General features: G+C 51.0%; 5 protein-coding genes across 8 annotated transcripts; 1 reads left to right on the top strand and 4 right to left on the bottom strand.

Annotated features, from left to right (window-relative positions):
• Positions 1-12,569: 12,569 nt before the first annotated feature.
• Positions 12,570-25,666, bottom strand: PLPP7 (phospholipid phosphatase 7 (inactive)). The gene is made up of 2 exons (XM_063409179.1): positions 25,201-25,666; positions 12,570-13,404 (listed from the first exon to the last, which is right to left on the bottom strand). Exons 1-2 carry the CDS (start codon positions 25,649-25,651, stop codon positions 13,040-13,042), a joined length of 816 nt encoding a protein of 271 aa, XP_063265249.1. The 5' UTR covers positions 25,652-25,666; the 3' UTR covers positions 12,570-13,039.
• A 5,608-nt stretch (positions 25,667-31,274) lies between these two features.
• Positions 31,275-45,206, top strand: FAM78A (family with sequence similarity 78 member A). The gene is made up of 2 exons (XM_063409665.1): positions 31,275-33,072; positions 40,848-45,206. The coding sequence occupies exons 1-2, from the start codon at positions 32,810-32,812 to the stop codon at positions 41,374-41,376; spliced, it is 792 nt and encodes a 263-aa protein (XP_063265735.1). The 5' UTR covers positions 31,275-32,809; the 3' UTR covers positions 41,377-45,206.
• A 5,041-nt stretch (positions 45,207-50,247) lies between these two features.
• Positions 50,248-89,768, bottom strand: NUP214 (nucleoporin 214). Of its 2 annotated transcripts, none has more exons than XM_063409212.1 (36): positions 89,659-89,768; positions 88,058-88,253; positions 87,257-87,408; positions 86,793-86,997; positions 86,250-86,320; positions 85,798-85,861; positions 85,442-85,545; positions 85,030-85,136; positions 84,815-84,881; positions 84,197-84,320; positions 82,181-82,342; positions 80,639-81,095; positions 79,180-79,355; positions 78,565-78,656; positions 78,167-78,256; positions 77,693-77,842; positions 77,301-77,459; positions 75,046-75,149; positions 74,385-74,564; positions 73,853-73,938; positions 73,666-73,749; positions 73,097-73,342; positions 72,258-72,422; positions 71,661-71,769; positions 68,364-68,439; positions 67,593-67,701; positions 66,503-66,605; positions 64,923-64,996; positions 61,408-63,162; positions 59,924-59,994; positions 59,287-59,443; positions 57,843-57,992; positions 56,460-56,631; positions 52,983-53,125; positions 52,150-52,174; positions 50,248-51,472 (listed from the first exon to the last, which is right to left on the bottom strand). In XM_063409212.1, the coding sequence occupies exons 1-36, from the start codon at positions 89,698-89,700 to the stop codon at positions 51,439-51,441; spliced, it is 6,261 nt and encodes a 2,086-aa protein (XP_063265282.1). In that variant the 5' UTR covers positions 89,701-89,768; the 3' UTR covers positions 50,248-51,438. The 2 variants fall into 2 exon arrangements, with proteins under 2 accessions (XP_063265282.1, XP_063265283.1); XM_063409213.1 differs by having other exon boundaries at positions 59,287-59,440.
• A 1,809-nt stretch (positions 89,769-91,577) lies between these two features.
• On the bottom strand, positions 91,578-103,571 carry AIF1L (allograft inflammatory factor 1 like). The gene is made up of 5 exons (XM_063409460.1): positions 103,415-103,571; positions 98,899-98,965; positions 95,884-95,925; positions 94,582-94,744; positions 91,578-92,916 (listed from the first exon to the last, which is right to left on the bottom strand). Exons 1-5 carry the CDS (start codon positions 103,490-103,492, stop codon positions 92,829-92,831), a joined length of 438 nt encoding a protein of 145 aa, XP_063265530.1. The 5' UTR covers positions 103,493-103,571; the 3' UTR covers positions 91,578-92,828.
• A 396-nt stretch (positions 103,572-103,967) lies between these two features.
• On the bottom strand, positions 103,968-122,979 carry LAMC3 (laminin subunit gamma 3). 3 transcript variants are annotated; one of them, XM_063409690.1, is made up of 28 exons: positions 122,588-122,979; positions 118,646-118,950; positions 118,324-118,454; positions 117,301-117,467; positions 116,740-116,928; positions 116,448-116,565; positions 116,271-116,369; positions 115,929-116,065; positions 114,373-114,489; positions 113,883-114,078; positions 113,557-113,669; positions 113,086-113,307; positions 111,498-111,686; positions 111,170-111,415; positions 110,688-110,841; positions 110,437-110,579; positions 110,177-110,355; positions 109,948-110,086; positions 109,353-109,558; positions 108,947-109,020; positions 108,698-108,832; positions 108,248-108,392; positions 107,970-108,131; positions 107,636-107,738; positions 107,335-107,534; positions 107,057-107,203; positions 106,759-106,858; positions 103,968-106,117 (listed from the first exon to the last, which is right to left on the bottom strand). In XM_063409690.1, the coding sequence occupies exons 1-28, from the start codon at positions 122,958-122,960 to the stop codon at positions 105,873-105,875; spliced, it is 4,734 nt and encodes a 1,577-aa protein (XP_063265760.1). In that variant the 5' UTR covers positions 122,961-122,979; the 3' UTR covers positions 103,968-105,872. The 3 variants fall into 3 exon arrangements, 2 of the variants coding, with proteins under 2 accessions (XP_063265760.1, XP_063265761.1); XM_063409691.1 differs by lacking the exon at positions 122,588-122,979 and having other exon boundaries at positions 103,970-106,117; positions 108,947-109,023; positions 118,646-120,091; XR_010081982.1 differs by lacking the exons at positions 103,968-106,117; positions 107,335-107,534 and having other exon boundaries at positions 108,947-109,023.
• Between the last annotated feature and the right edge of the window lie 4,660 nt (positions 122,980-127,639).

Genomic DNA, 127,639 nt, shown 5'->3' with positions numbered 1-127,639 from the left:
GGGGGGAGCCAACCATTCCTACCCAGATAAAAACTGAGAGGTAGGATCAGCAGGCAGCCTGGTTTCTACTGGATTCCCAGAAGGAGACTGGATCCATCTCACCACCACTGGACCCTTTCTACAGGGTCATCTCTACTCCAACAGAACCACATCTCTTTCTCCAGGAGGATTTATTTGGACTGATTCCAACACCCTGACCAACAGGGTGTCAGGTGATATTTCTGACTCTGTCAGGGTTTCTGGGTTTGTTTGTTTGTTTTTGACTACTGCATTTGTATTTTTAATATTCCTAGTAAAGAACTGTTATTCCATTTCCCAAAACTTTGCCTGAAAGCCTTTAACTGCAAAATCATAATAATTTGGAGGGAGGGGTTTTTACATTCTCCATTCCAAGGGAAGCTTGAGTTTTCCCTGGCAGACACCTGACTTCAAACCACGACAGAGCTGGTAGGATTAGACCCACAATAGACTGTGAGGGAGGAGTGTCAACAATGAGAAGCAGTTTGGGCAGAGACTGAAGAACAGGTTTCAACTGGATGAAATTCAGTGCATAGCTCTATGCAGGATCTATTCTGGAAAAACAGCTCACCCACTCTGATTTTTCACCTGTTCCAGAATCCTTACCAAATTATCCCCTGGACAAGAGAGTCAAGCTTAGGAGTGTTCTGCTTCCTCCTTGCAGGACTAATTACAAGAAAGAGTAGAAATCCTGCTGGGTGCTTCATCCTTCCACTAGTGAGAAATCTGCCAAACACAAAATACCCATTACAGAGGACTTACAGCCCTAGTACAGGATATACATCTACAGAAATCCTTTCTGGTATAAGGTCTCATAAAAATTATAGAATTTCTGCTATATTCTACAGCTTCTGCAAAAGATTTGCTTTGAATCCATCAATCCCTGCCCCTGCCTTGCACCAAGCAGGGTGATTTACAGGCTCAGTGCTCCTGTGCCATTTTGCTATCACTTTGTTCAGCTGTAAATGGCAGCCTGCTCCACAGGACAGGGCCTTACTGCCCTCGCAGTCATTCACAAAACTCCACAACACACTTAGAAAAAGCAAAGTGATCCTTCTCTGTTCTCCATCCAGAGGCCATTTGGCACACAAAGTACACATTTACCTTAGTGGGTCAGGTCATGATCCTTCTAGTTTTCCATCTGTCTCAGACAGCAGCCAACATCAGCTGCTGCAGGAGAAACTCAGTGGTCATGTGCTGGTGGAATAACCTGTCCACAGGAGAATATGCTTTATAATTCCATGAGGTAGGAGCTGTTTATGCCCTGAAGCACGAAAATCATTTCAAATTCGGTTGTGTCTAAATCAAGAATGCCTCATGCCTGCACTGACTTCATTAGCTCATCTGAGACAGCTACAGGGAAATTCAAGCCTGCAACTAAGTGAGCAGGGCCTTAGGACCCAAAACCCAGTCAGCAAGAACATCAATAGAGTTGAGCTGTCATATTTGAGAGGTGGGAGAGAAGACATGAGTAGCTCTGGCAGCTCTCTGTAATCCCACGTATGAGGCTGTGTTATCCAAATATAAGGAAATGTTTTGAAAGCCAGACCTCAAGTAGAACAAAGGGACATTGGGTCTCAAATATAAAAGATTTTTTTCCCCTCTTATTTTAGACCTAATATCAATAGAGATGCTTTTTAAAAAGAGGTATTCTGATGAGAGAGGAAGCTGGAGTCTCTCACCTGTCTAAGCTGAAATAGAGTATGAAATACTGGGAACAGGAAAATAGTATGAAAACCCAGGAATGTTGGCCTTTATTCCACACTGGATTACTTGTAATAATTGTGTTACTTACCATTTCTTCTAGCTGCTGGATCAGGTAGAGGCTGTTGATTTTTATTCCTTTGCAGCCCATGGGAGTTGCAGGCTCAGTATGAAAACAAGATGCCATGGAAGTGTCTGTTTGCCAGGCTATTGTTTGTCCTTTTAAAGGCTGCAGACCCACTCCATTCTTCATGAGAAAATGCTGGCTGACTGAAGGACAAACCAAAATGACTATTTAAGGCACTAAAAATGGAAATCATTTAAAACAGAGCTGATTAAAAGGAAGAAACTATTCTTCCAATGAGAAGTGAATTGCTTTCAGCTGGCCTGAGCACTGAGCTTTGCTTGCAACAAAAACCAAATACCAGTTGCCTGATAGTGCAAGTATTTTGGAGACACTTCATTGGCCATGACTTCAATTTTTCCTTGTGCATAACTGCAAAACAAGTCTACTGCTCCTGCTCATCCTGGCTTGGTGATTTTTTTCCTTTGACTGGGCTGTTCAGAAGGCAGCAGGGCTGTTCTTTAGGCAGCTTTTAAAGCCCGGCCTTTCTTGCTACATCCACTTGGAAGCCCCCAGCCTTGGTTGCTTATATAGCAAGAGGTTCAAGAAAAAAATCAAGAAACATCACACACCTTTCGTACAATGTGACAGCTTGTGTTCTTCAAAAGACTCCAAAGATTGTTGGTGACATGCTGAATTTTCAGCACATGCAGAAAAGAGGGGAAAATAGGGAGATGGAGGTCAAGTACTAAAAGTCTTGTCAGGCAAAGTCTTGGGTGTCTTGTCAATACAACACTCACCTCCAAAACACACAAAAAAACACTCATGGAAGCATCTGGGTTTTTTCAGTTAGCACCTCTGTTTGCTCTATCAAAGCCAACTTCTTCAAAGAGGTTGAAAAAAAAAATCCAAGACAAATAAGGGGACCCAGTTATTTAAGATAGGGTTCTACAAAGTGTATCTCTAAACAAAGTGTATCTCTAAACACAATATCTGAGGAAGGCAAAACGTTCCTGTGTTAGATCAACCTGACTTAAGACAATTCATAATATAAATATATCCAAATCTGAAGATCAGTGCTGATTTAAACTACAAGATAATTTTGTTTCCTACCTTGAAACTCTCATAATGACTATAGTTGTGGTCAGGATGTGAGTTCAAGGACACATTTGGGTTCATGCTTCCAACCTTCCATCACAACAATCTGATTCCTCCCCTCCATGCGTGGTGATAGCTGCTGTTTCAGAGTTCAAAAATATCTTGCTTCACCCTGACAAAGGGAACTACCAGCTGCTTCTGAATGTGCTGGAGCTGATGAGAATGGGTGGATTTTGGTAGAGCTTCAGCCCCTGCAGTAAACAAGCCAGCTCTGGCTGTCCCTGCCGAGCGTGGCTCTGATCGGTGATGGGATGATCACAGCCCAGGCAGCGTGTGAATCCGGCACACGTGCAGAGACAGAAATGGCAATGCAATTAACAGGCTGCAGGATGCACTTCCACAGCCTCGAAGCCAAGGCCGTGTTTGGAACACCTCTGGAGCTGCAGCATTTCCTTTTCCTTGGGGAATTCATGAAATAACTCTCTAGTGAGTGGTTTGTTTTTTTTTTTCTCATGACTAGATTTGTCCCTTCCGTCTCAGGAGATCACACGTGGTTCCTTTTGAATTTAGATTTGTCCCTTCTGTCCCACGAGATCAAATATGGTTCCTTTTGAGTTCAGCTTCTCCTTTAATTATTAACACAATTCTGAAATATTTCGGTGGGTGCTAACTACCCCTGCTCAGGAAAACACAGCATCAGCCCCGAAAGCTCCATGCACCTCCTGCCTCTCTGTCCCTGCTCCCTTCGGGATCGGCCGCATGGCTCGGGGTGTGACATCCCAGGGGACTTTGCCTTGTTGTGGGGGCACAGGGCACAGCTCCCGGGACTCGGGGGGGTGGCAGGGCCCGGGCCATCGCTGTCCCGGGGGCTGCCCGGGGCTGCCCTCCCGGGGCCGCCATCCGGGGCGGCGGCGACATCCCGCCGCGTCCCCACTAGATGGAGCGACAAACCCAGCCTGGAGCCGCGGGCGGGCAAGCCCCGCTCTCCCCAGTGTCCCCAGTGTGCCCAGTCCCGGCTGCCCCGGTGGCCGGGGGACTCGGAGGGTGGCCCCCGGCAGCGGCCGGCCCTGGTCCCGCATCTCCCCGCTCTGTGTCGGGGGACAGCCCAGGGACCCCGCGGTACGCCGGGCTCGCACCCCTCGCTGGTGTTCAAAGAGGCTGCCGAGGTGTTGAATAGATGCTTTGCCACGTGGGAGTGGGTTTTCCTCGGTGCTGTGGGCACCTCCACTTTGCTGTTTAGAACCCAGGGAGTGCTGATAAACCTGGCTAGAGAGCAGCAGCCTTGGTGAACACAGCCAGACTCACCCTCACACCAAATCTCCCCGCAGCTCTGCTGAGCCCCAGGGTTGTTTGTGGGACGTGGTGGGGATGTGGGTGTGCTACAGCCCACCCCGAGCACCAGGAGACCTGGGCAGCTCTGGGCTGTGTTTGCAGGGCTGGCAGGGACCACCAGTGCTCAGGGAGCCCCGGGAGGCTGCCTGCAGCCCGCTGCTCCCTTTGGAACAGACCAAAGTCACATTGCATCATCACCACAGTTTCCTTGGATGTGCCATTCTTTCCCCTCAGCTCATCTCCAAGGGATCTGTGGCTCGTCTGGTTTGCCCTCACAAGCCTGGGAAGAGGAGCGTAGGCAAAGGCCATGACCACAGAAAAGGTTCAGCAGAGATGGATGGAAACTCAGTGGCTGGCAGACCCTGTCCTGTCCAAATAGACACAGGGGCCAAGTGCCACCAGGGTTTGCAGCAGCCTGGGGACACCCAGTGTGTCCCAGCCTGGGGAGGGGGTAGGCAGCACTGCTGATGTCACACTCCAGGAGACCAAACTCACCTGTCCTGCAGCCTGGACCAGGACTGATTTTAGACATAAAAACCAGAGGATGTGGGACAAGGATGCAGTGAGGCTGACTTCAGCAGGAGCCTCTCCTGTGCTGCAGGAGAGGAGGTCTCTCCAGACCCCTCCACGAGCCTCACACCATTCCTGCCCAGCCCTGTGGGTGGGCATGGGGAGCGGGGGCTGGCAGGAAGGAGCTCCTGCCCTTGCCTGGGATGTGCATCTCACTTCACCACAGAGGAGAGCCAGGCGCTGGCAGGGCTGGCAGGCACCACGGTGGGAGCACAGCCAGGGGGTTATTAATAACCTGCTGAGTCAGGGGGGGCTCTTGGGTTTCAGGATCACAAGACAGGCGCCGAGCAGCTCAGATGGATCTCCCTCATTCCTGCCTTTTACATTGACAGGGACAACTGCTAAGATGGCCTCGTTCTATCTGCAGGACAGCTCAGCCCCATCCTGACTGCACCCAGCAGGGATGCAGGGTAGGACTGGAGCTGCAATGACCCCAAAAATACAAGTGCTGTCCTAAATGAATTAAACAATGAGGGCAGGGGCAGAGACACACAGGACTGATCAGCTATGCCAGGACATAGCCATAACAGCCCTGTTCCTCATCAGTGTAATCAGATCACATCATGGAGAGAAAAATGAGTACCACAGGCCTCCTGTCCTGCTTCCCTGCAGGGTCCTCTCTGCAGCCCCCAAAAAGGCTGTGACTGAGGCTGGCATCCTGCTCCTTCCCAATGGGATGGAGCCGAGGACCTCATAAGACACACAGAGAATTTGGAGGATCTTGCAGACATGCACATTGCAGTGTCTAATTTCAAGAGTTTTGCAGGAGATGGAAAGCCTCAGGGGACAGGACAGCTGTAGCAAGCTTGGGATGTGATGAGACCTCCCAGAAAGCACATTGTCCCAGCCTGGCTGCCACAGGATCACCTGTGTTCCTGTTGAAGCTCTTGGCTGAGACAGGCTGAGGTCTGCTCTGGGGTGATTCCTTAAGCATTGCTATGGAAAACTAGTCGGTGATGTGGAACAGATTAACTTTCAGATGCAGCAGCCCATTGTAGCAGTGTGCATTGCAGCTGAACAGTTTCTCTCGCTAACAAATCCAAGAGCAGATGGAGTGGCAAAGAACCATCCCCAGGTCTGAGCCTGGCCCTCAGGGGTGCTGTCAGGGCAGGGGTGCAGACACCCCTCACACACACAAGCTCCCATCACTCGCTGCTCTGTGTGCTGGGATCTGGGCACTCCCTGAGCTCCTCAGGGCCACACAACGCACTGGTGTGAGGGTTTGCCTGGCCCTGCTCCCCTTTCCCCCTCCTGCCCCCTGTGTGTGCTGGAACACAGTTGCCTGTCAGCAAGGAGAGCCCTCTGGCTCCTGCTGGCAGTGTGTTTTCAGGCTGGCAACATCTCCAACAGCTATTTTTTCACCCAGATGAAGACCAAAATAAGCCTGTCTCACCCATCCCCAGCAGCTGTTACAGACATCACCCTGGCCACACTGGTGTTCCCTGGCCCCTGTCCTGTCACCGTGCTCAAATCCTGGTGGCCTGCAATTGCTGTTGCTGTAGCTGCCACTTGCAGTGGCTGAAATAAGTGAAGTGCTGAAGCTGTGCTTGACTCCTGTGTCCCCGGAGAGGTCTCATTTCATTGTATCAGGCTGGCTGAGCTGCTGAGCCCCGCTCATTTCAATTAGCCCGATAGCTCTCCAATCCTATTTACCTTTATGAATGTGTGAGCATCTCACTGCTTCCCACAGCAGTCAGATTAAAGGGTGAGCGAGGAATCACACTCTGCATCCCTTGCAGGGCAGACCCACAGCAGTGTATTTCCTGCAGTGAGCAAACTGAGACACAGATAAAACCACATCCAAGGGACACAGCAAACCTCACTGAGTTGGGAGCAGCCTGCAGTGGTAACTCCCAGATTAGCCAGTCTACACCGTTTAGTTTTAAATAAATACTTTACATTTTAGGTGATGCATCTTTTGGCAGATAAAAGAAGAGCCTGGAAAGGCTGTGGTCCCTCAAGTCTCCTTTTTGACTAAATGCTCCCTCCCAGCAGGACCTGTCCTTAGGTCCATGTTCCTCACTTGGATTTTAACAATCATTAACCATCTCAACACATTCCAGCACTTAAATAGGCTCCTTGAGGGGGAGAGATAAGGTATCAGCTTTCCGGTCCATCTTGCCAGCCTGTCTGCAGCAGATAAGCATGTTGGGCAGCAGGAAAAAGGTTATCTAGAAAGGAAGCTGAGCAACGGCTGCTGTTATTGCAGGAGGCTTTGAAAAAATGTCACCCCACCGGGAATCCCACAGCCCATACAAGCCCTTCCCGGCGGAACGTGACTGATGGTTGGAGTCCAGCTGTGCCTTCCTCCCGGGGTGGGAGGCATCTTCTTCCCGTGGGGAGGGCAGAGCTGCCGAGGTCATGCTCTCCCAGGGAAGGTCACATCACAGGCAGGTGCCCAAAAACCTGTTGCTTTCCCTCTCTCCTGCCCTGCCCCTGCTCTGAGGAGAGGTTTGGATCAGCGTCCCTGCCGCCCCTTCAGCACATCTTGAATGTTTCTGGGCTGAGGAGCCTGCAAGAGGGAGCTTTTCTGCCCAAAAGTGAGGAACTGCTGTTCTGGGTTGTGCATGGGGTCCCTGGAAACCAGTAGTGATCTCCCACTGATCACTGCAAGAGCAGAAAAGGAGCTTCTGAGAATTCTCAGCCTTTCTTAACCCAAGTATCACCTTGTTTTTAGTGATGGGAGAGGAGCAACTAGCCATGTCGAGAACGGAGGTTCATTTACCCCTAGTGAAAGATGTGCCTTTCCTTTGGACGACTGCTTGTTCGTTCATCTTCCTGCCTGTACTGTTTGCTTTTTTGCAGTTGCAGAAATGATGCATATCAGCTAGGGGAAAAAAAGGCTAAAAAGAAAAGAAAAGAAAAAAAAAAAAGCGCAGCCATTTCCACTCAAATTCCCAGATCCCCTTCTGCCTTCTTGTTATCACCCAAGGACAGAAGACCCCTGATCACAGACATGCTGGTTCAGGAAATGGCCTGAATCAGGGGCTGCAGAACAATTACTGGAGCAAATCCTGCCAGGAAGTGCTCTGAACCCACTCAGCCACCTTCTCTACCCTCTGGACCTGTCACCTCCCTCCTGCCTCCCCTTCCAAGGCATCCTCATGGCATCCCTCCACATGCTCCTGTGTTTTGCTGATTCCCATTAATCTGTGTTTTATATAACCCCTCGTGCTGGACACAAAAGCGATGCATTACCGTGCTATTAATACACAACTCAAGGTTTAGGATTTAAAGCAAATAACCCCCCCGCCACAGCCAGGAGAAGCAATCCATGACAAACCAGTGCTGGCAGCTCCAAGGTGCAAATCCCAATGGAGAGAGGGCACCAGCTCTGGACCCTCACCCAGTTACCAGAAGCTGATTCCTTAATCACCACTGCACTGTGTTTAACTATTGCAATCTCCTTGGCTGGAGACAAACATCACTGAATGCTCAGAGCACTTTGGGCTCTGGGCAAGTGTTTCATGAACATCCATCATTTTAGCTTTCAGCTTCTGTTCCCATTGCTTTCCATTTAATTAATTTCTGCAGGTCTGGCTTACCAGCACTGATGGTCTTGCACAAAACTGCTGGTCCTAGGAGAATAGAGGAAGGAAGAGAGAGTCCCAAGGGCGTGGGGATATTGGAGGGATGGGGACTCAGGGCAGTCTCTGGGAACAGCAGCCCGCTGCACCTGTTTGAAATTTATTAGAAAAACTGGGATAGATCCCTGTGCAAAGCCCAAGTCCCATCCTCCAGAGAAGCTCAGAGGAACCTCAGGGTAAAGGGAAGAGCACTGGCATTTCCAATGGCCCTGAGCCCACAGGGTGGCCAGCAACATCTGCTGCAGGGCTCCCACGTGTGATCCCAGACCTCTGGAGCCTCCTGGGCGCTTCAGCCAATTTGTTCCAACACTGCAATTAGCACTTCATCATGGCCAGACTGTGAACAAAGGCTGTAATACCACCCAGCCTGCTAAGAACCAGGTATTTTCCAGGGAAAGTTCTTATTTGGCGGGGTTGGGCCCCCCCCGACCATTCAGCATCTCCTCTCTGCAGCAGGGCTCGGCACGGATCAGTCTCAGGCTGTGTGAGGTTAATGGATTTCAAGCGACTCCTGTGATTAACTTTTCCTAAATCTCCAATTCTTTCGTGCCTTCTATTTTTATAAAAAGAAAAGGGAGGGAGGCGGTATTTACAAGGGATTTCACTCAAATAATGAAATAAATGTGATCAGCCGAGGGACCTTTAATCCGCTTTGACTCCTGTGTCCTGGGGAACGAACGAGCACGGAGATCTTTGCTTCTCCGAGCCCTAGCAAGGCACGGAATGAAACAACCCCATCCCTGCCTGTCAGGGGGGCAGAGCCCCAGCATCACCCTTAAATCGAGCACTGTATTCAGACATGAGCACATCAGCCAGGCACTTGGGTCAACACCAGAGAAAAACACCTCTTTGGTCACCTGCTCCCACCCTGCAGGCTCCATGTCCACGTCTCTGCCTGAAATCCAGTCTGAGGCAAGAACTGGCCACATCTCTAGTTCAGGTGACCAAAACCACATAAAAAGCATCATCTGTGCTCATGCATCTTTCATGTTGCAGCACCCTCTGAAATATATGTGTGTGGAGACACCATCCCATTTCCTTAGGCTTTGCACAATATATTAAACTTTTAGCCTGGAAATTACATAGTTAATTATCACTTTAATTAAATATCTTAACTGAAAACTGTGCAGGCGACTCCACCTAGTCCCCCAAAAGTGAGTTTGTGGCTGCCAGGGACATCCTGTGTGGCTTGGTGCTGCAGGGAGCAGCGTCAGCGCTGTGACAAAAGCTGGGGCTGCTGTACTGAGATCCTGGGAGCCAGATAAACCCATGGGGCCCTTCACCCCCCTCAGAAACATCCTGACTGAATAAAAGGAGTGTGTTTGCCCAAGAAAACTCAGCCTGGGGTCAACTAGAGCCACACTTGTGCTACTGTTGAGAGACCTTGTGTGACAGCCTTCCTAATTCTCCCCTCAGTCCCCAAATCTGCCAACCCACCCTCCACAATCTCCTGCAGGTCCCTTCCCCTCAGCTGCCTCATCCTGGGAAGGACACGGACAATGAGTCACCCCTTCCTGGGGGACAGAGGGGACAGAGAGGACCCTGCCATGGCAGGGAGGGCAGCACAGCCCTGATGTGGGAAAGGATTTGTCCTGCCTTCACTTCAGCACAGCCCCAGCCACAAATGTACAGAACAGCTTGTCAGGAAAAAACACCAGCTTAGACTGAGGAGAGGAGAACTAAACACCCCAGGCGTGATTGCCACATATGCCCAAAGATATAATCCAGATTTTCTACTTGCCCTGGCCCTGGCCCTCTTTTTTTTTTTTTTTTTTAATTTAATAAATTAAAATCTCTTTTTGCTGCTGAGCATAATCAGCATTAGGGTGAGGGGAGGAGGGGCCTTTCACTGTCCCCTGCAGGATCACACATGAAATCATCATTGCAGCAGCCTGGGACTCTCCCAGTGGCACCGTGGAGTGCTGATGGCAGCAGTCCCCAACCCACACACTGTATTTGCCTCCTCCTGGCCATTTTCTTAATTAAGGAGTTAGACGAACTGAAAGGCAGAAGGTGCCACAGTCAGGACTTCTTCATTCCTTCTGGTTGGACAGGTCTTGGCTTGGAAGGACCACTCCTCCTCCCAAGCCTCACAGGCTGAGCCCTGCGTGGCTGAATTTGGGGATCTGAAGGTCCAGCAAATCACTCACATTCCTGGACAGTCCTGAAGGAGCTCAAACCATTTGGCCTTTTGTCTCCCCACACTGCCATGGTGAGCATCTGCACAGAGCAGCCCCAGTGTCCTTCTCCAGCTCACAGGGACAGGGGACAGGCACCCACCATCCCTTGCTGTTGCTATAGAGACAGAAGCTGCTTTTCTCCACAGCTATGCTGGTTGTTTCTGAGCAGCACCTTCAGCAGGCAGGGAGAGAGGGATCAGGAATGTCTTGGCTTGCTGGGAGGGCAGCCATGGCTAAGGCAAGGCTCTGCCAGGCCTCTCTTGGTGCCTCTGTGCCCAATTTCACACTGATCTTGTGGGGGGTCTCCCAAAACCTTCCCTTCTGTTGCTCTGGGCAGTGAAATACTGTGGGAGAGAATGGGCACAGGCTGAAGGGGGTTGAGGAGGAAGACTTCTGGAGAAAAATTATGTGGGAGAAAGCCCCAGCCAGTGAATCCAAACTCACCCTTGGGAATCGCCCCAGCTCACCTCCCCCTGCTCTCCTTCCTTGCTTTGCAACCATGTGCTGAGATGAGACCAGCTCAGCTGATCTAACCCACCCTGGCAGCTTCTCCAGGCCATGCTCTCCTGATTACACCAACAAAGATCAGAAGCAACTCCTGCAAAGCCATTCTGCCACCCTGGATATACCAAGAGAAGACAACACAAGTGCAAGGAAACCTCAACCTGGTCACGTCACACGGCTGTACAATCATCCAATCTATTTGCAAAGGCTCAGTAAATTCTGGAGCTACAAAGTGGGAGTTTTCCACAAAGCCATGGGAGGAAAGGCATCCCCTGCTCCCTGCCCCTTCAGGAATCTGTCATCTCCAGCTACAGCTTGGTGCACATTGGTGTATCACCCACAGAGCTCAGAATGTGCTGCCATCCTTGCTGGGGATGAGCAGAAACTCTGCCACGTGTAATAATGCCTGGAAGGAAGAAAAAGCACCACAGCTCACTTCCTAGCAGAAATCTTTGCAGGAGAAGGAGGCTGGCAAAGGAAAACCCTGATGGGAGGGTAGCACATCCCTGCTCCCACACGCAGCAGCAGGAGGGAAGCAGGACAGCACCCGCCACCCACGCTGCTCTGCCTGCTGCTGCACCAGCCTCCAGGGACAACCCTGAGCTCTCCCCTTCCCTCAACACGCTCAGTGACAGCCCTTCCCTGGGGACAGCTCATCTGTGAGCTCCGTGGGAGGCTTGTGTTTGAAGGACATGGATGCCCTCCTCACCACGCTCCTGCTCCAGCCTCGGAGCCGGCAGCGCGGGGAGCCAGCAGCTCCCAGGGCTGACATCCCAGCTGGAGATGCATGCCAGGGATAGATTTTCTGTTTAGCTTCTTTTCATATTAATCATCAAAGAGCAACAAATGTCAGCAGCTTGCACCAGTCATTAGCTGGATGTCTTCTTCGCACCGGCCCCTGTAGGAAGAGGCTTCCCAAGGTGCAGGGAGAGGTGACAGGCACAGACCCAGCTGAACCTTCCCTGGCCTTGCAAGCCAGGTGTATTGTGCTCACCTGGGATGCACAGGAGGCCAGGGATGACAGGATCCCTCCATTCTGCAGGATTCATCCACTCAGGGAAGCTGCTATGTCTGATAATACTCATCACCTGCCAAACATCAAACTGTCTGCTGGAGACAGCTAAACCACAGAGAGCTGGCACATTCTGTTCAAAATATGAGATTTTCTTATGGCAGTTGTGAGGGGGGATCCATTTCAGAGGCAGCACGTTGAGCATGGCCATTACCTGGATAAGGAGCCAGGCTTCAAGGAGGCCACTCAATAATAGGAAGAAACAGCCCCATATCAGGGCATTGTGTGTCCCTCCCCAGAGCAATATCTCCTCATGTACCCTCACAGAGCAGATTTTCCTCCAGTGACCTGAGCACCCATCCAGGCCCACCCCACCCAAAGCAGAAGTTTGCATCCCCTTGGGCAGCAGGACTGCAGGACCTGCTCCATGCTGAATGGATATCTCAGAGCCACACCGGGATCATTTTATCCCCTCCCTCAGGATAAGAACCAAACAGGGCAGGATTTTTATGATTATTTATTATCTGTAAAGCACCAGCAGTGTCCTGACTCTGTACAAGACACAACTGCTGGGCTTACAAAAAGAAAAAAAGCACTGTGGCCAAAATAATTTATCCTCTAAAAAGTTCACGAACGTGTTCTCAGGAAGCTCTCAGGCACTGCCCATCCTGAGGACATATCAAGGTGCCAATGTGAACCACTTAAAGAAGGCAGACATGGAGCTCATTTCTCTCACCTGTAAAGCTTAATTAAGCTGCTGTCCAGCTTGAGAATACGGCCAAAACACAGGTACGGCCCTTGATTGCTAAAACCCAATCCATTACAAGAAACTTTTTTTTTTAAAGGTGGGGAAGCGACATTAAAAAACACCACTACTCATGGAAGTTACAACTGCTTCCAACAAACAACATGTAGAAAATACTGGGAAGGGGACTCTCAAAGTATCTCCTAGTTTCCAAGTCCTCCACGTTCACCAGATGGATATCAACATCTGACACGTGTTGGAAGACATCCATATCAACTCCACCAGCCTGAACTGCAAGTAGCCAAAAACAAAGCCAGAGAGAACATCCGTGATGTGGTGCCGTCCGATCATGACGCGGGAAAAGCCCACGCAGAGGGCCCAGAGCACCAGCAGGATGCGGAGAGGGATGGCCAGCACCAGGTGGTTGAGGAAGAACTTGGAGAGCATGGCCACCCTGCTGGCGTGCCCGGCGGGGAAGGCGTACGTGTCCATGGTCAGGTAGTCCAACAGGCCAGGGGTGACGTCGTACGGGCCCTTCCGCTTGGCCAGCTTCTGCAAACCCGCCACAATCATGATATCCAGGAGCAGGGCTGTGAAACAGGAGACAGAGAGGGGGCAGTGAGAGACAGGAGAGTTGAGGGCAGTTTTCAAAGGGTTGTCTTTGTCTTTAAATAAGAATTTGGGGTTGGTTCTGGCCAGATGTCCACGGTGCAGCTGCACACAACTTCCCCATCCTCAGGTCACCACCCAAATGTTGATCAACACTCCCAGTTTGCCCACAGAGGAGGCAAATACCACTGTCACCATCTGAGAGAGGAGAACCCCAAACCACAGAGGCGAGAGACCCACCTGGGGAGGAAGAGAGCAACTGGCAAAGCTAAAATTGAAACTTTTTTGGCCCTCAAACCACCACTCTGGGTGTTCCTGTTGCTGCTTCCACCTCATGCTTTAGAAACCTCGTGCAGCAAGGTCCCTGCAGGAAAGGTGCCCCACAGAACTTTCTAGTGTTGTCCCTTGTCCTGTCCCAAGCCCATCACCTCCCCGGCCCAGAGAAGCCAGGGAATCACACCACGCTGACAGATTTCACACCATGCTGACAGATTTCACTAAGAAAAGAGCATTAGGAGCCAGTGAGCCAAGAGGAAAGCTACACAATAAAGAAAAATGGGCTCCTGCGTTAGAAACAGCACCACGGTGTGTTGGAGGGTGGGCGGCATCCTCCTAGATATCCCCCACCATCCTTCTTCCTCTGCCAAAGCATCAAACACCCACGAGCCATTTCTTGTTTCTGCTCACCTCTTGCTCCCTGTGACATTTTCCCTGGGAGTCACCTCACACAGCCCCTTCCCTGTGCAAGTGCACTGGGGGTACCACAGCTCCAGCAAACCCAGGCTTGTGATGGCACAGGCACCTGCAGCTGCAGCTCTCTACACCAAAGCATCCTTCTTCCTTAACAGCTTCAGGAATGAAACCCATCAGCACTTATCTACACCACCCTCCTCTTCAGCCCACCCGCTTTGTCCCAGCCGACAGGTACTGTCATTTCTATTTCCTAGCATCAATTTTATTTCTCTTTAATCCCCTCATCTGCTTTTCCCCAATCCTGCTAATTAGTCAGAGTGCTGATTTCAGCTCCCTGCAGCAGTGACAAGGACATATCTGTCACCAGGAGCACAGCCTGCTCCCTCGGCCAGGGGTATTGCTTGGTTCCCAGCCCTGGTGGAGACCATTCCTTGAGAGCTGACAAGGTTTCAGGAGCATGGATGGGAGTGCGTTGGTGGTGGGGATGGGAAATGAGACGGCGCATGGGAGGCAGCTCCACCTGCCTGCTCAGCACCTGGCAGGAGCTGGGAGTGAGGAGCTGTCACAGCAGCTCTGCTCCCCCACCTTCCCCGTGTGCCACTCGCAGAGCCAGCACTGCCTTGGGAAGGGGCTGGTATTTATCCTGGCCAAACCTTCTCCTGATAGGAGACTGCTTTTCTCCCTCATCTGCAGGACATCTTCCATGGGGAAATGGGACAGCAGGACCTCCCTGGACCTTCTACCCAACAGGTCATGCATGCCCTGGGGTCTCAGAGCTGCAGAGTAAAATCTTGGTACCAGCTCCTCCCTGGCATGGACAGTAGCAGGAATCCAGGCTAGACACAAAAAGTAGGAGATTGTCATAGAGCAAAGGTTCCTGAGTGGCACCTGAACAAAGGTGTCAAGGCTGCAGGTGGCAAGGGGCTGCAAGGAGGCCAATCACACCCCTGGGCCTGGAGCAGTAGCAATGGCTTTAGGAGGACAAGGACAACCAGGGGTTGCCTAGCTCCTGCTGGATGTGACTGGCTGGCAGGGAGAGAGCAGGCGGAGGTCTGCAGCCCACCAGAACGCTCACACTCAGTGGAGTGCTTGTCTGCAGTTTGCTGATTTTTGTTTTGTTTTGTTTTTGATGGGCAGGCTGTGGGGAGAAAGGGAGGGAGGGATTTCAGACCCAGTCTGTGGAGCCCTGGAGCAGCCACTCACCCTGGCTCCCTGTTAAGGTCAAATGCTGTCAGCCCAGGCCTGGCTGACCATTACTGAGCTGCTCTGCCACGCTCTGCTCATGCTGGGCTTCCTAAATCACCCCCAGCCCAGCTCCTCACCCCACTAAGTGACCCCGCACAGCCCTGATCCAGCAGAGTGCTTCAGGAGATGATTTCCAGAGCTCATTGGCTGCGTTTCCCACCAGTCCCATCTCACCCTGGATGAGAACTGTGTGAAACTGATGTGAAACTCCACGATGCTCTCTCAGGAACCCAGACTCATCAAATTCTCGGGAACCCAGAAGCATCAGAGAGCTGATGCACCAGTGCTGCCAAGAGAAGACTGTGGCCCAAGCTGCTCTGCTGAAGTCAGCACCTATTGCACTGCTGAGAAGCCCAGCCAGGGCTCCAGAACAAATCTGAGCACCCCAATGGATCCCAGTGTCTCCTCCACAATTCCCTAGAGACCATTCCCCACCAAACCTGCCCAGGGATCGGTAGCACAAGTGCCATGTGCTTTAGCAATGGGTGGTGTTCACCATTGCCCGTCAGTATTTTGCACTGGCAATATATTTTTACGGTCAAAGGTGATGTCAGGGCAACTCGAGGGATGCAGGCATGTGTGCATGGAGGTGTCCAGGGCATGGAGAACAAGCCAAAGAGCAGTTCTAATAATCCTTTCATTCAGAAGATGAACAAAATGGGCCTTCAGTACTGCTAGCTTTGATTTTCGTCAAATGATGCACAGAAAGCAAAAAGCCTCGCTTGCCCACATTTCAAGATTGGAAGGCATGACAGCATTAAAACCGAGGGTTAATTTGCCGTTAAAAGAATAAAAAAACCATCAAAGATCCCTCCGTCTGGTGCTTTTTCTGTCACTTCCCCTTGCACTTTCCATTCCTTTCATGGAGATTTCTTTATAAAACAGCCCCAGCAGCCAGCCCTGGCCCCTGGGGCAGGGGTGGGGTCCCACTGCCCTCTCCAGCTCTGGGTCTCTGCATTTCCCCTTTCCTCTGCTGCTGCTGCTGCTGCGGGCGCTGGCAGGGTGAATCAGCAGGCAGCACTGCTGGTGCTGCCAGGGGCCCATCCTTCAGGAACACACACAGGCAGTGCCGTTGCCCAGCAGCCCCATCCCCAGCCCTATTCCCTGGCAATCCCATGACCTACATACCTGCTTGGACCCTGGCTCGCTTCCTTCCCCCCGTTAATGCACACTGAATCCTCCCTCCTCGGGCGGGCACAGAAGTAAGGGGTTAATTCTACCCTCGGTGCTCCAGCTGCAGGTGGGTGTCTCTGCACTGGTGTTCCTGGGGAACCCCAAACCCCTGAGCCTTCACCCGGCACCTGCAGGTCAGCACCAGCACCTCGGCTCTGCCCTTCCCCTCGCACAGAGCCCTGCAAACCCTCCGGGCTGACCTGACCTGGCTGGAGCAAACCCAGCCCCAGGAGAGCCCAGGGAAAGCAGCCTGCAGCTGATGAACCAGCCTGCACTGGCTGCTCTCCGGGGACCCTCGGGGCTGTCACAAGCACGGCAGAGATGGCAGAGTGCCACCTGACTGAGGCTGAGAGGAGAGGAGCAAGAGATGTTTATATGAAGCATTTTCTTCAGCATGCTTTCCCCCCCAAGAGCCAGGCAGGACTGGATTTAAACCAGAGCCATCACTGGGTGTAAAATCCAGGTAGTGCTGTATTGAAGAGCAAAAGAAGGATTAGCTCTTGTCCATTCTTGCTCCTTTCCCATTTTTCTGAAAAAGATCAGGAATCTCCCTGTTGACCTGGTATTAAGGGAAACAATCCTTCAGATTTCCAATGCAAATCCCCAAATCCTACATTAACATCTAAAACTTCCTCAAAACACAAAACCAAAGAGCAAGTCTTGTCTTCTTGCCTGTGACAATTTTAGCATCAGAGATCACCTTGGTATTGTGAAAAGCCAACATCTGGCATCAGATGCATGGTAAATGAGCTGAAAGTGAGCCCCCTGGGCAGGCATTTTATATCTATTAATAAGGAAAGGAAAACAATCATCTGCCTTGCTCCTACCACCAAATATTAGGAGCCCATTAGGAGAGGAGAGGTAATCAGAGAGGAGCAGGCAGGGCACAAGGACAAACCTGAACCATCATCAGCAGTACCAAACCAAACCCCAAAGCTTGTATTTAAGAGGAATTGAAATAGTTGGATGTCCCCTGCCACCACAAAGTCCTTTCTGCCCCTGAGGTGGCTTCTCTGCTGCTGTCCCTTATGGCTGGAAGAGGCTGAGGATGGTGTGAGCACCCTTAGGGACACAGTCTGCTCCAGGTTGGAGCCAGGCAGTGCCTCCAGGGACAGGGGCAGATTCCAGCTGGGATGTTTATATATAACATGTTATCAAAACCACAGCTGAAAAACAACCTGGGTGCAGGGCTGGGGGCAGAGGGGGAGGAAAAGAGGAGAAAGCCAAAAAAGCCTTTGGCTCATCTGCTCCTGCAGCCGAGATCCACGTGATGCACACACATGGGGCTGCCTGGACGAGACACGGCTGCTCCCCAGAGCCCAGCCTGTGAGGTTGGGATCAGAAACAGCCACAGGCTGGACTCAGCCTCCCAGAACCAGGGCTGAGCACACAGGGAGAGGAAAACGGGGAGGTAAATTCCCAAGAAGGAAGAGTGAGCCCACTCCATGAGCTCAGAAGGCTCCCAGTGTGGGAGCAGATGTGCCTCAGACAAGATGTGCACCGAGCAGAGCCAAGCTGGTGACAACTCATTGCCTGGGCTTCAAACCCACCGTGCTCCCCACTGCAGCTGCTGAGGCCACGTGCAGGGCCAAAACTGGCTTTGAAGGTCCTGCATTGCCCAGACTACCCACCCTCACTCACTACTGAACTCTGGACAAATGCCATCAGTCCCAGGAAACGGTTTCTTTAGCTCCATAATTGGAATTCATATTTTTTTTCCCCATTTTTCTTTTTACTTACACGCCCCCTCCTACTCCTTCTGAACTTCCCAAATCTCCTGGAGGCATTAGGCTCCCTGACCTGGAAAATGAGCTGTTTGCAGACTTATCTCGTTGAATGACATCAATGAAAGATGCAGGTTTCAAAAGAATCTTCATCTCTCTCCAGTGGAGTCAGCGGCAGCTAGAAGAGGTCCACTCTGGAGATGAACCCCTCCATTCCATTGTGTTCCCCAAATGTGGCACTATTGGGTGCTGACAAAAAGCACAGATGGCATGACACATTGAAGAGCCAATGAATCAGGCATTCTGGTGGTTGGGGGGGTTATTTTTTGGCTGAACAAGCATCAGCGTGGGGTAAGTGGTCATGGGGAGGTGAAGAAATGGTGGAAAGCAGAATTGTGCAATTAATTAAAATAAAAACCCACGACAACTAAAAATAGATTTGCTATATTCTAGATGATTAGAAGCAGCCCTGAGTGCAAACACAGGCTGCCTGGAGTTCTCCCCTTGGAAACACTGAGGCCTGGGAGCTGGGAAATTTGTACTCAGCATCAAATACTGACTGGGGCTGCTTCCCTGGGGTTCTGCACAGGCTGGGGCGAGATGCAGGCAAGAGGGGGAGCACAGTGAAAAGGGCTCATGGTGCTGGGGAAAAGGAGCTGAGCAGCCCCAAGGATGCCTCATCCACCTCCCAGAAGGGCTCTGATAGCTTGAAATGCTCCTGTTCCCCATGGCAGCAGCACAGCCACCATCAGCACATCCCAGAACCACACGCACCAGCACCAACAGCACTGTATGGGATGAGCCAGAGGAAGAAAGGTGCCTTGGGCTGAGGAGCAGCAGCGTGGCCCAGCCCACAAAGGCTGGGCTCCTTGCTTGGCCTCAGTGCTGCTTGGGCTTGGAGTTACACCCCACTGCTTTCAAAAATGCAAACTGGAAAAAAAAAAAAAAAAAAAAAAAGCTCTAATTCTGTGATGCTCAGAGGGTCTCCGACCATTACACCCCACAGGGTGGACCCACATCAGGTACATCTGCCAGCATCCCTGTACAGATGGAATGGTTCTCTGTTCCAGGTTAAAGCATGGAGGCTTCCTCAAAGTGGAGGAAAAAAGGAGAGTTCATCTGATCCCCCTTTTCCCCACCCCATCCTCCACCAATCCTGACCCAGAGCAGCAGATCCGCCGGGGCTCTCCCTGCCTGCTGCTCCTCCCAACATCTCACCTCACTCCCCCACCTTCCTCTTCCCGACCACTGCTCCTGTCAAGGCGTGTTAGAGGCAAACACACTCACCCATTTCCTGGGATCTCCCTCCGGGCCAGAGCCCGGCTCTGCTGCTCCAGCTCTGCCTGAGTGAAACAGCTCCTGTCCCCTCTGAGCTGCAGGCAGGGCAATGGGAAGTTGTTCCCGGAGTGACAGACATAAGGATGACTCATTTCCCATGTTTATTCCCCCTCTTCCCATTCAACAACCCTCGCACTTCTTTTCTTTTTTGCTCTGCATTCAGGCTCGGGCTCGTTCCGCTGTTTGCTCTGCCAGGGTTGGATTCCTGCTCGCTGCACATTCCCCAAGGGCTGCGCACTGATGCCTGCAGGGCTCACAGCATCCCCACCCGAGCCGATCGGTGCTGCCCGGTACCGAGGGGTGATCACACCGCGGGACTGATGGGGACACCCTGCAGAGCCCTGGGAATACCCCCTTGCCTGCTCCAGCCACAGCCAGGCGAGTCCCAGCCTGTCACTGACTGTCCTTCATCCAAGGGGACACTGCAGCTCGCCAGCCTGCCCTGCAGTGAGCAGGACACGTTCCTGTGGAGGAAGGGGGGCAGGGAAGCCGGGGGAGCTGGGCATTGCTGCCTGCTCAGAGATGCCTGAGCTCATCAGCTGTGAAAGGATGAAGGCTGAGCACGGCACCCACCAAAGGACCACGGACTGCAGCTGCTGTATCTGGGCAGAACAGAGGCAGATTAACAGCCTGGAGTGATGAAGAGGAACGTGTAATGCCAGGCTGGACCTGTGTCTAAATGCTGGATGCAGGGAGTGGGCATCTGCGTTGTTCCCTCTGCCTGGCACCTTCCATGGGTCACTCATGTTGGGTTATTTGGCATTTAAATGTTTCCACCTCACTGGGCAGACGTGCTGCTGGCTCAGTGAGACCTTGGGGGGCACTGGAAGGGGTGTGAGGGGATCAGGACAGCAGCTGAGCCCCCTCCATGTGCCAGGCTGTCCAAGGAGGGATGGTTCTGCAGGGCACCAACTCCTGAGCTGTTCTATCCATCCCTGACGGAATGTCCTCTGCCCTGCCTGGCTCAGAAAATCCCTGCTGTCACACTGGAAGAATGAAAAGGGGAAAAATAGACACATCAGGCCCCAAACCATCTCTGGGGCTCTGGGCTGAGCAAGCTGTGCTGCATACAGACTGATCCATCTGCTGTGCAGCTCCCCGGCCTCTCTGCTGGGTCTGGGTGCCCTGAGGCTCAACAGGATCAGCTCTGCCTGGGCATTTCATCTACTCAGTGACCTTTACCAGCAACGGGCTGTACTGTCTGGATTTTCATCACACAGCCCCCAAAGAGGAGCACGACAATACCTGAAGCACGTTCATGTTGTTAGAACAGGGTCACTGGGGTCTCGAGGGGCTTGGTGAAGGAATTTCTTTCTTTCTTTCCTTCCTAATCCACCAATTTCTTGCAAATCTGGTCATGCTTGGAAGCTGCCAGGATGCGACCACAGAGTTCTGACCACATATAAGTATTTATAATTTTCTTTCTTAGGGGGTCTGCAGGGACTGTGCTTCAGAATATCATGGCTTGGTTCCTGGTCAGAGTAAAGCTATGTCAGTATGCAGGAAGAAGGCTGGACAGAGCAAGAACTTCCTCTTTGCTGACCTCCAGAAGCAGAGAAGCAGCACTGGGCTCCCTCTTTCCTCCTCCTGTGGCATTCACCCATCCCCAGCCTGACACTGCTCGATGATACATCCACGCCCTGAGGCAGTGCTGTACTTAATGGGATAAATGCTTAGTGACAGCACCAAAGAGCCATCCCGCCCCTCCGAGGGGATGCAGAGCCAGCTGGAGATGGCTGAGCACTGGGACCAGTGTCACTGACACAGCAAGCAGAGAGAAGACAAGGGCTTTCCCTTCTCCTAGTCTGGATACCTGCTCCAGAGAGCCACAACTGCAGCAGAACCAGTTACCAGTACTTCAAACCAAGCACAAACACAATTTTATGTGCCAGGATGACCCAAGCAGGTACCTCCCAACAGCAAAGGCACCCAGCTGGATGGCAAATAACTAAACACAGCGCTGGTTTGGCTGTAAACACAAAAAACCACAAAAAAAACCACAAAAAGAGGGGCCTCACTTGGAGTGAGAACTTTGGGTGGGCAACCCTATTCCATCCCCAGTGACCACATTCCACCCCCACTGCAGAGAGAAGGTGCCTGGATCTGCAAAGACCATCAGTTTAACGAGATCAATCTGTTTAGCTTAATAAATAGGAGGTGAAGAAATTACTTGAGCACTATCCAAAATACTGAAAGGCGGAAGAGATGTTGGCTGAGAGTGCTGTTCAGCTGGAGAGAGAAGGGTATGGAGACGCAATGAAGGGAAGAGTCCAACTAAAAGCACTTGTGAGAATCCCTGCCACTGCAGTAATACAGAAATGGCTCTGACAAGTTCACCCTCACTTGTAACTGTACATCAGATTGAGTGTTTGGGTTTTTTCCCTTAACAAATTGAACAGGAATAAATTGAGGGATGTGCTACAGCCTGTATTTTGCCGTGGGTCAGATCGATGATCCAAATGTTCTTTGCTGGCTTTGCAGTCAATGAATCACTAAATTTGGATCCACGTCCTTATCAGATGGATCAGAACCAGAAGCCGAGGTACCGCTGTCCCCAGGGTTTAATGGAATTTGTGTCTGGTTCTGAAGCAGGTCTGGGCATTTTACTGAAAGTTTTATAACTGCTCTCCCCCTGCAAGCCTGATTGCAAGGTTCAAATGACTTTCTAAGCACCTTAGTTTTCATGAAACCCTTGTGATTGCAGAGTAAACCTTGAGTGGTCCTAAAAGTTCCAACACTGGCAGACAAATAAAATAAACTTTATAACTGGGGGATTTCCTGAGTTGTGATTTGCTTGATTTAGCCAAGGGGTTGTGGATCTTCTCCCTGACTTTTGCTCAGCCAGGGCTGGTGATGCTGAGACAATCTTCCTGAAAGCTTGTCCTGGCAGAGGGATTTTTACAGTGGGCACAGATATCTGGTTTCTTCCATCTTTTCAGTAACAGGCTGTGTGTGTTTCTCTGGCTGTTTGGCATTTGCTGGGAAAGATTACTGTGAGAAGGGGAATCAATAAATTCCATCACAGCTGACAAACATGGAGGGAAAACATTGCTTGGGGTTGCTAATCAGCATCTGCAGTGGGGATGGAGGGAGCATCCCAGGGTCAGACCCCTCACCCGAAATGCTCCCACATGTGTTGGCAAAGCCCCTGGCAGGAGCTCCTCCTCCATCTGCAGTGGTGCTCCTGCCAGGTTCCCAGTCCCATTTCAGCAGTCTCCTCGCCTTGGAAGCCTGATTGCAAATCCTAAACAAGTGCTCTGCGATGGGCTGGCTCCCTGCCCAGGGACTGCATCAGAAATTCTGCTTGATGTATCAAACCCTCACCAAGCCGGGGGAAGGGAGGAGAGCCTGGGGTGCCACAGACAACCCCAACTTCCCGGCTTCCCTCTTCCACCAGGGGAGCACCAGGAGGTTCCCTTCCCTTTGACCTGTGCCTATCCAGCAGGGCTTTTCAGCACATCCTGCTGGATCTGAACCACAGGAAAGCAGCAGCACAAGGGACCAAGGATGCCAGATGCAGCAGTGGTGCCCTGACCTTCCTGTCTGCACAAGATGCCGCTTTTCCTGGGACCTATCGAGGTCCAGACAGGTTCCTTCTCCACCAGCAGTGCAGACTGCATGGCAGCAGCTACTCAGGTACTCAGAGTTCTGACTGCAATCTTAAATATCAGCCCAAGGCCACTCTCACAGCAGATCTGCTCTGTGGGGTGACACAAGTCCTGCTGCAGAAGCTCTGACAAGAGAGGCTGAGGGCACCTTGGCCAGTCCCACCAGGCAGTGCTGTCTTTTCAGAGGGAGCAGTGGAGCTCTTTGGAGGCTGCCAGACCTATGGAACTGGTCCTTCACACCAATTAACTATTCCCTGTCTTGACAGGGGGAGAGGAGGGGTGGGAGTAGTGTGTCTAGGCAAGGATGGAAGACTCCAGAACACCCAACTTGTCCCTGGGCACCACGTTGGAGCTCAGGGGACCTGGAGATGTGGGTAGTGATGCAGGGATGAGCTCTCCCAGCCACCACTCCACAAAGTTAGAACATGACCTCGAGGTGCCTTTGCATTTGGCCTCCTCATATGCCAACAGAAGGGTGAGAAAACCTTCCTTGTTTTTAAGCCAAAAGGGACATTAGCACTTTGCAAGGACCTCAAATATTTTGGAGTCAAAGCGGTCATTTTCAGGCTCCAACCCCATCAGAAGCAGTGCGGTCAAGAGACATCTGGAGACTGTTCCTGTCGCTGTTAGTCAGCCACTATTTCATCCTCGTGCCCTTTTGAAGGGATCCTCTCTTCCCAGCGAGGGGCTGACCCCGAGGAGCCCCCGCTAGAACTGCTGACGTCGGCGGGCTCTGCATCACGCTGCTGCTATTCTGGCTCCTTCCCCCCCATGAGATGGCACAGCACGAGGACAGGCTCCTCCAAAGGCACAGGGGAGAAAAGGCAGCCGCCACTGTGCTTTTCAAGCCAGTCCAGATCAGTCTTTGCCCTCTCTGAAGGATGAACTTGTGAAAAAAACCCCAAAAGCTGGGGCCACGCTGCTGGGCTGGATCACGTCACAGTCAGCCCCTGCAGACAGGACGTCCCTTTCCTGTGGTGCCTGTGAAATAAAATGTCCCTACGGCCCCTCAAAATGCTCCCTGAGAAGAAAGTGTCTAAATCCAATGTTTTCAATTTCTCCTACCAAACAAAAGTGGGATTGCTGAGTTCTTAGGGAGGGTGAAACACCAGGGTGGGTCACAGCCAGAGGAGAGAGTAATTAGTCAAATAGAAAAATAGGATAACTGGACCCTGTGCAAAGGCAGAAGAGCAAGAAGAGCAAAGTCCTCAGGTATACATGGCCTGGGCAGGTTGGGACCAGGATCTAAGGCAAGGCACAGCCACAGCTCCTCCTGGTCACTGGTGGGACACTAGGGTGGGACAGGCCATGCACAACGGAGAAGCCAAACCCTTCAACACATCCCAAACTCCAGAAACAGCAACACTGACCAACACCATGCAAGGAAGGACTAGCCGGAGAGCCAGAGGCATCCCAGCCTGCCTACACAGCCTCTGGGTCAAATTAGCACATGGAAACGGGGACAGCAGCAAGAAAAGTACCCAAGGGAAGGAGGATGTGAGAGCAAACTGCAGCAGGGAATGTGACAGGACTCCATCATGTGGAGTCTGGTCAAGAAAGTGGCAAGGGGATGGAAATAACATCCTCAGGTATTGATCCAGATATTAAAGATTAATATCTTTTTTATGTTTTCCCCACCTATCAAACACCAAGGCAGATGACCACAGATTAAATAAAAGCCATCACTGCTGGCATCCACCCTCCCATCACGGACACTCCCTCGGTCTGACTGGACAATCCTGCCCCACGCAGCACCAGGGGCCTGCCCCTGCTCCATGGCAGTTACCCCATCCCTCTTAGACACCTTCTTCCAACACCCATCACCCACAGCACCCGGGACTAATGGGGCCAATAAGTGCAGCATTTACCCTAAAGGTCACTCCCTGCTTCCCGACCACCTCTGACGCTGGGAGCAGCCAGAGGAGGAGTCCCAGTGCTGCTGTCCCTTGTGATGAGGGCTGGGCTTTCCCGGCAGGGAGGGAGGTTTGCCACTCACCTAGCAGCAGGTTCATGAGGACCTCTTGGCCTGCCAGCGTGCTGCTCTTCACCAGGCAGATGAGCGTTCCTGCAATCCAGGGGATGCCGTGCCCCGTTATCCCCAGCAGGTTGATCATGGAGCGGGCACCTCCCCAGGAAGAGGCTCTGTTGGCACACACTCCCAGCCTCTTGGACATGCAGATATCGATGGCCAGCAGCGAGTTGAAGGCGATTCCCTTGAAGGAGGGGTTGAGCTGCATGCAATCCTCCTCGGGCAGCTGCTGCGACTGCCTCCGCTCCTTGGGGTTGGTGTTCTGGGCACCGGCTGCCCCGGCCTGGCCACTCTGCTTCCTGCTGGAGCTCCTGCCCTCCTGGTTCCCCTTCAAGGGCTGATTCAGGGAGAGGAACTCAGCCCTGTTGAGGACGTTGTTCCTGTCTCTGGCCCTGGACCGTGGCTGGGATGCTGGCATTGCAGTCTCTCTTTAACGCAACCTGCTCTGCAAATACCGGGAAGGAGAGAAATCCCTCTTCTCCCTGCAGAAAGCTTCCCCCACTCCCACCCTCACAAGCTGTGAATTTGGGAAGCTACAAAGGTTCCCCTCTGTTGCAGTTGCCCCCAGCACAGACTGCAGCTGTTAAATATAGAGTAAGGAATGCACATGGCTGTTTACTTCATGGGCCTAGCAAGCTTGGGAGGAAAATTAATGCCAGGCTTGGCAGCCACTCCAGTGCCAGGGAAAAAGATTAGACAACCAATAGATATGAAGAAGAGGAGGGAAAAGCATTATGCCAAAGGTTGGTTGCTTCTGGCCTGGTCTATTTAAATCTTCCAATTGCTTATTCCCCTGGGCTGCAAGGGAAACTGGGAAACGTAGTTCTTTTTGTGCTGCAATTCACATTTCAGTGCCAGAGTCAGAGCTGGAGATGATGGCATCCCCCTCCTCAGGGCATCCCGAGGGGGGCTGTGCTGCCTGGCTGTGCAGCACCAAGACCAGATGTTGCTCAGGGACTCCCCTTCAAGGGGTTCTCCCCCAAATCTTCCTGATTAATCAGTTCTTCAACTTCCCCCCCTGCCTGGGCACCCTAAATTCCCCCTCCTCCCCTCGGCAGGGATACCTTTCAAAGCACCACTAACCCCATCCTCCCTGCCCGCTCAGGATGCGCCCCTGGGGCCCTTCCATGACTCACCCCGCTCCTGGAGGAAGGAGAAGCATCACCTGAAGCCTCCTGATTACCCAGCAAGGAGCCGCTAATGAGTTCCCATCCTCCTGCCCCCGGCGCGGTGGCCTCGATACCGCACGTGTCCCTGCGGTGTCACCCAGTGCGCACAGCCCGCGCTGGAAGCAGGTGACAGCCGCCGCCTGTGTCCCCCGAACGCAGCACGGCCCCGGGCATCGCGGCACGGGGAGGAGGAAGGCTCCGCCAGGCCCCAAGGAGGACAGGGAATACCTGCAGCCCCTCCTGCCACGCTGTGCCCCATCGCTGTCACCTCGCACCTCCTCGCCGCAGCTGGGGCCAACCCCCGCCCCGGGACACCTCCCAGGGCTGAGCATCCCCTGGGAGCATCCCCTGGGAGCATCCCCTGGGAGCGTCCCCTGGGAGCATCCCCTGGGAACAACCCCTGGGAGCAGCCCCTGGGAGCAGCCCCTGGGAGCATCCCCGGGAGCATCCCCTGGGAGCGACCCCTGGCAGCATCCCTTGGGATCATCCCTTGGGATCATCCCCTGGGAGCATCCCCTGGCAGCATCCCCTGGGAGCGACCCCTGGCAGCATCCCTTGGGATCATCCCTTGGGATCATCCCCTGGGAGCAACCCCTGGGAGCATCCCCGGGAGCAGCCCCGGGAGCATCCCCGGGAGCAGCCCCGGGAGCATCCCCTGGGAACAACCCCTGGGAACATCCCCTGGGAGCAGCCCCTGGCAGCATCCCCTGGGACCATCCCACCGCAGCCTGCAGCTCCAGTGCACAAGTCTGAAGGTTCATGCTACAGTCCCTGACCAGCAGCTGTGTGCATCTGAGCCTCCAGCACCTCTGTGAGAGATCATCCACCTCAGCTCCTCCTCTCAGCACCTCTGAGCCAGGTCACCTGCACTGCCACCACCTCCCCAGGGCAACGGGCTCTCCACACCACCCACAGGCTCCAGGAACGGGATTATTCCTATGCAAATAGGCTGGAAACCCCCGTGGATGAGGAATTGAAGATGAATGTCACATTGAGCCAGTGACATTTGTCTACACAGCTGTCCAGTTCCAGAGGTCAGTGGCTGCACAGGTAACCCTGGGCACCCAGGTGTTTTTAAAGGTCTTGTCCAAACTGGACTGGGGAGTTTAAGTGCTAAATGAAAGGTGGTTCTTTGGCTTCCAAAGATAATAACACAAATTTTACATTTTCTTTGCACTTTTATAAATAGTTCTCAAAATTCCTTCAGTGAACTGTGCATCCAGGCTGTGCCCATCTGACTGACAGACCATCCAGGTGGCAGCAGTGCTTGGACAAGCAATTCCTGAGATCCTGAGGAGACCTCACTACTGGGCTTTGTTCAGTTTTCCTCCCTCAAGGGAAAATAGTATACATGAATTTATTTCTGATTCATACCCTCCTGGAACTTATCCCTGGTCAAGGGAGGTGATTCTGCCCCTCTGCTCTGCTCTGTGAGACCCTACCTGGAGCACTGAATCCAGCTCTGGGGTCCCCAGCACAGGAGGGACATGGAGCTGCTGGAGAGAGTCCACAGGAGGCCATGGGGATGCTCCAAGGGCTGGAGCCTCTCTGTTCTGGAGCCAGGCTGGGAGAGCTGGGGTGCTCAGCTCAGAGAAGGCTCCAGGGAGACCTCAGAGCTCCTCCCAGTGCCTAAAGGGGCTCCAGGAGAGCTGGAAATGGGGTGACAGGACTGGCTTCACACTGGCAGAGGGCAGGGTTAGATGGGATGTTGAGAAGATGCTTTGTACAGTGGGGGTGGTGAGGCCCCGGCACAGGTTGCTGAGAGAAGCTGTGGCTGCCCCAAACCTGGAAGTTTTCAAGGACAAGGTTGGACAGGGCTTGGAGCAGCCTGGGCTGGTGGAAGGCATCTCTGCCAATGGCTGGAGGGTTGGACTAAATGACCTTTAAAGGTCCCTCCCAAACCAAACCATGCGATTCTATGATCCCAACAGGAGGAAGAGCTCGTTCCCTTTTCAGGCTCCCTTACCCAGCCCATGAAACACAACCTCTCCTGGCTCAGGGACCCCATGGGGCTGTGGCAGCCCTTAAATCCCACAGGAGCTGCCACATCACCAACACCCACCAGCTCCTGCCTGATCCCTGGCTGTGCTGCCACTACCAGGGCAGCCAGCACCCCATCCCTACCTGCCTGCCCTCATCCCACTGCCTGGCTCGTGGAAAATCTCAGCCTACCTGACATCAGCCAGGCAGAGAACTGTCAGCACTGCTTCCACCTGCCTGTAGCCATCACCTCCCCAGGGCATGGCCTCCTGGATTTTCCCACTCTGTGCAAAGCTGCTGTTTCATGGGGCTCTGCAAATACCAGTGGGCAGAGGGGTAAAGGCACTGGTGGGCAGGACCCTGCGGACACAGGGAGACTCCTGCCCAGTCTGGTGATGAGGATGCTGAGCTACAACTTAACGTGTTCCTCAGGAGCTGTCACGGGTTAAAAAATACCTTGAAAGCTCTGGGAGTGAATTTAATCTGGTGCCTGTCTCTTCTGCTGACAGAGGGAATTTCTCTGCCCCAGCCTCCTAGTGAGACTCCAGCACCAGTCCTGAGCAGGAAGGGGCTGGGGGAGGAAGGGCAGCGTGGGATGGATGCAGTGCCAGCAAAACCCCTGTCAGTGCTGGAGTGGGAGAGGAAAACTGTCTGGTCCCTCCTGCAGCCAGGTGGGCTGTCACTGACAGTCCCAGCTGGAGAAACTGAGCTCGGGAGGGAAAAATCCTGACCCCTCTCAGGCCATGACAAGCCCCATCCCAGAAACAAAACAGCCACTAACCCAGGGGTTTATAAATATCCCTGTAGACAGGCTCCCTGCTCCAGCAGGGCTATTCCAGTCCTGACACACGATCCACAGGGGTCATCCAGCACCTGGGAGAACGCCCAGACTGACAAATCCAGCATGCTCCCTGTGCCCAGCCTGCTGAGCCTGGCTGTGCTCCCCGCTGTCCTGCCCGCCCCGCCTGCAGGGCTGCTGGCCCGGGGCTGCTGCCGGCCACAATGCCCTGCACAGCCATGGCCACACGTGGTGGCAGTGCCTGGAATGTGGGTGGGACAGGGGGAACAGCCCCATCCCCTTCCTCTGCAGTTCACTGGCAGTGTTGGTGCAGCCCAACCTCTGGCAGCAGCTGGCCAAAGTAACCTTGTAACCAAAGTGCATCCAGCAACAGCACTGCTGGGTGGGATTCTTCTAGGGGTAAAAGAGAAAGCTTGGACAAAATAAAATAGGATATCCTGCAGTATTTACAGCATGCAGCCTCTGGTGGGCTGGTGAGGGGAGACCCTGTCCTTTATAAACATGGAAAACATGCTGGAAAGACACGGAGGCACCGTGCAGGTCGGGAGGAGACCTGGTCAGGTGCATCAGCTGAGCAGCAGAAGGAAACACAGCTCACAGCATCACCAGCCACTCCTGATACTCATCACAGCCTGGCCTGGCATCTCCAGCAATGCCATCAGAGAAATCCAGGAGCTCAGGCACAGCAGCCCTTAAAGCAGCTGCTCTGGGGTGGGATGTGCTAATGCCTTAATCACTCACAGCAGCACGATGGAGACAGGCACAACCAAAACCCAACAAATACTCCGTCTGAAGAGCTGATTTAATTAGAATGAGTTAATGCAATTTCCTAGTTGACCAGAGCATCAGACACAGCCAAGTTGAAGCAAGACCTGGCTGAAGCTCTAGTGAAACTAGAGTCGCAGAAAATGCAGTTTCACCAGACTCATGATGCTCTGGGAAACTGTGACAAGCTTGTTTGAAAAGTGTGAAAGAGTCTTGGAAATGTCAAAGGATTTCAGCACCTTCTGGAGGCTGCTGGATATTTCATTCGGAAGATGCTAATTTCATTCTTCCTTGTACTACATGATAGTAACTGGCTTGTAACTTGAGCAGGTTCTTAGTGTTTCTGTCACAGGACTAGTGACTAAATTGTGCCTTTCACAGCAACGGGGAAGTTTAAAATAAATATTTCTCAATGCTTCGAGAAACACGTGAGGAGGGAAAACATGACAATAAACTGTGGTTTTTCCACTTGCTGTGGGTGGAAAGGAGCAAATCTGCCTCCCCTCATCCTGTGACATTCACTTGTTAGGATCACCTGGTAGCTCTGGTCTCTCCTACCTGCTTAAGGGCTAATCCAGCCTGCTGGGAGTGCAGGGTGGGAAGGACTAAAAGATATTTACAGCAGCTTTGTGCCACGCCTCAAGCAGCACCAACAAAGAGATTTTTACCTCTCATTTCCCCAGGTTTCCTATTTAGAAAGTGACAGAGGACACACTCAGTGCCTGATGTCCATCAGCTATTGCTGAAAAGCCAGACAATTTCACCTCCCCTGGTGCTCGGATCCTCAGCCAGCTGATGGCCAGCAGGACCAGCTGGCAGCATTGCTCCTAAAAGTGCCTGTAATAGAACTTTACAACTTCCCCACAGGCCACTGCCGCCTCAGATGCTTCTCACTCCCTGTTCCAGCTGCTCCGAGTCCCACTGCTGCTCTGGAGAGCTTTACATTATTCGTTGTTGGAATCACAGCCCATCTAACCTAGGGCTACAGGTTCTGCAAATAAGGACACCATCCCCTCTGGTGCCCTTTGGTTGGTACCAAATCTACCCAGCAGGCTACAGCAGGGAGAGGAAACTTAATCCAGAAACGCACATTGCAGTGAAATCAAAATATAATAATAATAAAGAGGGGAGGGGGGAAACGGCGTTTCTAAAATAATTTTTAAAAACTACATTACCCACAATTCACGGACGTGTGGGAGGAAATGCTGGGTTTTTTTGCAAAGGAGGTTTAGCTTCAACAGCTGCAGTTTAAAAGCGAAATACAGGGGGAGGGATGGGACTGGGCGAAGGAGGGAGGACAGGGCGGCGGGGGGCGCGGGGGGGCCCGGAGCCGCAGCCGGTGCCGCCGGGGCCGCGGGAGCCACGGGCATGCGGCGCTCCCTGCCCGGACAGCCGGCCGGGCACGCCCGGGGGCACCGAGGGGCTGCCGGCGAGTTTCTGCAAAGTTTGACCCCGTCGCCTTTTTGATGCTGCGGCGGGCAGCGGAGCCGGAGCCCCCCCGCGCCCCCCCGCTCCCCCGGCGAGGCTGAGCCCCGGGGCCGGCGCCGTCCGCGGGTGCGTGGATGTATTGCGGGAGAGGAAGCCTGCGGCAGCCGGGAGGCGGAGGCACCGATCCCGCTCCGCTCACCTCCCCGGGCAGCCAGCAAAGAGGAGAAGGGAAAAAAAAACCCAGCGAGAGAAGGAGCCTCCCCCCCGCCCCGCGCCGCTGCTCGCCCCCGCAGCGCAGGAGCCGCGGCTCGGCGGCGCGGCCGGGGCTCGCCGCGGCTCCCCGGGATGCTGTGACGCCCTGCGGGGCCCACGCGTGTGCGGGGCAGCCCCGCCGCCCGCCCATGAGCCCCGCCGGCTGAGCCACAGCCGGGAGCGGCGGCAGCAGCGGCGGCAGGAGGAGGAGGAGGAGGAAGGTCGGACACCCCTGCGGAGAGCCGCTCGCCGAGGAGGAGAAGGAGGAGGAGGAGGAGGAGGAAGGGGAGCGGCGGGGCCGGCGCCCCCCGGGCCGGTGCGTGGCGGGGGATGTCACGGGCGGCGGTTCCGCGGCGCTGAGCGGGCGCGGAGCGGCGCGGCCCCGGCGGGCGCGGGGGAGGCTCCATCGCCGCCTGCCCCGCGGCGCTCCCGGAGCCGCCGGCCCCACCGGCACCGCGCTCGCTTCCCTCTGCGTCCGGCTATTTCTAAGGGGAAGAAGAAAAAAAAAAAATTAAAATTAATCCCCAAAGCTCAGACATCGCTGGCGGAGGAACCTCCAGAATCGGAGATTTGGCGACTTTTTTGCATTTTGCAGCCGTCGTTTCTTTCTGTTATTATTGTAATTTTGTGCGAAAGGAAGTTATGAACAACTGCAAGTCAGGAAGTGGAAATCCACACCGGTTGTGACAAGCTGGGGCTAAAAACTATTTCATTATTTATATAGATGTGTCTATCAACATTCTGCTTTTCATCCAAAGAATAAAGGGAAATACCGGCTAGTCCTATGTTTGATGGTGAATGACAGACCGCGTCTGAGCAAAGGAAGGACTAAATATATCAGCTAAGAACACCACCTTTATTTATTGAAATCAAGAGACTTTTTTTTTAACCCAAAGACTGTTTGAGCAAGAGATTTAATGGGTCATTAAAAGGGGAAAAAATTTTTAAAGGCCCTTTTGCTTCTGAAGCGCAGCTAACCTCAAAAATAGAAGCAGTACTTGCAAGACAGATACTGGAATTAAGGCTTTACACGATGAATTTTCTATCCTATGGATATCAGTTTTGAAATTACAAACCAAGAAGATCTGTAATTGATCTAGCACCAGATAATTTCAATGCCTAATATTCCCCAGGATTGCTGGAGTACCCTAGGAGCTGCGTCGGACTGTACTCGGGGTATGCCATGGGCTGTATTCAGAGTATTAGCTGCAAATCCAAAGTTTTCCGGGAAAGCATTTCAGTGATTGAAGTCAAAGCCTCCATTGATCCCATCCCCACCAGCATTGACGAGTCCTCCAGCGTGGTCCTGCGCTACCGCACCCCTCACTTCCGAGCCTCTGCCCAGGTGTTGGTGCCCCCTCTTCCCAAGAAGGAGACCTGGATCGTGGGCTGGATCCAGGCTTGCAGCCACATGGAATTTTACAATCACTACGGGGAGCAGGGAATGTAAGTATTTCCAAGAGCGCGTGCGTTTGCCTAGCGGGAAGAGGGAGCGGGAGGACCGTGGCCTGGTTGGGAAATAGTGGATTGAGCCAAAAATTATAATCCATATTTAAAAACCTGGCCCCTCTGAAACTTAACAGGACTTTCCCATGTGTTTAAAATACAGGAGAGCTTGTCCCTGCCCTTTGAAAGCAGTGAGTGTTCTTCTCTTGGAATGGGAATTTGCCCAATCCCTAACCAAACCCCACTAGTTCTGGTGGGAACCCAAAAGCGACACTATTTCACAGCAGCCTTTGGGCTTCACAGGAGATCCTGAAACCCCGGGAGCAGCCCTGCCACGACAGGCACCCCTGCTCTGATGTGTGTTTGACACGAGGGCTTCTCCTGACCCCCATCACCTCCTGCCTGCATCCCTCCCCATCCCAAAAGTGCGCAGTGAGGAGCCCCAGGGAGAGCCGAGGGCTGACACTTGTGGCACCGAGCTGTCCCTGGAGTGCTCTGCTGCTGCTGCTGCTGCTGCTGCTGCTGCAGTGAGCCGTGGCTGGGAGCTCGGTAGCCCACCAGCTTTGGGAGCACATTTAACGTCACAGGAGGAATCCTGCTCGCTTTGCCCACAGGAGCAGGCAGCCCACGGGAAAGCACAAGCTGGATTTAACCCGTTGCTAGTTGAACCATCTGCATCACCTTGGAGCAGGGTGCAGATTTCACGTTACTCTCCTTTATGGGTAATGCAAAAGGGAATATGTAGGTATAAATGTGAGGTGGGAGGAATGCAGGGGCTGTTTGTGCACTAAGAATCCCCATGTTACTGGTCAGACAGTCATAATGAGGCAGGAATGAGTCAAATCAGAATGTCACCTCCCTGCCGAGAGAAGTCATCTCTCCCCAGTCCTCCACCAGCTTGTTCTCCAAATGTAGCAGGCTTTGGCCCACAGCTACATCAGCCCCAGCACCTGAGCCCCAAATGCCTGCACAGAGCAGCAATTCTGCAGCTCACAGTGCAGGGCAGCGCCAGGTGCAGCCTCCTGGTGCAGCAGGAATGTGTTTGTGCAGCCAGGGGGACAGAGCACAGAGCCAGTGCTGGCAGATGGGTCAGGGGCTGGAGGTGCTGATGCTGCCCAGGGGTGAGCGAGGAAGGACGGGAAGGTCAGGTCTGAGCACTCCTCTCCCTGCTCATCCCGAGTGCCCCGAGTCACGGAGATGCTGGCTCAGCCCCTGAGGGTCAGTCTGGGCAGCTTTAAAAAAGAAATCCCTGAATGAGGAGTGCTGAGGGAGGAGGGGGACACGGCGGGCTGGAGAGGCAGGACTGACTGAATGCAGCGCCTTCCTGAACATCTGCACGCACAGCCCGGCCCTCCTTCCCTCCTTCCCTCCCCGCCGAGGACGCGGGTTCAGCATCACACAGGCTGCAAGATGCGGGGCGGAGGGGAGGGCACGGCAGGAGCAGCCCGAAGCTCCAGCCTGCCCCTCCTCCTGTCCCCGTGTCCCCTCTCTGCTCAAGCAGAAAGTTTCTTGAGAAGCGATCTGGCACCTGGCAAACGGCAGTGCAGACAGGCTGATCTTGATTTTAAAAGTATTTACAGCAGGCCCGAAATCTGTAGGCTTTTTTTTTGGCTCCAACAGCATCTTTAGCAAGGACGATTTGTTGCTCAGATGTTCCCAATTCAAGGCCTTTGGGATTTGCATGTGTAATTCTCCGGCTCATTTAGAAATCCTGTCTTTAGTGACCAGCTGCAAAGGAAAATAGAAAAGTCCACTTTATATAAATACAGCTCAGATGCACTGAAATAGAGAGGACTGGGCACAGAGTGATGCTGCCAGTGCTGCTCTGAGCTGCAAACCTCAGCATGGCCTTTTATTTCCCTGCACCTGGGTTGCCCTGTGTTTAAAAGGAGGATTGGGTACAGCCTGCCCTTGCTGGAATGTTTTGGGACAAAAAAAAAAAAAAAGAAAAGAGTAGTGGCTGCTACTGTAAACAGGTAGATTTAAACACTGCAGCTATGAGAGCTTTTAGCTAGAAAATCATGGAAACAAAGGTTTTTCCCTAGGAGGTTCATTGACATTTAACTGATACCAGAAAAAAAAAAAAAGTTACCCTAACACAAGCAGGAATTGGTCTGTTCCTGCACTCCCTTTCTATAGACTCATTGCCATCTGAAGACTATAAATAAAGGCATTTAGGAGGAAAGGCCTCTTCAATGCCATTGAAACATGGGCTGGGAAGACCTTTACAGAGAGAGAGAGGAGAACACAGGACACAAACCTAAGAGAAAGGATGGGCCAGGGCTTTAGCTGGTGTAACTCGATGTAATCCCACTGACCTCCACAGAGCTGCATCGATTGATGCCAACAGAGTCCCAACTTTCCAGGACAGGGAGAGGCTTCTGCCACATCCATGGCTTTAACCCCTGTGGTGACCGGCAAACAAAAAACCCCAAATAATCAAAAATCAGTCATCCAACCGAAGCACCAATACTTACAGCAGGCTTTGGATTAATTTTTCACTTCTCTGCTGGGAAGTTGTTAGCTGTGCATAAGCTGGCCATTACACTGAGGATGGAAACAGCTGAGAAATACTGGAGCAGATGGAGCTGTGCATAATGCTGCTATAGGGATGGGAGCTACAGAGGGGATAATTTAGACACGCACGTTTAAAGTGGCACTGACAATTTGGGGGCTAAATGCAGCATTTTTAAATTTAAAGGGAGAGAATTAAAGCTCAGATAACGCATAAGTGCTGGCATTACTTTACATGTGAGTCAGTAGATGCTGCAGGGAACATGAAAACCCCCAGGATGAGGATGTGGATGTGCTCTCTGACCCCTCTCTGTGCAGGACTGGGGAAAACTCCTCTTCACCCCATGGCTGGTGTTGCTGTTCCTCCCATGCAGGATTTTACCCTTGTCCTTAGGGAAGGGTGCTGCTGCACAGAGGGAGGCATCAGGATCAGGCCAGAGCTGTGACCTGTGCAGGAGCAGTGGGAGCAGGTCCTGCTGGCATCTCCTGGGGTGGGTGCAGGTTTCTGCACCTGCTGGAACCCGTGTCAGCTGGGCCATGCTGGAATGGCATTTTCCAGCCTCCTTCATCTCCATGGAGATGTGCAAGAAGCCGTGCAGATGGAGATATGCAAAAGAGAGAGATAAATAAATTGGAGTTGGAATATGATCAGCCAAGAATCTGGAGAAGTTTCTTGTGGATGTTTCTCCCTCTGGAAGACCTGATGGGGCACTTGCATGGTTACATCATCACTTCATCTTCGCAGGCATCTCTCCCTGGTGAGATTAAATCTTCCATGCCCTGCAGCAGGGACATAATGAACTCAACTTGTCAAAAGAATAAACCCCCATTCCCCAGGAGGGAGGACACAATCAGAAAAACCACAAGGGTATCTTTTCCCAAGAAAGTGAAGGGAGGTCAGTTCACTGTGGGAATTTACCCCTGCAGGGATTTAGAGGAAAAGGCTTGGCTGCCCTGCAATGGCCCCTGGATCTCACTTGTGCTGTGAGCACTCACCTTAGCCCAGTTGGGTTGTCCATTTGGACTTGAGTCTGCTCCTCTAAACCAGCAGAAATTGTTGCCTTTTTCCTAATGCCAGTTTTGTGCTAGTTTTACTCCCTGACCCAGCCATCAAACACTGCTGCTGCTTCAAGAGATGAGGCAGGAACACACAGCTGGAGGGTGGGAGGAAGAGGGACCACAGCAGCACAGCTCAGTCAGCTGGGGAACAACATCTTAAATTTCCTTCCTGTTCTTCACTCTAACCCTGCCTTGACTTGCCTGACATGCTGGAGTAGGTGAGAGAGGCACTGTAAAGGAGAATTTGAAATTAAGCAGCTCTGGCTATCAAGTTTTCTTTCTCTCAGTGAGTCCCCAGTGCAGGCCAGTGGTGGAGGGAGGCAGGAGCAGGGATGTGAAATGCCTGAGACAGAGTTTCACTACACCCACACGTGGCCCTGGTCCATGCACCAGGCAGGGGCTGTGTCCCAGAGGGGCTGCTCTTAGTTAGAGAGCTTGGAGAGGAAGGTGTTGGAAAGCACAAGGTTGTCCAAGTCCATCTGGCCTGTGACTAATTAGGAGCTGGCTTTCAGCAATTAGAGCTGAGGATGCAATGGTGCCTGTCTGGAAAGGTTACCTGGATGTGTCCACACTGCTGGATGCCCAGGGCTGGAGGCTGCTGTGCTGGGTTTGTGTCACTGCCCTGGTGGGTGCTGTGGGACAGACATCTGGGAGCTCAGGATGAGAGGAGGGATTCGTTCCATGTGACAGAATAGGGAAAAAAGTGTCTGAATGAGGACTGGGAAGCTAAAACCTACATAAAGCTGCTTGGCTGTCAGCAGCAGGGCTCCAGTTGTAGCACAAGAAATAGCTCAGAGTTCCTTCTGGTAGCAAGAAGACATTTGTTAAGAGAGGTTTCTTGGCAGCTCCAGTCTCTGGCGATGCCCACACTGACTCTGAAGGTTTCAGAAGAGGCAGAAACAGGCTTGTCAGTGTTATAAGCCAGAACCTACTGATCTTGGAGCTGATCAGAGAGCCCATGAAACCAGATCGCTTGGTTTCTTTTCATGCCTCCTTCCTGCTATTGTCAGCAAAGTGTTTACTGGGCACTTTCTGGTCTCTCCTTGGCTCGACACTACCAGGGAAAGATGCTGATGCAGCCAAAGATCATTCCACAGCATTCTTTCCAAAATCGTCCAGTTGTTGGCATATTATTTAACACGGACACGCTGTGCAAGCAGGGGCTGCCAGCCTGGCTGGCACAGAGGCTTTGCTGTGGCATCAGGCGAGGGGCAACCACCAGCAGCAGCCACCGTGCAGCCTCTGCTCTGCTCCAGTCATGGGATCATCATGAGGCTTTGTTTCTCTGCTCATCCCAAGCTGTGCAGATGAAGCAGGATGGTTTTGAAACCCTGGGGTTAACCACACTGGCTGGAATTAGGCACAGCATGCTCTGTGAAGAAACACAGGCCGGTTTCTCCTTCCCCATTCCTGCCCACGCCTTTCCTCAAGCTGGGTGCCCTCCTGGGCCACCCTGAGCCCAGCCACGCTCAGTTTGGTCCTGGGGTGCTGCAGGCTGTGCAGGCACCATCCTGCTCAGGCCCTGACACAGCTCCACCTTTGAGCTCTTGTTTAAATCCTGGGCAAATCCTGAGAAGCTTCTGCAGTTCCATACTGACCTGGGGCACTGGGGATGAAGAAGAGGACAGGCAGATCTTAGAGATTTACTGAGCATACTCTACCAGGTTCTCCTGCCTTTCCCCCACCAGCTCTGATCTGGGTAGGCTGGAGCAGCCCAGGAGGGTTATCACCCTCTGGCATCTCAGCTCCTGCTTTGGCACCTCTGTACCTGCAGAGATGCTGTGGCTGCACCACACCTGTCACCTCAGAGTCAACCTCCCCTGTCACCTCCCATCCCTGCGTGACAGCCAAGCTGAGCACCAGCCACTGTCTGAGTGGAAAGTAATCCTAAACCAGCGGCTGAAAGGGAGAGAAGAGCCCCCAGATGGGGTTTCAGAGCTGGGCTGTGCAGCAGGGAGGGGTGGGGGCTGCAGAGGACGACCTCCACTCATCCATCAGCAAGGGCCGGGTCACCCAGCACCCCCAGAGCTTTCCCAGAGCCTTCCCAGAGCCCTCCCAGAGCCCTCCCAGAGCCCTCCCAGAGCCTTCCCAGAGCCCTCCCAGAGCCTTCCCAGAGCCTTCCCCTGCTCAGCTCTGCCCAGAGGGTGAGGGGTGCTGAGCCAGGATGACTCCGGTTTGCAGAGCAGGGCGTATAAACATCTCTGCAGTGCACAAGGGTCCTGGCAGGACTGCTCAGGGATCTCCTTTTGGCTGCCTTCGCTAAAGATTTTCTTCCAGGGAAAGGACTCCCTCTGCCTGCTGGCGATGAGCTCGGGAGGAAGGGATTGCTGCAGCTGCGGTGCCGTAGCTGACAGCAGCCAGTAAATCTGAGCAGGGAGATGTTGTGCTTGCATAACCCCTGCTCCTGCGGCTCAGAGCATCCCTGCATCCCCCGGTCCCGGTGCTCAGAGCATCCCCTGCTCCTGCTGCTCCCCGCGTCCCTGCAGTCCCCAGGACCTCGCACTTCATCTCCCTCTGGGGAGGCGTTTGCCAGGAGCCCCTGCTCGCATGAAAAAAAAGATAAATGAGACCTTTAAATCCCCCGTGGTATCCTCTAGCCAGAGCCAGACACAGCTAAGTGCTGAACGATCCAGCGGGTACAAACATGGAGGCACTTCACGGTCATTAACTAATTAACAGTCAGAGCAGCCACATCAGTCCTGGCCAGAGCAGCTCATCCCAAAGCTGTGTAAGAGCCAGCCAGGCCCAGGAGTACCCCCAGCCACAGCCTCCCCTGCAATCAAGGGACTATTTTAAGCTGCAGCACCAGACTTATGAAAGGCTTGGACAGTCACCCTGACCCTGACGAGCCTCAGGGCGTCCCCTCTGTGTCTCTCCAAGATAAATAATTCCCCATGTCCCAGCCTGCAGCAGGGAGCCACAAGGCTTGGGGGCACAGTCCTATGGCAGGGTCAGGTGCAAACGCCACTGCTGCTGTCACCCAGTCCCTTCTGCCACCTCGATGGCTGGGACATCATCCCTGGGTGGTGGGGAGTGCTGATTCATGAGCAAGAGGGAGGAGGTACATGAGAGCCACCTCTGCCAGCCTGGTTTTTGGAAGACTGTCCTTAAAACAGCTGGTGTGCACTGAGCAAGTGATCTGTGGCTGTGCCGTCTCAGAGCAAACATCCAACCCTTCTTCTGAGACATCCACAGCAGTTTGCTTCTATTGGCAAATCTAGTATTAAAAATTAAATTGGAAGTTAATGAAAAAAAACCACTCCAAGTTGTGCATCAGCAGTACAAGGTGACAGGGGACTGTTTTCCCTGATATTCCTGTTAGAAACTCTGACCTTTCTGTCCCCTCACAGGTGAGCAGCACGGGCAGTTTTACAAACAGCTCAGCCTGGGGCTCTCTGATTACTGTAACACCATCCCCAGCCCAGAGCCTGGGCTGCAGCCCTCGAGCTGGGTCCTTCCAAGGGCTGGAGGAGGATGGGTGACACTTCCAGAGCCAGGCAGACAGCAGGGAGGGACTGTGGCTCTGCCAGGGAGAAATTTAGGGGATGAAAGGATTGAGAGCAGGCCTGATGAGAAGGATGCTTTTAATGGCAGGGATGAGCTCTTTGAGCAGGATGGCACCCAGGGCACCAATTCCAGTAAAAGCCGGATGTAGTTTGGATAGTATTGTGTGATCTCACAGGGTGAAAAACTTAGATTTAGGGTTTTAGCCTACGGTGATGTATGGGAGCCAAGATGGAGAACTTTGGGTGTGGATTAGTTGTCTTTTTGCACCTTCTTCTTCCTTCTTCTTCTTGAATTGTGTGGTTTTCTGTAACTGGGTGAAACAAGTCGGCACTGAGGGTTTTGAGTGATCATTATTGGGCTAAAAACATAAATAATATAGATCTCAACTTGTTATTGGATAATTAAGGCTTAAATAACCTTGAGTAGACACCATTTTAGGGCACTTTCCTGACTTGTTAGAGAAAACTCACAACTCGTGAGTTTGTAATAGATAAGGATGATAAACTTCAGAGTGAGACTTCAAAAACATCTCCTGAGTTTTATTTGCCCTGACCTTGGAGGAGGAAAGAGCCAGGGAATTCCAATAGCTGGAGAGGAAATGCATCCACAGCTCATCCCTCTTCTTTCCAAAAAACATCATGTTTCTAATCTAATTAATTAATGCATTATCCATAATTTGCTGTTGATTATGGCAGGTCAAGCTGGGAGCTTCCAGACCTCCTGGACGGTAAAATCCAGGCCATCAGTGACTCAGACGGAGTGAACTACCCCTGGTACGGGAACACCACGGAGACCTGCACCATCGTGGGCCCCACCAAGAAGGAGTCCAAGTTCAACATCAGCATGAACGACAACTTCTACCCGAGCGTGACGTGGGCCGTGCCCGTCAGCGACAGCAACGTGGCCAAGCTCACCAGCATCCACCGGGATCAGAGCTTCACCACCTGGCTGGTGGCAACCAACACGGCCACCAACGAGATGGTGACCTTGCAGACTATCAAATGGCGCATGAGGCTGGGCATCGAGGTGAACCCCAGCAGGCCCCTGGGGCAGCGTGCCAAGCTGCAGGAGCCCTCGGCTCAAGAGCAGCCCCAGGTCCTCAGCAAGAATGAGCCAATACCACCCAGTGCCCTTGTCAAACCCAATGCCAATGATGCTCAGGTACTCATGTGGAGGCCAAAGGACGGGCCACCGCTGGTGGTGATACCCCCCAAACATCGGTAATGCGCGTCCCGGCAGCGGAAGGGAGAAAGCGAAACCCGAAGCAAAACAATCACTTAGGTATTAGGATACACACCTATAATCTGAGCAAAATCAAAATGCACTTTTTATTCATTCAACAAATGCAACCATTCTACCTTCTCCCATTGGGACGGATTTCACTGTGCTAAAGCTAAAGAGGAGACCTCGGACTGGGTCTGTCTCATCACTGGATTCCTAAGGGAAGAAACTAACACTGATGTCTACCCTAGAGCTTTTTTTTTCTTCCCTACTTTAGTTCCTGTTTGAACTTCAGTCTCATTAGCTTGTCCAGAACTGCCCAGAACAATAAGAACATTTTATTTGGGATTTTAAGAATTTTTTTTTCTTTTTGGTAGAGAACAAAACAAGTTCCTGGAGCAAAATGTTGACTATTTAAGATAAGGTATTTTTTTTTAAAGCTGTAAGGTTCTGAGTTGCAAATCCAAGTCATGCGGCCTTATGTAGACTTTGCTTTGCATTGCCAAACTTTTGCCTTAAAGCTATGTTTGAAAAAAAACAAAAACAAAAACAAAAACACCACCAGGCAGAATGTCCTTTCTACAGAATTCTGGAGAAAAAAGTTTTGGAACAAGGAATAGATCATCAGCATGGCACAGGCTGATGGATGAAAAGGGCATGAAATTGGAAGAAGCAAGAAAATCTTCCTCTTTTTAAAACCTGGAACAAGGAAGTACAGAAATAATCTCAGTTTCAAAGCAATGCAAATAACAAACCTGCTGTTGGATGGGGAGCTCCCAGGCCACCTCCCTGCTTTGCAGGAGGGGTTGGAAGCTCCTCGTGCTGCTCACCCGTGGTGATCTCAGCCTCCCGTTAGCAGTTTAACATGGAATAACCTCACAGCTGGAATTGTGGCCCTGGGACTCAACACCAGTCAAGGAGGGATGTCCCACTGGGTTTGTCTTTAGGACACACAGATGTTTTCCCAGCTAGCCCACAGCCTCACCTTCTCGTGGATAAGAGCCAGGGGCTCGTGTGCCTGCTGCTGTCGCCCCGTTTGCCCGTGAGATCCCAATGACGGTGCTGTACAGAGGGCAGGATATAAAAAGGATCCTTCTGAAGTCACTGGAGACACACAGGTGTCAGCGAGGGCACACCTTACCCAGCGAGTCCACCCAGCAAAATCTGTATTTCAGGAGTAGCCACGGCTGAAAATAACAGGGATCACTCCTGGCAAACACAGCAGCGACAGCTGAGGAAAACTCTTCCTTCTGTGGCAATGAATCACATGGGGATCAGCGGATAATTCTCTTCCCAGTGACCTCTGATCTACCTGACTGTCAGGCAGGAGGTACAGGCAGGACCATGACACCGTCCCTGTCTGTCATGGCCCAAAGATCCATCGTAAAAAAGGGTAACACACGAGGAGGGGCAGGCAGGGCAACACCTGAGCCTTGGGTGTGGATCCTCAGTGAGGAAGGAGCATTTGGAGGAGGAGGAGGTGAAACCTGTAAGTTTTAATAAGGACCAGATGGCTGCTGAGATAACCAGATGCCCTTCTGCAGAGGAGGATGAGGCAGAAGAGCCTTTTGAATGGGAGGGATGGGTGTGAAGGCAGAGGAAGTTCTGTGGTAGAGGTGGCATCTGGAAGCCAGGGCACAGGATGGGGTGGGAAGGATCTGCCCTGCTCCTGCACATGGCCTGAGGCAGATCACTTCCCTCTGCAGCTCCTTCCCCCAGAAAATATTTCTTCCTCCTATTAACAACTTGCCTCAAGAGCTGGGACTAAGCAGAGTTCTGCATGCCAGGTACAAGCCTGGCCCTGCTGAGCTGGTCTGAACAGGTCTCACAACCCCACACACGCTGCTCAAAAGGCTCTCCCCTTGGAGAGGCACCAATTAGCTGCTATTCCTATCCTCATCTTCCACACAGGACGTTACCAGCAAGAAATTCTCCTTCCTCACTTCTCCACAGCCACACCACCTGCTTTGGCAACAGGTTCAACATCACCCCCTGCCTGGGGAACGCACGTGCAGAAGTTGTGTCCCCCACCAAGACAGCCTCAAACCAGCAAACAGGGATCCTGGGGCCCTGCAGCCATTCCCCTGTTCCAGGGGAGCCCACCCTCCTCCATCCAGTGGCTTTCAGAGATGCTCAGCCACGGAGCTGCTCCTTTCCATGGGCAGAGCTCCCAGGTGGGAAGTCTGGCTTGCAAACAACTGGACTGGATCAACCCCAAATCCACAAGCCAAAGGGTGCCTAAATCTCAGCTTTGGGACTGCAAAGGATGAAGCTAGGGAGATTTGGAATTGCACAGTCACTCTCTGTATTAAACTCCATTTTCTTACCTGGATTCAGATCCAACTATAGCTCCACTGGCACAGCCCTTTGGGACTTGTCTGTATTTTCTCCGAGGCAATACATGCAGAAGAGGACAAACTCTGAGCTGTGGGTGAATAGCTGATCATGCTCTCACGCATCTTGGCTGCTGCTGAGTCCCATGGGTGGGAGCAGAAGGGGGATTTGTGTCTGGTATTCACTTTGTCTCCAGGTGCTGAGTACTTAAGAGTTCTCACTGATGTCAGCCTGGGTCGAAGGAATTGGGCCCAGTTGTCTTAATTAGCTGCACGAAGGAATTCCAAGGAAAGATTTCTTCTCAGTCACCAAAAACCACATTCAGGGAACACCTATGTCCTTTTCCACTTAGCTTTGTGTTGGACTTAGTCTCCCAGTGCATTAAGTAAATTGGTTCCTCCTATTCCCTCTACCTGGTGGACTGGATACATCCATGCAATTTGATAGTAACCTCCTGGCTAATTTGTCCTGTTGCACTGAACGGACCCAGCTAAGCAGTAAATACAAAATTTCACGTTGGGGTCGGCTTTGCATGGACTTGTCCCTTCCCAAAGATTGCCTTTATCCCGTGCCTAGGTCGAAACGTGCCCCTTCACCTCCATCTGCATCACCAGACATGGATGGCACAGAGAGTGATGCTGCCTCGTTTGAGATTTCGTGCATTGTGAGTAAAAGCGATGTTTTTCCAGTGCTGCTTCAGTACCAAACTGGTGGGGACAGATTGTGTGTGACAGGAAGGATGGCTGGCAGTGACAGAGGGTCCAAGACACCGCTATTGCTGTGGCTGGTGAATGGTTAGAACAGGGATTGAGTGACAGGGTTCCAGTGACAGCGACACAAATGTCTGGGGACTCAGGGCAGGGTGGTAAATGAGCAGAGGTGAATCAAGCTCCTTCTCTGGCAGCCTTTTGCAGAACCAGGAATACACAAAGGATACACTGGGAAGGTGCTGGGGCACCGCCGCGGGGTACTCGGATGAAGGTGAGCGTGTCTCTGCCTCACCCTTCCCATCAGTGATGCTCTCAGCTCTTTATAGACCCAAATCCCCTCGGGGGCTCCGAGTGCAGCCCGGCCATCCCTGTCACAGCCCCTCCAGGCTGGGAAGAGCCCTGGCCCAGACCCTCACCTGCACCCAGGGCCGGGCAGGGCACGGCCGAGGCACCGAGTGGGTCACGGGTTTGTGATTCTCCTTCCCTACCCTTGACATCGAGATGGGAGGAGAGGGGCAGCCCCTCGGGGAGTCACTACAGACCCTCAGCAGCCTTGGGGAGGGGTAGAGACCTGCCGAGCCGGCGCCAGGCTGGGTCCAGCCCGGGGGGAAGGCGAGGCACCGCCGTCCCTCCTGCCCTGGCTCCCGGCGCAGCAATAAGAATCGTCCTTGGTCTTGCAGAGATACTGTGAAAATTAAAACCAAGATGTACCGAGTGTGGACACTTACAGAGATGTAAAAAACAAAACCCTGCTTTTATAACAGACAGAGAAATAAAGTGAAATTTTCAAACGCGTCTGCCTGGAGTGGTTTGGGCGGTGGCTGTTTTTAAACAAATGGCTCTGCGCTCACGTTTCGAGGCGGCGATAAGCGCATATTTACCACCAGTTCTCTCTCCGTGGCAGCTCCTGGGCTGCAGCAGACGGAGCCCGGGGGTTTCTGGTGAAAAAAACCAGCCAACATCCTGCATTTCTCATCGCCAGGCTGCTGCGCACCTCGGGCCGCCGGAGCCGGGCTGGTGGGCGCAGGGAGCGGAGAACTTGTGCACGCTTTGGTTTCCTGACACCGTCTGCTGCTTTAGCAAAAACCGGGTCAGGTGCTGGCTGAAAATACCACATCTGGAGAGAGGCAGCAGCGCAGAGCCCCGGGCACAGCAGAGGGTGAAAGCTGCTGCAGTCCGTGACTGGTTTTCAAACACCGCCTGTGTTCACTCTGTTATTCCCTGCCCGCCCCCGAAACTTTGCACGTTCAGGTTTTGTTTGCTTTCCAGTAAAGGAAAGTGCTGAAATGAGTTCTGGAGAGCAGGGGGTGCCTGGCCAAGGGGCCAGCACAGCCCCGCTGCTGATCCCTTAAATCCACAGGGCCCCACTGGCACCTTCCAGCTCTGTGCTCCAGCTCCTCCTGCCACAGCCCGACCCCGCTGCAGGCTCCCATCCCACCGGCTCTGCCCAAGCAAGACACAGGTTTCTTGTTTTTACTTTTTTGGTCTTTGAGAAGTTTTGCTGGTCTCTGATCCAGCTGGCAAAGCAGCATCGAATCTTCTCCAAAAAGCACCAGAGCAAAGACCTGCTCCATCTGCTGCGGTATCAGTGCGGTGGCAGTGACACAAACAAGGGCAGGAGGGGAAGAGGAGGAAGGAAACTCCCAGCTCGGGAAAAGGAATGTGAAGGGATGGAGCCTGAGCAGGGGAGAGGACAGATTCTGAGTGGGATTCCTTTCCACAGTGGAAACACTCCAGCCTCATCTGTTGATAGCAGGTTAAATTTAGATGTCCCAGTTTTGGAGGGAGGGAGGGGTGGGGAGGGGACACCAGCCAACTCACGGCTGCTTTGGTGAGATCCTGGAAAAGCCCAAAGCACCCCTGCACTTCTCCCTGCACAGGGACACTGGAAAAGCCCCTGTGAGGGATGAGGAGGGCAGAGGGAAGGTCAGGAGCTGCTGAGCCCAGCACAGCCCGGGTGGTGCTGGAGCCCCTTTCTGGTGCTTCAGGTAACGCCAATCCTTGACTGCAACACATTTCAAACTTCACCATTCTACAAGTTTTGTCCCTTGGCTTTGTAATTTTCAAACCTCAGTTTTAAGCAGGCTGAGGCCACAGTTCCTTCATTTGAAAAAACCCTCTGACCTCCACAGTTCCTGCTTGAAACTCTGCAGGGACTTTCCTCTGCTGATGCAAATCAGGTTTAGTTCCCTATTTCTTCTCTTTCTCATCTCCTCAAACTGTTCATGTGCAGCAGCTGCAAATACTCCTTTCATTCCTTCATGTTTTCAAGTTTTAAAGCAAAACATTTTTAGCAATGCCCTGAAGAACCTTGAAGCACCTGTTAAAAATAAAATAAAAATACAGTGCTGTGAATGGACATGTGATTGTAACAGCTCCTGAAACAACCTGCACTGAGATTCTCAGGGCTGCCTTTATTAACTTCTGTAAACTGGTCCCCACAAAGCTTTTGGTTGTAGAGTCCTGGAAAAAAGGATTTCCCTGTGAGGGTGGTGAGGCCCTGGCACAGTTTGTCCAGAGAAGCTGCGGTGCCCCATCCCTGGAAGTGTCCAAGGGCAGGTTGGACTGGGCTCGGAGCAACCTGGGACAGTGAGAGGTGTGGAGGGGGTGGAATAAGATGGGCTTTAAGATCCCCTCCCTCCCAAACCATTCCATGATTCTGTCAAGAACCCAAATACAAGGGAGCAACACTGGAGAATCAGCTCTGACTCAAGCACAGTTCATAACTTTGGGCTTGTCCCACATTTCCCTTCACCTCTGCTCCTGCAGAGAGGTTCTGTGAGAGCCCTGAGTGGCAGTGACTGCAGACCCTGCTCTGAGAGAGGATGGTGAGGGGGGCTCACTGCTCCTGTCCGTGCTGGGGTGGGTCTGGGAGGAGGCAGAACTGCAGCCCAGGCTGGAGCAGCAGCAGTGGAGCCCCAGCACTGGAGCTTATCTCGTGTGCAGGGAACACACGAGTCCCGATAGAGGCACCGGCAGCACAGAGCCTGCATGAGGTAAGGGCAGGCAGGGAAGTCCTGGCTCTGCAAAGGGGACAGACACACAGGGGCAGAGGAGGAGCTCTGTGACCTACTGGGAGCTGCAGGGAAAGGAGGTGGGCATGGGGTGAGGTGAGGAATATGCTGAGCGTGACCACAGAGCCCCTGGGGAGCTGAGCCCACAGACACGTGTAGGTGTGCAGAGCTGGAAGATGTGTTGGCACATCCAAGCTCATCCCTGGGAGAGGAAGAGTCATGGAGCCAACAAAGGTTGGAAAAGACCTCCAAGGTCACGAAGTCCAACCTTTGACCAAACACCCCCATGTCAATTAAACCAGAGTTTAATGAGTGCCTGTTCTCCATGGCTGCAAGACCCCAGAGCCTCATGGCTGTGGGAGGGAGGACAGGGATGGACTCACTGCTGACCCAGGGCTGCTCATCCCTGTGAGCCACAGCCGCCTCTTCCCAGTCCCTGGGGCTCCACACAACATTTATCTAGGAACAAAACCTTCCCTGGCACTCCCAGACTCACTCATGCCAAAGCCTCGTGCAGGATTATTTTTCCTTGTAAGCAATGCTGGAAGCAATGCACAAGGGACACATGAAAACTAAGAAGGGATAAATAAAATGTCATTTCAGCCTCCGAGCCTGGACACGTACACGGCTGAGGGGAGAAGGGAGCTCTGCTCCAGAATGCTGGCAGGGACAGAGACCAGTGCCCTGATTCCTGAGCAAAGGAGTGGCAGGAGAGGTGGTGCCACCACCTGCCTTCACCTTTCCCCAGCCTCACTCCAAACATCTGGAGCAAGGGAATGTCCTGCAGCACTTTCCCAACCTCCATCATCTCTCACAGGGATCTCTGTGAGACTCAGCCCATGCCTGAACACACCAGAGCAGCTCCCTGGTGGGGCTGAGCAGCCTTTCCTGCCCAGGATGCTCCTGTCAGGAGCGTGCTCTGGTTTCTCCCACGGATTTTGGTCAGGGACACCTCAGCTGTGGCCCTGGCAGGAGGGTGGCCATGGGGGACAGACAAGCCCAGGGATGTAACTCCAGCCCTGCCATCCCTTCCCAGCTCGGCAGCAGAAGGATGCCACTGGCATTTGTCCTCTGGTCACCTCCACAGTGGCACAGAGGGGCCAAAGGAGTGATGTCCTTCCCTTCCCAGGAGATAGAACCAGACAGAAGGATATGGCCAAGACCACATTTTGAAATACCACGCATTATATAGCAAAAGCCTTTCAAACATGAAAGTAAATTAATTTTCCTATCTCTGTGACAAAGCTATGGTTTTGCCTTATTTTTCCAGAAAAATGCTCTTTTCTTTGTTGCTCTTTTAGCCTTCAAGGAAGCAGAAATTCCTGTCTTGGTGTCCCCATGGGTTTGGGGAGATCCTTTTTGTGCCTGAGGCTCCCCTCTGCCCAGCAGTGACACCAGCCCTGTGCTCTGTCACAGCAGAGCACTTCCAGCACTTGGCTTCCCACTGCCTTGAAGCCACAGCATGGTCTCAGAGGAGGGGGAAATAAGTGAGTGCATTCATTAGAAATAATTAAGACTTTGCCTTTGATAAAAGCCTTGGAAGATTTCTGCTCCTACTGAAAGAGCAGGAAAAAAAGAGGCACAGAAGGCCAAACTCCTCCAGAACAGTGGAATGAGGGGTGTTGGTTATCCAAGGATTAACCAGCATGGACAATACGGAATGAGACTCCAAGCCTGGCTGTTCCTTGAATTCTTCCCCCAAGATTGGGGTTCTCTGCATTAGCAGCTTTACCCTTTGGTGGATGTCCACTGGACAGAGGCCTCATGATCAGAGGCCACTTAGCACAGGTGACAGAGCCTGTGACAGCCTCTGGCTGCCACCACGCCACTGCCACAGGCATTTGCCAGCTCCTTGAGTCACCAGATGAAAATGCAGATTTTCCAAAGCCAGCTCTGCTGGGTTTTGTGCATATTCCTGTGGGCTTGTGGTCACGATCAGCCTCTCTGAGCTGCTCAGCTCCTCCAGCAGCTACTATGGAAACAGGGAGCAGCACCTGCTCCTCCAAGGGCAGACAGTTCAGGGGCTGTTTTAGACAGAATTTAGGTACAATTGCAAGAAGATGCATGTTCTGTCAGGGTGTGGGGTAATTGTAAAGGCATTTCATTCGCCAGGAGCTAGAGGTAGCAAGCAGCAGAGCAGGGACAGCCCCAACTGCTCCCATCATTCCAAAAGGGAAACTTTAAACAGCTCAGCGTGCCAACACCACATTCTCACCAAGCCAATCTTCTCCATGGCAAGAGGCTTCTGAGCTATCTGGGGGAGCACAGCTGATATGGCCCCCGAGGAGGTGTCACATGCCACAGTGAGGGGAGATTAATGCAAAGAATTTAAGGTCAATGGTTGGGGCCAGCTGCTATTTATAAAGAGGAAGGAAAGCACAGCAGTGTCACCTCTAGGCCTTAAGAAATGTCTTGTCAAGGAGAACACACTGGGAGGGGCAGGCTTCAATGCAGCTGCAGCTTTTCTTCACCTCCAGTTTGGGGGTATCCTCTCTGTCCCAGTGCTGTGATCCCTGGATCACCAGAACTCTCCCTCTTCCCCACAATGGACTGGGAGGTTACACCCAAATCCCAAAAGTGCTGCCTCTAATAGAAATCCAGGGCAGATGGAAAAGCCTTGGAGCCGCCATGGCCTTGCAAAGCCTCTCCACAGCTAAAAAAAGCCCTCCTTGTACAATGAATTTCCCACTTTTCTTCATTTTTAAAGGAAACTTGCTTAATGTCATTCCCAGGTGCAGAGGACACCTGGCTCAGCAAGGACAGAAGTTAGGAAAACATTTTCAGGCTGATTTGAAAAAAGCAGTTTCTTCACGAACTGTTGACAAATATAAGTAGTTTATAATGGATATGAAAACAAGAAGTTATCAATTATTTACAATTCCCAAAAATCATCACATGTCCACCAAACCAGAAAATGTCACTTATCATATCACGTGATAGTAAAGAAAAAAAGAAACATTAGGAGGTTTCTGCTGAAAACAGAAAATGCAGAACTCCCCAAAACATCCTAAGAAGAAAACCCCATCCAATCTGCATGTACTCAGCTAACACAGGAGCTGCTATTTCAAATGTGTTATCTACACAGTAACAAAACCTGATTGCATCATTTGGAGGTTTCATGGAGGTCAGATGCATCAAACAGAAAAAGTGTTTGGCCAGAAGCCTTCGGGGCATTCTTTAAAACATTTGTTTAGTATGTTCAAGTATAAACACATGAGAATTTCACAAATGGTATCGACTAAAGCCAAAAGCTACAGGGAAAAAGCACAATCTCATCCCTGTCAGAAAAAAATGTATCAAACAGTAGAATCCAACAGGCAAAGCCAAAAAAAGCAAAATCACTAATGCCTCTGGATGGAGGTCACATGTCTGCTTCCAGGGCCAGAAGTTTTCCCCAGAATCTGAGTTCCATTTTTTGAGTTCTGTAAGGTTTACAGAAAGGTAAAAATAGGAGAGCTTTTACTTCCCACCTCTTTGCTGAATGTTACTGCCATGGGAACGTGCTCTGCACGCTGCCAGCTTCTTCCCAGATAATTTCCTATTTCTCCACTAAGCCTCTGGCTCACACATGACTCAGTTTCAGCACTTCACTGAGATAAGCATGTGCCCCATCCTAGACTTAAAATTAGCAGGGCTAACCTCAGCCCCTTCTTCACAGCCTGGGATAATCAGGCATTCTATTAATGAAAAATGTGCTGGTTTATGTCAGGAACCAACTGGAGCTACTCCCTTGTGTAGGCAAGGGATGGACAAGAGAAAGCTAAGCCCAGCACAAATCCACCTCCTCTTGATGGAGGGAGATAATAAACCCTTCCACCAGAAAAAACATCAAGCCAGATAAAATAGTTTAATATAGAGCAAGAACAAGTATTGCATAAAAATAAGGAAAATCTTTTTCTTAAAAAAAAAAAAGTCTGAGAACTCGTATTTAGAAGAAAAGCTGGCTGGGTATCGATCATGTGGGTGACTCATGAATGCAGGAGCTACAGGAAGAGTTCAGGATGTTCCTAGCTTCTCCATCCACTAAATCCAGAGGAAGATCTGTGGAGCAAGATAAAAAGAAAACCACAGCAGTGAGTGCTAGAGCCTCCCTCATGCAGCATTAATTCAGCAGATCTCTCAATCAAACCTCCAGTCTCCCTAGTACCAGGAGCTTTTTATGAGAACACAGGAGTATTTCCAGCCTTTTACCTGAGCCTGCAGCAACACACACTGACTAGAAATAATTGTGCTTATTCTAGAGCCTGCCATCTGCAGAGATCCCTGTTCTCTCTATCTGACAGGGAAACAAAGTTTAAGAAACTTGCTGGAAGGGATCCAGCCAGGCAGAGGCAGAGCAGATGACAGAGTTAACCTTTAACTGTAAATCATCATCTCACTTCAGCCACAGAAGTACCAATTTGTTTCATTCCTTGTTTCACCCTGATAAATGGAGCAGACTCCTGATTCACACACACAGCTTGAGCACACACATCATGTCCCTGAGAGGTGGAGAAGAAGCATGACCCAAGTGGAAATTTTCTCTTAAGAGACAGGTAAACCTCACTGGAAAGCTCATATCAAGAGCCTGGGCTTTGAGCTCTGCAGCATCACCAAAATGGAAATCAGAACTAGTATTTAAATGCTATTTTCAGAGTTTGCTCTTTTAAAAAATCCACTCTTTATTCTGATTCCATTTGTATTTTTAAGGATAAGTTAAGGCACAAAATGCTACTTACGTGTTAGGTGATCCAAAACCAAACCCTGAAAGGAAAGCAAGACAGAAAAATAGTTGGTAAAAGAGAAAATGAACGCGTAGGATTTGTAGTAAATGTCCCCTCCCACACACAGATTGAAAAATACTTCTTTCCTGCCTTAGGCCAGGAAAAAAGCGATGGGCAAACAATGAAAGTCAAATCTCCATCTACAAGAGAAGTGACTTGCCTGGCTCCTAAGAGGGCTTGGCTTTCACTGCTCATCAGCCAGGTCATTCATTAGCAGCCCCGCAGACAATGTGCCTGCTTTGCTCCTCTCTCCCTGAGCTGCTTTCTGGACGTGGTTTGTGCTTAATGCAGGCCCCTGGTGTCAGGCAGGCACCGGGGAATGGGCTCTGCTCTGAACCCCAAATCACTGTGGCTTCACTGAACTGCAGCAGGAAAACATTTGGCTGTTGGTGTTGCAGCTCAATTTTTCAGTGCATATTCCTCTGACACTTAGTACTTATAACACAAATACCCAAGCACGTGGAACTGAAGAAATACTCCTAATTTCTCAGTATTTTCCTTTGAAGAGAAAGAGCAACTCCACAAAAAGGGGTGAAAAGCAATAACCTGATGAGGTGTGCAGAGAAGCAGTGATGTGCTGACATTGCACACTGCAGATCAGTGATGGAATTAGGAGCTGAAGGCTGAGGAGGTGCTCACCCTGCACCTCAGCTCTCCTGGACACAGAGCCTCCCCTACAGCACCACCAGGACCAGGCAGATTTTTGGCAGGGAGCTGAGGAGTCCTGCCCAATTTCCAAGGAAAACCAGAGACATGGGGGCTGTTAGGGTGATTTTAGCCTCTCCTACCTCCTCCACCTGTCCCAAAAGCTGAGAATCCACTGCTTTGTGTGCCAAAGCCTGTGCCCTGTTGGGACAGGGAGCCAAAGGTGGGTGTGTTTTGGTTTGCCAAGGTGCCAAACGACGCCGTGTTGTTACTGGTACCACCAAACCTGCGGGTTTTAAAGAGAAAATCTGAGTTTGCAAACATCTTCTCACTTACACTGGGAGTTTGTCCGCATACTTGTGATAACAGACCACTCCTTAAATGAGGATACATCAAAAGGTGAGACCACATATGATTAATTGTTCATTTTGGAAAGAGATTTCCTGATTTGGGAGAGACTGTTGTACGCAGAAAGGTCTGTTCAGCACCCATTCTTGACACACACTGGGCAGGAAGGCAAATATGTCCATATTTACAGGGTGTGTTTTCAAGTGCTTGGAAATACCAATACCAGCCATCAAATTGAATATTTTCATTCACCCATGTGTGGTTTTCCCCAAAGCTACAGCATTGTTTGGCTTCACAAACAGGGCACAATTGCTGTGAGCTCCTCAAAGCCAGAGCACAAAGCAGAGCCCAGATACAGAACCCAGATTCCCAAATTTCAGAGGGTGCCTTCCCCACTGCCAAGAGAAATCTGCAGATTTCTCAATTCCTTTCTCTCCCCAGCCCATTTAAAACCACACAAGGTTCCAGTGCTTCCCTGAACATCTGCACCAACCTGGCACTTCTCCCCACCACCTCTAACTAATCATGTCCCTAATTGCTTTTGGGGACTGAAATGAGAAACACTTTTCTACATGGAAATGTGTCTTTCTCCACCCACTCTGTCCAACCAGGCAGCACGAAGCTCTCAGTGTGACACACTAATGAGACCATGACATGCAGCATGGTTCTCTACCCTTCCTTCCAACCTGAATATAAGAAATATTCTCAAAGAACGACCTTCAAGTTTAACTTAAACTCGGCAAAATGCAGACACAAGATTTCCAAATGACAAGCTCTGCTAAAGCTCTGCAAGTGCAGAGCAATCCTAAAAGCCAGCAGCAGCCTGAGCAGAGCTGGACACGTCACAGTGTGCCAGCTCTGCAAAGCTGTGCCTCACACAAGCTCCTGTCACTCCTCACTTAAAACACGACCTGACAGCACGTTAACCCACCTCTCCATCCATCCACATCCAGGAGACTTTAAAAAACCCAAAACACAGACCCACATCAAAAGCTATCTCTCCAGAGAGAAGACAGCCCTTGTAGCAATGTGACAAGCAATTCACCTGGCAAAGGACATCACCTCTCCTCCCCCAGACTCTGCCAAAGTGTGCACACTGCTTCCACAGACAGCAGCACATACTGGGGCAGCTCAGGAACTTTGCATCTCTGGCTCTGTTTTGGCTCCTCAATTCTGTACTTGCAGGCAGCACTCAGAACCACAAATGTGCTTTTCTCACGAAAAGCAGAACAGACTTTATTTAGTTTTTTTAAAAGAGAAGCAAGATTGGGTGATGTGTTCAGAACAAGAGGTTTTAGAGTGCTCTGTCTTCTCAGGACTGTGCTACAACACACAAATTCTGTCTATCTTGTGTGAGGAAGAGGAGGTGAAAATAGTGACAAGAAAACTTGTGGTTCAAACTGCTCCTTTCAGCAAGAGAGGCCTGTTGGAAAGGCTGCACACATTACAACCAAGAAACAGCTTAATATGGACAGATTTTTTTTTCAGACACATTAAAGACATGAAATGCAGTCATTTCCTGGTAACAATTTAATCCAACCTATCTGGCCCAGATTTTCAGGTCTTTTGTAAAGCTGCTGTGCAAAACACAACTGAGATTCACTTAAGGATAGCTGATAAAAGCAAAACATTATTTGCCCACCAGCAGTTGGAACTGCAGGCTCTGAAGTTGTGTAGTGGTTTCTGTTTCTGACACCCCCATCATTTATTGAGTGATGGAGATTTTTCAGAATTGAAGCAGTATGAATCACATGTATTGAAGTCAGCAGAGTATTCTTAGGAACTTGGAGCTAATACACCACCATGTACTTGAAAGTAACTTCTTTGGAATTAGGATTTTTAAAGTTTCACTTCAAGAGAAGGCAGAAAGGAAGTCCTGAACAGATGCTACATTATACTGCAGAATTAAACTGTTGCTCAACAGTTTGTGGTGAGATTCGGATTTTTGTAAAGCTGCCTGGGAATTCTGCACACCCTTTAAAAGTTTTAAAAATCAACATCCTCAAGGAACTCTGAAAATATCAGACCGAGTCTGTATCTTTCTAGTAGAGAAAACATTGTAAAAGCTTCCCACAAGTTAAGTCACCGAATTATCTTTCTTGAGTCTGCAGACTGCTTATGCAAGACCTCTTTTCCATCCACACGCTGCTTGTTCTGAATCCCATTTTATCTTTGAGCTCTCCATGTTGTCACTGAGCACATCCAGTCTCAGCACAAAATCCTGCAGCACAATGGCTGAACAAACTACCAGTTGATTTACGCTAAGTCTTCCCTACAAACACATCCTTCTTTGTGGAGATTTAATGAAGCTGCCTGTATTTTCACCCTTTCCAAAGGGACTCCTCAATCTGGCTGCCCATTCTGGACAGCAGGAGCACCAGAAGCCTCCTCCAGCTCAGGGGTACCTGCCCACACCTCACAGGGAATTAACAAATCCCACTTCTGGATGTCCCCCTGTGCCTTACGTAAAGGCAGTTCCTCCTGAGACCAGACAAGGAGACAAACACTTGTGAAACACATAAACACCAAGACTGGGGAGACATCCGGTTTCCTCTCCTCACTGGAAGTTTTTCTCTTTTTAATTGCCTCTGTTCAGGCTGACTGTGACTGCAGGACATGAAGGAGTGTTGCTGGCTGGTAGCACAATGCTGAAGAACTGCATTTGCTGCCTCCTGCAGAAGCTGCTTGGCAAGGTTTGGAATTTTGTAGTTGCTGAACAAAGCAAGGAATGATGTGCTGTCTGCTCTGGTGCCAAGCACAGGCTTAGGGGGTACAGGAACAGGTAAAAATAATCAGTGAGGGATAAATATAAAGTGCTCTGGGAGCTCAGACTGTTACAAGTGCCTCATCCCACAGGTGAGAGAACAGCCTGAATTCTCATTAGCATCTGTAGCCCAAATGCAATCAGAGGATAAAGTGTCTGGACAGAGTAACAGATAACAATAATTGTTGTTTTGCTAGGCATAGTTTGTAGTCCTAGATTTGCAATCATTAAATACACACAGAGAAAATACCCCTGCATTTCCTCACACAGTTGCAAGCTGACACCTCTCCAGGTTCAACACAGGAGTTACCAGCATTAAAATGATCACACACACTCTCTCCTTTGCGGTGCGAGTTTTAGTTTCATACCTTAATTCCTTTTATCTTTTAAACAAACAAACCAAGGGCATTTTGAGCTTACCAATCAATGACAGAACGTACTCTTCATGTCAAAGCAGAGGTAACCAAGCATAATCTTGTCATGCATAAGGCTGTTTTCCCTGGCTTACCCAAATCCTCCAGCGCTGGCTGCTGCCGTCCCCTCGCCGAACACTTTGCCTCCCGTTGAGCCCAGAGGGCTTGAAAAGGTTGGGGCTGAACCGAATGCTGGCACCCCTCCAAACCCAGGGGATCCCCCGAAAGTGGGAGGGCTGCCAAACACTGGAGCAGCACCGAAGCCACCTGAGCAAAACAGAGGCAAAAAAGGGGACAAGAACATCACATAAACAATAAGGCAGAGAGAGAAAACAAAGAGCAGATAATGGGGTGTTCACCCTATCATATGGGCACCAAAGCATTTACAGAATTAATTCCAGTCTGCAGGGTGTTTTGTTGCAAAAGGTATGGGTAAGAGAAGTGCTTGAATGCATGAAAGAAAACTGGCAAGTGTCCCCCATCTCCTATGATCAGAGAGTAGATGCAAACTGGGGTTTTAGGTGCTTCAGAGTTGCAAAGATTCAGGAGGTAGGGTATGAGTTAATCCTGGTTTAAGTGGCAGAAACTAAAATGGAAGGATTAAATGCCAGGTCAGTGGAACTGCCTGCAGGGAATCAAGAACTTATCTCTGCTCTTGGCAATTTCTGTTTAGGGTTTAGCTGCCTCCTGCAGCTCCGAATGGATTTCCACCCAGATTACTTCACTCTATGTTCATCTGCTGATATTATTGGCCTGTTTCACTGTGGAACATGAAGGACACCTGCTCTTTTATTTGACATGGGATGAGGATGGGATACCACTGCACATTTTAATACCCAGGATGAAATTCCAGTCCATGCCAAGGTAATGGATACTGTTTGGCTGTAAACACAAAAGGTCTGGAAAAAAAAATAAATGCTAGGCCTGAATTATTTAAGCACAGATCAGATATTTGTTACCTCTATCTCTAGGAAGTTAAGAGCATTTATCCCAGGGACTGAAGCTTTGGTCAGCAAACACTCTCTTTAGCAATGCATATTAACATGTTTCACTTATTTTTTCCCCCTATTTTAAGTAGTGGAATGGGGATCAAAAAGGTTACAAAACCCAGAGTGAAGTTTAAGATAATATTCCAAGGATGTATCTAAAATAGGAAAAATGTATTCAGTTCCATGTTCTGCACTCTTGACTGTACAGAACATAAAACCAGAACTAAACAACACAGCTCTCAACTCTTAAATTGCAATGGGAATTTTTGGAATGAACACCTGAGGATGTGGTTTACTGGATAAGAGAGTAAAATTCTGCCTTGCACCCACCAGTTAAAGCTCCATTCACTCAACCATTTAGTTTTTATTTATTGTTCAGAGACAATTCTTGTCCGTGCACCGAGTGCAGGCTGTGGACAGCTAAGTGGTAGAACAGGAAATATCTCCCAGACAGTGAGGGTTGTCCTAGGGGGTGCATTCCCAAAGTACCTGCTTTGTTTGGGCTGGAAAACCCAAAGCCTTGGGAGGCCACACTTCCACCACCAGAGCTGAAAGTGCCTGCAGGCTTCTGCTCTCCAAAGGAGGAGCTGCCAAAGCCAAAAGTCTTTGCTCCGCTGTTTCCAAATAAGCTCGAAGAATCTGGGGAGATGAAGAATATTTATAAACAGCCAATACTCACAGCAGACAATATTCTACACTGCACTTCTTTAACTGAAGCAGGAGAAAGGAAAATGACTTTTCTTTCCCCAACCCCCAAGCACACAACCAACATCACACTGAAAACGACAGAGGGAGAAGCCAAGACTTCCCTTATTCCTACAGGACTTTGTAGCTGCACCAAGATCCATTCTGGATCTGATGTACCACTAACAACCTTTTATTGCTGCAATCTAGTAAATCACCAGGAGGGGTGATTTATTTAGATGCATCCTGTGCCCCACCAGTAAAAGACAATTCCTCAAGTGATAAATCCCAGCAGCTAATCAGGCTCTCCAGACAGCACAAATATCAGCAAACCACAAATTAAAGGTTCTCAGCTGTTTTGGCAATGCTCAGAATTTCTACGCAAGATTATCTAACAGGACCTTAAAGTAGGAGCCAAACTTTTCCAGCCTTACTTAGAAATAACTCATTTTTTCTTCCTTCATAAGCCTACAGGGAGTTTTTGCATCTAGAGGCAGGACACAGAACAACCAAAGCCATCTGTTTTGTTTCATCACAAAACCCAGAACTGCATTAAATGATTAAATTAGCAAGGTTAGAAAACTGACCTCAACCATTAATCCCAAGGGATCATTAAAGATGTAATAAAACGAATGGATTTTCTCTCTTAAGGCTTGAAGTGCTACTTCTAACCACTTGCAGCACTAATTTTACAGCTTTCCTTTGTTTCCTGGCTTTCAAGTTTAGCCACTGCTTCCCCTTCTTTGTGCTTTCTACCTGCCTATCCACATGTCACAGCTAATTTTGATAAAGTACCTCATATGTGCTGCATAAAGATATTCATTTTTAGGCAGAGGTTAACAAAAATTCTATCCCTCACATATTGATTCGTTGCAACTTTTAGTCTTAGGGCAATGAGAGATGATCAAAGCTTTCTAACTTCCAACCAAGCTGGAGGCAGCAATTCTGTGACAAGAATTTAGAGTATTTCATTTTAAGGAAGGATTTGGCCCAGAATACTCTACAGAATATAGATATTATTCACACTTCTTGCATCTGCTTGTTTGTTTCAATGGCTTCCCTACTTGTTTTCCATAAACCTAGAAGAAAAATTCTGGATTACACATCACACTTACTCTGGTTACTCCCTCAAAGCTTTTCATATTAACACAGAATTTATTCAAAAACAATTAGCAGCAGAAAAGCAGATGGGATCACAAAAACAGATGGAAATCACAGCACATTTTGTATTCTTGTTTTGTTCACTTACTCTGGGAAGCTGCAGATCCAAATCCTCCACTGGAGGAACTGAAGGGATTCTTATTGGCTGCATCCTGGCTTGGCTTTCCTCCCAAACCACTGAAGAAGCCTCCACCTCTCCCACCACTCCCAGCTCCAAACAAGCTTCCACTGGAAGAAGATGGCTGCTAGAACACAAAAAGGACAAAAAGGGGATTTAAGCAAATTCAAAGCACATGTTCCACCCAAGGCTGCTCTGCCTATGGCTGTTCTCTGGATGTCTGAAGGGGCAGCCAGCAATCACCTTCCAAAATGAAATGCCATGAAATTTTATTTAAGTTTATCTTAAATCTTGTCCACAGCACAGAACAATGCCTTTGAGACTTGCCCTACACTTGCCCTACTTTCCACTTAGCATGGAATAAAGGCAGGAGACTTACTGTATCTATCTTATCTTGCACGTGATAAAATGTTTGTGTCTCCATAGCCCCTGGAGTATTCATGCAGATGCTGCTTTGGTGCTTACCACAACAGCAAATATCTCCAGTACAGACTGGGACACATTTTATTAAACACATCAAACTGTATTTTTTAAAATATATCAGAAACAGGTCCAAGTCCCCACACTTAACTGGCCTTTTTTTGTACAAAAAGCCATAAATACTTGCCTGGCCAAAGACAGTGCCTCCAGTATTTGCTGCTTGCCCAAACACAGAACCTGTGTTACTAGAACCAAAACCTAAAAGAAAAAAGAAAAATTAACCACCAGAACTACCACCAGAGTGTAAGACATTCAGGGAGGTGACACTAGACCAGGACAAGACAAGGACAGATCTTCCATGCCAAAACAAAGGGATACAAATGATGTTAGCAAACATATCTAGGCTGGACAAACACAAGGCATGTGCCAACACACAAATAATAAACTACATTGAAATTTTATATGAAAGTCACTTATTCTCTCTTTAGCTAACTTAAAAGCAGACAATAGGCGGCCTTTTCATTTGTGGGATTGTTGCTAACACTAAGAGAATTGGATTTCTGTTAACATGGCTACAATAATACTGCAAATCATGCACAGGCACTGGAGCATTCTGATTGCCCTTGTGTAAAGAGGATCTGAGCTTTGTTACCTGAAGACTCCTGTTAAAGATAATGAAATGTTTTGATTAAAAAAAGAACTCCCCTTTCCATTTCCCAGTTCACTTAAATGTGCCTTTTGTAATAAAACTTGCATTTCCATAATTAGGAACACCTTTCTCGAGCAGAGTTCACGTCCCACAATTTAACTATTCTCTGCTACTGTAGTTAAAATGAACAAGCAGCTGCCTGCAGTGCCATAATTTTTAATTAAATGAGCCTAATTAGTTTTTCTTCCTTGGAAATACATGCTCTCTATTATTACTATGCACTTGTCACTTTTCCCTGGGAGGTCTCTGAAGATTGTACAGACAAACCTTTGGAAAAGCCCCAAGAATACACTGAGCATCTGGAGAACAAAAAGGGACTGACCAAGGAGGTTTGGGCTGTGCAAAAATCCAATTTAACTGTGTGGACATGTAGCTGATGCTCATGTTACTGCTATATTTAATTTTGAGATGTTTCCAAATGCAAAAGTGGATTTAACAGATTTTCCCCTGCAAACCCATCACTTTGAGGGCTTCAATTCTTTTTGGCCATCCTAGCTGATGACCTGTACATCCACTGTTGTATGTGTTCAGTGCAGGCCACTGAAGGAAGTGCTGCATCTGTATTTATTCATTGGTTATGGTCTCAGAGCTGCTCTGCCCCTTTGGTGCAGCAATTTACAACGCTTGCAGTTATTGTGCAACAGGCAGGACAATATGTAATTCAAAATTAAATCAAGGTAGACTTGTAAGTATAAAATGAAGGTAGGACTGGATGACAAGGCTACATTCAGAGCACTGCTGATGCATAGTGAAGCAGAGCAAAAGCTTCTTTTGTCTCCAACATTAGTCTGCTTCTCACATACACTGCAGCTCTTGTTCTTACTAACTGAAAACAAAACCAAACCAAAAAAATGAAACCCATCAGGCACCTTAGGGGGAAAAAAGGCACTGATGCCATCCTGCTTTCCCCAGAAATACACTCCAAGCCAGACAGCACCACTGCGACAGCGCTCTGCTCTTACCTGAGGCCTGGCAGAAGCTGAACCCGGCAGAGGACGTGGTGGTGGTGACAGCAGCAGTGCCACCAAAGACAGATGCCCCCTGGCCGAAGGCAGTGCTCTGCCCAAACACGGAAGGGCTGCTCTGCCCAAAGAGCCCCCCGCCCGTGCTGGCCGGCTGGCCAAAGGAGAAGGAGCCGGCGCTGTTGGTGCTGGCCGGGGCTCCAAAAACATTCCCGCTGCTCGAGGCTGCTGTGGAAGCTGCTGGCTGGCCAAAGGCTGGCATTGTCCCAAAGCCAGACTGGCTGAAGGTAAAGCCGCTTGAAGAGCTGCTTGCAGGTTGTCCAAAGACCGGTGCTTGCCCAAAGGCTGGCTGGCCAAAGCCCCCCGTGGTGGTGGTGCCAAAAGCAGAAGCACCAAAGCCTGAGGTGGCAGCCTGGGTGGTGGCGGTGGCCGTGGACAGAGTGCTGGTGGTGAGCTGCCCAAACGGAGAGGATGCTGTGGTACCTGCTGGGAGCTGCCCAAAAACGGGAGGTGTGGAAGGAGTGGCAGCCGCTTCCCCGGCAGGCTGGGTGAATGCTGAGCCAGAAGAGCTGGAACTTGGTGGCTGAGAGAACATCGAGGAGCCTGCAGAAGCAGGGGCAAACACAGAGGCACCCACAGCTGGACTCTGCACACCTGTGGTAACATCAGAGGTAGCAGCCAGAGCACCCGTGGCTTCTGCAGGAGAGGCAGCACTTGCTGTGGAGGTTGCTGCTGAGACATTCTGCTCTGGCGGGGCAGCTGCAGAGACAGCAGGAGGCACTGGGGCCTTCAGATCGCTGGTGGAGGTGGGAGCAGCCACAGGGTCAGGGGGAGGAGGTGCCACGGTGGTCCCAGAGCCCTCTGGGACAGCGTCCCCGGCTGTGGCCTGGGGTAAGGTGGGTTCCTTAAGCGGCTCTGAGAGCTGTGCCTGGGGCTGTGGCACTGCAGGTGAAGACCCAGCTGCTACAGCTTCGTTTTCAGATGGTTTTTCTGATACAGGTGGTAATTTGGCATCCCCTGCAGACTTACTGGAAGTTGCAGCAGGGACAGCAGGTTGTGATGAACTTGAGAAACCTCCAAACGAGAGGGACGTTGAAGCAGGGAGAGTAGAGGGGGCAGAGGTGGATGTGCTCATACTGTTTGTCTGCTGAATACCAAATGAAAAGGTGGGTTTGCTGCCACCAGAGCCTCCAAGACTGAACACCCCAGAAGAGCCCGTGTTGGTTAACTGGACACTGCCAAAGAGACTGCCTGTGGCACTAGTGCTGACAGACAGGGCTGCTGTGCCAGCTGACGTGACCGACGTTGAAGCAGCTTCTCCAGCTTTTCCTAATGTCAGGGGAGCAGAGAAATTAAACCCAGAAGGAATTGTAGACACTTTAGTTGACTGTGTTCCCGCAACACTGGTAGGTGGTGCTTTAGTGGTGGTCTTGGCATTATCATCTGCTTGACCAACCCGTAGTCCTGAGAAGCTCCCAAGAGTTTCCCCAGCTAGACTGCCCTGAAACAAGTGATCTCCTGGTTTGGATGGAGCAATATCCAACTTGCCAGAGGTTGTGGGGGGAGCTGAAGATGATGCTGCAGCAGCTTTGTTTGACTGGGTGCCATCTGCTGAGGGGCTACCTCCTACTACACCTCCTGGAGCATTTGCTGATTTGTGGGACCCAAAAGCAAAGGAGGCCTCGGGAATTGCTCCAAGTTTGGAAGTCCCAGCAAACAAAAATGACTCCGGCTGGGCAGACTCTTTTGCAGGGGCTGTCAGTGAGAGAGACAGAGGTAACAAATCGAGTTAGGGTATGCAAAGCTCATTTATCATTCTTGCAATAATGGTCCATTTTAGTCCTTCAACAGACTGTCAGTGCTCTTGCCTCAAAACCATAAAGCCTCTGTCCATCAGGTAACTGCAACCTTCACATCCATTCAGGACACAGCAGTGACACCTTTATGGCCAGGGTGGCAGTGACAAACAGTGTTACTGTCACATCACAGCCTCCACTTAACCATCCTTCTCTTTGAGTACAGAAAATGCCAGCCTCTGGCTCCTATTTCTTTTTCAGCAGTTTGATAAAAAACATAGAAGACTTGGTTATTACAGGTAATTTTCTACTGACACCACTTTCACCCCTTCTTACTTCGCTCAGGTAAAAAATTCCTGACATTTACTACAGCACTTTCTTTTTAAACCAGTATCTCTGAACAGTTTAGGTCATAAAAATACTTTCTGACACTTGAAGAGTCTCCTACAAGATCAAACCTTTCTTTACAAATTCAGCTATTTATAGACCACAAACCAGTTTCTATATAGCCTGTTTTCAGCTTTGAAAAACTGGAGAAAAACTCTCAAATGTAATTGCCAAAACAGCTCCACTTCTAACCTACACTGCTGTCCAACAGTGTGAAACTGCTGAAGTTTTAAGGGAGACTGAGCTAGTTTTATTTAATGTACTATCATTTAATTTCTGAGCAGCAAACAAATTCTGACTTGAAAACACTGCATTGGTGTTTGAACAAAGTACAGGAAACCTGCATGGAGATCAAACAACAGAGAGCAAAAGCTTCTTAGCAGATCTGGTATTATCCTTGTGTTTTCCCCTCTATTAAATATATTGAAGTAACTGACACTCAATAATGTAGTTTTTTCCCTCCTGAGGCCCTGAAATTACATTCTGTAGTTCTTCCAGTACCAATTACAGAGACAAAGGTGCTCCTATCAGTTCACAGAACAGAGTGAAGTACCTGCCTTCACACAATGCTGTGGTTTACAAGTCTGTCCCCTGTACCTCCCACTCCTGCTTAATCTGTGTTATTTACCTAAGCTTTTACATTAATCTCCAGTTTTTAAGCCCAATTCATTCTCTCTGCTTAACACCAAGAGTATCAGTAGCATTACTGTAGCTGTGATGGTCTAAGGATGGAAACAAGCCAAGATTTATAAGAAGACAAGGTGATATCTTTTATCAGAGGAATCAATAACTTTGGCAGCAAATTTTTTGACTGTGTGATCTCATCTGCAAGACTGAAATTAAAGGCAGAAAGCTTCAAAAATATTACAAAGCAGATTTTTATCCGTTCACTTTTATGAGACTGGACAAGTAGGGTATGCCTATGACATGGAAAGGCAGCCTATTTATTGTCACTCGAATTTTAGAAGCAACACAAAGCCATTCCAAACATTTCCCCCTGCTTACTAAATGCTCACTGGGTAACACTTCTATGTCAGTCCACCTCAGCCACTTTAAATCTACAGGTTAAAGACAGCAGAGGAAATGACTAGAGATGTTACCCTTTTCATTAACTAGTGCCTCCCAAATGGTCTTAGCAACAAATATTTTGCTTCATTGATAGGTGGGTGGCCCAGATTTCTGTGTATTACAGGGGAGTACCCAGCGTATGTATGAAAGGCTATTGCAATTTCAGTAATAGAACTGCAACATAAAACAAGAACCACGTGAATTAGGAAGAGTAAACACTCTGTTAAGAGGGAAGAGATGCTGTTTGCACTCTCCCAAACTAACCTTGTGAGACAGCAAGGCTGGGCAGCGTCTGTGATGAAGCAGCTGATGTGACACCACTAAAATTAAACACAGACCTAGGAGGAAAGAGGAGAAAGAATGACTTAGCTCAAAATGCTGAAATTTCCAACCATATGATGAGCACAACTCTGAGACTCAGATTTCCAGTACAGACTTGCACAAAGCCAGGCACACAGGAGGAGTTTTTCCAAGGACTAAACAGGAAGGACACACACACACTGTGCTCCATTTGTTCCCTCTCTGGAAAGGCTTCTAGAGGGTTAAAGAGAGTCTGAGTTCAAAGTTCTTCTGACCACCCCTCATCCTCCTATGTTCCTTCCTTTCTGCTGTGTATTTCTTCCCCATGCACCAAAACCTGATGGATCTGGGGAGATTGGTGAGAGGAGAAACCACAGGGGCAACAAGAGTTTAAAAGAGCTAAAAGGGAAGAGTCAGTGCATGTGCAGAAGGGAATAACTGCATACAGCCATCCATCAAAAAGGAGATCACTCATAGCAAGACAGAAAGGAATAGTTATCACGACTGTTTTACACTAAAAATATTTTGTCTTGCAAAAATGCTATGATCTTTCATAATGAGTCTCACAGAGATCTTTATTCCCTGAGGCTTTTCCAGCTTTCTCTGATTCTCAAAGACCAGCTGCTGATATAGAAGTCAGGCCATGGGACTAAGACATCACTGACAACAGCACTGTATTTAGCATATGGTTTACACACTGAGGCACTGCACATGGGACAAAGGCAGGGTTGTTTGCTTTTTGAATCTGAATTTCCATCACTCAAAAGGACTCTTTTAGCCCTCTGAAGAGCCCAGCAAGGCATGTGGGTAGAATCCACTTAAAAAACGTGTAGAGAAATGGGTAAGACTGAAAGAAGCCAGCCATTTGAATGTGTGTGTATTCTGAAATACTTAATGTTGCCCACTTCATAGAGAAATTCTCTTGAGTGTCAGACCAGTAAACATGCAGAATTTCAAACAATCATTCCTAAGGAATTATCCCTTTCCCCTAAACATAAGATATACTCAAATAAAAGATTTCTGCCATCCCTGAAATAACATTCCACAAGAGAGATTTTAGAGTAACTATGTTCACAACATGTGCCTTGCTTTGTGTTATTGTTATGTAACAGATATCACCAGATGGCTTGGGGCCCCTCTTGTCACCTTCATGAACTGATTACTTTTCAAGCCAAAACACAAAATTTGTTCTGCTGTATTAAAATAAATAAGTAATTCAGTGAGTGTGACCATCATATTTCAAGTCCTAACTAGGAACTTGTTCAGCAGTCCACTGTAGATAAACCCCAAAAGCAAGCCAGTCCTCCTTTACTCTTGATTAGTTTTACTCTGAAAAATCTGAAAGCAATGTGATGTTGTGTCAAAGTCTCACAGACTTCCACAAACAAGGTCTTCAAAGGACTCTGGTACAACCCCTGCCCTCCCAGTCTAACATGTGCAGGTGCCATTTTACAGTACTGCACAGCTTGTAGGCAACACCTGCTGTAACAGCCAATACTCATATTTAGTGTCAACTACAAAGAAATCTTAATGTTCATACAGACCCCGCAGAAGAAAACGAGAACGTTTTGTTAAGCTGTGAAGTTGTTGCTTGTACTGATGTCACAGTAGAAGAAACAGCTGTAACTGTTTTTACTGTCCCTTGTCCTGTAAGTTACAAGAACAACAAATAAATATACTTTAAAAATATATTTACAAATAAAAAAAATAAAGCACCGTGTCATCCATCTATTAGAAAAGCAGGGATTAGTTTGCACACACAGTCTGTGATTTAATAAATTTCAAATAAAAAGGAAGTGCTATCAAATTCAAGAGCTGACATTTTCAATAAACCAAAATTTAAGAAGCATTTGCCAAGTCAAATATGATTCCTAGCTATTTTTACTGCTTCTTACCCCTGGCTAAGAGGCAACCTACATCCATGGATTAAAGGCAATAGACCAACAGAGATGGATTTCAGACATTTATGCAAGAGGCTTATAAAACCATGTCCAATGCAAGCATTATTATCTAATACACATTAAAAATCAATTGCTTCCTTCCCCTAATGTTTCCTCTTTCCCTGTTAAGTTTCAAACTGATCAGTTCTTTCTTTAGAAGCTTCCCAACTCTATGAGACTGATCCCTGTGTCTGAACTGTCTCTGAAGTTGGTCCTACAGCTCAAAGCTCAATAGATCCTGCACAGGAATTAGATCAAGTTTGTTCTCGTACTCCTATAATGCTGTGTCTAAAAATTAAATCAACACATTCAAAATGTTTAAAATCAGCAGGATTCTAATGTTTTAACAACAAAAGAACTGCTTTTAATTTGCTGTCAAACCACAGTAGCCTTGTGGAAGATGTGCTTTCAGCATTTCCTGATAAGAGTTACAAGTCCTGAGTGCACTCTGAACAAGGAATTGTGTCACTGAATTCTAGATGCAGGAACAGACAAAACACAGGGAGTACAGAAAATCACTCTCCTGCACTTCTGCACCTTTGTTTTACAAATTCCCCTCCTCAAGACTGGCACAGCAACCTCTCAGTGGAGTCAAATCTTTTCTCCTAAGTGTCCTCATTCTCTGGACTGTGCACCCTGACATGTTACAAGAGACATCCAGGCCTTATTTCCATCTCCACAAAAGACAACTCACCTGAGATTTTGTTGCCAGATGATGCTGGAGCAGCTGTGGATGCCATAGGAGAGGGTGCACACACAGAGGAAGGGGGAGTCTGGCCCTTCATGGAGCCTGTCAGAGGTGTCTAAAAACACAGCACCACTTCAGGTCAGTGCAGTCTGTCCACTAACAAAGGCTCTTCTGACATTGGTTTGGTATTATCAGTGTCATGCAGTGACTTAAGAATAAAATAGAGGTGGGTGGTTGAAGCACTTGGAAGAGCTTTGCAATCTTGGGCCCATCATGTCTTGACTTAAATACAGGGTCAGTCCTCAACCTTCTCAACAGGTCAGCAAGCCTCTGTGGGCAGAAGCTCAGTGATTCCAGAGGACAAAGACTGCTGCACTGGGGTTTTTTTAATGCATAGATACAAAAATCAGCAGCTTGTCAACCATTAAGCAATATTTTCAGTAGAATAACAGGGTAAGTAAAGAACTCTCTCCCTTGATTGCCTGTCACTTTCTTTTTCTGATGTGAAATTTAGTTGTAGCTACCTAATACAGCTTTCTTTGCTGTTAGCTGCAACCCTCACTGCAGCAAGACTGGGGCCATTAGAAAGCTGCACGTCTTCAGAAGTGAGAAAAGGCAAGACATAACATAGATATGGCTGGCATCACCCTGTTGAGGTCACAGATACAGAAATGGTTTGTCAAGAATGCAGGACAAGCCATGAAAATTAAACCCCCAAACTCTGCTGAGCATGCCCAGGTAAGTATTCCACAGGGAAAGGGCTCTATGTCAAAATACCTGTTTAGCTTGATTTGTAGCAACAGTTGCCAAAACTTGATGGACAGCCTGGGCTGCAGAGTGAGGTACGGATGATCTTAAAAAGAAAAACGAAACAATTGTATGAATAACTAGCCTGAAAGAGGATTTCCTCTCCTCTCCTCTCCTCTCCAAAAGCACAGCTCCCAGAAGCCTTGAACAACAGCCGCTATTAAAGATTCCACGCACAACTCCAAACGAACAAATCTGATTAGAGAATAAACCTCTTAAATGAATCAGCCACATTTAACAAAGGAAGTCTGTAAATGTGTTTAAATCTCTAGACTTAAACGATCAGGTCTTCTCCAGACACTCTTGTCTCTGAAGAGAGTCAGGGCTTTCTATTTTACAGGGAGTTGATGAAAAATCAGCAGGTAAGGGGATTACAATTTTATGCCTAGTGGATAACAAATTTAAGCAGCTTCCTTCACAATGTGGAGTCCAGACACGTACATTCAATGCTTAGAAATGCTGAGTAAGGAGACAAAGTTGGGAGGGGGTGGAGGGAGCATTTCCTGTCTTTGAAGTGTACTAAAAACATTGACAAAATCATGGCAAGAACTATGATAAATTTAACCTGTATTCTGTATTGTAGGTTAGGGTTTTTTTGACCATGAGAATTGCTGCAGAATGGCAGCACCTCATGGGGTGCAGCATCTGACCTTGGCACTGTGGGGCACTAACATATCAAATCACTGTAACCTGGGAACAGCCAGCCAGGTTTAGCATCTCCTCAAACCTGTGGCCCACCAGGTTCAGAAGCTTCACTGGCCAATACCAGAAGATTTCAGAAGCTTAAATTGAACCACGATTGCATTCTCTTGGTGGCAAAGCCCAGCTTGCTTACCCAGGCAGGTTCTCTCCAGCTTGACTCAGACCAGAAGCTCCCCAAGGCAACAACCAATCTCTGACTGAGGCTACAAATCCCAGACAGTGAGCAAATTTGGGCATCCAAAGTTATCTGTCTGCTAAAAAATGAGGATTCCCAAACTGCAGTTACTGCAGGCAAATTCACAGGAATTTTCTACCATATTCCAAAGGAAGAGGACACATGAAACATTTTGCATGGCCGTTTGGTCTTGGATATGGTTTTGTGCCTTAAATAGCTTTGCAGTACTAGAAAGTCCTTCCTTCCTTCCAGCAATGAATACTCTCTCTCTACATTGCATGGTCTGGATTTGCACTCTGCCCAAAGCAGAAGTACAGCAAACAATGAAAACTTCAAGGTTGACACTGGAAAAAGATGTTGGGATGGTGCAGCTGTAGATTTCAAGCTTATACTGAATGAAGAAGAAAACAACAGAAGTCTGTGAAATTCATGAGAGGGTGGGACTTGATCTCAAGATCACTTGACAAAGCTGTGAAAATGCTAGGTTTGACTTCAGTTGTGGAGAAAGGATTTTTTTGCACTGAAAACTATGTGTTAGTAACTGGACTGGGACCACCAACACACACAGTCACAGGCCACTGAACAACTGATAACAACTGAAAAATCATTCCTGCCTAAAAACTGAAGAGTGTGCTGTGGCAGCAAAAGGGAGCCAGGATGTCTGAAGTAGCAAAAACTGGTGAATTAACTTTGCTGGGTGAATACTTCTCATTTTAGTGCTGAATCTGACTGGCAAGCACGGTTCATTTGGGTAGAATTTTTAGAAAGTACATTTTTATGAGGTCAGCTATAAAGTAAGACTGTAGAAAGCCTCCAAGATGTCAAGCTAGCTGGTGCTCTATAAATTAGAGAGGTCAATCAATACTGCCAGTCTAAAAGTACTTGAAAGTAAAACAGGTCTTTAACTACAGTTCAAGTGAAAACCAATCTCACTCACAACCTTCTCTATGCACAGCCAGTACTTTCTACTTTTTTCATCATAGTTCTGATGAAACAGAGGGTGGAAAACTCCTCCTGGTCACAACACTACTTTTAGCCAAAAATTTCCCAAGCAGAGCTGTCTGCAAATTTGACTTTCAAAAGATGTAGCAATTCCCCTCTCCATTCCAGTTTATCACTTTCAGGAAGAAGTAAAATAGCAAAAAAGCATCCAAGCTGCTTCTCAATTAAAACACAATGGAAACCATAAAGTAAATGTCAAGGTCAGCAGTTGAGTACCACCACTGTAAGACTGTTCCCTTTTTGAAAAATGGAATCAAAGGAGTCTCACCTTTTTTCTTTGACAGTGAAGAGTAAACATAAATGTGTGAAAACCAGTGGTGATCCAACGACAACAACTGTTCCAAGAGCTGCATGTACAGCTCAGTTACAAGGATAAAGAATTTGCAACTCCATATGAACTTATAATCACATATATGTGCTGAATTTATCCCTCTTCATGCAGTAAGCCCAGTCTAACACAGAATTTCAGTAGTGCTCTTGCCTCACCAGCCCAGAACTGGCCATGCCCTGGTCTTAAGTGACAGCAGGAACTTCAAGCAAAGACAGCTTCAAGGTCATCACAACGACAGGGAAAAAGCCTAGTCCTAGGCTGGTGACAGAGCCTGGTGATAAGGCAGAAATCTATGGAATGAGCTGAGCTGGCTGTTGTCTGCAGGATAGGGAAGCCAAGTGTTACAGCTAACTCACAAGAAATGGTAACAAATTCAAGGTTAAATACCAGAAGTCAACGTTCCTATTTACTCATGAGGAAGAGCCTTGCAGCTCAGTAGTGTTCCAGAGTGACTGACCCCTAGTGACACCCAACCCTTCAGTCAAAATTCTGATGTCAAAATATTAGAGATAAGTTTCCAGAAAAGCCTGGAGGACAGCTCTCCCTCCCTTCAGGGGCTGAATCTGGGAACAGACAGAAGAGGCATAACTCCAGAGAAGGTTCTCTCTGCTAAGGATGACAGAATAGAAGGAAAACATCTGGACAGCCTGAAGTCACAGACCACACTCAGTGACAGAGGGCTGCAATTCCCTCACTGAAAGAAGTAGAGCAGAGGTAGTGATTGGAGAGATACCAGAGCCAAATTTCATATTAGCAGTAAAACCAATGAATCCCAAAAGGAGAGGATGCACACAAATGCATTTCACACACAAATGGAGAAGGAGGTTAATACTGGTCTTGTCATTTGTTCAGGACAAGTCATTAGCAAATCCTTGAATGACCTGGAGAGATCTTTCTTTCTTTCTTTCAATCCACCCAATGCTCTTGTCTAAATGTAGCCACTTTAGGTCTTACACAGCCAGACTCAGTAAAACACTGCTACTGCTCCCCACTGGCAGATGTGCTCCAGTGCAAATGCTACCAAAGGCCACCAGGAAGAAGGGCAGCACTCACTCACCCAATTACTGCAGAGACTGCTGGAGTCAGTGCACCAGACTTGAGCTCTCGAACATTCACCACCTGAGGAACGTTCTTCAGAGTGGATTCAGTCAAGGAGGTGCTCACAGCTTCAAGGAACAGATAAAAACAGAGAGAAAAAAAAAAAGAAGTAAAGACAAACTCCATAGGAAGCACTTCATTTCAGTCAATACGGCCTGAATAATTCCAAAAAGATCCATCCAAGATTCTAATACATATATAGTGTACCTGGCCTGAAACATTTGGAACCTCAGATTTCATTAAAGACAAAAGAAGTGGGCAGCAATCATACAGTTGGTACATTTTTTTGTTCTTTGCTGACCAAATCCCATTATTATAAACACACTTTTTCCCATGTTGTAACATCTTCTGTTAAATGAAATGGGAGTTTCTCATTTTGTACTAGCAGCTTACAGGAAAAAGGAAGACAAAGGAACACTGGATTGCTCAGAGATACAACAACTACAGATGTGCACCACATTTTGTTTGATGATCTCCTCCTCTGAGAGCACTAAATCCCAGGGAAAGCCACATTCAGCTGCTCAGAGGTCACTTGGGCAATTAGCCATCCTTTTACCTGGGGACTGGTTAGCAGCCATCTGCCTCTGCAGAGCTGCAGCAGCAGCTGCCTGTGGTGCTGGAACAGTGACAGAGGGAGCAGGGGCCCCGTGTTTCACAGTCTTTGTTGCAAGCATTGTACTGTCTGCCCCTTGTGGGATGATTCTGTTTGAAGATGTAGGCACTGAAAAAACAAATTAACGAAAGTATTAGTTAAATGTTTCTCTATAACAGGGAGTCTTTGAAAGCTTTTGCTGAACTGCAGTTCCTCTAAGTACACAGCTTCCTTCTGACAGGAGTGGTGTGCAGGCTATTCAAACAATCAACACAATCTGTCCCTGGCAGATTTTGGTATATCCCAAGGAATTTAGGAAGTCTCAATAGATGTCATTTCAGTGCATTAGAGGACTTTCAGTTGGCTGTAACAGACACTTCTGCTGACACCTCGTTTTTCTCTCTGGCTGCAGAGATTAAAGAAGCCTCTCTTGCACAAGGAAAACTCAGTATATGCAAATGTAGTTCTTACTGAGACTTGCTGGGCTCAGAACTCCTAATCTTGGCCATATCAACCAAATGCAGGAGTACTCCAGTTTCTTAGTCTTTGGGCAATATTTTAGGTCACTGCAATCTGAAAGAACCAGGCTATCACAAAAACACAATCAGTGTTTTAGTGCTTTAGCTGAAGTTCGTGAGGTTACAAAGCCACTCTGTTACTGCTCCTGGGAAGCTGGCAATGTAAATCTGTATCCTGCAATCTCATTTCTCCAGGGCCTCATTTCTCCACTGGCAATGGATATTACAGTAGTTAAAGCTACCCACAAGACCACATTGAGAAGAAACACTGCAAACACGACTCACTCAAAGTACCCAGGGAGAGGTGCTGTTTCCCAAAGGACGGAGACTGAGCCATCAAACCAGGCTGGACTGAGGGAGTTCGGACCACAGGAGCGTGACGGGGGACCTGGACTGGGGCAGCCTCTTCTTCCTGGTCCACTGCTTGGGAATCATCATTCTCCAGTGATTGGGAAACTGAGGATGTGGAGCTGACTTCATCCAAATCTTCATAATATCTCGTGGACAAGAAGGCAGATCGGGACAAACTTGCTGCAACGTCAAAACCAAAATTCAGTATTAAGTTGAGGGAACCATCCAGTGTAACAGCCATGACAAATGCACCCTATTGTAGGATGGTCTCCTGTTGGCTTGTTTTACTCCTGCATTGACAGGAATTGATGTCTTAACTGCCTGGAAAGGCAGCCTTCAACCAGACAGCAACTGAAGGCAAGTCCCCCTGAGAGCAGATGGGAGAATGGCAAAGGAGAAGCAGGGGTTGAGTAGTCAAAAGATAATTTCAGGTCACAGTCCCACAGCAAGTAAGTCACCCTCCTGGAAAGCATATCAGACTTCTATGGTCACTAAAGGTTTACCTGGAGCTGTAGACCTAATTGGTGGAGTTTTCCTCTTGGCTAGAAAATTCCTCAACTGTGCCTGCTTCACTGGGGATAACTTAGCTGGAAAATAGAAGACAGTTATTAGTCTACAGTCAAACTGCAAGTCAAAAAAAAGGGCAATTCACATTTATGGCATGAATGCCAGGAAAAAAGAACAAATTACCAGGTGCTTTGGGCAGAGGTTTGGCATGTGATTTCAAAGTCGTTTTCATCAAATCGTTGCGCAGGCTTTCAAGGTCGCTGTCAAAACTGCAATAAGGCAGAGCAGTGAAAAAACGTCAGGAGCAGAAAGAAACCAACCAAAGTAGGAACAAAATTGGGCCAAAGTAGCCACTAGATCCACTGGCATATCTGGAAGAACCATTGGCTCCTCTAGATACTGTGTGATGCATTTTTAATTGCTTTGGAAACTCCAAGAGCCATTCAGTTCTCCCCCTCAAGTCAGACAGACAACCAGCAGGATCTCACTCTGGAGGCTCTATTATCCCATTTACTACCCCTAAACCTTTAGGAGACATTTCTGCTAAGAATACAACCAGTGAGCTTCTGTATTACCTGGGCATTGTTTAGCATAATCTTTAGGACATCCTGTCCTCATATGTCCCATACCATGCCCACAAGACACCATTTTGTGGAGGATGCACCCTTGCACATTGCTGGGGGCAAAAGAGAAGAGGAATTCATGTTCCACAGACCTCTGAGCACTGTTTAGAGATGTATCACTGGGAACACTCCACTGAGATGTCTGGTTGTAGAGGCGGAGCTGCTGCAGGCTGTTCACCAGGTGGTTCAGCCTCTTCCTCTGCTGGTTGATGATCTCCCGGTTATTTGCCAGGGTGTTGAACAAAGTCTCTCGCTCAGGGACTATCAGGCGCCTGCACAGATCAGATCAAGAGACAGGGATAAGGACCCCTCTGCACCTCTGGGTCACAGAGGCAAGCAAACACCAATGGCTTAGTGATTCTGGCTACTGAAACTCAAGGAGGTCAAACACCAGAGCAGTTCAGTTCATCTCAAATACAGATTTCTCCTTTGAATATGCTGCCAGTTTATTCATTTAGCTCATTTGCTTCAAGATGTTTTATCTATTAGAAAGGTTTAATTAGCTGCCATCAATGAATTTCTAGAAAACTTGCAGTTTGTTTCTATAAGCACTATTTGCACTGTACACAGAGACACAATAACCTTGTAACATGTACGAAGCCAGAGTCTGTCTGAACCTCTGGCTCCCAACAGGTATACCAGATCCCTCGAAAAGATCATTAGTGGTTAACAAAAAAAAGGTCTTTGTCTGTTGATTATAGACTAATTCCCAGTTCACTAATGCAGTTCTGTGCTCTAGTTTCAATTGCTTACTTCTGCTTCCTCTTCTGTTCCAGATGCCGGTCCCACTCCAAATCCAGAACGTCGTTCACATCCTGAACAGCAAACTTCACGTACTGGTGCAAGCGCCGGATTTCCTGCCATGCAAAATAAAGTGAGTTTTAAATTCACTCCAGAAATCTCAGGTTCAGTTGAAGAAGATGAAGACTCTTTGGGCTCATTCAGTTCAAGCTACAGAGCACTTACCAGTATTTCTGCCTGGAAAGTTTCAGCAGCACAACAGAACCAACATGGTGAAAATTTATGTAACAATCAGTGGGGTACGCACAGGGTTTGGCCTGGACATTTCACCTCAGCTCTCAGCTAAGAATAATGTCCATAATATTTACAAAACACTGCCAGGTCTTTACAAAAAGGATTTTACAAACACCAGGCATTATACAAAACAATCCTTATTTCAAATGCCACTTCCAGAACATGAGTCATTTGGTCAAATCTTACAACACTGGAACTTCTAACAATTATAAGTGATCAAAGCTTTGCAGGCTACTCACACGGCTCTAGAACATTAGCATTCACAGACTATGATTCATGAAAACACTCACAAATGCTCACACCGCCCACGTTAAGGCAAGGAATTAATGTGACTTTATAGGTAGGAAAATAAAAATAAACAAAAAGCAAGGACAGAGAGTAAAGTGACTTATCCACAACCACACAGCTGCACAACTGCAGCAGTTACGTTGGAGACATGTGGGCCCAAGCTCTGCTCCCTAAACAAACCCAGAGCTCAGTCTCATCCCTGTGATCCCTCCAGCCTGGCATGGCCATGGCTTCAACTCCAACCTTGTAAAATGGAAATGGGAACTGCAGTTGGCTTCAGCTCATCTCAACAGAATGTTCACCTAAATACCATGAAGCAGCCGAGGAACACAGCCTAGGAAGAATTCCAATGCATGTGCTTTCAAGATACAGCATGGACTTCTAGTGGGACATCTCCAACCTGAAAACAAATCCAGTCCTGCTGGGGGCTTAGTGTTAAACACTGCCAAGCCCAGGTTTCCTTTCTCCAGTACCTATACAGCAGCAACTCTCTGGATACCAGAAAACTCTCAGGGTCTTGAAAACTTCATTGAAAACTAAGACACAAAGCTGCCTAAGGGAGCTTTTCTCATCCAGGAGAATGGGGATGATGTAGGCTGAGCAAAATTTCAGAGACAGCACAGAGCTTTCTCAAAGCAAACTTTCACTATGTTGACCCAAAAGCTCTCTCCTTCCATTCTAATCCACTTCCTCTTCTCTCCCACTGTGTTATTCTTTCCTCATAGTACTTTCTCTGCACAGTGAAACACATACTTCAAGATTATCATCTCTCTGAACTCGCAAGTCTAAGCTTTAAATGTCACAGAGACATGCTGGACATCAAAGCAGGCATGCAATTAAGACTGTGAATCAATCAACAGAATCCAGGTGAAGATTAGATATCAGACCTAAAAGAAATTACTTTGTGTCAGCTGATTTCTAATAACTGCATGCATGGTCTTGATACCTACTGCCACAAGGATGACATTCAATTATGCCTTCAACCTGCCAGTCAAAGCTCTTGAGGGGAACTTATCAGTGTATAAAAGACCAAATATCATTTGTAGGGCACATTCACTCTATTTTGCTTAGGGTTAAGTAGCCTTCATCACCAGAGCTGTAACAAAAAGTGATTCACCCCTACTTTCTTTCTTGTCTTTGAAAGCCTCTTTATGTACTGCTGGTTATTTTCCTTTGTGCCCCAGCTTTCAGAATATCATTAAGCTTTATGCTCCACCATCCATGAAATTAACCACACAATTCTGTAAGTCATAATACAGCATCAAATTGTTCCATAAGGCACTTGCTGAAGATAAAAATAATTCCAAGAACTCTTCTATAAAGTGTAGGAAAAAACCCAACATTCTTTTAACTGAAATCCCTGAGCAAACACTACAGGCTGAGAAGGAACAGGATGTCAAGAGTCACATTCTAAGATTAGAATAGACTTAGATCTCAGGTGAACTACATCCCTTCAGAAGGAGTTTTGAATCATCACTGCAAATGGCAACAACAGAGAGGAGCTTCAGGAGAGGATTTCCAGCATCTCTTGCAAACTCATGGAAACCTAAGCTCACCACACATTTACTAGACTATTTACTGAAACAGCAAATAGTTAGGGCAGAACAACAATCCTGGGCACTTGCACACACAAGCCTAAATTTTATTTTATTTAAAGCTCTGTCAGAAGTTGACATGATTCATACCTGAAGCTGTGCTTCACTCTTGGGATCCAAAGGTTTCTTATAGAGCAAGTGTAAATACCCCGAGCTGCGATTCTGTTCATTTTGTTCTTTAGCCTCTTCTACCCCTGCAAATCCCTCCAGCAGAGTTGTCTTCAGAATACTGATATCTCCATGAAGGGACTGCAAAGTGAAACAGAACAGATGGGACAAGGTTCAAAGTAGCATTTTCTATTGCCATCTCTAGCACAAGGGCTTCTGCAAGCATCTGCTTGGAAGCACAAAGGCAAATGTCACCCCCTCATTAACACAGCAGAGTCAGATGTTCCATCAACAGTTCAGCTGTAGCAGGCTAAGAGGAACACCAGGTGAGGAGGAGTCACTGCTGGTTCACAGTTTGAAGATATTCTGCTCACCTCTGTTGTCTCTTTAATTTCCAAGAGGAAGGTGTGAAGTTCCTCTGACTCGGTTCGCAACACCTTCATTTCCTCTGGAGTTCCAACTTGGAAACAGGCTTTGGAAGTCCGGGCCTTCAGCTCCTCCATCTCCTTTTGAAAATGTGCAATCTGCAAAGCGAGGGTAAGAGAGGGCAGCCACTGAAAGCACAGCAGGGTCTGGAACAAATGTCTCAGCTCTTGGATCATGCCTCAATTACACCATAAACACTGGTCACTTTGCAGCCAAAGCAGGAAATTCTTCTTGAACATTAACAGGAAAGAATACTCCATCTTCTTAACACAGTGACTGAACAGGACACACAAATAACAACTACAAACCAGGCTGATCATCTTAGGAAAAATTTCCATTCTGATTCCTAAACTACTTACAGACACCATCAGAACAGAACTGAACTGTTTGTGTGGCATTATGAAGAGAACTGAAAATCTCACCTCTTCCCTGATTCCTGCTATGACAGGGTCTGACTCTTTCCACTGGTGGGTCTGTTTCTCTAAAGCCGTGCTGGGGAGTGCTGATTTGCCCTGGGGAAAAAAAAGACAAAACCAAAACCAATATTAAGGAGGCATCCATTGCAACAGGGTGCTTAGAATATCAAAAAAGGCCTGTTAAAAACTCCATTCAAACACCAGACACTGGTTATAGCCAGTGGTCAAAATACAGCTCTCTAAAGACATGCAGAGAACATTGTTTAGAACCACAGATTTGCTACTATTTCAAAATCAGAAGGTAGCTAATTCTTTGAGCTAGAAACACTAGTTCAGTCCAAGGGATTATGAGCAATCCATGAAAAACATTCGCCCTCCAAAGAACCCAGTGAAGTTCCTGTTACCTGAGCAGAGCTTGGCTTTGCTGCTGACGGGGTGATCTTGGGTGTCTTCTGTACCAAGGAAGCTGAAGGAGTATTCTGAGCAGGACGTGCCACTGGAATTTAATAGGAACAGTAATTGATGAACTTATACAAAGCCTAAGGAAAGAGGCTGTGATCAGAGACAATCACCACTATCAAATCCAAAAGCAGTAGTGCTATGGGCCCCAATGCAGGAACACACCTTCCTCAGGTGCCTTTTCACTTCCATCCAACTTCTCTGTGACTACTTTGAACTCTGGTCAATGCAGATGGAAGGTAAGGCACTGGTTTCTGTGGCTGCCCAGAAACATTCATAATCAGAGCACTGAAAATACCAGAATTTCTGTGTGAACTTAAGCAGCTGAATATAATTATTTTACATATGGGTCTCTGAGAAATAGAGCATAAATGGAAAAACCACTCAGTTTCAAGACAAAGTGATTCACATCATGATGGTGTGCCAATCAGGAGGGCCTCTGGAGCAGGAAAAGCAGCAGGAAAAACAAGAAAGAAGCCAAATGAAGCTCCCTGTGTCCTAAAACTTTCAGAACATTTTTTATAATGCATTATTCCCAACAAAAGGGATCAGACTCCTACCCGTGGCAGGCACAGGGGATGAAGTCTTCAGTGGTGTGGCAGGAGGGGCTGTGACAGGCGTGGACTGGCTCAGAGAACCCCCAGGAGCAGTTTTGGAACTGGTTGAGAAGGAAAACATGGTGGGAGTACATTGACCACTGCTGCTCGAGGGAGAAGAGGTGTCTACAGCACTGAACCTGCAACAGAAAGAATAAATGAATGAGTGAGTGCATGAATGAATAAATGAATGAGCATCCCCTGAGATCAGCAACAACTCAAACTCCAGATACAAAATCACGAGTAGCTTCTGGAGATAGTGGGAAGGAGCCATTCAGGATAATTTCTGAATACATGGAACCACAAAGATTTCTATCTTTGATCCTCCCATGAGCAAAAGCCAAATGCCAGCAAAAAGTACTACCCTGCTTCAAATGCACCCCAGCATTTTGTTCCAACTATAGCAATTCTGAGCTGCCCTTCAGTGTCATCCTCAGAGTAAGGCTCAAACAGAAATTCTGCAAGAAAATATTAATTTCTATTCATTTGCAAACTCAGCTCCTCCAGGCAGCCAATTTAAATATTCAGCCAATTCACTCGTGTATCATTTGCTTTATACACAAAATATAAAAAGCCCTAAGAGCTCCCATCAGATTCTGGTGTAATAAAGGTTTTTCTAATTCAAAAATAATCATTTGCACCATCAGAAATTTCTTATAATGCATTTACATGAAAGTTCTTCTCCTTAAAAAGCAGCTCCAATTAACACAGCTCTGTGTTTTAAACCACTTTTTCTAAAAATAAAGAGCAAGTCTCAGGAGCTGGAGGGAAGAGTGAGTATGACATCTGAGAACACTCACTCAAACCCATTTTGCATAGTTTCTAATTTATACCAGGGTTTTTTCAGTCAATGTGAACAAGCTTTGAAGATTCCAGACTCTGTTCTCAGTGAGCAAGTGTCCATTTAAGAACAGAACCAAAAAGTCTGGCACCTTCTCTGCTGAACACAGAGTGGCAAAGCAATCCATCAGCTGTGGCTCCAGCTCCCTCTCAGGCTGGGGGTAAGGAACCCTCAAAAAACTCAGAGAAACTTTTACTATCACGACCCCACTAAAGCAGTCCCTGACAGAAGGGATTTCCCAACAGTCCTTAGTCATTATTTGCATGAAACCAAAGCATGGAATCACTGTTTGATACACCTATGAAACAAAGTATAAAAAACTCCCTTAAGTCTCTGGCAATTTATCAGTCTAAATTTTTGGCATTGTCCCTTGACTAGTACCATGCCCATGAACATAACCTCTGGCGTGGGAAGCCCTGAGGGTTTCCACAGCCATGACACTCCTGGATAAAGAGGAGCTTCCTCAGTACTGCTGTCAGGGCAAAAAGCCAGACACCATCTTCAGAACTATCATACATTATCCATGCCTGCAGCAATTTAACGATTTATCCAGCCCCTGCATTCACTGCTGAATGTATTTACTTCTCACTGAGGTTCACTTTGACTGAAGAAGCTGAAGGTGCAAACGATGACTTCTGTGCAGCAGGCGCTGTGGAGAGTGAAGGTGCAGACGAGCTGTCTGCAGCTGGTTTGAAGTTCATGGACCCAAAAGGAAAGGAGGTGGCAGGAGCTGTTGTAGTGCTGCCTACAGAAGCAGGAGTCATGGATGCCTTGGAAGCAGCAGGAGAGAAGGAGAATGTTGCTGCTCCAGTCAGAGCAGGGGTCTGGGCTTGCTTGGAGGCATCAGTGGCAAAGGAATACGGTGGAGGATCACTGCCTGTGGAGCCAGGAGTCTTCACAGCTGAGGGCATGAAGGAAAAAACAGCTGCTCCACTCCCTGCTGGAGGCTGACTCGAGGCGGGCACAGTGGGAGCAACGGCTGGAGCTGTGTCAGGCTTTAGAGAAGTTGGAGGAGTGCTTGGACTCGTGGCAGTACTCCCTGCACAAAAACAAACGGGAAAGAAGGAGGCTCATTTGGCTGCACTGACTAATGGCAGAAGGCACTGCAAGGCCAAATTTATTGGATAGGGACAGCTCAGCAAGCTTCTCTCACTGGACAGTGAGGAGAAGAGATGACAGAGCTGGGCTTGCAGTCCCCAACCCCAGTAAGTGATACAGAAACTGTACGAAGTCACAATCAATATAACAATCTGTTCAGATTAATGTTATCTGCAGTTTCCTGTGAAAAAACTTCACCTTCCTCCATTGATTTTGATGAGGTTCCTGCCATCTCAAATAAAATAGGCAGTCAGCACACAAGTTAGCCAGCACTGCAGGAAGGCAGGCTGCCAAACAACAGCATTTTGGCTGGGGAAAGAGAAGCAAATTTGGGCACAGGGAAGAAAATGGTGCACTTGCAATTATTTCTCCATGAATGCGGACAAGCAAAATAATCATTTTACCTGCTTACATCACACTACCCAGGGCAACACTCTATAACTCAAACAAAACTACTGCTCTTCACCTGCTGACACGATTTTCACAGTGCTGAGGAAAGCTTTAAATAGGATTTAAACAGAATTTTGTTTGAACAGGATTTTGCTGCAGTCAAATACCTTAGTTCATATCATGACCTCCTGTGGCAAAACTATGGAGGAAAACAGTCACCTCTGTGAAGTGTGCAGGCCATGCTCAAAGCTGGGCAAAGAGCCTCCTAAAACTGGTTTGACCCTCTTCTCCAAAGGCTGATTGCACAGGAAAGTCTAAAGGCACAGCCTGCAAACTGCTTGAGATCCCACAAAAAAACAGGTTTAAAGGTTGGACTTGATGATCTTAGAGGTCTTTTCCAAACTAAATGATTCTGTCATTCCGTGAACAGGACTAGGTAATTTCACACTGATGCACAAAAGACAGAGAACAGTCCTGGGAGCTCAAAACACCCAAGAACTGCTCCCCTTTACCCTTATAAAGAAAAAAAACCATTTTCTGTGACCACATGTGTGTCTTGACTACTGAACAACTGACACATCAGTATGACAAAGATCCATAAATCCAGGTGTTCCCCATAGCCCCTGGAGCACTCACCTGCTGCCTTGGGAACTCTCTCCCCTACCAGCTGCAGCGGCTCTGGGGTCACAATGAGGGACCTGACTCCTGGGTTTTGGTTGATCATGTAAAATGGGCAAAGCACACCATCCGTAGAGAGCAGGATCAGAACTGGAGCTGGACCAAGGATCTTCTCATCACCTGCCAGAGACCACACATGTAAGTCCTGCAGTCAAAGCCTCCTATTCTGTTCCTACTGGAATTGCCACCTTCGTGTGACTTGATTCACACAATGTTTCTTACATTTCTTCCTTCTTGCTCTCATTTGCATCTTTGTTCCCTTGCTTCTCTGCCAGTGCTCAGCTCTGTTTCTTTATCCTTTTGTATTCCTTTCTGTTCCTGACTTCATGTTTCATAAAAGGGTTATTTTGACAATTGAATGTCATCTCCTGAATGACAAAGCCCAACTTTCACCCATCAATTCCTGTGCCAAGCTTTTTCTGATTTTGAAGCAATCATTCTTCCTCACTGATACTCTGCTCCCTCCTTCAATTCCTCTCGGCAATCCCCACATTTCACTGGGCCCTGTCACCTCATTAACATTCATATGCACAAACTACAAAACGAAATTGCTACATAGGAAGCTTTTTAACTTTAAAGAAAGCCAACATCAAACAAATATCCTTGTGATCTGAACCACTGATATAAAATACTTGTGTTTTATGCAGCTGCTTTGTGAGTCTGCTTCAGTACAAAAACTTCTCAGCACAGTTAAAGGCAACAGAACAGTCTCTGTATTTCTAAAATTTTGTAATGGTTTAACTGTGCTTAATTAAACAAAAAAAACCCCAAACCCAACACATCTAGAGTGCAGGAAAAATCTGCTAAAATCATGGTGCTTTGTCAGGCAGTGCAGTGGATGGCCATTTTTCTTTACTATTGGTTCTTCAGGAAAAGCATGTGAGGGAAGGGCAGTTTCCACTTGGGAACAAGCTCCAGGACAAATCAGGTTTCTCTGCAACCTAAACTTGCTGTGAACTGCAAAGCCAATTAATGTGCAGCCAAACTCTCATGTCAGAACACAGAGAATGTGTTAGCAAAAAGCTTCTCCAAAAACCTTTTTAAAAACTCTGAGGCAGCACAACACAGGCTTTAAAAAATCTGTCCTGACAGATTTCTTAATCCAATAACTGTATAGATTAACAGAGAAAAGGCTTCAAATTCAAGCTGGCATTGAAGTACAACGTTTGACCTCAATTCCCTACTGCAGGTTTTCTTTCAGGTAAAGGTCTTAGTTAACTGGCCCCCTCCTGTGCTCTTCAGGAACTCCTGACTGCAGTACCTTCCACTCTGCCTGAAGGCATCTCTATTTCCATCTGTCTCTGGCCTTCAAAGAAGAATTCTCAGCATTCACTAAGATACAACACAATAGCTCAGATGTAGTTTCAGACTTTGACAAGGTACTTTGAAGGGCCTTCAGGCAGCACAGAAGGTACAGCAATAATGCAGCTGAGATCTAGAGCACAGCAGGGTTTAGGCAGTACAGACCCTGTGCTTTAATGCAGAATTAAAACCTGTGCATTCACCTCAGCGATCTTTGCTGTTCCTGGCTTTGAAACCAACCCACTTTTTCTTTAGATCTGTACAGATGTACTTGATACAAAACAGTTCAGCAAAAGGACATGAGTGACAAGAATAAAGAACACCGCATGGGCAGCCTGAAATCCCCGGTGTTGGAACATGACTCCTTTAAACTCACTAAAATCCCAGTTCTGGGGAACACAGACATAACTCAGGAGCTTTGTTTGCCATGTCTGTTGGTGTTGTACCCCAGGATGCTGAAAGCTCCAGAGAAGAGCTGTATTTAACACTTTGCCATTGAATCCTTACACAGAAGCAAAGCCATGTGCTGTGGGTTTGGTAGAAGAACAGCAGGTGTGTCAGTCTGCCTTTCAGAATGATCTCCCAGAACTCTGAGCACAAGGCTGCCCCTCAAAAGTATCAAATATACTGAGATTTTTGGACTGCTCCACAGGAAAGACTAACAACACTTACTGATCACAATGGGCATGTTACTGGTGTAGTCTACAGCAACACCAACGGGCAGAGTGTCATCGCTTTTATCTGTCACAGGAAGTTCTGCTCTGCTCGAGTCCTCCAAAACCCACGATTCCCAGTTCTGCAAAAAGGAAAATTATTGTTATACCAACTACTGCTTTCCTGTGACCAGCCTTCTTCAGCCTACAGCAGCTGAAACACCAGCCAGAGAGTACCTACTTAAATTTGTCAGATCAACAAATGCCAGAAAGATCAGAGTCCTTCACAGATTTGTGTGTGACTTCTCATGTATCACTGCACATTTTTAATGTTTAACTTCAAATGATGACCTCACATCAACCACGTTGTTACAGTGAGTTTGACCAAATTTTGAGACTGTCAAGTGAATAATGAAAAACAGACTTCTGGTACTTGGTTCACAACACATGTCTCCTGTTAATCTAAGAATTATCTTAAGATTCTGTAATTTAGAAGCTTGTTTAGTTTTGGTATGTCTTAAAAAATTATCATCTTATTGTATTCCAGGTCTTATATAGGTTATACTTAGGGAAAGAAAATGTACATTTGCACAGATGCAATACAAAATATATTCCAAAAATGGAATACAAATCTTACCTGATCCCCCTGCCTGGCAAGAATGCTGACTTCTGTGGAAGCTGCCGAAGCTGCCAGAACCAGATCCCTGTAAGCATGGACACAAACAGGTTAAAACTAACATGACAGTCCACTGCAAGGTCTAAAAAAAAGGAGGAAAAAAATCTATGGAGCTGCACCAACCCCTCAGACTTGCATACCAAGGGAAAGACCTTGCCATGATTCCTGCCACTCACCATTCCTCAACAAAATTGAGGAAGTAATGATGCTGTCTCTCGGTGCAGCTCGTGTAGCACGGCTCCATGAAATTCACAAACTTCTCTGGTCGCTTCTCTTCCTTTTTCTGTGAGATCAACACTGATAATTTATCTGTCCATGCACAAACCAAGTAATCTCCCCTAATTTTGACAGTGTCACACCAATAATATCACAATTGGATCTCAGCAGAGAACAGACTACTCATTGATTTTTCAGGTGGATCCTACTTCCTCCACATAATTCCCCCAACCTCAATCCCATGATTTACAGCAGTACCAAACTCAAATTCTGCGTGGTGCCAACATCAATAACAAAAACAACTTGTCATTGTCATGAACAAGTCAGGAACAAGGAACAGACACTTGTGCTGTTGTGACTGCTGGCACTTACAGGCAGTATGGCTATGACCACTTGTGGAGACATCTCCAGTGTCCCATCAGCCTCTGCATACACGATGGCAAAGACATACGTGCCAATCCAAAGTACATCCAAAACTGAAAGAGAAAGCAAACACCTCAAAGAACACTTTATAATACTTTCTTGTTGATTTTAACTGTGCACAACACACACACACAAAAAAAAAAGATGAACAGATGGCAAGTAACTCCTGAACTACCAAGTTTAAGAATCACAGAAAAATCACACTGTGATTTCATAACAGCTGCTTTAACTAAAGACAACAGAGGGAAGAATGAGTAACATACTTCTAAAGAGAAAATAAGTTAAAGAATAATAAAGAGATGTACCTTTAACAGGATTGTCCGAATCATAAAAGGGAGGACAAGGGATTACTTTCTTCTCCTGCAGATTCTGCAAATAAAACAATTATTAAATACACAGAAAAGGCAATGAACAAATTCAATTGCAAGTTTTTGCAGAAAGCCCAGAAAACCGGTTTAGAGCAACTCACCCATTCTTTAACACTCATCATGTGCCACTCTGAAATCATGACTTTAGTGACCAGTGCAAACCTTAAACTAAACCAAATATTGGCCTAAGACATTTGAATATTACTGACGCACTTGGGTAGCATCACCTGGCTCACACCATTTGCCATCTAACCAAATTCTGTAGTTTGTGATGCAAAAATCAATTAACCGACCAAAAAAAACCCCAAAACAACAACAACCCAAACCAACAAAATATCATATTTCAAACTCCTGAAAAGCCATAAGGCCTTAACACTACCAATACTTACAGGCAGGTATTGCACCACGGTGCCATTTTGCCTCCCTGCAGCCAGTTGTTTTCCCTTTGGGCTCCAACACACTAGGCAAAAAACCAGAGAATTTCATTAGCATTAAGGAACTGGAAAGTTCCAAGGCCATACAGAAACAGGACCAATAAATTAAAACTGCTATTTTTTCCACTGGAAAAAATAATGAATCTGAATAAAACAAGGAATCATCCAGTCACAGAGAAGGCAAGACTACACAGGTCAAAGCCCAACAGGTGATGATGCTTATTTGCATGTTTTCCTGGAAATGAGTCAAGCCTGAGACAGCACAAACCACAGGTGGGCATGTTTGATAACTCACAAAACTCAGCTGGCTGCTCACCTGGGAAAGAGTAATTCACTGCAACACATTTTCTGAGTCTCACTGAGTTTAAACCCTTCATTTTTGTGAAGAATTTTAAGAAACCTCCTCCTGAGACAAGCAACCTGTGTTTATACACCTCTCAGCTGGTGTCTGCTCTTCAGTATCCACCATTCTGAGTGCCCTCCAAGGCTGCCACTCACCAGATGTGACAGCAGCAGAGGCTGGGAGCGTGGCATAGACCTTCACAGAGTCTGTGACCTGCAGGACAGAGATGCTGCCATCGGACAGACAGACGGCCACCATGGTGGGACTGGCAGGGTTCCACTTCAGGTCATTGACCGTGGCTGCACTTCCTGAGTCCTTGGCCAGTTTGTGACAAGCAAAGGCGTGTTTCTGCTGTTTTGCCTTTTAGGAAAGACAAATACATGAGACAGTCAAAGCGGAGCACAAAACCAAACTCTCCTGAAGTCATAGTTCAAAGCAGTTTTAGACCTGCTTATAAATTAATGACTGATAAAAACAAGCAGATTTTGAGTTTAGTAAGCAACTCCTTTATAAGACAAAGGTTTCTGTTTCTTATGGAGACAGAAAATCCCACTCCAGCTACACCTCTCTGCTGTATTCTGAAAAAAATACCCCAAACCCACGTGGCAATATGCTGTACCTGATTGAGGAATGTGCGGACATCAAAAAAGCTGATGAAGGACCCGATCTCACTGGACATCATACACACAGACAGGGTGAGATTGTCACAGCTCAGGGCCAGGTGCTGCATAGGAAACTTCATGGGAACCACAGTGCTCTGAATATTCTCCACTTAAAACACAAAAGGAAACAAAGATGGAATGAAGGGGACAGATTTAAATAGCAAGAATTGTTCTTGTAAAACAATACAACAAATTTGTGCAATAATCCTCAGTCCCATTAACAGCTATCAAAGGTAACACCTAGAAAAATTGAATTAAAGCAAATCCCTTCATCTCTTTTAATACAATCTTGAGAGCTGCCAAATTTCTAAGAAAAGAAATTGCCACTTTCCTTCCTCAGTAATCTGAGTAACAATAAGTGGAAAGATTTTTGGATTTACTTGTATATGTACAGAGTGGGACAGTTACTAAGGAGAATGAAAAGCATTTTGCACTCAGGTGGTGGAACAGTGACTGCTTCCCTTCTCCTCGACAGTCATTTAGTCAGAGTGGATAATTCAGTGTGAAAACTCCCTCAGTGTGTCCCTCCACTCACACACCCCCCTGACACGTGCACAGACTCACAGCTCAAAGAATGGCTACTAACTCAGCAAGAATGGCTACCAACCATTGCTCCTGCTTTCCCACACAAGAAAAGGTGGCAATTCAAATGCCTGACAGAGAATAGCAAGGACTGTAATCAGAAGCCAAGAGCTCCATGTGGTAAATCCCATACAAGCCTGTATCTGCCAAAGCCATGAGATTTAAGTGTGTCTTACCAATTTTATTGGGATCTTCTCCCAGATGTTTCTGCATGAGAAGGTCTCTGGTGTGGAAGATCTGCAGGCTGGTCCCTCCCCCAGCAAAGACCAGCCCGTATTTGTTGGACACTGCGAGGAGGCTGGAGCGCTCTTTGGGAAGATCGTCAGGAGCATCAAAGATGCGAACCTTCTTCAGTGCTCTGAACTGAAAATCCTGTTTGAGAGAGTTGGGAAGGATCTGTTCACGTGCTCACAAAGAGGAAGAGTTTATTTTGGCTTCTCTAAGATAGTAAGTGCAGGAGCCTCTCCAGGAGAGCTGCAAATCCCTGCCACACACCCAGGTAGCCTCTGGCCACTCCATCATATTTTCTGTCTCATCCATGAAAAACAGATTACACCACTTTTTTTTTTTTTTTTTCCATTGGTTAAATCTTGCTTGTACCCAGTGCCTGTGTTCACAAAATCTGCCTGGGACATCTGACCTTCTCAGGAGCACACCAAAACCAGCCAAGGGATACAGAGGAAAAGAGAAAAGAATAAAGAGGATAGGACAGGACAAACAAACCTTGCTGCTCCAAGGCACACATTTGCTAACCTACATGCCAGTAACTCCAGTCAAGCACCTGAGTTATTCCCAAATAACTGCCACTAAATAAGTACATTCCTGCAGTCTGAGGAGGATGTAGGAACTCAAATTCTGCAAAAGAAAAGCCCAACGACCCTGTTTCTGAGGGCAGAAGGCAGCTGCACAAAGACCCATAATCACTCCAGGAATCTGTTCTCCCATGTCCCTTCTTACCCAGCCTCACAGGGTGACACAGGACAGGCTAGGCTGGCACCACACAGCAAGACTCCAGCTCACACTGCCCCACAGCCACACATCCCCAAACCAGGAGATTCCTAGCACAAGGCACGCTGACAGGAGAATAATGTATCACTCTTCTTCCAAAACAAGGTTCCTCCAACTCTTTTTCACCCCTGAAACTGCTCGAGGCCAGGCTGGATGAGGCTTGGAGCAACCTGGTCTGGTGGAAGATGTCCCTGCCCGGGGCAGGGGTTGGAAGGAGATGAGCTTTACGGTTCCTTCCAACCCAAACCACCCTGTGATTCCCTCCTCAGGCACACCCCTCTACACCAAGGCCATGCCAGCCTTCCCTTTTCCACCCCACAGGCTTGTACCACGCTATGCCAGAAAGTGCTCAAGTATTTAAGAGTCCTCAAGATTGTCCCGAAAGGGTGTGGAGTGTCCCCCACTGGAGATATTCCAGACCCGTCTGGACGCAATCCTGTCCCATTGCTCTGGGACGAACCCGTCTGAGCAGGGAGGTTTGACCAGATGACCCTCTGTGGTCCCTTCCAGCCTGACCCATCCTGGGATTCTGTTTCACAAACACTGTAAGGATGTCTCAAAAAGCTCTGCCATATCCCGAGCTGACCTCCCCGGTTTGCAGCCCCACGGTCCCAACCAAGCCTCCCCACAAACCACCACCTCTCGAGCCCAGGCCGAGCCCTCTCCAAGCCCCGTTCCCCTCCAAGGCTCCCCGGCCCGAGTCAAACAGCCTGCCGAGCCTTCCCCCTGTCGGACTGCCCCCACACTGCCCGCTTTCCCCGTGCCTCACCTTCATCTCCCGCTCGGGGATCACGTCCATGTCGTCCCCCATGGCGGCCCCGCGGCCGCGGTCCCGCCGCCCGCGCCCCGCCGGGAGAGCCCCGCGCCGCTTCCGCTTCCGGCGGGGCCGCTCTGGCCGCGGCTCTCGCTGCTCCGGGTCCTCCCACCGGGTCCTCCCCTCAACAGCTGCGCTTAATAAACCTTCTTTGCACAGAGTCAGTTAGATTGGAAAATATCTCCGAAACCAACCTGCGACCGAACACCACCTTGTCAACCAGCCCACAGCACTGAGCGCCACGTCGGGTCGTTCCTTGAACATCCCCAGGGACGGTGATTCCACCACTCCCCGGGCAGCCCGTGCCCATGTGTAATCACCATTCCTGTGAAGAAATCCCTCGCAATGTCCAACCTAAACCTCCCTTGGCGCAGCTTAAGGCTGTGTGCTCTCGCGCTGATTTTTCCACAGGGGACCCAGCCCGCTGATACCGGGGATGGGCTCTGGCTGTCCCTGCCATGGTGCAGCCTGGCGAGCGCCTGCTCCACCCCGGCCACCAGCCCTTGCTGAGGGGCTTCGATGCTTTTCCCGTGTTTTTCCAGTGTGGCCTCAGGTCTAAGGAATCACAGAAACTCCCGTGTTGGAAGGGACGCTCAAGGATCGTTAAACTGAACACGAGGGAAACACGAGAATCCCATCCTGTCCCCGAGGGCCATGTCCAAACACTCCTGGAGCTCTGGCAGCCTTGGGGCTGTGCCCATTCCTTGGGGAGCCTGGGCAGTGCCCAGCACCATCTGGGGGAAGAACCTTGTCCTAATTCCAACCTAACCCTACCCTGACATAGTTCCATGCCTTTCCCTCAGGTAAAGTCCTGCTCCCTTGGCATGGGCTGCAGTGGGTCAGCCCCAGTACAGCCCCACTGTGGGGTGGCTGAGCTGCAAACACAGAAGCTCCATGAGCTGGAGCAGCCTTATTGTGCTCCAGGACCACACAAAAGCAGAATCTGGGGGCTTGATCACACCAGGTCCTTGTTTTCTTTACTTGTTCAAGTTTTGAGAGGTTCAGCTCCCACCCAGACAGAATGCCAGCACTCAGCGTTATGGGGACACTTTGAGGAAGGGCTGTTTCCAGCTCTAGCAGGTCATTCTCTTTTCCAGGACCAAAAAGGACAAGGATTTCCACAGAGACAAGCAGTGATGGCTTTGGGCAGTGACCTGAACAGCAGCAAACCACCTCCAAGTTTCCCTTGTGTAATATGCTTCCTTTATTTTCTAACTGAGCAACAGCTTCAACACACAGCCAAGAAAAGCAGGTGCATTCCCAGAGGCTAGCAGGCACAGAAAGCAGACATGGGGCTGTGATCTCAGGGAAATTCTGTCCTTTTGAGAAACACATGGAAAAAGTGCACCCAGCCATTCCCCAGGAAACCTGGTCTCTCCTTTTGATAATTCATATCAGACAAGAATCTGGGGCAAAAAACTCCAAATCTCCTTCAAGAGAAGCATTGCAAGTGTCTGCTCTCAATAAACAAGTTATTCCTTAAAACAAGCACTGGCACCTGCTCTTTTTCAGTAAGTCAGAAAAAAGTGCAAACTTTCAGGAGGTGGCCTCTGCATTTCATCGCACAAACTCCATGGCTTTCAGTCAGTTATTACAGATAAAGATCAGATGAAGACAGTCCAGACCTATCTCCAGGATCTGTTTAAGGGTTTATATTAACAGACTTGGAAACCAGCTCCCTTAATCTGCAACCAATCATATGGACCAAGTTTCAGAAGAGATAACAATAAACACTGACACACTCTGTGGCTTCAAAAGATTTATTTTCAGTCCTTGAAGTAGACTGGTGCTGCTTTTGCTCATAATTTTTTTCTCTGTTACAGTTTTGGTTTTCACACAAACAGTAGTGAGAATGTTTTTGTTGGTTTTTAAAAAATTATTTAAAAGTGCAGCCTTTGGCAGGAACAATCAGCCTAGTAGAGTTAATCATCTGTATTGCCTTTAAAAAATGTACTTACTAACCCATGATTTTAAAAAAGTTAAAAGCTGTCAAGAACATTTAAGAAAAGAGTAGGGAAAGGGCAAAGAGCAAACACCTGGATTCTAGAAACCATGTATGGAACAATAATCACCACAGTACCCAGAATGTGGATAGCACAGTCCCAGCTCATATTCCATACTCACAGCCCCTCTTATTTTGCAGATTTGAGGGTTTATCCATCAGGGAAATGGATAGTCCCAGGGGACCAGGCTGAAACATATACAGGGAGGTCTGCAAAACTCAGAGGGACAGAGCAGCTGCCTGAGGACAGATCCTCGTCTGCAACTGGTCTGGCTGGGCTCAGTTTGATCACAGCTTCCTTTCACCCGGAGGTTTCACTTGCCCCAGGCATCCTGTGGGGCTGCAAAGGCACCACAGCTTGTTTCTGGACTCCATGGATGGGACAATCACCTGTCCAGAGGTTACACTCCTGGTCGGACCCAAGTCACGATTTACAGGAAGGGGGTCCCCAAGGTGGCTTTAACCATCCTCACTTGCAGTGGCTGGTGTTGGACCACGAGATCTGCCCACAGGATGATCCCCAGAGCAGACAGAGGCTGTCCCTGCAGGCAGCTGTGCCCACTCCAATGGGCTGTGCAGGCAGATCTCTGTGTACAAGCACATTCCCACATTCCCCCTATGATCAGACAGACGTGGGATTGCATTTTGGGGAGGTCAGGAAGGGAAGAACTAAGTCCAAAGTAGGAACAGGAGGATGGAGCAGAGAAGGCACTTATTTCTTTGCACCCATGAAGCAGCTCTCAGGGGCTTTGTCTGTGTCTGGCAGCTATGACCATTAGGAACCTGTCCTGACAAGCACAGCTCTGAATCCATATGCTGGGAACAAAGTAGCTCCTCGTCTGAGAAATGCAGGAAGGGCAGAGGAAAGACTAAAATCACAGGATATTTTTTGTTCGTTTCGGTCTCACATTACACTTGGTGCTACAACTTCTGTCTAACAGATCAAATTGGCTAAGGGATGCAGCAGAAAGACACAAGCTGGGGGTCTCCAGCTTCCCTTGCTGTTCCTCTAAGGCAGGTTAGTTGAAAACTAGGACTGTGCACAGTAAAGAGTAACAAAGCACAGGTAACCTCTGTTACACACCAGCAAAGCAAACAGTGCCCATTTTACAGCCTGTCCTCTTCAAGGGAGGCTGGATATGTCTCTCTCTGGAGGTGGACCAGAAGGTTTTGGGTTGCTTTCATTGGCTTTTCCTTCAAACATCATGACCCTGCAAAACACAACAGATATTGCCTATTTAGAAAAAAGCAAATGCATATTTATCCATCATTGGGGGTGGCATTCTCTGCTGAAAAAGAGCATCTGGCTCCTCTACAAAGAGCACTCGATATTTAACAAAGCAGGGAAAGCCAACAGAGGGCAGTGCTGCCAGGCTGGCTTTTCCTGCAGCTACCAGGAGTGAGTTCCCAAAGTCTCTGCCGGTTTTCCTCTCCGAGCCCAGAGGATTAGCACATTTTATTTAGCCAGCCACTTCCGAAATCCCCTGGGCACACACTGCATGCCAAGTGTCCGTGATGCGTAAAATCAAATACCACTCCTGGCCCACCTTGCACATAACCACACAGCAGAACATTCAGAAGCCATCACCGAGCAAGCAACAGCAATTACAGCCAGGGGAGAGAGCAAAAACAAGGAGCAAAGGCACTGGCTGTAGGAATCTCAAGCATTTTGCAACCACTAGCACTGTCTTCCTCCCTGAGGACTGCAGCTACGCTGGGAATGCCAGCTGCCTCGATGGATCAAAGGGCTGTACTGCTCTTAGGACGAGTTTTACATTTCTGCTCCTGCTCTACAGGGTCCAGCAGACAATGGGGTGTCTGTTAGCAAGAGAAGGGACCTGTTTGTGAAAGCTGCTGCAGATGGGAGGAGGGATGGAAGATATGGGACAGGCTGCCGGCTCAGTCTGGTTCTGTGGAGAAAAAGGAGGAGCAGGGATGTCAGAAGTCTATGTCTGCTTGGAAGAGGAGCATCACAACAGAGACCCAGCACACAGTGGGGAGAATCTGCCAGCAAACATGTCCCAGGCTTAGAGAAACCACGTGAGAGGTGGGTGCAAGATTCTTCCTCCCAACCTGCCTGGAAAGCTGGCTGTGTTTCTAAAGCTGCCTTCAAAAAGGGGAAAGGAGGATGGAGAGGATCAGCTCCTATTCATGGCCGTTTCAGACACAAAAGCAGGGCCAGCCTCTGAGCTGTGAAAGGAAATGCCAGGCTTCAATGGGATGGAGATGGAGCCAAGCAAGTGTTTGGAAGCCGTTTGTTAGAGCAGCACTTTCAGACCCCCATTGAGAGGGCAGAGGGGGCCGTGGGAGGCTAGTGCTGGCAGCCTGTACCACAGAAAACCTCTCCCAGCACGAGCCAGCTGTTTGAAGCATGTGTCCCATCTCCATCCACTGCCCATCCCTCCAAGATCAGGCAGGGATGGAACATCCTGTGGGAAACAGGAGCCAGCACTACTGGTACTGGCAGGACCGTCATTCACTCAAGTCCTGCCACCATCCACAGGGGAAGTCTGTGTCCCCAAAGCCAGCAGGATCCTCAGGGAAGAGACGGGAAGAAGCCCTGCAGTGCTGAATGCCTGCACACCCTCGGGAAAGGAGGGGGATGGCTCCCATGGAGCACGTGGGAGGAAGCCTGTGCTAACACACAGCAGGCAGCTCTGCTGGGAGCACCGGCCACTGCTCAGCCTTGACATGGCCTTATACACCCTCTCATGGCACCCTGCCACCTCCCCTGCACAAGGATCCTTGTCTCCCTCCATGAGCACTGAGTGTGCACAGCTCCAGCTCCCCCAGACGGAACAGCTTGTGCTTCCCAGCTTCCCAACAGAGCAGCTCAGGTGCTGCTGCCCTCCCCGGCTCCATCCCGGGACACTCACAGCTTCAGCACAGCAGAGCGTTTCCCAAGCATCACGTTGACAAAGTCCTGGTACGAGATGGTGTCGCTGACCCCTCCAGTCACCTCAGAGATCATCCTCTTCAGTTCTAGGTGCGTCTTCGGAGCCCCCAGCTTCTCCATCATCCTTTTGACAGACATCAAATCTACAAGAGCAAGGCAATGGCTGCTGTCAAGGGGTGACCCCACTGAGCAGAGACCAATGAATTCCCACCTGAGACCACCTCACCCATGGCCTCTGTGGCTGACAGCATTAAGCTGTTGCCAAAAGCCACAAGAAGTCTTCCAGTACAGCTCCCTGACACTTTGCCCAGTACAGAGCATCACTTTCCAGTTGTGCAGCTCAAGATAAAAGTACTACACACTCAGGGAAAAGTGACAACTCTCCAAGTGCTCCAGAGACACATGGGGACAGTGCTCTCTAGCTCAGATTGTGGTGCCAAGAGTCACAAGGATGGGGAGGAGGGAAGCAACACCGGGATTAAAGCTGGAGACAAACAAGCTGTGGGGAGCAGACGCCCCTGCCCATCGCCACAGGCTATTTCCTGCCATTGCACTGCTGCCTGCTGAGACCTGTGGGCCCATTCCCTCCCGGAAGATCTGAGTCAGGCCTCTTCCAGCTCCCCACAGGCTTCACTTCTGCTGGAAGATTTGTGGAGGAGGGGAACGAGGCAGCCGCCTCCTGGAAGGGCACAGCACACAAGTGGTTACACTTCAGTGTCAGCTGCAGGCCTGCAGGAGGCTGGAACTTTACGTAACTGGTGCTTTCTGGACCCAAAGCAGGGCTGCTCAGCTGAGCCAGACTCACACCCAAGTCCTTTGCTCCCCTCCTTGCAAAGCTAAGAGCTTCTCTGCACCAGAAGAGCTCGTAGATTTATACAGCTCCTGCCTCAAGCCAAGCAAGCCCTAGGATTGTCCAAGTCCTGCAGCTCTCCAGCTCTGAATTCCCAGCTTTGCAGCAGAGGATTGAGAAGACGACCTCAGTGGAGAAAGAGGGAGAAGAAAAAAAAAACTTTTAGAGCAGAAAGAAGTAGAGGAGATAAACAGAACTTCAGGAGAAGAGTACTGAGAAGAGCTCAGATCTTGAAATAGGCAAGGAGAGACTGAAGAAGCTGAGAGGCAGGGGCTGGAGAGCCAAGGCTGCCAATCAAGATCCAAGCAAGGCTGGACATAGGAAAAAGCCACAAGTTTTCCTCCTCAACACCACGAATGCAGAGGGAAGCAGCAGATTCAGCAGCAGACAGGCTGTGGCTCTTCCAGCCCAGCATCCCTCAGAGTCACTCACCAATCTCGCCTTGGTTGTTTAGGTCAAACTCCATGTATTTCTCTGCAAGAGACACAGAATTCAGTTAGCAGGACTCTAGAGCAGAGTGGTGTGCAGGGCTTTGAAGCACTGCCTGCTTACAGCCCTGAAATAAAGCATTTGGGGAGAAGATTGATATACTGCTGAATGCAAAGTTCAGAGGGGGAGACCATCTTGTGGCCTGGTTTTAGCACCCTTATCTCAACTCTAGGGCTCTAGAGTTAAGTGCTCTGTAATTGTGGCTGCTTTTCATTTAAGCTGAAGGAAAACACTGGCATGAGAACAAGGTATCAGCTGGCTATGAACAGCGTTAAAAGGTTTTCAGCCAGAAAAACAAAGCTCTGGAACAGCCTCCCAGAAGGAGTAGCAAGGAAAACAAACCCCCGAGCACTCCTGAGATGAAGCTTGATCGGATTAGAAGGGGGATTAAATGACGCAGTTGCCTGCAATAACGAGGGACAGACTCCACCGTGCTCCCATCGCTCTGCTCACTCCCAGAGCAGCACCTGCCAGGAGAGATGCTCAAGGACCACATCAAGAGGGCAAAGCCAAGAACATGCCTGGGCACTGTGATGCTGGAGCAGGTTGTTTGCTCTTCCAGCCTGCCGTCAAACACCGCTGACTTGAGCAACTCCAGCATTGTCAGGGAGAGGCAGAGCCTGCTCCAAAAGGTCAGGTTAGCTTTGCAGGACAAAACCTCACATGCTGTAACAGGCAGAGCACTGATTTGAGTTAGAAAATTCAGGAATTCAGTCCTGTACGGTTTTTGCCCTTTGAAGTGGCACACCTGAGCCTCCTACACAGCCCCCACCCCTTGCTAGCTGTTCCCCATTTAGACTTTAAGCTCTTCAGGCAAGGATTTGTCAGTCTTACAGACCATACAGCTCCCAGCGCTGCAGGGGCCCCCCATCACCTCAGCTCTACTAAATGGAAAGAGCAAGATGCCTGCTGGCACCATCCATCCATGCTGAGATGGAGAAATCACCCTGCAGTGAGCACTCACAGCCTTGGAGGACTCAAATTAACCAAGCTCTTCCAGGCTGCTCCTTTGCCCCAGGAAGGAAAATGGAAAAGACCTTTTGCCTCTGCTCCAGGGACACCAGAAAGCATATGAGCATGAACAGAGAAGTGGCAGGCTAATTTAAGCAGTCAAAGGCAAGAGTGGTTATTTCACACATCCGAGTCTTCCCAGGACCTGTGCTTCCAAAGGAAATTGTTGGGCTAATTGGACTGATGGGCAGGAGGCAAAGGAAAGGCTTGGCATGTCCTCACCTGGGTCTCAGCCCATGGATCACTGCTGCCATGAGCTGACCAGGACAGACCTATGGAAATACCATGTACAAAGCTGTTCATGCTTCAGGCAGGAGTCAGTGTCTCCCTTCAAGCATCAAACAACCAATCTTAGAAGAGATCAGGGCTGTAACACACATATTTAGGGGTCAGAGTGATGCTTGATGTGGCACTGCCTCTCCCCACACTCTGCCTCATCAGAATGACCTTGTGTATTTTAACTGCAACCTCCCTCACCAGGATCAGGCACCCCTGCACATGCCTGGGGCACAAACCCTGCTCTGCCATGGCCATGCCCAGCACATGTTTTCTTCTGAGCTGACACTTGGCCAACAGTGCAGAGAACAGAGGCAGCTTTACATCAGCCTCAGCTCACATATTCATGTTTCCCTCCCACCCCAGCAGTGGGGATAGAGTGGGGCAAAACCCACGCATGGTTCCTCCCTCACAAATACATTTACACAAACACTGCATGGGGGGCTCTGTCTTTGCCTCCCCCAGGCTGGGAGGGGGGTGAGGAAGTAGGAAGGACAGCAGAGAAGAAATATTCCCCCCATTATCACACAATGAGCCAATTGTTGGGGGAGCTGGAGGAGGCCTTGGAGAGAGGGACAGGCCACGGAGACAAACTCACGAGGCAGCAGGAAGAGATGCCAAAGGCTCTCGTTACAGGGAATTCTGTGCCTGTGACCTACAGTTGCAATGTTTGAAGAGCCCCAATTGTGATGGGAAAAAATAATGCGGGGCTGCAGCCAAAAGCCAAAGCTACACAAAAGGCAACACAAAGAGATTGGGGAGCACAGGAGGCTCCTCTGTGCCCAGCAGTGTAAGGCATCACAAAACGCCAGCCAGCTTCTTTCTTGCTGGATTGCAAAGCCAAAATTCAAAGGGAAATAGCAGACAATATCTGAAATGGAAGCAAGGTCAGGTTTTATTTGGTTAGAGCCAGGCTGAGCACAAGCCTCGAGGCAGCGTGACGCAGGCTTGTTTTCTCAACTGCCTTCAGCCACTGCTTGGAAAGAAAGTGGGTTCACCAGAATAACCCTGCCAGATCTTGTCCTGTAACCAGTCTGGGGACAAGCTCCAGAGGACTCCAGGCTTTTGAGCTGTTTCTCTATCCCCTGTCCCAGCAAAAGACCCAAACCTAAGCCCTAGATCTGCTGACCCACTGGAGTCAGGCTTTGGCCACAACTAGACATATCAGTGCTGTTCCCTCTCGTGTCAAGGGGCTGGGAAAGGACTAAAGAAACTTTTGGAGAGAGGAAGTCCCCAACTCCTCCACAAAGCAGCTGACACTTCTGCTTTGTGGAATGAGGCCCTCTTACTAACTGAAAAAAAAAGTCCAGCTATTGCATGGTCCATTATGCCAGTTAGCTTGCTGGGTAACCAGACAGAAACCATCCTCCTTTGCTGCTCCCCAGGGTTTTGCCCACACAGCAGGTTTTGCAGTAACAGCAGCTGCCAGGCAGGATGTCTGTAGGGTGACATGTCCCTGCCCTGCAAGTGGGAGAAGCACAAAGGTTTGTGTGGAAAACACCTCTCCTGAGAGTTTCACCAAGTTCCACAAGCAAGAGGGAAGGCATCCATCCCAGCTCAGTCACTTGTATTTGGCAGAGAATCTCAGGTTGGTGAGATACAAGTGCTAAGGAAAATAATCTGGTTCAGAGCAGTTACACTCAAAAGACAGGGAAACCCTGCAGTTCTCACCTTTGAAAACTGCCAACTTCTCCTCCAGGTCTTTTTCATTACTGAACTTTGGGTCACAGAGAAACTCCTAAAACAGAAAAAAAAATATCCTGAGGGTTAAAGATGGAAGGGAGGAAACACCCTAGAGAGCATCACCAAAGGCAGAAGACTCACACAATTCCCAGAGTCAGAGCTGAGCAACACCACCAGAAGACTTGAAAATGGGCTGAATCCCTCCACACTTTGTCATTAACATTCCTGTGCAAGGGGAATCCCTCTGATGTCTCAGATCTCCCACTGGCAGCTTGAGGGAGCACTGGGCCCCACCTGCCTTTGGAACAAGTGCATGAAACAGGAGTGTTCTTGCTCGCCCAAGGTTTCAGCTCCCCATATCTCTGCTTAAGCACACTTAGCATGTGGATTGGGCACTTGTTTCCAGCAAGGGCTCCTAGTCCTTGCAAAAAGCACTCTTATCTCAGATTTCAAACTCTTAGATAAACTCAGAGGGCTTGCAAATAGAGCTGGCAAAGTTTGCAGAATGTCATATGCCCAAGAGGATGGGTATTTTGGTCTCAGGAATTCTCTCATACCAAATATCCATTTTCTCCCTCTACCCTGCTCAGGCTGGAAAGGAAACCCTGGATCACTTCTGGTCACTTGTCCTTAGCCCCACCTCAAAAACGTTCAGATACCCAAGAGAACAGACCACAGCTTGCACAGCCAGCTCTTCTGCTGTGCCCTGCCAGCAACACTCCCCACAGCTGTGAGCAGCAGGGTCTTGCCCCTGTCCCTGCCCTCCCACACCATCCAGCTCCAGCCCAGCACAGCTTAATGACTTGATCTGTGTTCAGCAACAACACCACATTCTTCAGTGTAGAAATCATTAACATCTGCACAGCTTATGCATGGCCTGTCCAGGACAAACCCCTCGAGGGGTTAGTGGATGGAGGGCTGAGGCTGTTCCCTACTCTGGGAATGTGTTCCTCACCACTGCTCTTGGGGAAGGCAGGAGTGGGTCACCAAGAGTCTTGTGTGCTGATCACTGCTGGTCATCCTAATCCTGCTCCTGTGCTCTGGGTCCCACACACCTGGAGCTGCTCCCTCCTTCCTCACTGGGACAGGGGAGCTTGGACTGCTCAGGGAGTCCTCAAACCTTCACTGCCAGTTAACCACTGCTATGACAAGTCTTCTACCTACAGCTGAACTGGGGTTTTGTAGGAGGCTCACTAGGACAGAAGTGACTGCCACCCCCTCCTCCCACCCCAGAAACTCCACATGGGACACCAGAGACCATGGCCACCAAAACAGTGTTTGGTTTCCCTCATCACCATGGTCACCAACTCAAATTGAGAGCTGTGATGAAAAGCAACATTCCCGGTTCCTTCTTTTGCTTTCCTTTGCTAACTCAGTTGCATTTAGCTCAGTTATTTCTACCCAGGGGTATCTTTTACCCACACAAAGGGCCCAATTCAGCTTTAAGACCTGGGCTCAGGCAGCAGCAGGAGTCACCAGAGACCAGAGTAGTGTTACCCGCTGCCATCACCACTGAATAGCCTCTGGAGAAAGCAGACATCACTGAAAACCAAAACAGGGCCAACACACCTCCTGGCCACCAGGTCACAGCTTCATTCCTGCCCTGCAGGAGCAGCAAGCAGCTTCCACCTCCCAGCAGGACAGAGGGCAGCCAGAAGCAGCACAGAAATGGTGAAGACTGCAGGGAATGCATCCATACATGATGGCTGAGGTACACATGCCCAGGAGCCCACCAGCCCCTGGCAGCATGGTACAAGAGCAGCACAGATGACACTGCACACAGGATTAGGACTCAGTTCTGTTGTGTTTCAACTGGACGGGGGCTGGAGAGCCCACCAGCACCACAGCTCTGCTCCAGGTGCAAGGAAGCACCAAGGGGCTGTATTTGAAAGGCATTCCACTCTCCACATTGTGTGTGAGCTGGGCTGTGACTGCGATAAGGAAAACACTCACAATGGCACACAGGAATTCAGTCCCCAGGGCCTGTGACTCAATCTCAGAGTGGCTGAAGTTCCTCCTAGAGCCCTTTGCTAAAGTTCCCATTTTAAGGGGCATGTTCTATTAATAAGAACTGCTTTAAAAGCCTCTCCCCCGCTCCTGCCCTGAACAGCCTTTCTTGAGCTGTTGAGAGACTTTTCTAAGCCAATAAACTCAGCCAGACAAGTCCCAGCTACCTGCAAGACAACCTGAACAAAGCCAGATCTATCCCTGCTCCCAAAAAAAGGTGACTCCAACTGGCAGGCCAAGCTCTCCCTGGGATGTTTAAGCACTGAATGCCAGCCACCCTGCCTGCAGGGCTGGGCAGGGCTGAGGGATGCTCGTGCCTCCCTGGATGGGAGCAGAAGGCACCTGCTCTCTAACAGGCTGAATTCTTCCCCGCAGCCCAGAGCATTAGAGGGTAAAACAAGGTTGAAACTAATCTGTGCTGGATTAGAGCTGCCACCTTGATGCACGAGGCTGGACAATGTGATTGTGTTGCCCGAAAAGAGGAGAAAAACCAAGAGGGGAGCCTGGAGGAGTCTTTCAGGCTGGAAGAGAGAAGTCAGTGCTAGGACTCAGCTATCCTTCAGCAGCACACGTGCACTCAGTGTACTGCCTGCCAGACCCGGATCCCAGTGAGAGCTCTGGGGTAGAAACCAGCCAGGAAAACAGGGCTGGAGGGAGCTAAGTGTTAGGATGAGACAATGAGATTAAGCCTGATAGGAATTTGGCCTGATAGGTTTTATTAGGAGCACTTGACTGTTTTACAACCTTAGGGCTCTTCAGTGCTGGGGAAATCCCCTCCCTGGCTCCAGCCACAGTATCAGCCCAAGTTTCTGTATCAGCTGCTTGTCAGGGAGGTGTGAGGCTGTTTGCTGCACTCCCCCATTGCCACATCGAGCTGGCAAAGCACAGCAGCGTGGGGGTTGCTGCCCAGAGCACGATGGCTTCTGAGAATCCATGCGCATCTGCCACCCGTGCTCTCTGCAGCTTGGCTTTGAGTTGCTCAAACCCCACCTCGTAGTGCTGAGCCAGCACACAGGGCAGCAAGGATGCAAACAAGCAGCTCTGTCAGTGGGAAGTCACGTAGCTTGTTTCATTTTTGTCCTCCAAACCTCAGCCAAAGGAAAGGCCAGAAGTGATGTCAGCTTAGGGGAGAGATAGGAACCTGTCCCCTGCGTGGGAGCAGCCCCAAGGCCTGGGACACAGCAGTGGCACACCAGCAGCATCCCAGCTGCAGCACAGCTTCCCAGACTCAGTCCTACAGCTCCTACCAGCTTAAGGACTGTGTATCCACCTTGCGTCTGTATGATGCTGGAGGACAGCTGTGGAGAAGCAGAAACTGCAGCAGTAGGTACAACACAGTCCCTTCATCCTCAGCCTAAGGGCCAACACCACCTTGGCTAGGAGAGATAGACCCAGCTACACACCTTGGTGCAGGGTGTGCTGTGCCTGCCTTTCAGCAGCAGGTTACAAAGGCTCCTTTTTAGCCAAGTGCTCTTATTCTACACCTTATGCCATGACACCTCTTCTTCCACTCTTATTCCATAGCACATCCTAATTTCTACTTAATTGAGTAATTTCTAATGACTTAATTCCCTCTCCAGTGACCTAAACTTCACCTCTACTGTCTCAGTAGTGGAGCATGCTGTCTGGTGGAGCATATTGCCACTTTTCATAGCTTAGCCAGTGTGAGGGCAGGGTGAGCCCATCTTCTCCGGGCTCTCATCTTGTACAGTGATTTAATTTCTGCACTTGTAACACCAAGGTGCCACTGACTAAAGGAGCACCTAGAAATGCTAGAAATCCCAGCGCTGTTTGCTTCAAGGTCAAAACATTCTTTTCACCCTCAGAACGGCTCTTAGCTGGGAGGGATGCCAGCAGAACTGCCCCCACAACCATGCCAAGCAAGGGACAGGGTAAGCCTGAAGCTCAGGGAAGAGGACCTTGCCTGACCCTGGCATGAAGGGCACGAAGCCCAGTGCACTTTGCACTAATCCAGGAGGTGCCATTCCCCCTGCCCAAGGCTTGTGGGACGTTCAACCATCCTGGGCAACACATTCACCCGCTGTAATGAAAAGCTAGGAAGGCTGGAGTCATCTCTGAGCAGCAGAAACTTCTCATTCCGGGAAGAAAAAGTTGAAGCGCTCGATATAGCAGAGGGGAGGTTGAAGCCCTCCAGAACAATAGCCCCCATTCTTGCTGGAGCACGTTCCCAAAGGGAATTTCATACCAGCCAGCCCCCGAGCGCCCACCAGCCCGCTCGGACCCACCGATGTGCGATGCACGGGGAGGAGAGCGCCGCCGGAGAGGGCACTACCAGCAGCGGAGGGGATAGAGAGCGATCCCCGCCGAAACCGCGCTTCCTCCTCCGGCCGGATCCCCTCTCCAAGGGGGTTTGGGCAGAGGAATCGGCAGCTCCTCCTGCACCCACCGCCCCTCTCCTCCTCCTCCTCCTGCCCCGCCCGCCCCCGCCGCAGCCCCCTCCCCACGGGGTGGGCTCGGGGGGCGGCCGCAGCCCCACCTTGTTGATCTCGTCCAGCCGCCCGTCCTGCGGAGCCCTCCGCAGCCCCCCGCCGCTCGGCCGGCGCGGAGCCGCCATCGCACCGAGCCTCCCCGCGCCCGCCGCCGCCTTAAATAGGGGCGGGAAGGGCCGGGCCGGGCCCTCCGCCCCCCGCCCTTAACCCATTCCCCGCCTGGCGCCGGCAGCGGGCGGCTGGCGGAGCTGGCATCGCCCCGCGCCGGGAGGGCAGCGCGGTGCCCGCGGTGGGCTCCGGGTGCCCGAGCACGGGGGGAGGCACCGCTGCCTCTGGGTTTCCCGCAGGAGGGAGGGGACCGGCTCCCTCTGCCCTCAGCGCCCGCCGGGCGCGGCTCCGGGACACCGGGGATCGCTCCGGAGCTGCCCCGGGAGCGGCATCGCCCCGCCGGTACCGGCGGCAGAGGGGCAGGGCTGGGATGGTACAGCCGCTTCCAGGCGCTGGATAAACCCTGGAGCAGCGAGAAAAGGGATGGGCCGAGAGACAGTCACGGCCGAGGTGATGCGTGTCCCGGCCAGCGTCGCACCCCCTCACGGTGCCAGGCTGACACCTTATGTTAAAATCATGTACTAACGTGGAGTTTAGTGGGAATTTTCAGACATTTTCCACCTCATCGCCCCAAATGCAGCCGCATTTCAAGCCCTGCTCTTTGAAAGCAGCAAACTCAGGTACAGTGTGCTCTCCTGCTGCCACACATCCTGGATGGACAGCTGTGTGTTATATTAAGAATTTTTAATGGATACAGCTCTAGGCAGGTGGCACCAGCTGAAAACACAGAGTTCCAGGGAGAGCAGGAGGCAGCGTGAACCACATCTTCAGCAGCAGGCACACAGCAGAGGCTTGACATTTCTGTAAGAGCAGCAAATTTGTGTGTTCACTGGAGATGTATAATTGTCCTCTCAGAGAGACAATAAGTGGCCATGGCTCCCTGCCTCTGGCCAAGCCGGATCACGCTGTGCTCTCACTGTTTCATGGTTTTGCTTTCCCAGAGCTGTCCTTGGGCAACAGCAGGGGAGTCCCTGCCATCACACCCCCACAGAACTGCAGCTCTGGCACCCCACTCCTTGAGCAGCTCTTGTGCAGAATTAGAAGGATGATGGCTTTGTCCTCAGTAGGAAAATCCTGCATTCCTTCCAGACCACTGGACTCACCAGAGATGTTGCTGGGGGAATTCAACATCGATGGCAGCAATTTTACATAAATTACACAAGACTTCAGCAAACCTGATTTGCAGCACTGTGAGCAGAGAAACATAGGTGAAATCGGTTAAAAAATGAAGCAAGCTCCAGCCTGGGGCCTCATTTCTGCTCTTATGGGAATGACTTCAGCTACCTGGAGTCACCAGCACAAGGTGGGCTGAGCCAGGAGCTGCCTTGTCCTGCAGCCCAGCCCACACGGGAGCACAGGGGAAAGTAAATGCCTTTCCTTTAAAGGCAATACAGGCACTGACCTCTGCCACCCCGTGGGAGTGACACAGGAAGGAGCGGGTGTCCAGCTGTCCCCATCCAATCTGCACTGGCTGCACAGCCTGCTGCCACCAGCCAGCTCCTCTCCAACGGGGTGCCAATGCGGGGCTGTGGGTGCTGCTGCTCTGACACCTCCCTGGCCTGCATCCCTGCCACCCAGCCCCTGGGACTGGTGGCAATTGGCTGGTTTATAGCCATGCCTGGTGACATTCAGTGAGCCAGGCAGAGCTGGCTGTAGCTTTATGTTACCCTGGAGCAGCAAGACCTGAGCTCCTCTCATACTGAAGCAGGCTGAGGATGTCCCACCTGCCTTCCAGGAGCTGGGTGAGGATCCTTCTTTGCCTCTGCTTTGTTTCTGCTCATTAATTTAGCCCTCCCTGCTGTGAACTCCCTTCCCTTGGGAAGCAGGCAAGCTGTGTGCCCTGCGGCGAGCAGCTCTCAGCCTGGCTTCACCAGGATTCCTCTCTGCACCTCTGTGACCACAGCCCATGAGCACAACACTGCAGGGTGCTGTGCAGCAGGAGCAGCTTCCAGCACGTGTGTGACAGCCTCTCTCATCTCCTGGGGCAGGAGGGTGTGCCAGGCAAGTACAGCTTGGGTACATCACATACTTGGGAAGCTGTCCCTGCCCAGTGCACAGTGCTGCGATAGGAAAGGAGGGATGGAGGAGATCTGTGAGGATTCTTTGTTCACTGCGGTGGGAGATCAACCCTGGAGTGGCTCCAGATCCTGCACAGAAACATCGGTGTCTCCTGGTAGGTGGTTGTCCCCCCATCCCGAGGACAGAGGTGGTGGCTGGAACCATGCTGCAGAGTGCTTGGGATGCAGAGCCTGAACGGGTGTGGAAAAGGACCTGGGGTGTGATACTGTAAGGAGGGCAGTGTGAGAGATTGATGCTGGTGAATGCAGAGTGTCCTTCCCTCTGCCATTCCCTGTGCAGGGTGGGAACAGAGGGCATGAGGCAGCAGCCGGTGACCTGTCACTTCGAGCAACTCTCAGGGAGGCTCCGCAAAATGTCCTCCAAGTTCTGCTTGTCGGCCCGGATCTCAGCCAAGTCGCTCTCATATGCTTGGATCTTCTCCTGCTGCCGTGCTGCCTCCTGCTGCAGCCGGCTGAGCTGGCCGGCCAGGGCTCCCGGCGTGGCCAGGCGCAGCCACAGCTGCTCCAGCTGCAGCCTCCCAGTGCTCAGCACTGCGTCCACATCCATGTCCTGCTCCAGGTTACCTGGGCAAGGGAGGAGAGGGCATGGATGAGAGCAGAGAGCGGGACAGGAGATGTTCTGGATGTACTTCATGGCACCAGGCAAATTACAGGGAGTGGGTGCAGCAGGGCATGGAGGCTTTGCAGCTTCTCTCTGATCACAGATAAGCAAAGAGAACTGTGGCTCCAGGCAGGGCCTGGGCACTTCTGTCTCTCTTACAAATGGGTCATGGTTTCCACCCTTTTGCAAAATTTCTTGGATACAAGAGTCCTGGAATGCTCAGAAATATACCCAGGTGATAAAAACAGGAGGAGCTGGAGCAAGACCAGCCAGCAACAAGGAGCAAACCCAGTCTAGCACAGCCCTCAGTTCCAAGGGGACTTTGCCAGCCTTGCTCTCCCTGAGGATCCCAAGGGAGATCAGTGTACCCAGAGCAGACATGAGCACGCACATTCAGCAAGCCCAAATTCATTCTTCATGAGGTTTTTCCTCAAGACACGAGCCTTAGAGAAGCTTTGCTGAGACCATGTATGATCTCAGCCAAAGAGCACTCAGCTCAGCCTGGATGGCTATCAAGCAGAAGTACCAGATAGCAGAAGAGCCCTGGCCCCTGGGAGCCCAGCCCTTTCCCTGGAACCTGCACCCATTTCCCCCCAGGTCTCACCTAGGCTGTTCAGCAGGTTGTTCAGGGTCTTGATGTCTGACATGAGCGAGCCCCGGGCTTCCTGGAGACTCTTTGCCATCTCGCTCACCTCTGACCCCACCTTCCAACAGAGACAGACACCCAGATCAGGGACACCATTGACCCTTTTGTGGATGGTAGAGGAGATCCCAGGAACATCCCCAAGGCATTGTCCCTACAGTGGAGCTCCCAAGCCAGGCTGTTCCCTATGCTTTGAGCTGTGGGCAAAGCTGCTTCCATGCTCTGGAGGACACAACCTGCCCAAGGGGACCACACTGACCTGCTGTGCTTCCTCCAGGTCTCCTCTGAGCTTCTCAGCCATGTGCTCCTGCCGGGACAGCTCCCACTGGGTCTCATTGGCACGTGTGGCGAGCTGGCTGGCGTGTTTGAGGGCCTGTTTGCTCTCCTGCAGCACAGCCCGTGCCCTCTGCAAAGGGACAGAGATGGGAACGGTCACCTGGGGACGTGCAGCCCTGCCTGCAGCAGCCTGGGCTCTGTGGGTGATGGCTGCCAGCCTGGCCATGCCCAGCAGCTCCACCCCACATCCTCAGCTCAGACCTTGGCACTCTCCTCAGAGACTTGCTCAGCCTCCCCAGCTGTCCTCTGGGCTGCGGTGGAGATGGACAGGGAGTTTGCCAGTGTCCTCTCTGCCTGTTTAATCTTCCTCTGAGCATCCACCATCACTCTGGCCTGCACAGTGGCCATCCTCCTCCTCAGGGCAGCCTGACTCTTCCGATGCCCCAGCACCTTCTTCGTGCCTATGGGAGCAACCTGGCTGTCACCAAACTGTCCACTTCTCCCCTTGTCACCTGGTGAGAGCCAGGCTGTGGCTGGAGATGATCTGACTGGTGCCTTTTACCTTCCAAGCTGGCCAGGAGGGACTCTGCATCAGAGAGCACAGCTTTTCCTCGGGAGACAGCCGTGGTGGCCATGTCATGGGCAGAGCCAGCCTGGTCCTGCAGCTGGAGAGGAGACGAGGAATGAGGCTGGAGAGTGGGTGAAGAGCTGCACCCAGCTGGGGAATGTGGGATTCAGCCTGCTCCTGTTTGGCAGGCGAGCTCCTAAGGACATCTGGGACCCCAAGGGAAGATGTCTCCAAAACATCCTCTCTCAGCTCCCCGGCTGCAGGCATGGTCCCTCCAGTTGCTGGAGCAGCAGGGATGAGGCTCCCCGTTCACATGAGCAGCAATTACCTGTTTGAAGGCACGAGTCCTTTGCAGCTCCCGGCGCAATCCAGCTGCCAGTGTGCGGGATGCCTCCACAGCCTGCTGAGCCAACGGCTCCTGGGCTGCTGCTGCCTGCTCCAGCACTGCCAGGTCCTGCTCCAGGTCTCCAGCCTGCACTGGCAGCACCTTCTGCAGGATCAGGAGTGCCAAAGGCTCCATGAGATCATGTCCCAAATCAGGATGCAGCAAAAGGTAAAGCAAGAGGTAGGGATGCCAGCAGGAGCTGTAGCTTGGGTGCTGCTCACCTTCTCCAGAGCAGCCACGTGCAAAAGTCTCTCAGCCAGGTCAGCATGTGCCTGTTCCACGGCTGCCAAAGCTCTCCTGGCCTCCACTGCCACCTCTGCCATGTCAGCACCCAGCTCCTCCTGCGCTCGCTGGATTTCCTCATACCTACATGGACAGGACACTGCTGTCAGCCAGGCCTCTCTGATGCCTTGAAGGATGAAGAGGACAACTTGAGACCTGGCCCTGGCCATGGATGTAGCAGGAAATTCTGGGGGCTTTTCCTGAACCCCCCAGCACGCAGCACCCTGTCTCTCTGCTTTACAGCACTGCAGTGCAGTGAGTTTGAAGGTGCTCAGGACGTGCCTGTTGGGCAGGTGCCAAATCACCGTGACCAAGTCCTGTAACAGGGACCTGGGCAGAGGAAAGGGGCCATGGTGCCCTGCCAGCCCTCCTTGCTGCCAGCCTCTCACCCAGTCTCCAGCTCGTACTGCATGTCCCGTGTCGTGTTCCCCTCCAGCAGGTTCCTCAGGAGCTCGGAGCTGGCGTTGGAGGCACGCAGGGCTCTCCTGACCGCTGCCTCCACCTGGGCCATGGAGTCCTTGTGGCTGTGGGGACAAGGACACCCAGAGAGAGGGTATCAGGACTGGCCTCCTGACAAAGGAGAGGGACCCCTGCACCCCAGCTGGGCTGACAGCTTCCTCTGCCTCTTCAACTCTTACCTCTTGGACAGAGCCTGAGCCTCCAGTGCCAAGTGGCTCCAGTTTGTGGGCTGCTGTGGGATTTCCAGGGGAATCTCCTTGGAATGCAAACAGCAGCACTGAGACCCTGGCAGGGAGCAGGTATCCCTGGACCCTGGCAGGTAGCAGGCACCCCTGGACCCTGGCAGGAAGCAGGTATCCCTGGACCCTGCCAGCCCAGCCGCACCAAGACCCTTCCAAAGGCCTAGAGCAAGGAAAATATCTCCTCTTGACTGAGCTGCAAGGAGGGCTATTACCCACATGGACCCCCAGGCTTTCCTGCTCACCCACTGTGCTGGTCACATCCCACCCCAACAGCTCTGGGAGGCACATCCCAGCGCCCCCCAGGATTGCCACCAGCCCCCTCAGAGCTGCTGAGAGCCCCCACCGTGGTAGCCAGGGTGTCAGCAGCGTGCAGGATCTCCTGCTGTGCTGACTGCAGCACAGCCCTGATCTCCGAGAGCAGGGTGCAGGTCTTGGGGGGTCCGTGATCAGAGCAGCTGGTGGCCCGGCTGGCATTGGTGAGACGGCCTTGTGCAGTGTTCAGTGCCCCTGCCAGCTGCCCCACCTGTACCAAGAGGGTGGCCCAGGCACCTGTGGGCAGCACAAACATCTCAGTGTCCATTAGGGTTGCTCGGGACTTCCTGCTTCCTTATGGGGCTGCCCCATGCCCCAATGCCTGCCTCACACCTACTGATGGGTGCTCAGGAGGGACCCAAGAATTTAGCCCAAAGGGCACCCATGTGTTGGTGCTCAGCCCCCAGTAATGCCCATCCCTGCCTGCTCCAAGACCTCAGTGGTGTGAGCATCCCTGCAGTGCTCTGTCCTCCCAAAAAGGCATGTCCTCTCCACTGTCCTCCCCCCAGGTCACATCACACTGAGCCCAGCGCTCACCTGGGACCTCCTTGCACCCACCCAGCATGTCAGAGCACCCTGAGGGAGCAGAGGGTGAAATGGGTGGAAGGAAGGAGAGTCCCCCGTACCTCTCAGGAGGTGTGAGCTGGGCAGCCCATCTCCACGGGGTGCATCTCCCAGCATGGCAGACTGGCCCGGGCGGGTGTCACAGCCTGGTTTCTGCAGCCATTCCTCCATCTCCTGCAGCCTGGCCTTCAGCCGGTCAGCCTGCGGGCGAGACACAGGGGGACACGGGGGGACAGTGAGGCAGGGCAAGGGTGGGATGCTGTGCCTGCCTCAGCAGTGCACAGGCTGTACCTCGTCCTTCACCAGCCCGTAGCAGACAGGACACTGCTGGCAGCGGGAGCTCAGTGGGTCAAGGAAGAAGTTGGCCTGGCACCGGTCACACTTGTAGCCCACAAAGCCAGGGTGGCAGAGGCAGGTGCTGTTCTCGTGGCACTGCAGGGTGATGGAGCCCAGCGGGGAGCAGTTGCAGGCTGCAGTGGTGGCAGAAAGGCATCACATTGTGGCTGCCAGCCTTGCTTTAAGGACAAAGATGCAGTCCCCATTCCTGTTACCTCGGCAGCCCCTGGCAGAGAAGCCAAAGAAGCTGTGCTGACATCGATCACATTTTCTCCCTGTGACACCTGGTTGGCAGGAGCACTGGCCTGTCAGCATGTGGCACCCGCTCTCCCGTGACCCTGTTGGGTGGCACTCACAGCTGGCATGAGAATTGGAGGGTCATGAGCAGGCAATCAATGCAGAGAGCAGAGCTGGGAACATGGAGCCACTGCTGTCCCCTGGCAGCCCCATGCCATGCCCCACATACCTCTTGCACCCCACAGTGGGCTCCAGGCCGTAGTAGCCAGGCTGGCACTGCCCACAGGCTCTGCCTGTAACGTGTGGGAGGCAGTGGCACTGGCCTGTGCCAGGATCGCAGCCCTCCAGCCTTGGGTCTGAGCCATTGGGGTTGCAATCACAAGCTAGGGGAGACAAAACAACCCTTAAATACCAGCATGGGGCTGGTGGATAGGGCTGCAGGAATGGGGCACTGGGGCTGAGCTGCTGACAACGTGGAGAGCCATGTTCCCCCATCAACCAAAGCTCCAAGAGAAGGAGCCACTGCAGGCCAGAGCATCTCTGGGGAAGGATGGCACTGGAGCAAGAGGGCCAAGAACATTCTGGAACATGTGGGGGTAACCTGTACCATCCATCAGCCCCTAAACCAGCTGGGCATCCCCTTCCACCCTCTGCCTTCTCTGCTGGGAGGATTCGGGCTGCAAGTGAGCAGTGCCTGGGGGCTGTACGTACGTGCACACTTCCCAGCAGGGCTGGCAGCCAGCGCGTCCCCGTAGAAGCCGGGCCGACACCTCTCGCAGTGGTCGCCCATTGTGTTGTACAGGCAGCGCAGGCACCGGCCAGACACGGGGTCACAGTTCCCCACAGCATTGAGATCCACGTTCCCGTGACACTGGCACGGCTCACAGGGGTGCACGGGACCTCTCTGTCCCAGGGGGTCCCCAAAAAACCCATCATCACAGAGCTCACAGCGTTTTCCTGGGGAAGGTGGAGAGGTGGGGAGGATCCAGCCGTGTCGACGATGCCCACAGCCCCTGTGCCCGCCCAGCCCCAGGCTCACCTCTCTGCCCCGGGGGGCAGTGGGTGCAGACCACCTCCCCACTGCCGGGCACCTCGGTGCAGGGCGAGCCGCCGGGGCAGGGGCAGGGCTTGCAATCATCAGAGCTCCCTATGAAGGGGTTGCCGTAAAAGCCGGGGCTGCAGCGCTCGCAGGAGGGCCCCTCTGTGTTGTGCAAGCACTGGCAGTGCCCTGTGGGGAGGAAAATGGGGCTGAGGGTCTGCAAAAACCCAGCCCCGAATAACAGCAGGGACCGCGGGAGGGATAGAGAGGCCAGCACTGAGCATGGCAAGAGGGATGTGCAGCTCTGACCGAGGAGCTGCACATCTCCAACCAGTACTCGGGACGTTTTCCCTCCTTGCTCTGTCTTTGGTCAAGGCAGAAGGTTTTGGAGAGGACACGGAGGCCGCAGCGATGCAGGGACGAGGCAGCGCTGGCACAGACAGCACCAATGTGTGCGGAGGCTGCCGGCGCCTGCCGTAATCCACAACACATTTCTCAGCGTCGAGGCGCGTCCTTTCCAGCCTGGCTTGGAAAATACAAGCAGCCGGCCCGGCACCCACCGGGGAGCATCTCCAGAGCGAGCCGAGCCGGTGAGTCAGCCTTCCGAAATCGGCTGCGAGGAGGAGAGCGAGGAAGAGGAGGAAGAGTGCTCAAAGAACCCCCCACCTCCAGGCAGCTGCTCTGCTTCGCCCAGGAGAGAGGAGACAGGGGGGAGGACTTTCCCCGTGTTTTGTGGGGTCGGGCCATACCAGGAAGGCTGCGCAGGAGGGGGTGTTGTTCCATTTTCCCCACATCCAGTCAGAGTGAGACGATGGAAAAGAAAGAAAAAGCGGGTGGCAGGAAGAAGTGGAAAAATAAACGAAAGGAAGTGCGCGGGCTGGCAGCGCCCAGGCCGGAACATCAGAAGCCTGGCCCCATCCCTGGGGATTGTGCAGCTGGCGGCGCCAGCCCCGGCTCTGCGGGATGAGGGCGGGTTTGCAGAGCTGCCGCCGTGTTTTCGTGGGCAGGGCAGGGGCATTCGCCGAGCACTCTGCCCCCTCCAGCCCGTATATCGTTGTTGCTCCCCACTGAGAATCAGCCACCGAGGGGTTGGGCTGGCAGCACAAGAGCTGGCTCTGCTGGTGTCTTCCCTCAAGTCTGGCACCTCTGCGTTTTCTGCTTTTTTCCTTGTTTCTCTGTTCAGGTTAACCCTCAGTTTGCACATTCCAGAGCCGTGCCCAGTCCTGCTCCTCTCATCAGCAGTGATGCTGCCTGTGAGACCCAGCCTAGCAAAAGCCTCTCTGCTGCCCTGATCCCTGCTCCCCCACTCCTCTGAGGACCAGCACCCTTCCCTTCTCCTTAAAGGTCATAAAGTATCATGAAAAATGTTCCTCTAATTATAAATTACCACCATTATTGCACATCAATAATTATCTCTATCTTTGCAGTTATGAACCCTGTCCCTAAAACCACCCAAGCAATTCAACTTGCAAATTTTGAGAACCACAGTCTCACCAATGGTTTCCAGCTTCCCTCAGAACAAGCAAAGGCATGGATTTGTCACCCACACAGGGAGCAACAGGTGAGTGGAGGGGCTGGGGGTGCACACCTGTGAGGGGGTGGCAGTCCCCATGCTGGTTGCAGGTGCAGGGCACGCAGCGGACAAAGGGGCCTCCGAATGGGATCTCCCTCTTGAATCCAGGTGCACAGGACTGGCAGAACTGCCCGGTGTATCCCATGGGACACGTGCACTCCTCCACCCAGCCCACCCGGGGTGTGCCTGGCCCGGGGCGAGCGGACGTGAGCTGGACCTTGCTCAGGGACAACCTGCCTGTGAGAGGGAAGAGCGGTGTGGGAATGGGGTGGTGCATCCTCTGCTCTGCTCTGAAATGCTCCAGACAGGCACAGGAGACCCCAAAATACCACCTTGACAACCTAAGGGTGTTCACAGCGAGGAGGCAGCCCCTGCCCCAAAACAACCCCTACAATCCCTCTCATCCTCCAGAGCCTGAGGCTGCCTCAGTGTCTCCAGTCCCTCCCCAGCTGGGTCCCCACGGGGATGGTTTGTGGAGCCACCCACCTCGCACGGGGCCGCGGCTCACGCGGAGGTGGAGGGCGGTCAGGTTGGAGAGCAGGCGCTGGAAGCTGAAGGCCGACAGCAAAGGCTCTGCACCCTCCTCTGCCTCATGCAGCCTGTTGGAGAGGGAGTGTGGGAGGCAGGACAGGGCCAGCCTGAGCCTGGTGCTGCAGGACACCTTGGCTCCTGGCTGGGACCTGGGCACAGCACTGCTAAATCCCCGAGATGGAGAGAGAGTGGGGCTGAGCCCCAGGTACAGGGCAGCCCAGACAAATCAGGCATTGAGCCCTAAACCCCACTGAGGCTCCCCAAGATGCTGTGATGGGTACCTGAAGGTGACAGCCTGCTTTCCATGCTGGGGCTGGCTCGTGGTGCTGGACATGGTGATCTCCATCCCCTCACCCTCCAGCAGCAGCTGGACCTGGAGCAGGGGCACCCCAGGTTCTGTTCTTGTCCCGTTCTCCACTCCCAGCAGCACAGACAGGAGCTGCCCGTAACTGAGGCGCTGGTTCTGCAGAAACTTCTCTGTGAGGGGAGAGAGGAGCAAAGGCTGTAGGACACGGAAGCACCAGCTCTGCCAGTGCAGTCCTATTCCCACCACCATCATCAGGAGCCACAGTCACCCTCCTAGAGTGATGCCAGCTCCAACCTGCCCTCCTGGGGTCCTGGTCCACTGTTCCAATACCCCCAATTGTCTTCTGCTACAGGAACATGCTCAGCTCTGGAATGGAGCCCAGAGCCTCCTGCACCAACATAGCAATGGGATGAGAGCACCAGGGGGCCCTCACAGCAGAGCTGCCCCCCAGGGACACACAGTACCTGGTGCAAGAAAATCCACTGGCTCCTCTCCATCCCACTCGGTGGTGATCTCCCCACCAGCCCAGCGCAGAGGCAGGTCTGTAGTGCCTGGAGCTGTGGCAGCCCAGCCCTCCAGCCCTGTGTGACAGGACAGAGTGACAGTCTAGTGCACATCTTAGGGAGCAATGAGTCCTTGCCAGCACAGTACCAGCAGGGTGCTGCTTTCAGGGGCTCTTCCCCTCCCCCCAACACTCTCTCAGATCTTAGAAGGGGCCAGCACTTTGTAACACCCTGCTCCCCTCGGGCTCTGTGCTCTCATGCACTGGAGGGTGGTGTTAACCACCCCTCATCTATTTATTTTCTTAGATTTGGAGGAAATTATGATCTTTAAACTTTTGCCCCCTGCTTGTGCTACAATTCTAACATTACTGTGGGCTGGTGAACACAGGAAGCCCGAGGAGAAATGTTGGAGAAGCCCAGAAGAGACGGGGCGTAATTGCATTAAGTTGGTTTCCTTAAGAAACCAGTTAAACTCCCACCCACTCCACAGGGTTAGTTATTTCCTCCAGCTCTGCAGGACAAACCCTTGGAAATCTCCCAAGTGGTCTGTGCTGTTATCAAATCATCCCCACTTTATACTTTCACCTAGTATAAGAAAATTCCATCTGATCCCCCTCCACTGTAGTCTGGGGAATGTTTTGGAGAGCGAGGCTTTAGGAGGGTGCTGTGGTTACATCTCAGCTCGGAGATTGCCAAACCAGCCCCCAAAGGAGCAGCCCCAAACTGGCTGTGTGAAGGGTGGAAAAAAAGACTCGGTTTAAAGCCTGGCTCAGTTTCAAGGCTGAGGAAGACATTCCAGCAGCGCAGCAATTGCCGGCGCGGTTTAAAGGCAATTAAGATCCACCCGTGCCTGGCGCATTGGTATCCATCTGGGAAGAGGCGAGGCGGAGCGCGGTGCCCGCCGTGGTGTCCGTCCCCGCGGTGTCCCCGCGGCGGGGCTGCACACGCCGGGATGCGCGGCAGATGGCAGGGTTTCCCCGAGCATCCCGCACGCATCCAGCCCTGCCAGCAGCCAGGCAAAAGCGTCCCATCCAGCCTTGCCAGCAGCCAGGCAAAAGCGTCCCATCCAGCCCGCCCAGCCGCGCTGTCACATCCCAGCCGAGCACTGGGAGGGAAGGGAATAATTGGGAAAGTTCCCAGCAGGCTCCATCTTATCATTTCTTAATCTTTCTGAGCTGATTTTTTAGTGCTCCTGCAGTCCCTGGTGTGGTGGAATGTCCATGCCTGGCCCCACAGCCCTCCCTGAGCCGTGCACAGCCCCAGGAGCAGGTTGGCATGGAGAGATGCCATGGGGAGTCACGGACAGCCTGACCCGTGGAGCTGGGGGCAGAAGCAGAGGTTAAACAGTAAAACGGGCAAGCAAGAGAAAACCCTCTCCATCACCACCACCTGTTACTGCCTAAGGAGGATGCTCAGCCCCAAAGAGGGACACTCAGCCACATCCTTCCCAAATATTTTTGGCTGAAATGGGCAGAGCAGTGCCCTCCGTTTCACCCGAGGCTGGGGGCGGTCGTTACCGTGGCTGAAGTCGGAAAGTATGTGAGTCTCCTCGTAGCCATCTGCCGCCCTGCAGGCGCTGGAGTGGCCGTAACAGAAGCAGCTGGTGCAGCCGATGGGGTTGTGGGGCTGCAGGTTAAACCAGCCCGGCTGGCACCTGGACACAGGGAGGAAACAGGAGTTCGTGGCACAGGGCAGGCAGAGCTGCAGGGAACCACGGCAGTGTCTCTGTGTGGGACACTGGTGACAGCTCCTTGTGAGCCCAGTCCCAGTCATCCAGATGAATGCAGCCCCACAGCCACCAAGTCCAAGCCTGGAAGGGGACAGTGTTCGTGTCCCCATGCCAGGGCCACGGTGCTCACCTGTTGCACAAGTGCCCCTCTACCCTCTCCTTGCAGGTGCAGTGCCCCGTGTTGGGGTCGCAGGTGCCCACGCTGCCCGCGGGGTCACAGGTGCAGGGTCTGGGTGGGTGAGATAAAGGCAGGAAGTGAGGCCTAGTCCCATCCACTGCTCCTGCCCAGGGCCGGGCTCCTCCTCACCTGCAGCCACCTTCGCTGAGGCTGTGGTAGCCATCCTTGCAGCGCTCACACTTCCAGCCCGTCACGTTGGCTTTGCAGACGCAGGTCCCCGAGTTGTCGCACTGGGGCTGCAGGGAGCCTGTGGGGACCCCGGCCAGCCCTGAGGCTCAACCCCAGCCGGGGAGAGACACAGGACGGGGAGGATGGGCAAACCCCGAGTGAGCGAGAATCCACCACCACCACCCCTGCCAGCTAACTCCAGCCGGGGCAGTAGTTCTGCAGCCGGAGCCCGGCTGGGCACAGCCGCACGCACCTGCGGGGTGGCAGTGGCAGGGCTGGCAGGATCCCTGCGGCTCCCAGCGGTAGTAGTTCTGCCTGCAGCTCTCGCAGTGGGGCCCGGCCGTGTTGTCGCGGCAGTTGCGGCAGTGTCCCCCGTGGCCGCTGCGCCGGAACAGCTCCCGGTCGTAGAAACACTCCTCGGAGCGGCCGCTGCAGTTGCAAGCTGGGGGAGAGGTGGGAGGACGGGTGAGCATCTGGTGGGTGCTGGAGGTTACGGCAACCTCCTGTGGGGTCGGATGAGCCAGAGGAACCCCTGGGCTCAGCAGTGAGAGCTTTCGGCAGTGCCTGCACCCTTGGGAGCGCAAGGGGTGCGGTACCAGGCACGGAGCAGATGGCTGCACTCGTGGGTAAAGGGAATGGGAATACTCGGGGCGCTGCTGTGAACGGGAGCCCCGGGGTACAAATCCCCCCTCCATCCCACAATGGAGCAGGTGCAGGGAGGGCGGGAGGTGCCAGATGAGCTGATGCAGCACCAGCACGGCCCATCAGGGCCAGCCAGCGCTGCGGCTGGGGAGCCAGCCCGGGCAATACTCACGGAGGCACTCATTGGCAGCCTCGGCCGTGCCGCGGGCCCAGGGCCGGTCCTGGTAGAAGGGCTGGCAGCGCTCGCAGTCGGTGCCGGCCGTGTGGTGCTGGCACACACACGCCAGCTGCCCGGCCTCGTCCGGTGCACACTCGCTGGCGTGGCCATTGCATTTGCACCTGCGGCGAGACCCCGGCACGGGGCGGCCTCTCTGAGCACCGGAGCAGGCAGCAGCAGCAGCAGCAGCAGCAGCATGGTGCCCAGGCTGCGCGGTGTGTGACCCTGCTACCGGGCTGGCTGTGGGGTGAGAGCAGCTCAGGCTGTGCTGGCCTTGAGGCTGCCCGCAGTGTCCCCGAGGCTGTCCCAGCCTGGCCAGCCGGGAGGTCACACGCCGTGGGTGGCCCGTGCTAACCGGCTCCAGCTGCTGACCCCAGAGGTGGGACAACAGCTACAGGTCTGCCGGCCAGCTGGGGGCTGTCCCAGTGCTCTCAGGGATGGGGAAATTTTCCACTTCTCCCAGCTGGGGAAGGGCATGTGCAGCACAGCCCACTGGCAGCACCGAGTGGGTGCTACCTGCAGCTCTATCCCACATCTGCTGCCCTTTCCTGCTGGCAGCTGTTCCAGCTTCTCTGCCTGTGGCCATGCTGACTCCAAGCTGCTCCAGCAGCCTCTGCAGCTTCAGGTCATCCTTCCCCCCAAACTCCAAGACTCCCCTTTCAGAGTGCCCAGGGACCAGCAGGGTCACAGGAGGAGCAACACAAGCCCCAGTGTCATTAAAAGCCACTGGATGGGAGGGAACAAAGCAAATACAGCTGGTGGCACATGGAGTGGGCTAGTGGGGAAAAGACAACCTTCCTGCACAGATGGGAGGTCTTCAGGTTTAATCACCCATCTCTGCTCTTCCAGCTCCAGTTTACACATGGAGGAAGCCACATCTGAGCAATTTACCCCCAAATCACAATTCAGACAAGACTGATGTGCCCCAGGCCCACAGCCCCAAGAAGGTCCCCATACTTCTGCCTGTCTGCCCCTCACCTGCCACCAACGGAGAAGTCAGATATGGCATAGTAGTACGACTGCAGCACCTTGGGGTCCTTGAAGATGTCGTCCCCAAACGTGTTGAGCCGGTTCAAGGAGATGAGCAGGTCAGTGACTGTCACCCACTCCTGCAGGGGACGTGGGGAAGGCACCTTGGTGGACAGGCCTGGGCCACCAGCTCCCACCCCAACCAGGACACATCCTGCAGTTTTTCAAGCAGGGCTGCAGCCCATCTCCAGCACTTTTACCCCCTGTGGGTGTAATAACGCCCTTAATCCCAAGGATCCATGCACCACGCCCCATCCCACTCAGGTGGCACCTGCAGCGCGGGGCTCCCATCAAAATTGTAGGCGCTGGGCCGCCCCTCCAGGGTGGAGAAGGCCACGTTGCCCCCGCTCAGCGGGGAGATGTCACTGAACTCGTCGCTGCAGAAGGCCACCTGCTCGTCCTCGCCCGGCCGCAGGAACTGTCGCGGGTGCTTGCCGTAGGTGCTGTGGCAGGAGGCGCTGTAGAACTGGAAGGGCACCCAGGGCCCCCCGGCGCGGCTGCGCTTGTAGATGGCGAAGCTCTCGGGGCGGCTGGTGTGGAACTTGAGCCGCACGTAGGTGATCTCGTAGGCTTTGCCTGGGGACAGACACACCCAGCTGCCACCCTCTGCCGGCCACCTGAGGGGCATCGTGGCCTGAATTATCCCAACAGCGTCCTGCAGCACCCAGCACAGCTAAAAATGGGCAAATCACCACCCAGTTGCCCTTAACCAGCTCCTCCTCGGTGCAGCCCAGACCCTGTCCAGATCCAACCTGGCTCTCGCCCCAGTGCAGTGCCCACCCCTGGTGTGGGTGCACTGGGTGGGTTGCACGGGCAAAGAGCAGTTCCAAATCCAAGCTCCATCCAGCAGCTGTGGGGGAGAGTTAGGCCCACAGCACTGAAAGCATCCTCAGGGCAGTGGTGCTTTAGGGATGGAGAGTTGGAAAGGGTCAAGGCCAATCCCTTCCCAGGGAGCTGCATGCCAGGACCCAGAATCGTTTCCATCTTTGCTGGGATGAAGACAAAGAGAGGCCACCAATCCCTGGGGCGTCCAGCGAGCTCTGAAAGAGCTTGAAAGAATTAGCAGAAAGGAAAAGAGAAAACACCAAAGTGAACATCAGACCCGCTTAATTGCCAGAGATGAAGGACCAGCTCAAAGCCCGGATTGCTCCATAACAGCACCACTCCTGACAGCACAAAACAATTAGCTGCAAGGTTTTGGCTTTATTTGAAAAGATAATGAGTTGGGAATGTTAGAGGGGTTATTCCGGGACTAGGAAAACAAGCCTTTAATTGGGCCCATATGAATACTGTCGCGTATGTGCCGCGACTTTGCTGCGGGGGAGCCGAGGCAGCCGGCTACCAGCGCTGGGAAAAGCAGCTGCATCCCATCAGGGATGAGGGAAGCGCCCGGCAGAGGCCTGGAGACGGGGACAGACCCACTCCCAGCCCACCCGGAGGTGACGAGGGCCCAGAAGGGGCTGCAGCGGGGCTGTCCCACCCTCGCCTTGTGCCTCTCCCCTCCCGCTGGGAGCGCTCCGGGCTGGTGGCAGCGGGGGTGCCCCTGTCCTGCAGCCCGTGCAGGGGGGACGCCTGGCAGGCGCCGGTTCCCAGGCAGCGCGGTCCCGAGGGGGCTGTCTGCCAAAACAGCGAGGTCGGGGCCGTCACCTCCCGGGGCAGTTTCCTCTGGGAGAGGAAGGGAACGCAGCGCTGTGTCAATAAACCCCCCCTGCCCCAAGTGGCCCCGCGCAAGGGGAGGGGACGGTAATGCTGGGGGAGCCCCATTTTGGTGCCTCCAGCTGGGGTGGAGGAGATTTGCTTTTCTGAGGAATTTTCATGAGAGAGCGTGTGCTTTCCCCAGACAGGCTTTTTAATCAGCCAATTCCTCCTTAGGGAAAAGAAAAGGATATAGAAAATAACCCAGGCTGGCTGTCTCCTCTTTGCTGCTCAGGTGTGACATGTCCCAAAGCCAGATGTGCTGCAGGACAGTGGTGCTGGGAAGGGTGCACAGGCAGCACCAGGACCCCTGGGTGCTCTCCTGTGCTGTCACCTGAACAAAGAGTGCACTTGCCTCCCCCTGAGCCCAAACTGCAGCTCGTACTGCTCTGGGGCTCCAAGGAGAGAATTCTGGAGAGGAGGAAAGGAGCATGTGGGACAGTCATGTCACCTACATGTCCTGTCATCTCTAGTCCCTGCCAAACCTCAGCCCCGGGCTCTCATCCCGCAGGAAGATCAGAGTCACAGACACAGATAATGCCTGATCTAGACACTCCAAAATGAGCCACTGGCATTCCAATTGCTTCCTGATGAGCCCTGGTATCTGTTGCCTTTGCAAGCCACAGATATTTTGGGTTCCTTCCTGACGTCTGACAGGACAAATGCAAGAGCTGTGGACACTTGGGATGATCGACCAGCTGCAAGCACAATGCACCATAACAGCATGGCTGGAACCTCACGGGAAGGAGAGATTTAAGGGAGCATAATCTAATTAACGCCAATCAACAACATGCAGGTAAACACGGGTCTTGTCCAAGTCATCCCATGTCTTATTTAATAAGCTCCCCAGGTAACCACGCTGGAGAACATACAAGAGGTGTGACTGAGCAAGACAGGCAGGCTAGGGGGAAACACGACATGGGTTGAAACACCAAATTAGTCAGTGGAGCTCAGGAGCAAGGACTCAGCCCAGGCTGCATTCCAGGGGACTGCAGGGGCCAGCTGGGCTTTTCCTCTTGAACCCAAGTGAAAGCATTAAGGCAGAAATAAAAATGTCTGTGACTGGGACAAGAACAGGGCCCAGCAACTGAGGGAAATGATGTGCCAAGCACCAAGATGGCACTTCTGGCATGGCAAGATATAGGAGCCATGCAGGAAGCAGGGTACAACTGCAGAGGATGCTCCAGCTCACAAAGGGCTGTAGGGACAGGCTGGAAGATGAGCTCGGTGCAATGCTTTAGCCTTGGCTGTGTTAACAGAGACAGACACAGCAGGGCAGTCACAGGGACTGGACTCCACAGGAAACCCGAGTGTGGGGTCCAAGAAGGACCACAGAGGAGCCATGAAAGAGCTGGAAGAAGGACAGAAAATGAGAAGGAAGCCCACACATGTCGCTGTGCCAAGCTGGGACTGGTGGCCACAAAGTTGCCTGGTGACAGCTGGCTCAGGCACACAGGCTGCATTCGGGTGGTCTGTGCCCCGGGTCACCCAGGAACGGTCTGGGGACAATCTGACAGCCTGCGAAAGGTGGACAGGGGCTGGCAAATCCCCGCTGCCAGGGCTGGCAGGAGCAGCGAGTGAGGATGGCAGACTCCTCCGGCAGCACTCCTTGTGCCCCGCGGGGAGCCCGGCCCCAGCCCGGGGACAGCACCAGATGTCCGCCCGCTGGCAGGGGGCTGGGAAAGCAGCGACCTCCACCCAGCCGGGAGCTCCAGCGTCACTGCCGGGGCAGGCACGGACCCTCCACCATCACCCCAGCCACGCTGGGTCTCACCAGCACGGCTCAGTGCCACACCAACCTTCGGCTGTCCCCTCACCAGCTCCAGCCGCAGCCCCTCCACTACCCGCCTTTGGCATGCAGATGGCAGGAGACTGCAGAGAATGAAGATTTTACAGTGCTGGCCAACAGCCAGGAGAGTTTAGATGGCAGGAAAATGTTATAAAACCTTTTTAAAATGCCAGGCATGCCCCTTGGGTTTAAGTACCCTCCAAGTGGGCGGCTTGCACGGTATTTAAAACACAGAGGGTCGGATGCCAGCTGGGGAAGCCTACTGGGGTTGCACGGTGTGTCTGGAGCTCGGCACCCTGAGCAACGCACGGGGGTGAAACAGGAGGGGCTTGGCACCCATGGTAATCACCCTCCCCGGGCAAGGCTCTCCCAGGGTAGGAACCATCTGCCTGCTGCTCCGCAGGCTTCCATAATCAGTAAAAAGCAGCCTGGGGTGAAGGGGAGTGCAGGCACTCCGGGCATGGCTGGCTGGGAAGCAGCACAGGCACAGGCACAGCTCCTGACATCCTGGGGCTGATGGACAGGGCAGACCCTCCCCGAGCCCTTTCAGTGCTTTGCAGGGGGCAGCTCCCTCCATACACCCCCTAAAGAGCCCTGGGGAGGGTCCTGCCCTTAATCCAGCACTGGCAGCAGGAGCTGCAGGGTGCAGGAGCACCCAGCCCCATCTCTGCACCCTGATCTCGGTGCACCCGCAGCCACCAACACCGCCGGGCTCCTGCTGGCACTTACCCAGGTGCAGGGTGATGTTGACCGAGTTGGGGTACTGGATGCCAAAGGCCATGGACTGGCTCTGCCACCAGGTGCTCTCCTCCTGGCTGTGGAAGTCGGTGAGGAAGGAGGCGTTGTGGTGGCGTCGGGGGTCGCTGGCGTCGCAGCGGTGGCACAGGGCGCTGGCGTGGTGGGCGCCCATGTGCAGACAATAATCCTCCGGGGGCGACCCGCACGTGTTGCTGGCCTGGACGGCCCGGCCGAAGGCGGCGTTCTCGAAGACGGGCATGCAGCGGCGGGGCTGTCCCCGAGGGTCCCAGCAGGGGGACGAGCCCCCCGCCGCCAGCCCCAGGGCCAGCAGGGCCAGCAGGCAGAGCCCGGCGGGCCGTGCCATGCCGCGGCTCTCCTGGACGGACTCTGAGCCTCCCCTGGATGGCAGGCGGGACGGGATGGGATGGGACGCGGTGGGATGGGATGGGATGGGACGGGTCCCCCTACCCGGCACCTCCTCTCGCTCCGAGGTCCATCTTGTGGAAGCTGCTGGGAATGTCGGAATATTCGTATGTGAGGCAGAGCTGTGGTTTTTGGGATCCCCACAGGACATCCTAGTCCCCAGGCCGTGGGGATGAGGCCATCCAGTGCTCCATCTCCAAAACATCTGCATTGCTGTGTGGATTGGAGATTTGCACCTTCAGCTGTGTGGATATATCTGAGCTCCTCCATTTCTCAGCCCTGGGAATGAGACTGTGGTGGTACATACCTCACATTTTTCCTTCAGCTGGTGAATGTCACCACTTTTCTTGCAGCCCCAAATTCAAGAGGGGATTAGGGGAAGGCTTTGAAACAGATTCAGCACCTTCTTCTCCCCACACTGATTTATGGGGCATTGGCTGCTCTCCCACTTACACCAACCTGCCTGGGTTGTGGGTCTGTGACACCCCAATGTCTCCACACCAGCCCCCTCAATTGGGGGCCCCATCCCTGCCTGTTGCCATGAGCCAGCCCCCCTGGACCCCAGTGAGGGCAAATTCCTGTGGAGGCATCTCCACAGGGTGGCAAAACCAGATCATCACCAGACCTCGTTAGCAACTCTCAGCTAATGCTAATTATGACTCTGTGCCAGAGGAATCCCTCTGGGGACCATGGCACCCTCCAGATTTGACCCATGGGTGCAGGAGGGTGAGAGGCAGCCTGGGATGGTGCCAGGACCCTGGGCAAACCCTGAGCCACACTCCACAGGGCTGTGTTTGCAAAAGTGGGATGCACAGGGGAGCTCTGCCTCTGACCCCCACACTGCTTCACTGAGCTGCCCACAGGGGCTCTGGAAACTTAGTACTCATTTATAATTTAGGCTCCCTTCCTCCCCTTCCCTTCTACTCTTATTTATTTTATTCTCCTTCCCCGTACACACTGCGGGAGAAAGCACCAGAGGGGAGCTGTGAATCAGAGCCCTGGGCAGCGGCTCCCGCAGCAGCGCCGTTCCAAAGCCCCATTATCATATATTGACCCAGGCTCTGACAGCCAGAGCCAGCTCCTCTGGGAAGGGTGAATTTCCCAGCATCGAGGAGCTGTGCAGCAGCTGCTGGGAGTGGGCAGCCGGTGGCAAACCCAGTGTCAGCCTCCAGGGAGAAAGAGAAGGGTTTGCAGCTCAATAATTGCCCTGCGCGTTTCCACCACCAGTTTTAAGGGGATTTGCATCCCGCAGAGAGGAGGTTTTCCAGGTGTTCTGCTTTTTCTGTGGTACTGAGGCTGTAAGCTCTGGAGAGGAGATAGAATCATAAAATACTCTGGGTTGGAAGGGACCCAAAAGGGTCATTGAGCCCAACTCTTGAGTGAATGACCCATATGGGGATTGAACCCATGACCTTGGCACTATTAACACCATGCTCTAATCAAATCTTTTGTGTCATGGGCTTGCTTCCTCCTCCTGGGGATGCAACACACATCCATGAGAGGATTTCCCTGCCCCTGGTACAGAGGGGTCTGCGTTAGAGAGTGGGGAGACCACACAACCAGGGCTCAGGATGCAGCAGGATTCGTGCAAAGCTGATGAGGATCCCAATCTCATGTCCTCCTCCAGCAGAGCCCACTGGGCATGGGGGGATGGCCCCTGGGGCTAGAGCTTGATGGGAATTGGTGACACTGCTGTGCTCAGCAGTGGGGATGCTGCAGCTGGAGTGGGAACTGCACATTCCCAGACAGTTTCAGCTGTACCCCAGACTGGATGAGGCCCTCACCAGGCTCCTCCTGGATGGTGGGCACAAGTTTGCCCCTTGCCAAGGAGATGTCCTACACTTGCTGTGGTCGGCTGGTAACAAAGCACAGCCTCACCTGAAGTCCTCTGTACCTGGAGAGACTTCACCCACTGCTCCAAGACTTTGGTCCAAGCACTTCAGGGATGTGGTGGCCAAGATTGTGGTGACACCAACCTGTCCAGGAGCCCTCTTCTGCCCCAACACAGACCTGGAACCCCGCAAGGGTTAAAAACCGTGGAGGCGGAGAGGAGAAAATGTTCTTCTGATTTGCTTAATGAACGTTAATTAAGAAGACAGAAGATAGCAGATTCCTTCAGGGTAGAGATGAAAGGCCCGTTAATTAAATCTGGGGAGCGAGGAGCAGGGCCGACTGATCCTCCTCCTGATCAGACCTGACAAGGCAGGAGCGAGGTGTGCCAGATCCCACAGCCCCTCGTGTCCCACAGCCCCTCGTGTCCCACAGCCCAGCTCCAGGCTGGCAGCGTGGCCAGGTTGTGACAGGGTGTGAGGGACTGGGTGCCCCTTACCTGCCTCCAGCACCCATGGGGCTGAGGGTGGCCCTGTCCATCCCCTGGAGCTGAGGTGAGAGCTGGGTCACTGCCCCTGGCTCCACTGCACTCCTGCAGTGGTCCTGTGAGATGGACACCCTTTAGCTGCCAGCAGGACTTTCTCCTGAAGGGATGAAGGAGGGAAGGGGAAGACAGGATGGCCAGCTCCATCCTGAGGAAGAGGAGGATAAGGTTTGGTCACCCAGCTTGGCAGTTTGCCCCAGGCCCCACCACCCACAGGAGCTGGCCACAGGTTAAATGGAGAGGGTCAGAAAGGCACTGACCTTCACCTTGTGGCACGGAGGGACAAGCCTCTGGGATGGACACCTGCCTGTGTTTCAGCACACACCCTGCCTCACCCTCCTGGAACAGGCAGCTCCTACCACCAGTGATTTGCCAAAAATGGCTTTTCTGCCTGTAGCTGCGCTCTGGAGGCTGTGGCACAGTAACAGGATTCTGCTGGCAGCCTGCTGCCTCCGTGCTCTCCTCCAGCTTTCAGCGCAGCCTTATTTCTAAAAGCAGAGCAGTTGAGCATCCCAAATCACAGCCCAAAACCACAGCAGCCCTACCTGGCCCTCCCTACACTGTGGCCAGTTCCCTCTCCCACTCCATCCCTCGCCCTGGGACTGGAGCAGGGGTTGGTGGCAGGCTGAGCTGCAGGATGCCACCAGCATTTCAATGAGCACAGACAACGCTCTGCTGCTCTCCTGGCACGGAGAGGGGGGGCAGCTGGGGAGATGGGGGGCTCCTTGTCACAAACAGCAGCCCCTTGGGCTGGGAGGAGGAAAGGAAAGCTGCCAGTGCACCCCCCAGCTCTGCTGACCACAGAGCAAAGACCTCATCTTCAGCATAGAGAGAAACTGAACATGCAGTGTAAATAATGGCTGGAGCATCTCTCGTGTGCACTGGCTTATTTTGTAAACCTGAACTTTGCAAAATGTCACAAAATGAAGAAACGAGAGGCCTGGGATGAGTAAATCTCTATTAGAAATTCCCTGGGATGGCAGCAGTCATGTTCCTGCTCGATGATGGCACATTACAGCCCGGCCCTGCTCGGGGAGCAGGGTCATGCGTGGCGCTGATTGCGGAAAGTATTTAATTAACACTGCCATAAATACAGCGCTGGAGATGCCAGGCAGACCACGGCGGGGCACCAAGCTGCTGAGCTGTGGGAAGTTTTGCCAAGGCAGACGGGAGAAAATGAGGGAGGGCAGAGAAAATCCAGCAGATTTTGCTCCCTGCTTTGCCACAGCCCTCGGGGATCCTCAAGGGGCAAGGGGAGGATGGGACAGCGACATCTTCAGGGTGTCCCCTGAGCAGGAAGGCTTCACCAACAGTGCCCAGACGGGTGGGAAAACCCCAAAACAGGGAAAGGAGCTCTGTCCCAAAGCAATTGTCAGGACACACATCACCGTCCTCTTCCCTGATGCGCAAATGGTCTAAAGTCACCTTTTCAGAGATAATCATCCCCAAATTCTCTCAATACCTGGCAGACAGTGAAAATAGGAACATCTCAGCTTCACTCGTGCATGACCACAAGCTCATCATCTCACTGACGAGCCGAACTACTCCAGATCTGACCCAGCTCAAGGACACAGGGTGGCAGCCAAGGCATCACTGTCCCCAGGACACGCATTTCACCCACTGCATTGGGCTCAGGAGGTCAGGGGACCAGGACAGGAGGAAGCACCGGGTCAGAGCAGGACCAGCCAGTTTCAGGCACAGCCAAAAAGGACCTTTTCTCGCCTGAGCTCATCAGCAGCTTAATGACACTGGCTAAAAAGCTTCAGAGTCCCTAATCGCTCATCATATTACGGCTGCTCACAAGTGAGGCCAACCAGTACAAACCTCCTTGAAGCCTTTCTAATTAACGAGCAGAGGCTTAGGCTCTCCCAGCCCAAAAGCAGCATCTCAGATAAATCCAGAGGCCTCCTGCTAGCCCCGGTCCCCTTGATAAACCCCTTTAATGGGCTTGTCAGCATCACCTGAGGCCACCCCATTGGCTAAAAAGGCACATCTGTTTGTCTGTCCCCCGCTGCCTCTGTGAGGTGGGTGGGGAGATGTCCATCTGCCCATCCATCCATCCATCCATCCATCCATCCATCCATCCATCCATCCATCCATCCATCCATCCATCCATCCATCCATCCATCCATCCATCGCTGTCCCTAACCCTCTGCTGGATCCCTGGACGTGTCCCCTGCCTACCCCACCATGAGGTGCCCGGATTTCCCCTTCACCAGAAGGGTGGGTGACAGCTGAGCAGAGCA

Source organism: Prinia subflava, chromosome 12 (genome assembly GCF_021018805.1).
Source record: "Prinia subflava isolate CZ2003 ecotype Zambia chromosome 12, Cam_Psub_1.2, whole genome shotgun sequence".
Taxonomy (NCBI): domain Eukaryota; kingdom Metazoa; phylum Chordata; class Aves; order Passeriformes; family Cisticolidae; genus Prinia; species Prinia subflava.
Note: the sequence above shows the minus strand (reverse complement) of the source record. Positions and strands in the feature narration are given on the sequence as shown.

Excerpts from the sequence above, each read along its gene's own strand:
- NUP214 (XM_063409212.1), bottom strand. The coding sequence starts at position 89,700 with ATGGGGGACGACATGGACGTGATCCCCGAGCGGGAGATGAAG. Across the intron at positions 84,882-85,029 it reads CTCAATTTTGTTGAGGAATG|GGATCTGGTTCTGGCAGCTT; the intron begins GTGAGTGGCAGG and ends CCATGCTTACAG. Across the intron at positions 64,997-66,502 it reads TTCTCGTTTTCTTCTGCGGG|GTCTGTGTTTAATTTTAGTG; the intron begins GTCTGTATGAAC and ends CTTTCCTCCTAG.
- PLPP7 (XM_063409179.1), bottom strand. The coding sequence starts at position 25,651 with ATGCCAGCATCCCAGCCACGGTCCAGGGCCAGAGACAGGAACAACGTC. Across the intron at positions 13,405-25,200 it reads CCTCATGAACCTGCTGCTAG|CCCTGCTCCTGGATATCATG; the intron begins GTGAGTGGCAAA and ends CCTGTTTCACAG.
- FAM78A (XM_063409665.1), top strand. The coding sequence starts at position 32,810 with ATGGGCTGTATTCAGAGTATTAGCTGCAAATCCAAAGTTTTCCGGGAA. Across the intron at positions 33,073-40,847 it reads CACTACGGGGAGCAGGGAAT|GTCAAGCTGGGAGCTTCCAG; the intron begins GTAAGTATTTCC and ends TGATTATGGCAG.
- LAMC3 (XM_063409690.1), bottom strand. The coding sequence starts at position 122,960 with ATGGCACGGCCCGCCGGGCTCTGCCTGCTGGCCCTGCTGGCCCTGGGG. Across the intron at positions 111,687-113,085 it reads GGACTGCCACCCCCTCACAG|GGCACTGCCAGTGCTTGCAC; the intron begins GTGTGCACCCCC and ends TCCTCCCCACAG. Across the intron at positions 110,087-110,176 it reads ACGGGCTGGTGAAGGACGAG|GCTGACCGGCTGAAGGCCAG; the intron begins GTACAGCCTGTG and ends TCTCGCCCGCAG.
- AIF1L (XM_063409460.1), bottom strand. The coding sequence starts at position 103,492 with ATGGCGGCTCCGCGCCGGCCGAGCGGCGGGGGGCTGCGGAGGGCTCCG. Across the intron at positions 94,745-95,883 it reads AAACAACCAAGGCGAGATTG|ATTTGATGTCTGTCAAAAGG; the intron begins GTGAGTGACTCT and ends TTGCTCTTGTAG. Across the intron at positions 92,917-94,581 it reads CGCTCTGCTGTGCTGAAGCT|GGTCATGATGTTTGAAGGAA; the intron begins GTGAGTGTCCCG and ends TGTGTTTTGCAG.